General features: G+C 37.1%; 5 protein-coding genes and 1 long non-coding RNA gene across 8 annotated transcripts; 4 read left to right on the top strand and 2 right to left on the bottom strand.

Annotated features, from left to right (window-relative positions):
- Nucleotides 1-62,525: 62,525 nt before the first annotated feature.
- On the bottom strand, nucleotides 62,526-102,990 carry dhx15 (DEAH (Asp-Glu-Ala-His) box helicase 15). 2 transcript variants are annotated; one of them, XM_048186027.1, is made up of 14 exons: nucleotides 102,805-102,990; nucleotides 98,000-98,342; nucleotides 97,011-97,204; nucleotides 96,687-96,846; nucleotides 95,373-95,591; nucleotides 87,107-87,274; nucleotides 75,183-75,269; nucleotides 74,758-74,907; nucleotides 74,354-74,462; nucleotides 70,168-70,359; nucleotides 67,832-67,954; nucleotides 64,404-64,594; nucleotides 63,200-63,369; nucleotides 62,526-63,081 (listed from the first exon to the last, which is right to left on the bottom strand). In XM_048186027.1, exons 1-14 carry the CDS (start codon nucleotides 102,810-102,812, stop codon nucleotides 62,964-62,966), a joined length of 2,232 nt encoding a protein of 743 aa, XP_048041984.1. In that variant the 5' UTR covers nucleotides 102,813-102,990; the 3' UTR covers nucleotides 62,526-62,963. The 2 variants fall into 2 exon arrangements, with proteins under 2 accessions (XP_048041984.1, XP_048041983.1); XM_048186026.1 differs by lacking the exon at nucleotides 102,805-102,990 and adding an exon at nucleotides 102,610-102,791.
- A 1,900-nt stretch (nucleotides 102,991-104,890) lies between these two features.
- On the top strand, nucleotides 104,891-109,198 carry LOC125265666 (extracellular superoxide dismutase [Cu-Zn]-like). Of its 2 annotated transcripts, XM_048186023.1 has the most exons (3): nucleotides 104,927-105,043; nucleotides 107,420-107,543; nucleotides 108,369-109,198. In XM_048186023.1, the coding sequence occupies exons 2-3, from the start codon at nucleotides 107,517-107,519 to the stop codon at nucleotides 109,038-109,040; spliced, it is 699 nt and encodes a 232-aa protein (XP_048041980.1). In that variant the 5' UTR covers nucleotides 104,927-105,043; nucleotides 107,420-107,516; the 3' UTR covers nucleotides 109,041-109,198. The 2 variants fall into 2 exon arrangements, with proteins under 2 accessions (XP_048041981.1, XP_048041980.1); XM_048186024.1 differs by lacking the exon at nucleotides 107,420-107,543 and having other exon boundaries at nucleotides 104,891-105,043.
- A 2,794-nt stretch (nucleotides 109,199-111,992) lies between these two features.
- Nucleotides 111,993-115,333, top strand: LOC125265667 (extracellular superoxide dismutase [Cu-Zn]-like). Its single transcript, XM_048186025.1, has 2 exons — nucleotides 111,993-112,140; nucleotides 114,548-115,333. The coding sequence occupies exon 2, from the start codon at nucleotides 114,557-114,559 to the stop codon at nucleotides 115,223-115,225; it is 669 nt and encodes a 222-aa protein (XP_048041982.1). The 5' UTR covers nucleotides 111,993-112,140; nucleotides 114,548-114,556; the 3' UTR covers nucleotides 115,226-115,333.
- A 4,019-nt stretch (nucleotides 115,334-119,352) lies between these two features.
- LOC125265665 (extracellular superoxide dismutase [Cu-Zn]-like) lies at nucleotides 119,353-122,125 on the top strand. Its single transcript, XM_048186022.1, has 2 exons — nucleotides 119,353-119,493; nucleotides 121,353-122,125. Exon 2 carries the CDS (start codon nucleotides 121,362-121,364, stop codon nucleotides 122,028-122,030), a length of 669 nt encoding a protein of 222 aa, XP_048041979.1. The 5' UTR covers nucleotides 119,353-119,493; nucleotides 121,353-121,361; the 3' UTR covers nucleotides 122,031-122,125.
- A 1,809-nt stretch (nucleotides 122,126-123,934) lies between these two features.
- LOC125265664 lies at nucleotides 123,935-126,037 on the bottom strand. Its single transcript, XR_007184330.1, has 3 exons — nucleotides 125,628-126,037; nucleotides 124,851-124,952; nucleotides 123,935-124,739 (listed from the first exon to the last, which is right to left on the bottom strand). It is a non-coding gene; the product is annotated as an uncharacterized LOC125265664 (long non-coding RNA).
- Nucleotides 126,038-126,164: 127 nt separating this feature from the next.
- LOC125265663 (extracellular superoxide dismutase [Cu-Zn]-like) lies at nucleotides 126,165-128,945 on the top strand. The gene is made up of 2 exons (XM_048186020.1): nucleotides 126,165-126,314; nucleotides 128,164-128,945. The coding sequence occupies exon 2, from the start codon at nucleotides 128,173-128,175 to the stop codon at nucleotides 128,839-128,841; it is 669 nt and encodes a 222-aa protein (XP_048041977.1). The 5' UTR covers nucleotides 126,165-126,314; nucleotides 128,164-128,172; the 3' UTR covers nucleotides 128,842-128,945.
- The last annotated feature ends 15,234 nt before the right edge of the window (nucleotides 128,946-144,179 follow it).

Below are 144,179 nucleotides of genomic sequence, written 5' to 3'. Positions count from 1 at the left end.
ATGAAATAAAAGGCTATTACTATTATCACTTATTTCTTGTCAGCAAAGAAGTAGGCAGAAGAGAGGATAAAGAAATGCTGAGGTCCAGCAAACTTGTTTCATGTGAGCACTTGAGAAACAAAGCTGCCCCTCATAAGCATTTAGCACACTTCAGTTCTGTATTGTTTGCTTGACCATCCAAGAAGTTTTTTATTTTTTTATTTTAAAAAAAAAAAAAAAAAAAAAAGTTTCAGTTATTAACAAAGTGTGTTTGTGAATTGCAGACAGTCTGTGCATTAGTGGGGATTTTTCAAGTTACTCTTTCTGCAGGTTACATTGCTACACCAGTAGTTGGCAGCATATGATTGTCTTTATGAATGAGTGAAGCATTCATTCAACCAATCTGTTCAAAACACTGATTCATCCAGGAATGAAACCAGTGATCTTTATAATTAAGTGACTGAATCATTCACTCAATCAATTCATTCAAACATGCTTATTCACTCTGGAACGCCGCTACTGTTCATTTCTCGAAAATGCAAAATTATTAATTTTAGCTTTGAATTCGTTAATAATGAAATATTTTCATTGGCAAAGCAAAAACACAACAATTAAATGGCAATAATGTCAGTAAATTGTAAGTTACGCAATATTAAATTCTTGTTGTACTAAGTAAAGAATAATAAAATTGACAAAATATTAAAAAAGCAAAATATAGGATGTTAAAATGACATCTGCCAACATGCCAACAATGAAAGTGCATATCTTGTGAAAAAGAAGTGTACTTTAATTGTATTGAATGTGCACTAGTAGTGTACTTCAAATCTTAAAAGGATATTTAAAAAAAAAAAAAAAAAAAAAAAAAAAAAAAAAACTGAATGTGCAGATAATACAGATAATACAATAGTAATGAAATAAAAGGCCCACTTAATTGTAATTTCGTGATTATGTTTCTTAAAGGTACATTATGTAACTTTTGGACCTCTAGCGGTTAAAAACAAAACTGCATGCATTTTGCAGAAGAACATTGTTTTGGTTGTGCTTTGGCTCTGTGTGACTCTGCGGATTATCCTAGTGCTCATAAAAAGCCAAGCCATTGTTGATCATCATTTAATTACGAACTCTGTCACATTATTTTTTTGCCAGCAGACTCTCCTCTGTTCGACGTTTGTTTAAAACGAGTGATTCCCCGGAGGTTCGAGATTTAGCTGCTCCATGTCAACCTTTCTCACTCATTGTGACCAGTGTTGGGGAAAGTTGTTTTAAAAGTAATGCATTACAATATTGTGATACTCCCTAAAAAAGTAACTAATTGCATCAGTTACATTTTATGGAAAGTAATGCGTTACGTTACATTTGCATTCACTTTTTCTCATCTGGGCTGGGCTGTTTGTTTGTTTTTATAACAACAAAAAGTTCTATTTTTGGCAAATGTAAAGGCCCTTTCACACCAAATGTCGAAATGAATGAGCCTCAGGCTGAAGGAAATGCAAATGCACACCTGTACAGTAGACGGCGCAGTTTAAACAAACAAGACTTTCATCTGTGCTGCCATTCTGGAATACAGAATGAACAGGACACAGGAGAAGTAGTAAACGACTAAATCTATGCTCACATTTAGTCTAGAACTAGTCTAGAATTAGAATATCCATCATATTTACACAGTGCACAGAACGCCTCTGGACTTACGATTTCCCTCAACATGGGGAAAGGAGAGCTATCAGTCAATAAATGGGGAAAACAAAGTAACTCGTTACTTATTTGAAAAAGTAACTCATTTTTTTTGTAAATTTAAAAGTAATGTGTTACTTTACTAGTTACTTTAAAAAAAAAAAAAAGTAATCAGATTACGTAACTCACGTTACTTATGTCAACTAACCCAGTGGTTCCCAAACTTTTTAGCTTGAAGTACCCCCTGAAGGGATTACCATCCTTCTGCGTACCCCCTCTCTTCCACTTAGACTGCAGTCACACCTTTTCCATTAAGGGACAATATTTGCCCCCTAAATTGATTTTCCAGTGCATATTTTTACTTTTATGAATAACTTTATAAAATAAATGTTTTAAGTAAGTGCTAAATCCCTACTTTTACAAAGGTGCATTGTCGAGAATGACAGTAATTTAGCGCGATTTGAGGCAGCAGACTGCACGCAATCTATCATATGCATGCTGCTTGTGTGGATACAGTCATTTTTGACTGCAAATGATGAGGTAATTTGATTAAATGTACTGGATTTACGGCATTTTGGCAGTTAGAAATACATGCTCGGTTTTAATATTACTTTAAGGTACAATTAAATTAACTACTCAGCATTTTGTTCACGTACTCCCTCTTGTCACCTCACGTACCCCCAGGGGTACGCGTACCCCAGTTTGGGAACCACTGAACTAACCTACCAATTTACCACAAAAACCATCCCCAATATAATCTAAAATATAAAGATTTATAATAGGCTTACCATAGTGAATCAGGGTAAGACAAAAACACGTTTTGGAAGAATGATTGATGCTGTATGATCATTATTTAAATTGTTAATTTTGAACAAAAAAAAGTTACATAATGTACCTTTAATTACACTTTGTAATGTCAATTTTTACTTGAAATTACATTTTAAATAATTGTGTTTTAATGTGTTTAATGTTTTGTCATGCTTTAAAGAAGTTGATGTGTTGACATACTAAAGCATATGTACTGTAAAGTACTAATAATACTTTAATAATTTAATATAATTTAATTTGAACTAGTGTGTTATTCAATATTACATTTAAAGATAATATATTTTAAATGTTTGTCGTTTCATTCAGCAGTACACTTTAACCATATTTCAATGACAATAGAAGCAATTATGAAATCACAAATAAAGATGTACTTAAGTCCAACTTAAGTGGGTTAAAAAGCACTCTGAAGTTCAGCTAATTGCATTTAACAAATTTAAACTACAATAAATGTACATTTTATTTCTATTAACATGCAATATAGTGTATTATAACATATTCAGTTCACACTTAAAGGATTAGTTCACTCAAAAATGTTTGACCAAATTTGTGAATGTGTGTAATATTCTCCTTTAATGCATGTATAGAGCCTAAAACTGTTGCGTGGTCAAGGCATTTCAATTAAAATCTTGGACATAAAAGGACTATTAAACTGACATGCATGTAGATGATTGAATATGCAAGTTGGATGAGGTACATCATCGCCAGCCATTCTGATCATACTTCTGCAAATGGAGAGCTTTGTAGGAGCCAGGCGGCGCAGATTGGTGGCAATGAATTGTGGTGTAAAAGGGGGTGGAGAGAGAGGGACAAATCACACACTTCTACAAAGCATGACAAAAGACAGCTCATTTGAATATTTATGACCAAAGGCTCTGCTCGTAAATGATCATTGGTGATTAGATCACGGGCCATCAGCGCGGCGATGAGCTATGGCGATGGTAGGTGAACGGGATGTAGAGGTGTAAATAAGCTCGGGGAGGAGGAAAATGCCCAGCTCATTTCACCTGGTGTGAATCGCTGCCGCAGCTGATGATGCTCGATTGAGACAGTCATGAACAAGCATATGATTGGCTAGCAGGCAGTGCCTGCGCCTCAACAGAAATTACTTACCGTTTCTCACTTTTAGCAAATATAGTTTAGGAAATAACACATATGAGATGCAAACAACAAATATTTACTGACTTTTAAAAACACATTAAAGGGTAACTTGCAATTTATGCATTCATTCATTCAGAAGAAGAAGAAGAAGAAGAAGAAGAAGAAGAAGAAGAAGAAGAAGAAGAAGAAGAAGAAGAAGAAGAAGAAGAAGAAGAAGAAGAAGAAGAAGAAGAAGAAGAAGAAGAAGAAGAAGAAGAAGAAGAAGAAGAAGAAGAAGAAGAAGAAGAAGAAGAAGAAGAAGAAGAAGAAGAAGAAGAAGAAGAAGAAGAAGAAGAAGAAGAAGAAGAAAATGTGAATAGTGATCCATGTCATTTTTTTGTGCTTTGAACAAAGCATGTATTGTATTGTAAAAAATATAAAGTATACTTAAAATAAGTAGTAAAACAATACAAACGCAAACGGGGCAAACATCAAAAGCGTGTGTCCAAATCAACTTTTACTAGTTTGTTTAACGATGGGGAAAATGGTCAGCGTGCCTGGTGCATGGTCTAAAAGGGTTGTCCCTATTCTCTTAATTACGTAATGGGTGTGTTTTGGGTGTAACATGAAATAAACCAATCAGAGTCTTACCTCCAATTCCCTTTAAAAGCCAGTTGCGCTCACGCCATGGCGGATTCGCTATTGACATGGCGGAATTTGCAAGCAGAAAAACTGAACGCTTCTCTAGCGAGGAAATGGATCCACTCGTGCGCGAGGTTAACAATAATAATCTTTTACACTGTAATCCTTTTCTTTTTAATATTTGGCATGTTTGTGTGCTGTTGTGCATCCCTGTGCATGTAATAAACAGAGTGTATGCGCGTTGTACAACCGCATATAGGCGCATATTACTAATGCGCTCTTTGAATAAAACAAATATTGTGCCACTGACTTTAGACCAGGATTCAGTTGGTCAATGGCGCAGTCTATTTCAGTTGCCTCAAAATAGAAACGCGCGGACAATGCATTTGCTATTTAAACAACGTGGCGCAGGACGTGAAAATGATAACTGCGTCGGGCTGAAACTAGGTGTATGATAGGGCCCTTTGAGTCCCCCCTCCCTTGCTTCACAGTGCTTCAGTCAAGTGGGAGAGTGTTGCCAGGGTCGCAGTTTTCCCGTACAACTGGGCTATTTTGAAAATGCAGTCACAGGAAAAATTACAGAAGAATGGGTTGTTTTTTGGGTGGGTGGGGGGGATATTTTTATAACCGCAGCTGCCAAAAAGTTTATCTGTAGACAAAGAAAATGAAAATAGATTTGTTTACTTATGTGTATTAACCTTGTATTGAATAACTGGCAACGTAAGGATGGAGGAGAGACGGTACGTTTGATGTTACAAACTATTACGTGTTTCACCCACAGCAGAGATATTAAGGTTTTTCACATGGCCTAGTAGTAATGAACACAACAACATCCAAAGCATGTCGCTTATATGTCTCATGTGCTGTGTTGAATAATGGCGTTGTTTCATCCACTACACAAACTCAAACACACTGCTTATGTTACATGAACTTCACCATTTCATTTGGAAAAACACGTCAAACCGACAAAATAACACAGCGTAAGCCTATATGTGCTGATATTAAGCTAATATTGTAGATCTACCATTGAGTTGGGTTTTGCTCAATATGATGTTATAGGTGCCCTAGAATTAAAAATTGAATTTACCTTGGCACAGATAAATAACTAGAATTCAGTACATGGAAATGACATACAGTGAGTCTCAAACTCCATTGTTTCCTCCTTCTTATATAAATCTCATTTGTTTAAAAGACCTCAGAAGAACAGGCGAATCTCAACATAACAACGACTGTTATGTAACAGTCGGGATCATTAATATGTATGCCCCCAATATTTGCATATGCCAGCTCATGTTCAAGGCATTAGACAAGGGCAGCCAGTATTAACGTCTGGATCTGTGCACAGCTGAATCATCAGACTAGGTAAGCAAGCAAGAACAATAGCGAAAAATGGCAGATGGAGCAATAATAACAGACATGATCCATGATTACATGATATTTTTTGTGATATTTGTAAATTGTCTTTATAAATGTTTTGTTAGCATGTTGCTAATGTACTCTTAAATGTGGTTAAAGTTACCATCGTTTCTTACTGTATTCACGGAGACAAGAGCCGTCGTTATTTTCATTATTAAACACAACTTCATTCTTTATAAATCTCTCCAACAGTGTAGCATTAGCTGTTAGCCACAGAGCATAGCCTCAAACTCATTCAGAATCAAATGTAAACATCCAAATAAATACAATACTCACATAATCCTATGTATGCATGCAGCATGACAACACTTTGTAAAGATCCATTTTGAGGGTTATATTAGCTGTGTGAACAACGTTTTTTAACCAATGATAGAGTCAAGAGCTCGGGAGGGGGGGGGGGGGGAGATCGCAAGCAATTAAAGGGGCCACAGCCTGAATTGGCGCATTTATAATTATGCCCCAAAATAGGCAGTTAAAAAAATTTATTAAAAAAATCTATGGGGTATTTTGAGCTGAAACTTCACAGACACATTCAGGGGACCCTTAGACTTATATTACATCTTGTAAAAAAAACGTCCGATGGCACCTTTAAGTGGCAGATCAGCTTGCTGCATTTGAATATAATAAGAGATGTTCTCTGTCCCAGACGAAACCTAAAATACTATGCCGAGGACGCAAGATAATTTAATAATTATAATATGACAGCGTGGTCAACCTATGAACCGAGCTTGTATTTAAACAACTATCACTTTGTGTTGTTGGCCAGATAAAATGACAGAGAAAAGAAAAATGGGCATAGTATTATTTGTATCCCCTTCAAAAATTGCTGGAGAAATTTCATGTTCATTGTCCTACCCAAATATTAGATTAAATTTATGCCTCTGCAAAGCTTGAACAATAGTTCAGTATTTACATCTATTTACATTTTTATAGTTTAGTATTTACATCTATTTTATGTAAAATGTATTTATTCAAAGTACTTAAAATCAGCACAAAACTGAAAATTAAATTCAATTAATTAAAAACTATGATCATGGTTTAAATATGACTAGCTGTGGAACAAGCAAGATTCAATATCACATATACACTCACAGGCCATTTTATTAGGTACACATTGCTAGTACCGGGTTGGACCCCCTTTTGACTTCAGAACTGCCTTAATTCTTCGTAACATAGATTCAACGAGGTGCTGGAATCATTTTCAGAGATTTTGGTCCATATTGACATGACAGCATCACGCAGTTGCTGCAGATTTGTCGGCTGCACATCCATGATGCGAATTTTTCGTTCCACCGCATCCCAAAGCTGCTCTAATGGATTGAAATCTGGTGACGGTGGAGGCCATTTGGGTATAGTGAACTCATCGTCATGTTCAAGAAACCAGTTTGAGATTACGGCACTGCTGGAAGTAGCCATCAGAAGATGGGTACGCTGTGTTCATGGACATGATCAGTAACAATACTAAATAGACTGTGGCGATTAAAAACGGTGCTCAGTTGGTACTAATGGGCCCAAAGTGTGCCAAGAAAATGTGCCCTACACCATTACACCAGCAGCAGCAGCCTGAACCGCTGATACAAGGCAGGATGGATCCATGCTTTAATGTTATTTACGCCAAATTCGGACTCTACCATCTGAATGTCGCAGCAGAAATCAAGACTCATCAGACCCATTTTGGAGACTCATATTGTTCAATTTTGGTGAGCCCAAAATTATGCAAGCAAGTGTGAGTTCTTTCACTCTGTAAGAGCTCAAACTGTTCTTTGCATGTTGATGAAGCACTAATGTATTCCAGGACTAAGACAAGTTCAAGCTCCTCTAGGGCAGAGAGGATGTTTTTAATTTGGGATGTGCCATAGCCATGAAAAAGTCTTGACTTAGTCATGGCTGCCATCCCCAATTTCATAATGTGGACAAGCAAAGGTTTTTGAACTCAAAGTGTGTTTTATTTTCAAGGAAGATGGCCCTTCAAGTCATGAGAATAGTTTGGCTGTCGCACCTGCTGAAACGTTAAGGTTAACTTCATTTGACACAAAGCCAGAGAGTTGTATACACTGACACTTTAAGGGATGTTGCAGGTTATAAATGACAATTTAACAGGCCCCGATGGGACAATACCTGAGATTAAACATTTAAAATAAAAGTCTATCTTCCTTTTCTCAGCTGCTATTATACAATCAAAATTTACCAACACAACATGCTGTACTACTAAAAACACTCACAAGTGCTGTTCCCCAAATGTGTTTGCACTTAGGAGGGTAAGTATGTGGAAAACAGTGTGGAGCAGGTTACACTGCTCAGAAAGGATTCATCAGTTCCCCATGATGCAGCAGGCCCATAGGGAACCCTGCTTTCCTTTCTAGAGGGGAGAGAGAGAGAAAGGGAGAGAGAAGAAGGTGCAAGCAGCAGCCCAGAAAAAGAAGGCCAGTGTCGCTCTTTCTCTCTCACACCCTCTCAGGTACAAGACGTTCTCTTGCTCCCTGAAGATTTGATCAGCATTTAAATATTTCTCTCCTCATAAAATATCCTGGAAGTTATTGGGATAATAACTTATCAGCTTAAGTGCCATTAATAATAAATTGCAATAAATGCAAAATTCTTGTAAACGTTTTTTCTTCATCCATGTTTACTGATGCTAAACCTATGAACACTTTAATATACCTGTCTTTCTTGCATTGGGTGTGAGAGGTACTGGGTTCTAATTCATCCCAATACAACTTTCTATTTTAATAAACCAAAACTGCAAAACTAATTTTAACGCACACAAAATACATGAAAACTCCAGCAGCTCTAGAACTAGAGATGCTTCCTCTCTATTGGACACTTAGCATACTTTTAGCAAGAGTACTTTAAAAGAACGTACTTAAAGGGATAGTTCACCCAAAAATGAAAATTATCCCATGATTTACTCACCCTCAAGCCATCCTAGGTGTATATGGTGATCTTCTTTCAGACTAACACAATCCGAGATATATTTAAAAATATCCTTAGCCCTGCAGGGTTTATAAAGGTTGTGAATGGTAGGCCAAATAAAAAAAATGCATCCATCCATAAAAAATAATCCATACAACTCAGGAGGGTTAATAAAGGCCTTTTGAAGTGAAGGGATGCGTTTATGTAAGAAAAATATCTATATGTAAAACATTTTATAAATTCAAATAACGAGTTTTTGGCGGAAAACCGTATGCATACGTACAATTTGGGCAGAAGAGCAACCTTTGACCTGACGCGATGACGCAATGACGCACGCAGAGGTGCAGAGGATAGGGCAAAACAAAACACTGGTCACGAATTAGAAGTTTAAAATAAGAATTTTTCAAGAGAAATGTCGGAGGATTTCGATATAAGAGAAGAGGAGCTTGAGTTTGTTGCCCAGCCGTATTTGTTTGAACCGTGAGAGGCGTCTAAGCTTACGATACTCCTACATCCTGCGTCATACATCGCGTCAGGGGTTACTCATTTGGTGCAAGTCGACTTGCGCATTCTGTGTGTGGTCTTTCACTGGAAGCTATTTGTTTGAATATATAAAGTTTTAAATATGGATATTTTTCTTACAAAAACGCATCCCTTCACTTCAAAAGGCCTTTATTAACCGTTGGGAGTCGTATAGATTCATTTTTTTTATGGATGGATGAATTTTTTCTGTCTTCAGAATTTGGCCTACCATTCACAACCATTATAAACCTTGGAGGACTAAGGATATTTTTAAATATCTCGGATTGTGCACTTCTGAAAGAAGATAGTCATTTACATCTAGGATGGCTTGAGGGTGAGTAAATCATGGAACAATTTTCATTTTTGGGTGAACTATCCCTTTAAAAGGTGCAGTAAGCGATTTCTGAGAATTGCTGCTGATATTTGAAATCGCCACCTACCCAAAAGGATCACATCTTGATAGCTCCACCCCCCAAATTCACAAATACGCTATGCAACACAGGCACCCCCTCCCTAATGAGCATATACGCCCCTTACTGCTGATTGGAAGTGTGTTTTAGTGCTCAGTTCGATCCACTTTCAACAGCGTTTCTCAGAAATCGCTTACTGCACCTTTAAGTGCAAACTGAATGTAATGTTTTTAGACAGTCAATTGCATGTAATTTGCAATTACATGAAAATGTATTATAGTTTACATTTTTATTTTAAAGGTGCCCTAGATTCAAAAATTGAATTTACCTCGGCATAGTTAAATAACAAGAGTTCAGTACATGAGAAAGACATACAGTGAGTCTCAAACTCCATTGTTTCCTCCTTCTTATATAAATCTCATTTGTTTAAAAGACCTCAGAAGAACAGGCGAATCTCAAAATAACACCGACTGTTACGTAACAGTCGGGGTGTACGCCCCCAATATTTGCATATGCCAGCCCATGATCGAGGCATTACACAAGGGCAGCCAGTATTAACGTCTGGATGTGCAGAGCTGAATCAACAGTGAAAAATGGCAGATGGAGCAATAATAACTGACATGATTCATGATAACATGATATTTTTAGTGATATTTGTAAATTGTCTTTCTAAATGTTTCGTCAGCATGTTGCTAATGTACTGTTAAATGTGGTTAAAGTTACCATCGTTTCTTACTGTATTCACGGAGACAAGAGCCGTCGCTATTTTCATTTTTAAACACTTGCCGTCTGTATAATTCATAAACACAACTTCATTCTTTATAACTCTCTCCAACAGTGTAGCATTAGCCGTTAGCCACGGAGCATAGCCTCAAACTCATTCAGAATCAATGTAAACATCAAAATAAACACTGTACTTACGCGATTAGACATGCTGCATGACGAACACTTTGTAAAGATCCATTTTGAGGGTTATATTAGCTGTATGAACTTTTTTTATGTTGTTTAAGGCAAGCGCGAAGACTTGGGGCGTGGAGCACGAGAATTAAAGGGCCACACACCCTGAATCGGCCCATTTCTAATTATGCCCCAAAATAGGCAGTTAAAAAAATGAATTTAAAAAAAATCTATGGGGTATTTTGAGCTGAAACTTCACAGACACATTCAGGGGACACCTTAGACTTATATTACATCTTTTTAAAAAAAAGTTCTAGGGCACCTTTAAAGGCAGTCAGGTGAACTTAAAGAGTGCTTTATTGACCCAATTAAGTACATCCTTATATGTAATTTCAAAATAACTTCTAATTGTTTTTTTGAAATAAGCACTGTATATTCTGACAAGCATTTAAGAAAAACTAAAATATACTTTAATGTAGGGCTGGGCGATATATTGCATGCGATTCTCACGCGCATTTCGTCAGTAAAGCCGGTTCCCTGATTACCGCTAAATCGCCATCACCTGCTTTCAAATGGAGCGCCTTTTAATAGACAAAGCCGTAGTTCACGGAGAAGCCCCGCAAAATTGCGTTCAGTATCGAAGATGAATCGACTTCGATAATGAACCCGATTTTGCGTGGCTTATCAGTGAACTACGGCTCTGTCTATTAAAAGGCGCTCCATTTTAAAGCAGGTGATGGCGATTTAGAGGTAATCAGGGAACCGGCTTTACTGACGAAATGCGCGTGAGAATCGCATGCAATATATCGCCCAGCCCTACTTTAATGTCATTTTTTTATTGAAACCTGTATGTCATGTTTTTAAAAACATATGTAATTAAACATTTGTAATGATGAAGTTGTCATTTATTACAATTAAATATATATATATATATTTTTTTTTAAATATTTAACATAAAATAAAAATTAAATATATTAAATACCAAATAACAGTTAAATATATAATTACTTCATGTGCTTTAGTATGTTAGTCAACATCAAAATGAGCGTACTTCTTTATAACATGACAAAAAAATTTTGCTCACACCCAAATATTTGCAAATTTGACAAGCTATAATAAATGATCTGTGGGGTATTTTGAGCTGAAACTTCACAGACACATTCTAGGGACACCAGAGACTTATATTACATCTTGTGAAAGGGGCATTATAGGTTCCCTTTAATATTATCTGCAAGTGCAGTTTTTAAAAAAAAAATAAATATACATTTTAAAGATTTGAAACACACTACAAGTGTTCAGTACAATTAAGCACACTTTTTACATGGAACAACCCTATTTCAAGTGGTGAGGAAATTCCACAAAAAGTGGCACCGACAATCTGTCCCCACTGCAAATGGTGCCTACAGTATGTAAATGTTACAGAAATAAAAAAAGGAAAGGTTAATGAAGTCCAATACAAATATCAAGTTATTGAGCTAATGCGATATGGATTAAAGTTTGACGACATTGGTATGGATATCCAAAAACTGCTATAAAGACTTTAAACGCTTTCTTGAACTGATAAATCCCCTGCAGCCCACAGACAAAGTCAATTGCATTGCTTTCCACGTTTCCATTCCTGGTCATATGTGTCAGTGAAATAAGACTAAACGCTCCCTGGGCTTCGATTCTCCCTCTGGAGATGAAGTGATAATGTTAATTTAAAGTTTTAAGACCCACTCTAAAACGAGGCATTAAGGAATAAGCTAGATTGATTGAGGGAATAATTGGCAGCTTATTTCTTCGGCAGCAAAGGAAATTCTTTCTTGACGATTCCATCTTTGCCGCAAAAACATCCCAATTTCGCAAGCTTGAATTAGCAACACCCATACGTATAGAATAACGGAAGGAAGCTTTCAGTTCTTGGCAGATCCACTGAGGTTAGTAAATCATCAGCATCAATAATTCACAAGTACAGCCTGTTTCTTTGATTCTAAAGCTCTATTGACCTCATCTCAAATCACGCTGAAGCGATCACGGCAGAGCATGTGCAGCATCAGCAGGAAGTTTGGTCTCTGGTTTCTACATGATGCTTATACCAGGTTGCTTCAGTTAATAAAAGGCACTTATTAACTGATGTGGGATCAGTGCTTCGCTGTATGTAATATGATAAAGACTGGAAAATAGAGAGAAAACATATGAACTGCCACGTGACTTCTCAAACAGAGAAAGACTTAAACCTAAAACTTGCTACTTTTCAGCAGTTTATTCTGACACATCTATTTAAAGGCATTTTTTCTATGTTTTTTTTCTAAAACAGCCTTCTCTATAAATAAACCATTCATAATTTGAAACACTGTGACTCTCACTGTGAAAACATCCTAACCAGCTTGACACAGCAACATTAGCTCAACCAATGGCATGAGTTTGGAGGCGGAGCTGTTAGTTTGACTGACCAATGGCAGAAAGGGGGAGTGTTCAGGAAACCTGCTTAGAAAGAGTCATTTTCTTCACCTTTAAAGGGGTGGTTGATTATGATTTCACTTTTTTAAAATTTAGTTAGTGTTTAATGTTGCTGTTAGAGCATAAACAAGTGTTTGCAAAGTTACAATGCTCAAAGTTCAATGCAAAGGGAGATATTTTCTTGGGTTAGTTCATCCAAAAATGAAAATTCTGTCATTAACATGACTTTAAAGAATTCTCTGTTTAAGGACTACAACTAGGGCCCAATAAAATCCATTTTATTTTATTTATTTTTTTCCCCAATTACATTTTATTTTTTCCCAAATTCCGTTTTTTCCGTTTTAATTTTTCTGGATTCCATTTTTTTCCGTTATATTTATTTTTTGACTCCATTTTAATGGTTAAATAAAATTTTAGTAATCAAAAAGCATGTCTAATTTATTGAAATAATGAATCTTGTCCAATTTACCAACAATTTAATAAAAGTTTAACAAAAAAAATTACATTTTTTTTTTTTAGGGCCCTATGTTTTATTCTTTCCCCTCAAATTTTATTTTTACCAAATTCTGTTTTCTGGATTCCATTTTAATGGTTTAATTCCATTTTAATAATCAAAAAGCATGTCTAATTAATTGAATTCTTAAAAACAACAATATTAATTAATTAAAAAATATATTTATGATTTTTTTTTCTTCAAAAGTTCTGTTGTGTATTTAAATTTTTCTGGCAATCAAATGAACGCATACCATTTAATTTATCTTTTAATCATGAAATTAAACTTTATCAAACAATGTGCTGCACAACAGAGCTTTACTGTTAAAATTAAAACATGGAAGAAACACTGAGATTATTGTTTAAAATATATTTTAATAGTCACACAGGCATGCAGGATTCATGTTTAAATAGTCTTTTTGCGGTTTAATATTCACAGTCACTAGTCTATATCGCGATTTAATTTACGTGTACTGACCTGCTTTTAATTCATTCATCAAAAATTTGACAAATTCCGTGACATTCCGCGTTATATAGTAAATTCTGTTTTAATGACTGGATTCCGCAATTCATACAATGAGTTTCTTCCCGGGTTAGTGACATGACTAACCCTAAAATTTCCATAAACCCTGCCCCCGAGAACACGCAACAAAGGGGGTGAGGCCATGTTGGTCTGCTTTAGAGAAGAGGAAGAGTTGTTGTAGAGTGTTGTTGCCATGCCATCATTTTACCCCGAACTGCTTCATAAATGATGGTCAATTCAAAGCTGGATTTGAACAAAAGATTATGATGGCACATGCTAGTCAATGAGTTGAATCAACTCCACACCAACTACATAAATTTATCCAGTAACCATTCAGAAACATCGCTGAAAATGTTGTAACTTCTTCCTGAGTCTCTCCATCAGTGTCCAACTCCGGTTTGAACAATGTAAGGCTGAACACTGTTACTGACAATCATCATTTGGCTGCGTGAGATTCTCCAGCTTTGTTGTTGTTGACCAACCGAAGCACAAGCTGTTAAAGGCTCTGCCTTTTTCTGGAAATTGGCAGCTCATTTGCATTTAAAGGGACACAGACAAAAACGAGGTGTTTTTGCTTACACCCAAATAGGAGCCTATTAAATAATCAGCTATAACAATGATCTGTGGGGTATTTTGAGCTGATACTTCACAGACACATTCTGGGGACACCAGAGACTTTTATTACATCTTGTAAAAGGGACATTACAGGACCCCTTTAAAGAAAACTATCATAAAAGGCAGTAGAACAAACTACAGAAGAAGCTGTGTGTACATTCAGGTAAAATGGCAAATATATTGTTGGGGGTGGGTGGGGGGATTTCATCAAGGTAATCTGATCTTTTTTTTTCTAAATACCAAAGACCTCCTTTTCCCCAGTTCAACTCCCCAGTGTATTTACTTTTAAAAGCATACTATAAGAAGATTTCCAGTGAGGCATAGGGACTGTTGACAAGGCTATTAAATATGCTATATACACCTGGCCGAAATGGCATTACTGTTTGCAGCACTGTTGTTTGGGGCTTAAAATCTGTTTTGCTTTATATGCTGTACAGAAACTCTTGTGAAAAAGAAGCGCACTTAACTGTATTGAATGTGCACTCATAGTGTACTTCAAGTTTTAAAAATATATTTTTTTTATTTAAATATTTTTGATATATTTTTACTAGTGGGTGCAGGACACTATAGTTCATTTATGTAAGTGAGGATAGCAAAATAAAGTAAACTGTGACATATTATACCCAAAAATTCTTCTTACAGTGAACTACCAGTAAAATTGATAAAAAAAATAAAAAAAAAAAAAAAAAAAATTGAAACCAAAAATTATTCAGACACTTTGACCTGACCATGTTTTGCTTAAGTGTTCTCTGACAAAATTAAGATTATTTTTTCTGACACAGTTTAATTCTGAGATCTTGTCATATTTTATTACCATTTTTAAACTTTTTCCCCCAGTTTCACAGACAAGGTTTAAGCTAGTCCTAGACTAAAATGCATGTTTGAGCTGTTTTAACTGAAAGTAACTTGTATACAGATCTTAAAATATGTCAGTGTCATTGTTTTGTATCAAGATGTACACCAGCAATGTTTTTTCCAGTGAAAATTCATAAAAAATTCTTAAATGCCATAATTGAACTAAGGCCTAATCCTGGCTTAGGCTAAGCCCTGTCTGTGAAACCGGGCCATAGTGAATAAACTGTATTAAATGAATTAAATCTTCAAGGTGTCTGAATAAATTTTGGTTTGACTATGTTCAAGTGATTGTTTTTCCAATAAGTTTGGTTTTAGTTTGTTATTTGATGCTATAAAGATGGGGTGTAACATCATGATTGACAGCTGTGTTAGCGATTGAGTCTGCGGGAGCTTAAGTATGGGCGGGACTTTGATACCGTGGCTCTACCTCAGGATCACTACTGTACAGACTCGAGCTCAAAATGACTTATTCGGCAATGACTTTTGGCTTCATTTTTCTATGCTTGAAGGATTCACAGTCTATGATGCTAATATGTACTTTTCTCCACAAAGGAATGTAGGCTATATATTATTTTATTCTACCTACTCAAAGTAAGATTTGAAAGCCAGCTTAGACACAGCACACTTTAGCAGTAACTGTTTTAATATTTGCTTGACTAATTACTAGGATAGACCCTATTAATCCCTGAAATTCATGCATGCAACCATAAATGTTAGGAAAAACATGTCAGTAAACAGAAAAATCTCAGTTCAGTAAATAATATTCATCTCAACTATGCAAAACAAATGCGCGTTTACCCCCTATAAATCAAAGCCAGTCAGAATACAATCCTAGTTGGTTAACATCAGAGAAATGTCGGTGTGCTGGAAGCAACCATTTGCAAAGTGTCAAATTTAATTTTTCCCCAACATTAAGGTAAACAAGCACAGCGCTCATGGATCTGTTAAAAGGCAAGCATCCCTTTAGGAGGGGAGGAGAAGCGTCTTGTTAAGGATCAATTTGTGTGGACAGCCGTACAAATGGCAGCGAGACACAAAGTTGTCTTTGGCATACGCCGACGTGATTGATGGCTGCACACCTGCGCCGTAAATCCTCCTGACAATGCTGAGACGGATCTCCTGCATGCGTTCTTTCTCTCGCTCGCACAATCACACACCCCATCCCGTATCCCCAAAGCTCTCGCATCAATTTTTTCTTTCCTTTTTTTTTAATAGATATCCAAAACACATCGCTCGCCCCCCTCTTTTATGTTCGGCATTGTAATGGGCAAACACACACAGCCAACACATAAATATGCTTATCAGACACTTTATATGTAAATTCTCAGAGAGCAATGAGTGGCAGGGAGTTTATATTGTGAGGCTGTTACAAAAATTAAAAAGCTATCCTTAGTGAATACCAAATGAAGTAATTTCTTAGAGTAGGAAAAATCTTGTGTTTCCTTGCATTTTTTAGAGCGATCAAATCTAACCGTGTACAACAAAGACTGTAGCAGGATTTGCAGTGCAAGACAAAAACATTCTGTTTTGAGGAGGCCCCATGGGCGTCTTTTAAAAGCTGCCACCTTAATCAAACATGATTTGCTCTCATGTGCCATCTTTTGTTTTTAATGTAAGGAAGGCCTCGCTCCTCTCATAGGGAGAGGAAAATTTCCACAGCTCAGAAAACAAATGTTCAGTACTGATTTTCTTTGAATTACAGTTTAGGAAATTGCACTTTTGGTCATTTCAATTTCCTGTGAGGATTGTCCAGTTCAGTTCCTATTCCAAATTGTGAAAATAAGTTCTTAATTTGGACCATCCCTGTTCTGTTTTCTTAAGCTGAAAATAGACTTTTTTTTTTTTTTTTTTTTTTTTTTTTTTATACATACTCCAGAGTCGAATGCACAGCTTTGCAAAGTATACTTCATTTGACTCGTACACATACACAGGCGTTTGACGCATTGCAGTTTTGAGCAATCTCTCGCCACGGGTTACAACTCATGTAAATATCTTTGTATTCTTTCATGATAGAGTTGTACAAATGAGGGTACTTTCTAACCTCTTTGCACAAGCGTGTATCCATTGTCGCTGTATCTTCCACACATTCAGGTCTGTTCGGGGCTGGATTTCCCGATAACGTTGTCTATACCTTAACTGAAGTTATACCATTTCTAGGCGTGTTCCCTGAACTAGACCTTAGGAGGTTGATTGAGGTATATCTTCTTATGTGCGACGTTACATTGGTTGATATCGATGGCTCAAGAATCGATAATTTACTCTATGCAGGGGCTGCTTCACTGCATTATGTGATAAAGCGGTGGTCTCTATAAAAGAAGCACTTCAGAAGTTGAAACTACATTTATCAGGACTCATGGGATCTTATTGTCACAGGTGTTTTGGTTTTGTGTTCATGTTTTTGGGTTCCATGTCTTTTATTTTGTAGTCTGTTTCATGTTGCTTGTTTGTGTCATGTTTCCCTTGCTCCTCATGTTCTCCCTTAGTGTATGTGTCATGTTCTCATTGGTTGGTTATAGTCATGTGGTTTTCAGTTCTGTTCGGTCATTGGTTTCTCTTGTTCCTTGTGTCACTTTCCCCATTGGTTGTCCTAGTCATGTGTTCCATCAGTTCTTGTATTTATAGCCATTTGTCTTCCCCATGTTCCTTTGTCATGTATTATCAAAGTAACCTGCTGTCGGTGAGTGTTCAAGCCAAGTCTGTTCAAGCCAAGTCTGTTCAAGCCAAGTCTGTTCAAGCCAAGTCTGTTCAAGCCAAGTCTGTTCAAGCCAAGTCTGTTCAAGCCAAGTCTGTTCAAGCCAAGTCTGTTCAAGCCAAGCCTGTTCAAGCCAAGTCTGTTCAAGCCAAGTCTGTTCAAGCCAAGTCTGTTCAAGCCAAGTCTGTTCAAGCCAAGTCTGTTCAAGCCAAGTCTGTTCAAGCCAAGTCTGTTCAAGCCAAAAGTCAAGTCAGTTTTTGTTCACATTTGTATTTGGGATTTATTCTTATTAAACTGCATTTGGGTTCTACCACACTCACCTCCAGTGGACTCTACGTTACACTTATAAAAATAATCCAAATTGCAAACTAAATCTATATTGTAATTTATCTATATTTTGGGGGCTCTATATTCTAGCTGCTAGATTCTAACTCCCAGCATGAGTTTAAGGTGACCGTTATTTTAGAACGTATTAATTCCTTGGAGACACGTCATGCAGTTGGCATATGTAGGTATCGTGTTTATATCTTTTTTCCTTTTTTATTCAAAATATTCACAAACTTGTTAACTATATCATGTTTCCCTTGCTCCTCATGTTCTCCCTTAGTCTATGTGTCATGTTCTCATTGGTTGGTTATAGTCATGTGGTTTTCAGTTCTGTTCGGTCATTGGTTCTCTTGTTCCTTGTGTCACTTCCCCATTGGTTGTCCTAGTCATGTGTTCCATCAGTTCTTGTATTTATAGCCATTGTCTTCCCCATGTTCCTTTGTCATGTATTATCAAAGTAACCTGCTGTCGGTGAGTGTTCAAGCCAAGTCTGTTCAAGCCAAGTCTGTTCAAGCCAAGTCTGTTCAAGCCAAGTCTGTTCAAGCTCTACTCTGTTCAAGTCAAAAGTCAAGTCAGTTTTTGTTCACATTTGTATTTGGGATTTATTCTTATTGAACTGCATTTGGGTTCTACCACACTCGCCTCCAGTGGACTCTAAGTTACACTTATAAAAATAATCCAAATTGCAAACTAAATCTATATTCCTTGGAGACACGTCATGCAGCTGGCATATGTAGGTATCGTGTTTATATCTTTTTTTCTTTTTTATTCAAAATATTCACAAACTTGTTAACTATATCATGAATTTTATGATATATTCTTTTTTTTAAAAACGTGGAAGTGAATGTGTTTGAGTTTAGTTTGCACCACTTAGATTTAGTTTGCACCACTATTCAGAGCTGTCGGATTTACGAAATTTTCCCCGAAATACATACAAGTATGTTGCCGGTGAACTGGGAGAAGATTAGAGTAAACTTTATATTTTATATTGGGTTGTACATTTGGTCCCCATAACGTAGGTTTTACCAGGAACACACAAAGATGGTAATATCCGAAATCCACGTCGGGACATGTTTTGGTCTCCATGAGGAAAGCAGCTTATAAATCTTACAGAATGATGCTTCTTGAATATGTAAAAATTCAGAAAGGTTTCTGTGATGGCTAGGTTTAGGGGTAGGGTTAGGGGATAGAATATACAGCTAGTATAGTATAAAAATCATTATGTCAATGGAATGTCCCCATAAAACATGAAAACCCAACGTGTGTGTGCATGTGTGTGTGTGTGTGCGCGTGAAAGAGACAGCCGTAAAGAAAGGAGCGATAAAACAGTCAGTGACAGAAATATTGAGACAGAAAGGCTGAGAGAAAAAAAAAAATCACCTGTTCAGAATTCACTTCAGCTTTGCACATCCACAGAACATAACAGGAGTTGACAGAAGAGGAATTTCCACAAGAATAACATCCAAACTTGACACAAGATGGGGTGAATATTAGATTTACCCTGTTGTAGCATGTTAGTGTCCTTATGATTTTCCTGCCGTAACAGATAGGTATAAATAATTAACCACCTTTTTCTCTCAAATCGGTTCAGTTGGAAAGAAAAGAAATAAAGAGAAAACAATCAGTAAAATACCTTCATGCTCCCAGCCTCCATAAATACCACAGCACGCTTGAAATTAGCAACATGTTGCAGGTATTTCAAGGTTTTTCAAAATAATGATAATAATAATAATAATAATAATAATAATAATAATAATGCAACAGCCAATGCATTAGTCAGATAAAATGTTTTATGGAGGCATAGGACACTTCATATTTCTAGCCTATAAAATATGTCATTAATGCTGTGCTTGCTGAAGCCATTTATGCGTTTTACAGCATAAATTTGTGGTGCAAAAGGGCAGAAATCACACTAGTGACAGATGAAGGGCAGCTGTGGTGGCAACGTCCCTTTATCAAATGATGCAAATGCCCAACTGTGGCTAAGGCACTTGATTAGGCACCAGGGGCCCAATCAGGGTTCTGGATCTTGCTCGCTCCCTAGGTGATTGGCTAATAAGAAATGCATGAAAAGGTACAGACACAGCATGTGGCAAGAGAGGCTTGCACATTCTGGATGGTTCTGCATCTCAGCACCTACCGGTGACACCTGGAGACTGCTGATGAAGCGAACAAACGGACAAAAAAAAATGCAACAGCAAACAAAACATAATGAAATCAGACTTTCATATTTTAGAGTTGCATGTAAGCTTTGCATGGGAAAAACTGTAGCAGTGAGCACAAGAATACAACAATCTTTAAAAAAAAGGAGTTTAAAAAAAAATTGCTACGTACACGGATTAAGAAAAAAATAAAGTGTACGCCTTATATTATTTATTTGTTTATTCATATGAATAAATTGATTTTATATTCATTCATTTAAATAAGTAAATACATTTCATATTCATTCATTCATTCATTCATTCATTCATTCATCATTGACCTGTTCGCTGATCAGATCAATGTTTACAGCATTTAATTTTGGTAAATCGAAGCTCAGTGAGAACCAAAGAGGTTCATTCTCACGTGTATTGCCAGTATATTTGAGCTTGGTTCCACAAGAACCAATGAGATTTGTTCTTGTGCATCAAGCAAGTATATGGTTGAGTTTCTGTTTGCTGATCAATGTTTATATGTGAATATAATTCACAAATTAATTCTGTTCATCACATAAAATGATCGAGTCTGACTTGGACTAAACCACTCGGATTTATCATACAATCTCTTTATGCACATTTTGATGCACCACCATTCTTTGTCAGTTCCAAAGATGAAAGAATTAAAGTCTTACAGTTTTGGAATGACATGAGTGTGAGTAAATGATGATAGAATTTTCATTTTTGGGTGAACTAACTCTTTAAGTGGTCTTTCATTTCAGTAATATTTAGGGCTACCCCTGATTAAAGATTTTTCTAGTTGACTAGTAGTCATTCATTTAAGCCATTAGTCAAATAATCACAAGTTTATATTAATTTAATTACTTAAATACAGTGGGTACGGAAAGTATTCAGACCCTCTTAAATTTTTCACTCTTTGTTATATTGCAGCCATTTGCTAAAATCATTTAAGTTCATTTTTTTTTCCTCATTAATGTACACACAGCACCCCACATTGACAGAAAAGCACAGAATTGTTGACATTTTTGCAGATTTATTAAAAAAGAAAAAACTGAAATATCACATGGTCCTAAGTCCTACTGTAAGTGCACATGAGAAATGCACCTTTCATATGGATTACATAATCAGGGAGTATTTGTTTTCGATTTGAATTGGTTTGTTTAAAAGTAGAAATTTCAAGCTTTAGATAAATTTCTCATGTCTGTGAGGCAAGTAGCCTATACGCTGAGTTTTGGTTCATTTTTGTGAACTCTCCAGTTCACGGAGACCGAGATGGCAGAAAGCACATCCTGTTTGTTTTCTTTATTTTACAAAAGCACAATGTTTTGTTGTTATTGTGAGTTTACACAAATAAAAGTGTTTTGAAAATGACAGATTTTTAAAGGGGATGTCTAATGTTATTTCATGCATTCTGACTCATTTACACTGCATTTCTATACCAAATACACTTCTTCCGGAACAGTGTGTGCACACATCAACCAGAGCGAGAGCGAGAGTACGCCCATCAACGTGCTTAATTCGGGTTACGGAAGTCTTCGGCAGCGCTGTACAGGACTTGGTCAAGAAATAATCATTCTGTTTTTAGCACGAAAAGAAAGAAGTGTGTTTTTGGTTATGAGAGAAAGATAACCTTGTTTAGCTTCCCAAAGAACCCAGCATTAAGGGAACAATGGATGCAGTTTGTTTTTCCAGGGCAGCAACAGAGTTGTGCAAGTGTGTTTGTTTGCTCATTTCAGTGACAAATGTTTTATAAACAAGGCCCAGTTCGACGCTGAATTGGCAGATTTTTTGAAACTGAAAGACTGAGTGGTCCCAGTGATAAAAGATCCCAGTCAGTAAAGTAAAGTAAAGCGGTAAGTAAAACTGCATCAAATGTCTGTGTTTTGTTTGCAGTCAGCACGTAAGTGCATATAATATAAACAACACGAACGTATGGTGAATCAAAAGTTATAATGCAATGATGTATTGTGTGCGTTTAAATACATTTGTTTAGCTGACTACCATAAGTGTTGTGACTCTTTAGCTCCACCCACGGTATGCCTCTAGGAGCTCGACTGTTTTCGGAAAGAAGCAGTACAGCTGGATCTGTCCTTTAAAAAAATCTGATAAAACTAAAGACTCTTCAGAGATATGAAAGATGCAATACTACTCTATAGGTACTCAAGATTAACATGAGATTGGCCGAAACTAAGTGTGTTATGTCCCCTTTAAGTTCGTTTCCGCTGTTATCAGGAAAAAAATCCAAGCGATTAGCGCCGGCGCCTCCATGTCATGCAGCAAGTATGCTAATACTTAATCTTCCACACTCACAAAAACTTGGATATACGCCTAATATTTATCTAGGTTAATGTTAGAGCAAGGCGAGCGGCCAACCAAGTAAAGTTTCTACTAACATGTTTCAAATGATAAGCCATATTTGAGATCGATGATATTGAGAATCGAACCTGCAGCCTTAGGGTTACCAGTCTGACTCTCTAACCATTAGGCCATGACTGCTATCAGGGGATTAGGGGGCATGTTTAATACAATAACGACTGAGACAAATCAGACACAATTATTTGTCATATCTAACTAATAATATTTAAAACTCACTCTGAGGTCAGCAGGACCCTCCCCAATGGACCAGTCGGTGCAAGGGCTTCAGTTACCATGGACACCATCAGATAAGGCTTAGTTTACTGCCCCGAAGTATGTGGCCATGTGGAAAAGCAGAGGCAAAGAGACTCATAGCCCTCAAAACAGCAATTTATAGATGAACTGATCTATAAATGAACATGCATCCCAGGACATTGTGTTTATGATTATGACTGTTTTGAGTAGTGTCTTTTGGATGGAATTTCTCTTATGCATATTTTATGAAAAGAACCAATGGTTAACCTATCCTCACATACACCAAGTTTGGAGTCTACGAGTGTGTATTTTGAAGATTTAGATGATCGTGTATATGATACATTGATACCTGTGCAACATAGCAATATTACAAGAATCTTTAATAGTTTCTTCAAAACAACTCAGCCAGTTTCATATGCAGATGCCCTGCTAGAAACACAAAGGCTCGTAAAAGCCCCCATAGAGGAGTTTTGCCGCTCGGAAATCCTACTCATCTCACTGGTCAGTTCAACCCTCAGGGGTGTGACTTCTCCCGGACCTTAAAAGTCAGCACACAATGCTCCTCCCTCTCTCTCTTGCCTACTCTGACGACACTGCAGCTGTGGGGTGCTGCCTGTGCTGCCTGTGGGCCTGCAAGTCCTGTAGGCCTAAACCTGCCCCCACATGTGCTTAACCCGGAGAGAAAGAACTCTTTCCTACTACAAGAGTCAACAGCTTAAGACAGATTTAAACAGCTTAAGTTGTTTCATATTTTTTCATCCAATGCAGAATATATTGATTACAACTTAGGACCAAACCATCAAGGATTTCTCCTCAGCCTGCAGATCCAATGCTCCTCAACAGCTAAAGGCATTTTGCAAGTATCGTACATTTGAACACTAAACAGCAATCAAGTATTAATTTGTGAACCCCCTTTGTTAGCAAAGGTGCTTTATTACTGAGAAAACTGATGGTCCTTCAAGCTCGTTTAATTGGCTTTTCTCATCGCTCCATTCCCCTGTTATGATACGGTTCAAATTAATTTCCACTCTCTCATTTCCTATGTATGCGTGAATTGTATGTATGTGTTTGTTAGTTTAGTTATGTGTTTGTGATTTAGTTAATAAAACTTGTGCACAATACATATTGGTTCTGACTCCCTGTCTGCAATAGATTGTCTCTTAAATGATCTAGATCTTATTACCAGCTCTAAGCACTGTAAATGCTAAGAAAGAATTATTTTTCTGTGGCCATGAAAAATACCATTCTCTTAGAATTAATCAATAATCAATACTGAGTGTTCACAGGATGAACTGATTGATTAAGTGTAATGTTAACATAGCTACATCATGTTAATCTGAGTAACTGTTTCAAAAATTCATAATTAAATCAATGAATAATCATGAGTTATGAATAATTATTAATATTTCCCCTTTGAGCTGATTCGCGACAGGTTGCAATATTAATAGTGATACTTGCCCTACTAAACACTACTAATAAACTGGAGAATGCCTGTGGCAGTTTGCTCTCATACAAAATGCCTGTGGCAGGAACACTGTGGCTCTATGCATTTTAAACGGAGCCTGAAAATCCAGATGGAATGCTCCATTGTCATAATCTGTCCAGTGATCAGCAATCACGAGCGGTGGAACCAAAGTCAAGTTGTCCTAACAGATGATGTGGTGCCGTAAACACTGAATCTCTTTCCTTACACAATTAAAGAGTGAGCTTATTGATTTCCAATGGGCCGCTCAGGTGACTCTGCATCGGCTGCCAGCTGTCACAATGAGCCCAGGGTAAGGTGACCAGTCCCTCTCTCTTTCCCTTTGTCTCTCACACTCTATAGACTGTTGGTGTCCTCGGCCAGGTACATATAGGACGTGGAGTTCCGATGAAAGTGCCACTGCAGCATTTTAAGAGGCGGCACTTACCAAACGCTCTTCTTCATTAGCTAATGTGACGGAACAGGATCAACATTTGAGACTGAGATTAAAACCTTATACCATCATTTTCTGGAGAGCTGCTAGATGGGGGTCATTCTCATGGGTAAAAAGTCACATCAATGTCAAGATGACATGCATTTTTTCACAAACTCTATAACAAATATTTACAATAAAAACTCTAGAATAGTACTCTAGAATAGTACTACTTGGTCCATGATGTTAAACTGCCTTGTGAGAAAATTGTTCTGCCACAGCTAAGCAATAAAGAATAAAGAAATAAACACACACACACACACACACACACACACACAAGGATGTTTGTTCAGGATTCATAGCAACAGAATTTTCCCAACAAATAAAACACTGGAGACAGACACACAGCCTCTCGCCATAAATAAACTTGCTGGATTTGGGGATATTATTCATGCACATATGTGCAAAATAGCAGCATGCCACCCATTTCAATAACAAATGCCCTCGGTAACAAGTGCGATTCCTGCAAGCCGAAGCATTTGTTCAGGCATTCCGGCATTAATGGCTTTCCATTAAGACAGACTGGCAGCAAGACATTCTGAAGATTTTAACTTAAAACTGCCTCTCGGTAGATTGTCAGTGTCTTCTGAATGTGCACTCGAATGACTAGTGTTAAACGGTAATTTGCAATTTACATGGTTGTGAGTAGCTGCTGTTAGGGGATCCAGTGTCTTTGTGAAACACCATGCTGTTACGGAAGTGTCATGCCCATTCAAACTAAACTGGAGGGAAGCAGATAATATAATATTAATGAAATAAAGGGCCACATAATTGTACTTAACAGAGTACACTTTCTTGACTCTTTCTTAACACACTTAAGTACACTTTTAAATGTGCACTTTGTAATAAATTAAAGTTTTACTTTAAAATACATTATAAATCTTAGGCACAGGTTTCACAGACAGGGCTTAGACTAAGCCAGGATTAGGCATTAGTTCAATTAAGGTATTTCAAGTAGCTTTTATAAACATTTACTAGAAAAAGGTAACACATATAAACTATTAACTATGACTTTTCCCCCTCAATAAACTCCTAATTTTACTGCTTATTAATAGTTTATTAATAGTTGGTTGTTAAGTTTAGGTATTGGGCAGGATTAAGAATGTAGAATAAGTCATGCAGAATAAGGCATTAATATCTGCTTCAAGTCAAGTCTAGTGTTGTTTTCTCCCTTGGAGGTAGTTTTTATTGTGTTTTGTTTTATTTTTATTATTAAATAAAAGCCCATTGTACTGCGATTGTGTACTTTTAAAGGGGATGTCTAACGTTATTTCATGCATTCTGACTTAATTACACTGTTGCAGAGTTGGATGCTAAACATGGCTAAAGTTTTTAAAAAAAACTTAGTTGGATGTATGACAGATTATTTCTGTGCCAAATACACTTCTCCCTGAACAGCGTGTGCACACATCAACCAGAGCGAGAGCGAGAACAAGAGCACGCCCATCAACGTGCTTAATTCAGGTTACGGAAGTCTTCGGCAGCAAGACTTGGCAGGACTTGGCAGGACTTGGTCAAGAAAAAAATCATTCCGTTTTACTAACTAAGCCAGGATTAGGCATTAGTTCAATTAAGGTATTTAAGTAGCTTTTATAAATATTTACTAGAAAAAAAAAAAAGGTAACACTTTAGTATAGGGAACATATATAAACTATTAATTATGACTTTTCCCTCAATAAACTCCTAATTTACTGCTTATTAATAGTTAGTAAGGTAGTTGTTAAGTTAAGGTATTGGGTAGGATTAAGAATGTAGAATAAGTCTTGCAGACTAAGGCATTAATATCTGCTTAATAAGTAATAATAAATAGCCAATATTCTAGTAATATGCATGCTAATAAGCGACTAGTTAAAAGACCCTAAAATAAAGTGTTACCGAAAAAAACATTACTGGTGTGCATCTTGAGACAAAACGATGACATTAAAGGTGCCCTAGAACTTTTTTTTAAAAGATGTAATATAAGTATAAGGTGTCCCCTGAATGTGTCTGTGAAGTTTCAGCTCAAAATACCCCATAGATTTTTTTTAATAAATTTTTTTTAACTGCCTATTTTGGGGCATAATTAGAAACGAGCCGATTTCAGGTTGCGGCCCCTTTAAATCGCGTTCTCCACCCCCCTACCGAGCTCTCGACTCTGTCACAGCATAAACAAAGTTTACACAGCTAATATAACCCTCAAAATTTACAAAGTGTTCGTCATGCATACTGAATGCATGCGTCGGATTATGTGAGTATTGTATTTATTTGGGTGTTTACATTTGATTCTGAATGAGTTTGATAGTGCTCCGTGGCTAACGGCTAACATTACACACTGTTGGAGAGATTTATAAAGAATGAAGTTGTGTTTATGAATTATACTGACTGCAAGTGTTTAAAAATGAAAATAATGACGGCTCTTGTCTCCGTGAATACAGTAAGAAACAATGGTAACTTTAACCACATTTAACAGTACATTAGCAACATGCTAACGAAACATTTAGAAAGACAATTCACAAAAATAACTAAAAATATCATGTTATCATGGATCATGTCAGTTATTATTGCTCCATCTGCCATTTTTCGCTGTTTTCCTTGCTTGCTTACCTAGTCTAATTATTCAGCAGTGCACATCCAGACGTCCTGCCCTTGTGTAATGCCTCAATCATGGGCTGGCATATGCAAATATTGGGGCGTACACCCCGACTGTTACGTAACAGTCGGTGTTATGTTGAGATTCGCCTGTTTTCCGGAGGTCTTTTAAACAAATGAGATTTATATAAGAAGGAGGAAACAATGGAGTTTGAAACTCACTGTATGTCTTTTCCATGTACTGAACTCTTGTTATTTAACTATGCCAAGATAAATTCAATTTTTAATTCTAGGGCACCTTTAACATATTTTAAGAAATGTCAGTGTAAGTTGCATTCAGTTAAAACAGCTCAAACATGCATTTTAGTCTAAGACTAACTTAAAGGATTAGTTCACTTTTAAATACACTTTTCCTGATAAATTTACTCACCACCATGTCATCCAACTTACAGAACGAACGTGGCACCAGTTTCGTTTTTTTCCGTTTTCAGCGTAAGCGTTATGAAGAATGCGGAAGCGGAAAGTACGTTCAAGGCGATATTTTGTTTATAAAGCATAAACGGTTGTATTTTTGTCGAAAATGGCCGATCGTTTCGCTAGATAAGACCCTTATTCCTCGTCTGGGATCATTTAAAGCCCTTGAAGCTGCACTGAAAATGTAATTTTGACCTTCAACCTGTTGGTAGCCATTGAAATCCACTATAAGGAGAATAATCCTGGAATGTTTTCATCAAAAACCTTAATTTCTTTTCGACTGACGAAAGAAAGACATGAACATCTTGGATGACATGGGGGTGAGTAAATTTATCAGGAAAAGTGTATTTAAAAGTGGACTAATCCTTTAAGCCTTGTCTGCGAAACCAGGGGTTCATGTTAATATTTTGTCATGCTTTAAAGAAGTACACTAACCTATTTCATTAGAAATTACATTAAAGTAATATTTTAATAAAATGCCTGTCAGTACATTCATCAGTACAGTACATATTTCAAACACAATAGAAGGTATTATGAAATTACATATAAAGATGTACTTAAAGTCCTACTTAAATGAGTTACAAAAGCATTTGAAAAGTTCAGCTAATTGCATTTAATATAAATTTAAACTATAATATGTTTTCATTTAATTGCAATTAACATGCAATTAAGTGTTCAAAACTTTACATTCAGTTCACATTTAAGTATATTTTTTTTAAAGGGGTGGTTGATTATGATTTCACTTTTTAACTTTAGTTAGTGTGTAATGTTGCTGTTAGAGCATAAACAACATCTGCAAAGTTACAACGCTCAAAGTTCAAAGCAAAGGGAGATATTTTCTTTTACAGAAATCACTTTTTAAGGACTACAACAAATGGCTGGTAGGGACTACAACAAGCTTCTTCCCAAGTTGGTGACATCACTAACGCTAAAATTTACATAAACCCTGCCCCCGAGAACACGCAACAAAGCGGGTGAGCCCATGTTATTGCAATATAGTAAGTAACACAAATGCAATAGCATGTCATAAAAGCAAGATGACAACATAAGTTATAAACGTAATTAAACTAAACTAAACCTGTTCTATTTTCATGCAGCATAAATTCTCAGGCTCTGTAGGATCTTATAACAGTTCCCACACGAGTGACCATAAAAGGCTGAACAGTTTCTGACATTTTCAGTGAGTCTGCATGAGGTAATCGGAGGTGCTAACACGAGCTCTTGAAACTCCGCCCTCTTCTTGGGAGCAGCAGCTCATTTGCATTTAAAGGGACACACACAAAAACGAGAGCGTTTTTGCTCACCCTCAAAAAGTGACAAATTTAACATACTATAAAAAATTATCTGTGGAGTATTTTGGGCTAAAACTTCACATAGACACTCTGGGGACATCAGAGACTTATTTTACATCTTGTAAAAGTGGCATTATATGACCCCTTTAAAAGTATATTATTTCCGTAATAAGTACTCTTTTGAAAAGAACGCTAAAGTGTACTTTTTCACAAGAGATTTATGATAAATGTATAAAAATAACGTTTGTATGATGATAAAAGATGGCTACCACATACATTATTGTGTTGATTAGTTTCCAAGGCAAGTTTCAAGCAAACATTTATGAAACAGCTACTTCCACTATTCTACATCTATTTCCACCAGAAAATAAGCATCATAGTCCTCAATTGTCTCGCTTAAATTTGTTCTAACTCAAGCAGGTCTGAAATCCGTTTACTTCAAATGTTCCTTCACATAAAACAAACAAAATTCCCTGATCTGCCTGACCGCTTGTCTGAAATCAGTCACATTCAAGCTCACTCTGTTAAACAGGCCTCTAGTCTTGCCTTCGACAGCTTGCGATGACTTTTACTATTGGCCTCTAGGGCTGGTGAGTGCCATAAACTGTCTTATTGCACTCAGATCATATTAATCTGCCTTTGCCACTGCATTTATTTGCAATATGACAACATGCAAAGCACCAGCTGCCTTGTCTGAATGACTTGCTCCATTCTGCATTGTTTTCAGTGGTGGGTAGTAACTGATTATATGGAATCTAGATTTTGTAATCAAATACCAATTGCATACTTGTAATTAGATTATATTACATTTTTAAAAAAAATTCAGATTACAGTTACTTTTTATTGATTAAGTGATTACATATTATTCACACAAAATTGTTGATTCTCTCTAAATCCTCTTTCTTCTCTTTTAAGTTTTGTTCTTAAAAAAGGCTAGTGCTTATAGTAAATGTGACCCTGGACCAGGGTCATAAGTAGCACGGGTAAAACAATACATTGTATGGGTCAAAATGATCAATTTTTCTTTTATGCCAAAATAGGATATTAGGATATTAAGTAAAGATCATGTTCCATGAAGATATTTTGTAAATTTCCTACCATAAATATATCAGGGTGGGGGGGATTGTGAGTGGATATGCATTTCTAAGGACAAATTTAAAAGGTGATTTTCTCAGTATTTTGATTTTTTTGCACCCTCAGATTCCAGGTTTTCAAATAGTTGTATCTCGGCCAAATCTGTCCTATCCTAACAAACAATATCAATGGAAAGCTAATTTATTCAACTTTCAGATGATGTATAAATCTCAATTTAAAAAAAAAAAAAAAAAAAAATGACCCTCATGACTGGTTTTGTGGTCCAGGATCACATATATGTTGGGAAAGTCTTCCAGTTTTGTGGAATTGCACACACCGACCACTAGTCAGGTAACCAGTGGATTTACAGAAATCACTTTGAAGGAGACAAATGGCAAATGCATTATACTTTGCATAAACTCTACATTTCTGTAAGTATTTTTTATTCTGCCTTTTTATGACTTAAGTATTATGTTGCTGTTTGAGCAAGAAAAAGGTCTGCAAAGTTACAAAGCACAAAGTCCACTCCAAAGGGAGGTATTCTCTATATCAGTAAGCACTATATCTGAACTCCCTGAAACACCTCAATTGTAGTCTTGAGTTTTCTTCCGGTAATGTACATACCACAATGTTCCTCATTTAAATAATTCCCACCCAAGGCATACACAAAACTCACGGTTATAGTAAGAGGTGTGACATTTCCGAAACACACTCAAAGTAGTTTTCAAAGTAGCATATTTTCTTTTTTCTTCATGTTTTATATTAATCTGGTACAAAATTATTCTATTCAGATCTATGTGATAAACCAGTTAGGTCTTTAATTGGAGAAATGAGAGGAAATGAGAGTTGTGGAATAACATGAGAGGACCCTTTTTCCCTGCAGGTTCTCCCAGCTCAATTAACTAACTCCAGTCTGACTCGCTTTCTGGATTCAGCATATGATGGAGGAAGGAGAGCGTCCTGTGTGTTTGTGTGTGTTCTGATGGCTTAGAGCATTACCCAGTCTTATGGATTGCTATCCCACAGAGTCGGACTTAACAAGCCTGGACTGAGGCAATACTTGCTGATCTGCTGAATTCCACTGATGTTAATTGATGGGCTAAGTTAGAGGAAAGAATAAATAAAGGCAGTTGGACAGTAGCTGCAGGTCTGTTTGTACTGTTGTGTTGCTCACGAGCTGAGTCTAGTACAATGACTGACTGAATGAGTATCTGAGCAGAAGTACAAAAGCAAAATGCACTGGGTGTTCAGAATAACACACTATCATAACACTCTCAACTACATCTGCAGTATATAGTCTGAATACTGTGTTCTCTGTGCAATACATTCGACTTGTGATGAATGCACCAAAGTAAAATTAGTTAGCCCATAATTTGATCAGACTGCCAAATGTTAAAGGGATAGTTCACCCAAAAATGAAAATTTGATGTTTATCTGCTTACCCCCAGCGCATCCAAGATGTAGGTGACTTTGTTTCTTCAGTAGAACACAAATGATGATTTTTAACTCCAACCGTTGCGGTCTGTCAGTTGTATAATGCGTGTCAGTGGGAACTTCGTCTATAAGAGTCAAAAAAACATGCACAGACAAATCCAAATTAAACCCTGCGGCTCGTGACGACACATTGATGTCCTAAGATGCGAAACGATTGGTTTGTGCGAGAAACCGAACAGTATTTATATAATTTTTTACCTCTAAAACACCACTATGTCCAACTACCCTGCACATCCTGTTAGTGAAGTCAAAAAACGTGTTCTGATGACGGAAGTGATCTCTCGCGCTTTGCTTCAATGAGTGCGAGACATCACTTCCGTTGTCAGAGCGCGTTCAGACCTCACACACCGGACGTGGAGGTCGGTTAGACATAGTGGTGTTTTAGAGGTAAAAAATTATATAAATACTGTTCGGTTTCTCACACAAACCGATCGTTTCGTGTCTTAGAACATCAATGTGTCGTCACGAGCCGCAGGGTTTAATTTGGATTTGTCAGTGCATGTTTTTTTGACTCTTATAGACGAAGTTCCCATTGACATGTATTATACAACAAAGTCACCTACATCTTGGATGGCCTGGGGGTAAGCAGATAAACATCAAATTTAAATTTTTGGGTGAACTATCCCTTTAAGTCATTTTTATATCATAAAATTGAAGAGTTCATTTGCAAAAACCGAAAAAAAATGAACTGACTGTCGTGCGTTATTCTACACATATAGCACATTCTGAACCATAAATACGTTTTGTCAAAAAACAAGGCTGTTAGTCACTTCAAAAAGATGTGCTAGCTGCGGGGTGTTTTGTCAAAGCTGACTAAAAGTGTTTGAGGATTTATAATTTCGACTCCTGCAACTCCTTGTAGACCAGGCCACCTTCTTCCATTGCTCCGTGTTCCAGTTCTGATGCTCACGTGCCCACTGTTGGCTCTTTCGTTGGTGGATATTTCAGCACCCTGACTGGTCTGCTGCTATGTAGCCCCATTGGCAAACAAACTGGGATGCACTGTGTATTCTGACACCTTTCTATCAGAACCAGCATTAACTTCTTGAGCAATTTGAGCTACAGTAGCTCATCTGTTGGATCGGACCACACGAGCCAGCCTTCGCTCTCCACGTGCATCAATGAGCCTTAGCCACCCATGACCCTGTCGCCGGTTCACCGCTGCTCCTTCCTTGGACCACTTTTGATAGATACGGACTACTGCAGACCGGGAACACCTAGTCTCAGCCTCAGATGTCATGCCCACGGACCATTGGCTGAATGTCTGATGCATATGACACACTTAACTGGAAACACTTTAGGACTTTCGAAGTCGTCATCTGGTTGGTTGAATTGTACAGGACGTCCAGGAGACGTGTGCGTCACGTTCTTTAATGGTCCACATGGAAACAAATGCCGACGCCAAACCCCCTCGTGGAAGAACAACTGTGACAATGAGCACGTATCAGGATCAACTAAACACTGGAGTTTCAAAAGTATGTGAAGTTTGCGGCTCCACTGTTGCAGTAAACTTGCACAACATTTTTGAATGAATAATTTATTAGATGCAGGCTGGTCTGTTATTTTAAGGACATCGACTTTACATTTACATGGCCCTAAACATGACGCAGAGCAAAACGAATTGGTTGCGTTACATGTCAGTGAAATGTCATCTCAGGCAGTCCTATGCCAACGAAAGCTGCAATAGAGTCCAGACCTTCTGCCATCAGTCTGAAGGTCTGGCTACACAAGACTAGGGAACACCCCACAAGAGCTGCAGTTTTGGTGATGCTCTGACCCAGTCATCTAGCCATCACAATTTGGCTCTTATCAAACTCGCTCAAATCCTTACGCTTGCCCATTTTTACTGCTTCTAACACATCAACTTTGAGGACAATTTTCACTCGCTGCCTAATATATCCCACCCACTAACAGATGCCGTGATGAAGAGATAATCAGCGTTATTCACTTCACCTGTCAGTGCTCATAATGTTATGCCTGATCGGTGTACATATACACACACATATTCCCAGTGGTTCCTTCTCTGATCTCATTACTGTGGTTGTTATGCTTCCCATGTTATTTTATTATATAAACCCAGTGTTGCCAAGTCTGCAGTTTTCCCGCGGAATTGGGCAACTTTTACACTGTTGCCGCGGGTTGTTTTTCATGTCCGTGGGTTGAATCGACTCAACGTGATATTTAATCCCTGGAATGCAAATTTTACCAAACATGCGGATTTTACCCTCTGGAACTCTCTGGAATTTTTACCATGGGATGAAATGCCATTGGGCTAGTTTTGAGGAGCAATTGGGAAGGTTTTGTTGTGAAAACATGGCAACCCTGGTGTACATATTGCTAATCTTTTAATCTTTCGTTTTATTCATTCATTCATTCATTCTATTGCCAGTGCAAGAAGGGCTCTTAAAATTATCAAATGGACTTACATTTTACCCTCTTAGTTACCTTTCACTTCACATCACATCTCAGAAAAGTCACGTTGAAAGGGTTTGGGACTCTTTTAGTGTCATTAGTGTCAATTAGTGTTATGTATCAGTGGAAAAAAAATGGAGAAAAAGCTCTGTAAATCTATAAACAAAACCTTTTGTAATATATGCTTTTATGTGTGAATCCAGATGATTTAAGCGGTAAGATGATTTACACTTTCGGGCTTGGTTTCACAGACAGGCATTAAGCCAGGATTAGGCCTTAGTTCAATTAGAACATTTAAGAAGCTTTTATAAACGTGCCTTAGGGGAAAAAAAAATACTGGTGAGCATCTTGATACAAAACAAAAGCACTGACATATTTTAAGACATGTCAGTTCAAGTTTGTTTCAGTTAAAACAACTCAAACATTCATTTTTAGTCTAGGACTAGGCTTAAGCCTTGTCTGTGAAACCAGGGCTTAATGGTTCAGTTCAGTGAAGATTAATTACCATTTGAATAGAAATATGGGTTTCACTTTATTTTGATGGTCCCTTTAACACATTCCGTTGACTATAATAACGTTGCATCTACTAACTAGTGTAGTAGAGTATTAGTAGACTGGTAGGGTTAGGGTTAGAATAAGTTGACACATAGTTGCAAAGTTACTTATAGTCAATAGAATGTCTGTTGGGAGCATGACAATAAAGAGATAGCATATATTAAGCAGACAGTCTTCTAATAATTTAATGAGAGTTAGTTGACATGTAGTTGCAAAGTTAGTCAGTTTCAAAATGTTCAAAAGGGACCATCAAAATAAAGCGTTACCGAAATACGTTCCCCTTCCTCATCTAAATGACAATTCACATTCATGCCACACTCCCAATAACCATTTTATAATTTATGGAAAATACTCAACAACGTAACCTAGAGATCACTTTATTTTCCGTACAGAGCCGCAGTTCTGTTGCACCGTCAGTGTGAAAGCACAACGTGAGCCTGCTGTTAAATTTCTCAAACTTGCCTCAGTAATCACAACTCCCTCTACTTAATCACGATATTGTCTTATAAAGTGTGTATGTGATGAGCGTCTCAAAAGCAACAGGAGTAAAATGCTTCGGAGCAAAAACACACAAGGGAAAAAGAAAATGGATGAAAGTGCTGGAGCAGCAGAACTCAAGGCCTAAATCTATTTAATCACAAAATAAGGAGAGTTCAAGAAGTGGCAGAGTAATATTCCCTGCATAAAAATCCTCCCAACCTCTCGCAATGACCTGCAGTCGGCTCTACCGGCTGCTTTATAACAGAATACATTTATGTGGCAAAGAAGCTTGAAAGCACCAAAATCATTTCATCCATCCGCTGCAGATTGGCCTTGGAAATTAATATACCCATGCTGGCCAGACCTGACCAGGCTTGCCACCAAAACAAGAGCCTGCGGAGTCATTACATGTAATAAATAAATAAATGGAAATGAAAGTCGGATGGGTCGTAATTACATGGGAGACTGAGATAGGAGCGTATAAGCAATTCACTTCCAGGTAAGTGTGTGTGGGTGTCCAACGCTATCGTCCACAGTGAGGCAGTATATGCAAAGAGGGAGAAGAAGAAAACAACACACAAACATTCACAGACACACACAAACATACCCTGAACCCTGAGCAATTAAGGTGATGTTGAGGTGATCTCTTTGCTCTACCCCGGAGTAAAACACTGATTCTAAGACCTGTTTATCATCTTTACAGTAAACAATCATCAAACACATGCTGTCTGCTGACAGCACACCAGTATCAACAAATGCTGCTGCTTTCCTCTTGTAACAAGCCCTGATATTTTGAAGGAGAAACATTGCATCATACCTACTGACCTCGATGCGAGCAAAAAAAACAAAAAAAAGAGTATGAATCAGTATCATAATGGAAATAGTATGATAACTTTTTGATATAGTATAGAGCCCCTAAAGGGACACGGTGTTGGAAAAAAATATGAGATGGGAGAAAAAAAATAAGTCAATGATTTTTGAGTTCTCTCACAAATGTTCTGTGCTCCCATGAGAAACTTTGCATTTGATCACAAAATGTTTGCTCAAAACGTTCCAGGAGAAAAACTTTGTGTTCATAAGTGTTGTGCTCACCAAAGCGATTTTATATATATATATATATATATATATATATATATATATATATATATATATATATATATATATATATATATATATATATATATATATATATATATATATATATATATATATATAATTTTATTTAAATTTTCTAATTATTTCAACAACTTATTATATTTTATTGTTACAACTTTAAATATTTTTTTTCTTTATATGGATGGGCCACAATTTAATCACACTTATTCATGCATTTGTGTGGAGCAAATGAAAGAATAATTCAGCAGTCTAGACTTTCTGTGCTTTTATGGTATCTCCAGATCAAGTGCTATGTTATCACATTTTCATACAACACACACCAAACAAATCAGGCAGACAAAAAAAAAAGATGTTTAACAGGTCAGCAGTGAACATGCAGCAGCTCTTTTGAGAAGTCTGATTAGACAGGCATTCATGCATGGCACGGCAATATGGCACAAAGACACTACGATGAGACGAATTCATGTGGTAGACACATTGGTTAGGCACCTGTAATCATGATCTGAGGATGAGAGATACTGAGTGGCTCAATACCAAAGAATACTGTGTTATAATTCATATGCAGACTTCAGTTTAAAGGGGCCATGAACTGCATTATATATATTATATATAAAAATGTGTGTGTGTGTGTGTGTGTGTGTGTGTTATAATGTTATCAAGATTTTTTTTTACATCAACAAACATCTTAATTTAGAAGTAATAAGCTATGCTCTATCATGTTTTTGAAACCTCTCTTTCAAACACTCTGTTTTGATGGGTGTGCTACATTCAAGACTTAGAAGTAGGGGTATAACGGTACATGTATTCGTACTGAATCATTTCGGTACAGAGCTTTCGGTACGTTGCACGTGTGTACCGAATGCATTGCAACGGTCTCCTGTTTGTGAACACAATTCGGTTTGGGAACACACTGCGTTTTGTTACTTTTGATAAGAAACAACATATCATCCTTCAAATTCTGTCCACGAAATCATGAAATTTAAATTGAAAATGCTGTTTTGACGCGCTTTGATGTGGTGTGACAGATCTCTGGCGTCTCAGTTCAGCCGGCAGCGCGGAGCGCGAGTGAACAAGATCATCTCTTACTCTTTAATACTAGTTACGGAATAAACATAAATGAACATCTGAAGGTATGTTGAAAGATACAGCACAACTTACTAAAATGGTCATATCTCATGTAATCGCTCCATCAGTGTTTCAACGGCGGAAAAACGTCAATAAAACGCTTGTAAACAATATGTCGTGTAGTATTACATTTACCTCAGAAAAGCCATTCAGTGTCAACAGCTTGTGGCTGTTGAATTTAGGCTAATAGTTTGGGCTCAATTGTTATCCTTTAATATTATAGTAATGTTCAAGTAAGGGCTCCTACATGGTTTATAGCATTTTTTATCCTTAAGAAACTTTTAGTTATAATTTAATTTAATATATTTAAAGACAGTAAACCACTGTTTAATAAAAAAACAAAAACAAAGCAATTTTATGTTTAGTATTCTCCCCACCTGCTGTACCGAACCGTGGTACGTACTGAACCGTGAGTTTTGTGTACCATTGCACCCCTACTTGGAAGTAAATGCCCACTGCTATGACTGGGTAACAGTTTTGCATATTAAAATAAGTCCCAACATCTCCACCATTACATATGTGGAATTGTTATGAAAACTTCCGATGTTAAAAATATCTCGTTACATTGTTGAAACAGTGGCCAACAATGTGAGACAATGCTTTCTACGTCTTGGTTATGGCAAATAAAGTTTAAGGAGTTACCACAGTTGTGGTTGACAAATGATAACACGAAACGCTGTTTCGTGCATACGGAATTATGAATTAATGTGCCATTGTTTGTCACACTGTATAGGCTATTCATAACTTTCATCCTTTTCAATAAAATGAAAAACGTATACATTGTCATCTTCAGTGTTGTGTTTTAAAGTTCCCTTGTGGTGAAAATCACTAAAAATCTATCACTATTTAAATCTCTTAAAACATCCCATTCTCCCAAAAAAAAAAAAAAAAAAAAAAAAAAAAAAAAAAAAACACAAAGAGAAAGGTTCTTTTCATCTCTGCAAGCTTGATGAATTATAAAGTTGTAGTACTGCCTTGTTCACATAAGACTTTTTAAGAAAGACATAAGCTAATTGAATACTCACATAAGATGAGACCTAAACAAATATTCAGAAGGTCTGGCATTGTTTCCACTTCATGAAAGACATTGTCAAGCCATGTGAAGAACACTTGTTTGATCAGTGGAGACAAACCGCATGTAGTTTAAGAGCACAGAAAGCCTGACAACTGTTTGCGTCTGGAATTTTTCTAAGGCACACGTGAAACGTACGATTAAAATTTCAGCACCTTGGACAGCTGCCTCAAGAGGCGCTCCAGCAGCAGCGCTAGCCTTGAAAACGCTTCCCGATGCTTTACTCACTAACAAAACTTGAGCTACCCCAGAGAATACAGCACACTTCATAAATGAACCCGTCATCCCTCCAATGGACTGCGAGGTGGATGTGTACGCTGCAAGCACAGGAAGCTTAAAAGTCCAACTTAAAACTAGTGAATCTCTCTCTGAGAGAAATTCCCAGCATTTCTCCACATTTCTCTCTCTCTCTCTCCCAGCTCAGGCCCTGCATGCCACGCACAGCTGACTGAATAATGTAGAGGCTTTACCCACCGCTCAGGCATGAGTGGATAATCTGGCCACAAGGACAGAGTGTGTCAACACTGCACTTATTTTTATTTATTTATTTCTCTAGTCCATCCGAGACAAGAGGAAAAAGGCAGCAGAAGGCAAAAGTACACTCTCTCAAGTTTTTCTTTCTTTGGCTCGTCCACCTCTTTTCAGGAAAAAGCATTTTTTGGGAAGCTTTCAGGATCCCAGTGGTGGACAGACTTGCACACGGACAGTGAAGGAGCTCAGTGCATTAGCCGCATAATCGGCTCTGGAAGTTCTGGAAATGAGGAGCATCTCTGGCTTTTAATTACCTTGCTAAATTTAGGGCTGAACACCAATTAAACGAGGAATCCTTTGGGGGTTATTGATGGTACAATCATATGGCACGTTAAAATTCTACGTTTTTATTATTTGCACACTGGTAATGTGATTCAGAGCACTGCCTATTAGTAGTTCAAGATACATTTGCATAAACGCAATCTTTTGTCTACATTGTTAGCAAGAGGGAAAATTAAGAGTGTTGTTGAGCAAAATACACAATTATTATCCACATATTTACAACTTTTTTTCTTCTTTTCACAGTACAGAAAGGACAAAATAGGGTGGTTAATTCTCATATTATGTCACACTGTATTGGAACACCCACCTGGAGAGCAAAACCAGGCTTTTTTTCCATTGCCCACCAGTTATTTTTAACAGGTTTGTACTTATTACTAATGTAGCATACACCTTATTGATGAGCCATACTATATAGGCCTACAGGTAAGCAGATGTGCCCAGACTATGAACGAAATTACTTAACGAGGCTTAATGTATTAAGACATAGATATTATATGTGACCCGTGCTGTCAAAATGAGTCAGGATGCGCATGGGCTAATTTCAAGCTACAGGCAAAACAAGTGAAAAATGTCAATTTTGTTCGGTTTTAAGGTTTTCACAAAAATGAGTTCATTAAGCCCTCGTCTAGTGATCCAAATGCTTCAAATAGGAATTAAACATCTATGTATCTTTATTTGTAAGTTTTTTCTGAGAGGAGTACCTTTCCTTTGACCATGAAAAATGCTGTTTTTCTCTGTTTGCTTCACCACTTGCGTTTCCCCTCAGCACAAGTTTGCTATCATTTTAAAGCGTAGCATTCCAACTTGTGAACATTCAAAGCGAATTTTTGATGACAAGAGTCTGAACCAATGAAATGTGATTTTCAAACTCATGCTGATGTAAACAAATCGATCTTACTCATGCTGACAGATCTGAAGCATGCGCACAAAGACGCCTCATACAGCGCGCGATCCATATATACACATAAACAGAATTACAGTACTTCAAAATATTGAAGTAAAAAATTGAAAAAAAGATGATTTTTCCTATAGATATTTGGTTTTGACGAGGTGTGTGCACCAAATTAGGTGTTATTAACAGGGATTTTAAGGTATGGTGGCTAAGTGATTTTGTTTGGAACCTTCAGAAAACTTTCACTCGATTTTTCTCTAAATTGACATTTCTGACTTTTAATAGAGATTGTGAAAATAACAATAATTCATTTTTGAAAATGTGCTCATTGCAACTCATTTTGCCAGCATGGGTCACATATTATATCACATACATCTTACCGATGATTTATATTTGCAGGCATACAGAAGAGACCAAAATACAAATGCAACGGTGCTAAATTGCATGTTAAGTGTTTTCCCATGGAAAACCATTATAATAGAAAATGCTTAATGTAATGATGCATTAAGACAGTGGAGTATTGGAGGACCAAATTCAGCGTACACCTTATAAATAAAGCATACTATGTACAGGTAAGTGGATGAACCCAGCGTTCTGGGCTCATCTGCCCACCTATATTTAGCATTCATCATCAGTAAGGTACAGTACTGTGCAAAAGTCTTAGGCACGTCAGTATTTTCACCCCCCAAAAAAGGTTTTAAGCCAGTTATTTATATCTTTTGTTGTAGTGTGTCAATAGGAAATATCCATTCACATTTCCAAACATTCATTTTGCCAGTAATTGTAATAATCCAGTGAGATTTTTGAATACACAATAAGACTGATAACAGCCGGTGCTCCACATGGAGATCAGAGCTCACCATCATTCAAATCCGTCTGTGATTACATGAAGAAACAGATGAAACTGAGACAAACCTAAATCCAGAAGAACTGTGGCCGTGTCTCCAAGAGATTTTAAGAAATCTGCCTCCAAAGCTACCTGAAAAATGATTCCCAAGTGTACCTGGACAAGAGCTGTTTTAAATGCAAAGGGTGGTCACACAAAATATTATTTTGATTTAGTTAATATAAGTTAACTGATAAATAAAATCTATTTATAACAGTATGTTTTAAAAACATCCTCACTTTACAGCAGTTTTACACAAGTGCCTAAAACTCTTCACATTACTGTATCTTTGCAAGCAGGTTTCTTCAAGCATCTTAGAGGCACGGCCACAGTTCTCCTGGATTTAGTTTGCCTCAGTTTCATCTGTTTCTTCATGTAATCACAGACGGATTCGATGAAGGTGAGATCAGATCACTGTGTGGAGCACCGGCTGTTGTCAGACTCCTTGTGTATTCAAAAATCTCACTGGATTATTACAATTAATGACAAAATGAATGTTTGGAAATGTGAATGGATATTTCCTATTGACACACTACAGCAAAAGATATAAATAACTGGCTTAAAACCTTTTTTGGGGGGTGAAAATACTGACGTGCATAAGACTTTTCTACAGTACTGTATATACAAATTTAATCTTTTAATATCACTGTCTGTTAAAGGTGCTTTAAGTGATCCTGGGTGGAGTAACTTCCTGTTAACGTTCGAAGTGTTGTCAAACAAAACAGAGGCTAGCTAGACCCTCCCTCCTCCTCATCCTCCCCTCCGTGCTTCCTGAAACAGTCATGAACGCGCATTTAAAATGGAAGTACCTTGCGTATTGGCTGAAGCACTGTTTATTATGATTCGTGGTCCAGGCTGCACCAGTTTTGTTTTTGTTGCCATTTTTGGAGCTTGTGGCGACTACAGAGACTGCGTTTTTTTACAGTGCTCAGGGGACAGGCAGCTAGCGGATAATGAGGAGATGTTTGCTGTATGTGACAAAAAATGTTTTGGCCTAAAAACGCGTGACATCGCTTAGAGCACCTTTAAAGTACATTAATTTAAAATGCCCCTATTATGCCATTTTAAATGTTCCTAATTTTGTTTTGGAGGTCTCCTATAATAAGTTTACATGCATCCAAGGTTAAAAAAAAAAAAAAAAAAAAAAAAAAAAACTTTTTTCATAATATACATTGCACATCACCTCTTGATAATGGATTCAGTCAAAACCCCTCCTTCCGAGAGCCTACTCTGCTCTAATTGGTCAGACGACCCAGTCTGATGTGACTGGTCGACCACTTACAGCGCATGTTGGAAATAAAACGGCCATTACCATATCTGAATTTCAGGGTCAAAGTACTGAGTAAACGTTGTTTGCGGGCAGCCAATGAAGATCATAGGCTGGCAATGTGCAAATTTGTTACAAATCTAGGTATGTTACGGAAGTGAGACTGGAATTGCTGACAATTCATTTCGGCAGTTCAGAATCGATCCTTTCTCTTAGGAGACAATAGATTTATTTGTCGTGCACTTTGATCTATAAAACTTACCTTTGACATTCAAAAACAGCTATATTACACACTACATGAAAGGCTATAATTGAAAAAGCATAATAAGGGCACTTTAAAGGGTAAGTTCACACAAAAACGAAAATTCTGTCACTTATTACTCACCCTCATGCCGTTCCACACCCGTAAGACCTTTTTTAATTCTCGGAACGCAAATTAAGATATTTTAGTTGGAATCCAATGGCTCCATGAGGCCTGCATAGGGAGCAATGACATTTCCTCTCTCAAGATACATTAATGTACTAAAAACATATCTAAATCAGTTCATGTGAGTACAGTGATTCAATATTAATATTATAAAGCGACGAGAATATATTTGGTGCAGCAAAAAAACAAAATAATGACTTATTTAGTGATTTCAAAACACTGCTTCATGAAGCTTCGGAAGAGTTATGAATCAGCGTGTCGAATCATGATTCGGATCGCGTGTCAAACCTACAAACTGCTGAAATCACGTGATTTTGGCGCTCCGGACCGCAGATTCGACACGCTGATTCATAACTCTTCCGAAGCTTCCTGAAGCAGTGTTTTGAAATCGGCCATCACTAAATAAGGCGTTATTTTGTTTTTTTTGGCACACCAAAAATATTCTTGTCGCTTTATAATATTAATATTGAACCACTGTACTCACATGAACTGATTTAAATATGTTTCTAGTACCTTTATGAATCTTGAGAGAGGAAATGTCATTGCTCCCTATGAAAGCCTCACGGAGCAATCGGATTTCAACTAAAATATCTTTATTTGTGTTCCGAAGATTAACGAAGGTCTTACGGGTGTGGAATGGCATGCGGGCAAGTAATAAATGACATAATTTTCATTTTTGGGTGAATTAACCCTTTAAGTGTTTTTATGTTAAGCATTTTAGAATGTACTGCAACAGTCACATGACTGAAAACTATGAATAAGCACAAAAAAAAAAGAAGCTTTTGAGTAAAAAAAATAAATAAACTAGCTCTTAACTTCATGATATTCAGGTGAGTAGCTTATTTCCCCAGTGCTTAAATACACAAACTTCAAATGAATGCCTTCACCCATCCACTACATTCCAGTATAAGTTGTCTTAAGTAAGGCCCGTGTGCTATGAAATTGCACAATCCAATACTCCTGTATGTCAGGTGCCTTTTCCAACCAACAGACTCATACATCATTTAAACTTTGCCCAGCACATGTCTCAACTGATATGTGTCAAATACAATTTCATTTCAAATATCTCTAGAGCACTGATGTCAAAGTGAATCTGACACACAGATCCATAGCTTACATCTCTGTAGATTTGTACCAAAATCACATTTCGGTTTGATTTGCTTCAAAACAGGACGGTGAAGCTCTTTGCTGCTATGGATTTTCCTATTCTGTCAATTGTGTTCATTATTAATATCAAGGACATGGGGGGGGGGATCTCCAAGTAACCTCATTGAGGCATCCGTGTTGTGAATTGACGTTTGCTTGAAAGTGAACTGAATCAGTCTGATTCATAAAACAAGAGGTGGTCTAGCACACAGCTGTGGCCACACTTTGCTCATATCTGCTGCTTATGATGAGAACTGTATTAAAAAGTTGGGTTCAAACCCAAAATTGGAAATTATTGTCATTAATTACTCATCCTCATGTTGTTCCAAACCCATAAGACTTTTGTTCATCTTCGAAACACGAACGAAAATATATTTATTTGAAATCAGAGACATTTCTGTACCTCCATTGAAAGTCATTTGCACGAAAACTTTGACACACGTACAGGAGAGCACATCAAATATGGTAAATCAAAGATGAAATATGCTTGCTTGACATGCAACAACAAACCTGATTGGTTCTCGTGTCAAACAAGTATGTTTGAGCGTCTGTTTACCATATATTATGTTCTCTTTATTTGTGTTTGATCAGTTTGTGAACAAATGTCTGTTGGAACAACATGCAGGTGAGTAATTGATGTCAAAATGATCATTTTTGGGTAAGCTAAAACTTAAAAGGACTAACGTTATTCATATCGACAGCACTAGTAGCATAATGTTGATTACCGCAAAAATAAAAATAATAATAATTTCGACTAGTCCATTCTTTTCTATAAAAACCAAAAAGCAAATATTCTGGGTTACAGTGAGACATTTACAATGGAAGTGAATTGGGATAATTCCAGTAACCTTAAAATACTGTTTTCCACAATAAAGCCATAAGATTTACACACTAGGCTAATGTGTAAAAATAGCTTAATAACTTTTTGTCTTGAAGTTATATCCAATTTACAACTTCACAACAACAACAACAACAACAACAACAACAACAAGCTTTTGGAAGGTCTAACGTGTGCAATTAAACAAAGTACATTAATGTACAAAGTATATCATTTTACTTATTACATAAAAGAACGTTTCAATAGTATTTTCAAACAACTTTAAGTAAAAGTATCGCATCTTCACCTGCCACCAAAAAATATTTGCCATTCAGTTTATGAAGGCCTGGGAGGTAACCATAACAACAACAGTAAGCCGCTCGAGCGCTTTGCTTTATGACTGATCTCTTATTATAAATTATGTTTACGCTCAGCATAAGCGTTACACCACCAAAAAATAAAAGTATTGTCATTATTAACCACGTTATTATAGATATACATAACTGGAAAAAAAAAACTTTTTAAAAAGTATTGAAAAGGAGCAACACGAACCATACTGAGCCCCAAGAATTACCTTAAGACAGGCTACTAACTGCCTACACAACTCCGCTGAAAGTCACTGTACAATTCGCAGACAGAATGCGATAAAAGGCTTATAAATAGAATCGCAGGGCAGACGAGAGGAGGTATCCCGAGGTGTGACGCTCTTACCTGCTCAAATGAATTCTCCCAGGTGAAGTTGAGCAGACAGGAGGAGAAAAGCTCGTCGTCCGAAAGCCCATAAGCGTCCATCGTCCCGTGCTCCCGCTCAAATATTTCTTCGCCGAAAACGTTTATTTCTTCCCCACGGTGAGTCTCAGCCGGTTCGGTTCTCCGTCGTCCTTGGGTTTAACGAACGGCAGCTGTGGCGGCAGCTCAGCTCCGTCACGTGCACACCGTCGCTTCCAAAAACCAGGATCTCTCCACTATCACAGGGATGTTTTATTCCTGTTTGCAAATCCTTTTATTAATATCTTAATTGTGAAACATATGACTAACGGAGCTGCCTGACTCAGATGAGGTTATATAAAATGAAACTGCATAGAATAGTATGTCTCATTACAGTTAATTAACCTTAATCACCTAATGAGGCCTGAGCTGTTCCAAGCATCATGATGGATAGCAAACTCTCTTGGAAATATTTGTAGATTTCTCTAAATGAATAATGAATTGTCACTCTGCATTACTTATAATGGTGGACAGTCAGACCAGCTTCATTCTGCAGGGGATATGCAGACCAACAGTCCACATTTCAATGATTATTTTTTTGAATGTAGACTGTTGGTCCGCTACAAGTCAGTTTAAAAGGGATAGTTTACCTAAGAAAATGAAACTCACCTTCATGTCGCTCCAAACCTGTATAACCTTCTTTTTATATGTATAATGATACTGATACTATCCAAATAGGTAACATGTTAGGCTAATGCCAGGTGTCAAAGCTCCACTTAAAAAGGGCAAAAAAGGCCAGGGATGGGCAGTATTTATGATACATGATTTTCAAATACGTATTTAAAATACAAAATAGTATTTTGTAATTTGTATTTGATAGGGTTGATGAAAATGGCTTCGTATTTTGTATCAAAATACTTTAGTGTTTTGAATTTTTGTAGTTTTAAAATACTTTGTAAGAAGTCTACATGATGATATCATAAAAATGCAACCTCTGATTGGTGCCTACTCAGTAGTTTGCCCAGATTTGTTGAGTTCAGGACAGATGTTAAGTTTTGGTGTTTGTTTTAGTAGCTTAGGCTAAATAGTTTGCCAATTTACATAATGTTCTTGAAAACTATTATACCGAGCAGCAGCCCCCTATATTTATGATTAACAATCAAATGATTAATCAGTTGCTATGAATACAGGTGCCATCAGTTGTCTTCATATGAATGAGTTGTTTGTCATTGACTCATTGTTGCTGATGCAAAGTAGGCCCTTTGTTACCAAACACCAAACAACTAAATTAGGATACAATTATGAGTCATTCGCAAACTGTTAAACATTAAACTGTTGGTTACTTTAAAACTAACCATCATCTGGGAGATCACAGGGATATGTGAATATTTGATCTGTTAAAGCCACAATAGAGAATACAAACCGACGTCACGCCTCGTTGCATGCCGGGGCGGCGCCGCCATTTTGACAGGATCGCCCTCTATTACTCGTACTGAAATTAATACGGATTCTTGCTTACCTTTTGTTTTGTTTCTGCCATTAAGTGGAACGTTAACATTTTTAATGGTATCATTTGCAGGGAATAGAAGCTATTTTATCGCATCGCATGATCATTTTATTTATTTTTTTTTTTTTCACTTAAGTTTTGTAGAATTTCGTTTACAATGTTGATCTGTTTACCGTGTCGCACGCTGGACGCTCACCGCTGCTTCAGCCATCGTATGAATATCCAAATAAATCTATGTGATCAACACACTGAGAAAAGTCGATTCATTTATTTGTTGGAAACGTTTAAATGGTGCTTAAACGAGCATATTGAGTAGGCCTACAACTTGTCATTGTAATTCCCCTTTTCCACAATCACAGATGAGGAGAATCAGAGATTATGGGTCAAATTCAGCGGACAGACGGACACGAACACAATGTATTTTTATATTTATTTTAACAAATGACAACCAAACTAAGCAATTTCCTACCTTTATAAAACCGTTATGAAGAAAATGTATAAAATGCTTACATTTTAAGTGATACTGAAAGTTTATATTTTGGTCTCATCCGTTTTTCTGCATGTGCTTTATTTGTAAATAGAATTTGGTATCTTTAGTATCAGTCTGAGTGCATTAAGCGTTTTCTTGAGAGGACATGAGAGGAAACCGTTTAAGATATAAACGTGTTGCGTTCATATTTTGGGCTCATTTGCGTATCTCCACGCAGTATGCTTTAATAAATATGTACGGAATTGTTTGTTTGTCACATGAAGCGTTTTTCTTGTTAAGCATTTGAATGTCCCCGTCAAGTTCTGCTTATTCACGAGCGCAGTGAGAGTCAGACTTGCAAAGGTAATGTTAATTATTAAACCAAACGAAATCAAAACGTTCAAAAACACTTGTGATTCTTTTATTGAGTGATAAGCAGTGGGTTTAATCAGTGCAATTATGAATAGATTTGCCATCCGGCGTCTTCTCGTCATCTCCTCGACCTGCTTCCCTTGGTGTTTTTACACGTAGAAAAGGCAAAAAAACGTTTTTCACTGTCTTGTTTTCTCTCAGAACGATGATCTGAGTTACTATCACAATTATCGATGCAGCATTAATGACATACAATGGTGACATTTTTCGCAATCATGACAGAAAACAAATTACTGCACTAAACTCACTAACGGAAAGGCTGCACGATCCTGTCAAGATGGCGGATAAACAAAGAAGTTACACAGAACTCAATACGGCGTGACGTCAGATTCGTATTCTCTATATGTAAATTTTCGTCACAAGAGGTCACTTATTCAGTCGCTTATCCTTGATTTTGGGATGTCATCATGGGATGTGTTGTCTTTACGTCTACAGCCAGTGGAAAAGAATCGGGACGGGACTCGGTCAGAAATCATGTTTATGGATAAGAGTATTAAAGGATTAGTTCACTTACAAATAAAAATTTCCTGATAATTTACTCACCCCCATGTCATCCAAGATGTCCATGTCTTTCTTTCTTCAGTCGAAAAGAAATTATTGTTTTTGATGAAAACATTCCAGGATTATTCTCCTTATAGTGGACGTCAACTGACTCCAAACGGTTTATGGTCAAAATTACAGTTTCAGTGCAGCTTCAATGGGCTTTAAACGATACCAGACGAGGAATAAGGGTCTTATCTAGTGAAACAATCAATCATTTTCTTAAAAAATACAAATGTATATGTTTTGCAAGTGCTTCGCTATTCCGCCTTCCGTATTCTTCAAAAAGCGTTGTATGTCCTACGCCTTCCCTATTCAACTTACGGAACGAACACGGCGCCAGTTCTGTTTTTTCCGTAAGTTGAATAGGGAAGCCGTAGGACAAACAGTGTAAGCTTTTTGAAGAATACGGATGACATGGTGGTGAGTAAATTATCAGGAAAATTTTATTTGAAAGTGGACCAGTCCTTTAATGTTAGGGCCGAGTGATGTTGGAGTTGAACGAGATCGCTGGAGTGATTGCTAATGAGAGACATGTCTCGACAGATGACTCGAGAGCAGCGGAACTTTTATTATTCCACAGTTGCCGCTTCCGTTTTCTTCCGGTCTAGCGTATGTGAGGTAACGCAGCACTGTTTATCATATTAGATACATTTTGACAGTTGACAGTTGTTATAATGCTACTCTGCATTTGCTCGGCGGCTTCTATAAGACACTTGTTGCACACTGCAGTAAGCTAGATTGATATTAGTCATGGTAAAACATGTTACTTGCGGTAAATCAAGAAAACGAGTTTCAAACAAGAAGCTATATAACATGCTTAGTTTTCTGTCGATGAATGAATCCAAACAGTTCCTCATCTGTCTGATAAAACATATAATATATTACATATAATATATTTTATTAGACAGATGAGGAATATGTGTCTTTGGTGTTTCTGTGGTTTCTACAAAATAAAACCAGAAACCGAGGGTAACGCTGGTATGATGTCATTGATAGGCGACGCACAGGCACAGCCCGTGTCCTGGTTAAAATGGCTTATTTCTCTGGATTTAAACATTCTTGGAAACATTTGGGATAATGTAAGTACACAAGTCAACAAAATATATTGTTCTAGTGGTTTTTGGATATTTTAATCCAAAAATCCTGCTGTATATATTGTGCCTTTAACTGGTTTGCATATGTCAGTTTATTTTGATACATGGTGTGGCTGCTGTATTTTGTAGTTTATTTTGATACACTGAAAATTAAGATATTTGGTATTTTATTTTAAAATCCATTTTGATGTATTTTTGCCCAACCCTGAAAAAGTCCATAACTTATGCATTATAAGTCTTCTGAAGCCAAAAAATAGCTTTAAATGAGAAACGGGCTAAATGTAAGTCATTAGTCTTTAAAAAAACCTGTGCCTGTAGATGTGTTTCGCAGGGTTTGACATCAATGATGACAAATTATTAATTCATTCAGTGAATTAACAGGATAATAAAATTGACATTGTTTTCTTAATTATTTACACTCATATATTAAAATCCTCTGCGGGAATGTTTCCTTTTTGAATTTCCTGATAACAACTCTAGCCTGCTCTACATATCAAAGAGCATAGATACATTGATCAAATGTTGTAACAGATGTATTTTTTATCTTACAGGCACAGTGCATGGTAAGTGCTTTTGAAAGTTTAGATGGCTATCTATTGACTTTAATTTTAGTGATTCTTAGAGAGCCCTTTCATGCAATATTTCCTTTTGCTTTGTGAACAAATGTAGATATACTGAGACGGAATAAATCTACAGCCAACAGATATTACTGAGTTATCAAAAAGCCTCTTTTAAATCTATAACTCTGGTATTAGAAGTGATGCAAGCCAAAACACAGTAGACTGGTTTATCATCCTTACTGTGCTGTCACAATATCTGATCATTTTCCTTTAGTATAGATAGTGTTAAAGACTGTGTTTTCATAATATATATACACTCATCGACGTCTTATTAGGTACACCTTGCTAGTACCGGGTTGGACCCATTTTTGCCTTCAGAACTGCCGTAATTATTCATGGCATTGATTCAGCAAGGTGCTGGAATCATTCCTCAGTGATTTTGGTCCATATTTATGTGATAGCATCACACAGTTGCTGCAGATTTGTTGGCTGCACATCCATGATGTGAATCTCCTATTCCACCACATTTCTAAAGTACTCTATTGGATTGAGATCTGGTGACGGTGGAGGCCATTTGATTATAATGAACTCATTGTCATGTTCAAGAAACCAGTTTGAGATTATTTGAGCTTTGTGACATAGCACGTTATATTGCTGGAAGTAGCCATTAGAAGATGGTACACTGTGGTCATAAAGGGATGGACATGGTCCATAACAATATTCAGGGAGGCTTTGTCGTTTAAACGATGATCAATTGGTACTAAGGGGCCCAAAGTGTGCCATTAAAATATGCTCCAAACCATTACAGCACATACTGAACCACTGATACAAGGCAGGATGGATCCATGCTTTCATGTTGTTTGCACCAAATTCTGACCCTACCATCTGAATGTAGCAGCAGGAATTGAGACTCATCAGACCAAGCAACGTTTGTCCAATTTTGGTGAGCCCGTGCGAATTTTAGCCTGTTTCCAGTTCTTATCTGACAGGAGTGGCAATCGGTTTGCTTCTGCTGTTGTAGTCCATCTGCTTCAAGGTTCGACGTGTTGCGCATTCAGAGATGCTCTTCTGCAGACCTCGGTTGTAACAAGTGGTTGTTTGAGTTACTGTTGCCTTTCTATCAGCTCAAACCAGTCTGGCCATTCTTCTCTGACCTCTGGCATCAACAAGGCGTTTTCACCCACACAACAGCCGCTCACTGGATATGTTCTCTTTTTTAGACCATTCTCTGTAATTCCCATAGAGATGGTGGTGCATGAAAATCCCAGTAGATCAGCAGTTTCTGAAATTCTCAGACCAGTAGTGCTGTTCAATTCTTGAATGAATTGTTCTTTTGAGCCAGTTCTTAGGAAGTAACCGGTTGAGCCGGTTCACTAATCAAACTGAATCGAACTTTAGTTCTGGGTTAAAGACGCACAAGCCGAAGTAGCACGTCCAACTCAAAAAGAACCGAATGAACGAACTGTCTAAGTTTACAGAGGATTACCGAGGAGACTGATGAGTGAGTTGATGATACTATGCAAGCCTGAGGCACGTACTGGAAATATGCATAATATGACTACTGTAAATAACACTTTATTAAAACCTGCAAAAACCTTTCTGTCTAGAGATGTAAATAAATTTTCTATAGTTCATTGTGCATGCAGATCATATTTTAAGTTGTTAAGCTAAATCAAGGAGTTTATAAGACAGGTTTATTCTTTCTATCTACTTTAGACATATAGAACTTATCCGCATTTGTGCATCAATGTCTGTAATATGTGCTATAGGTGCGAATCTTTTAGGAATCTAATCCAAGATGTAGGATAATCAATATTGGTCAGTTATATCCGAGATGTCAAAGGATCCGCGAATGAATCTGTGACCACAAACAAGATTAACTTAAGTGAATGAAAGGCAATAATATGCGTTCACACAAACTTTTTATTTGAATGTTTCAATATGTGTTGGCACAAATTACTTTATTTGAATGTTTCATTGATATAATATGGCGCACTGAGTTGTTAGAAAAGAAATCCGTAGTGACATCATTGCTTGATGACATAATAAACCAATGAATCGGATTTTGAACCAGTTCATTGAAACGAAAGAACTATTTTGTGGAAATGAATCAGACTTCATTCGAATCATAACTACAGACCAACAACTGTGTCATGTTCAAAGTTGCTTAAAATCACCTTTTTTCCCCATTCTGATGCTCAATTTGAACTTTAGCAGATCGTCGTGACCATGCTTAAATGCATTGAGTTGCTCCCATGTGATGGTTGATTAGATATTTGATGGATAGTCTGAGACAGAGATGATGGACATAAATGGAATAATGATTCCTTGAACTCAATATCAAAAGTAGCAGTTGGTATCTGGTGTGGCCAGCAGCTGCTTTAAGTTCTACAGTGAATCTCATCCTCATGGACTGCAGCAGATTTGCCAGTTCTTGCTGTGAGATGTTACTCCACTCTTCCACTAAGCCACCTCCAAGTTCTCAAACACGTCTGGGGGACGTATGGTTACTTGGCTTGGCACTGCAAGGACAATCAGCTATCCTTCCTGTAGCACTTCCTTGCAGCAGGACTATGGCATGGTTACACAGGGGATGAGGGACCCTGGCCATCTTTCTCCTTGTGTTTTTCAGTCAGTAGAAAGGTCTCTTTAGTGTCCTAAGTTATTGTAACTGTGACCTTAATTGACTACTGCCTGTAAATTGTTAGTGTCTTAAGGACTGTTCCACAAGTGCATGTGTAAATATTTGCTTCATTGAACAAGTATAAACCCTTTCCAATAAAGATCTGTAAAGCTTATTTGGATTTTACAAAATTATCTTTAAAATACAGTATCCTGAAAAAGGGATGTTTCTTTTTTGCTGTGTTGATATATACTTTGAGGCCCAACACACCTTCATTTGTCACTGAGAAAGTTTATAAAGCAAATAGAAATCATAGCATATGCTCCAGAATCTTGTTAAGCTCTTATTTCTCACATTTTCAGCAATGCAGATGGTGGCAAATCTCCCTGAACTGTCTTTTAACTGAGGTGAGATTAATTTCTCAAAGATTCACCATTTGCAGTTTATTTCAAACAAGCAGGTTACTCTTCCTCTCCCTGTAGGACTAATATATCAACGGCAACCTTGCGTACATTGCGCAGGAACCTATCACAGGTAGTCTGCTGAGCTCCTGTCAGAGATGGCATGATTGAATTGTTCCATTGCTCTGTCACCAGAGGGGCCATTACTTCAAATTAGCATACAAATTCAAACCAGGACAGATGGATTTGTCACATTCCAGTCGACATCTTCCTCCGAGATTGGCTTCGCTAACACTGTGCGATGAAGATAAGACACCTGTCTCTGCTTCATTCAGGACAACAGGTGGAGGACAACATGAAAAGGGAGGTAGGGAAATGCTGAGTTGCCCACAAAAACACAATTCCAGCTGAAGTAAACATCGTCAGAGTGCTGCGGGTGGTCATGTAGGCCTGTGCATCAGCTTGATATTTGGTCATAGCAATGTTGGGTACATTTGCAAGACAATGCAGCAGCACAATGTTAATACTCTCAGGCCTGAATAACACACAATTTTGAATGGAATTAAGAATGTTAACTAATGAAAAGTAAGATTTGATGCATGCTGATGGACCAGGTTCTAGACCAGGGGTAGGCAATGTCAGTCCTGGAGAGCCGCTGTCCTGCAGAATTTAACTCCAACCCTGGGAAAAAAAAAAAAAAAAAAAACCTCATCTGCCTGTAGCTTTAGTAATCCTGAAGACATTGATTAGCTTGTTCAGGTGTGTTTGATTAGGGTTGGAGCTAAAATTTGCAGGACAGCAGCTCTCCAGGACCGACACTGCCTACTCCTGTTCTAGACTCAGTAAACCATATCTTTACAGACCTCGAAAGTTACCACAAAACTGACCCTTCTTTGAAAACCTCCAGACTGTCTTGGATTTTCTTTCAACATGTACAGTCATGTAAAACCATGATTTTATCTGGTCTATAGGACCATGATTTTGCCAAGCAAGGCATGTTCCTGGGTCAACATATTTTGTTGATCCTGGAACAACATTCCTGTCTGAAAACAGTCCTAACCCAATGCCTACCCCAAAACCTAACCCTACCATAACTTATCCCTAAAATCAGAGAGAAATTATAGGTGATTAACACAAACTGTAACCTCAAATCTGATTGGTTGTTTGGAAAGTTGTTCCAGAATCAACAAAGATGTTGATCCAGGTATATGTTGAACTTAGTGAAATCACATTCACTGTAAAACCAGATGTGTCCTTCCACATCATGAATTAGTCATTGGTGGAAGGATCTTAGTAATCATAAATCTCTTTTTTTTTTTTTTTTTTTTTTTAATTTGCAAATACAACCTTAAAGGGTTTTCATACTGTCAATATGATATAATGTGTGAACAGACAGCAAATAAAACAATTAAACCAAAACAATAGATTCTATAGAGCGTTGCAGTGAGGTATTTTCGTAGGCCAACCCAGAAGTTAGCATCACCCTGGTTTCCTTGAAAAACACAATAGGATTTTTTTCCATTGGCTTTTGGATTATTGCAGAAAATAAGCTCTGTGACCAATTAAAGTAAAATATCCTCAGCTTGTTAAAGGGATGGCTAACCAAAAAATTAAAATTCTGTCATCATTTACTCACCCTTAAGTTGTTCCAAACCTGTATGAATTTCTTTCTTCTGCTAAACACAAAAGAAGATATTTTGAAGAATGTTGAAAACCAAACAGTTGACGGACCCCATTGATATTCTTCAAAATATCATCTTTTGTGTTCAGCACAAAAAAAAAATTCACACAAGTCTGGAACAACTTAAGGCTGATGTAAATGATGAAAGAATTTTCATTTTTGGGTGAACTTTAACCACAGACCTTATTTCAAGAACATTGACTTCAAGACGAAGGAACTGGAAGTGCTAAAATGTTAACTAGTTTCAAGGTTTTTTGACTGCAATATATCTATAAGAAATTGTAGAAATGAATCTGTATTAGAATTAGTTCACATCAAAAGGCTTATCAATTGATCTTGGCGAGAATAATTATGACATTGATATATTAAAATATGCTGCCATCAAGAAAGGGTTAAATGAAACCTTGTAGGACAAAACAGTTTTATTGAAACAAGATGAGAAAGCCAAAATTGTTGGTTTTGCTTCCAGCTCATGCAAGTGACCAGTCTAATAAGAGACTACTTAGAAAAATAATGATTTTCTTGGGTAATTATGCTGGGAAGGATCAATTGGAAACACTCAGTATGACAAAACCCCTTTCCCCTCTAGATCAATGGCACATAATTTCTAGATCAGCTCAAACTAATGTGTTTTCTATTGGCTTCAGCGAACCACGGTAATCTCTGGCACAATTTCACGGTTACATGTGTGCTCGTGAGTAGAAAGCCATCTATTTAAAAACTTGGGGCTGAACAATTTTTTTTTTCCCAACAGTCAGAAAAGATCAAAACAAACATGCTAATCTCTACCATTTGCATATTACACACGTGGTAGCCTTGATGTGAAATTCCTTTCCCCCTCTCTTCCCATCTACACAACACAAGTACCCCTCCTCTCTGGTGATATTCCTTTGAAACTTCAATTGAGGGCAAATGCTAACTTAAGGTTGCTTTTGAAGTTTTCGCATCTCCCTCACGTGTCACCTTGCAAATGACTCATCCCCTCTCCTCGCACATAACCGCGGTATATAATGCCATAGGTGAAAAATGGATTTGGTCTTCATCTACGACTAATGGATTAATATGGAAATAGAACAAAAAGACCCCCTGGGTGCCGTGTTCTCTCTTATCGAAAGTGCAGCAAAACACAACAATGAAACTTTAAAGTCTCAAGGCCAAGGGGAAAGGCATTGCCATGGATTAATAAGACACTGCCTACTCGGGGAAAAAAAAGGTGAAACAAATACCTTTGCTGTTCCAAAAGACAGTGAAAATGAGATATTAAGCTATTTCCCCCATTATCAGGATCATTCTTTCCTCTTTCAGGAGTGTTTGAGCTTCAAGTGATGCTTTAATTTTATGATAGCACTACTAAAATACAACGAAAATGCAGTGACAAAGGAACAACAATGAGACTTTTACCACAGGCAAGTTCAGTGGACCTTAGCTGACCTGGGCCTAAAGGAAGCCACTGTTTTCAAGGACCCGCTCTTCTAAGATGCCCAGCTCAGCTGTACAATTTCTGTTGGTTTCACGCTTCAGCAAGCTCAGCAGGCTGACAGTTGAAGAACTAGCCTACAGAGTTGGAGAAGTTATTTACAATCCCTATAAAAAATATTTAGGTATTTGAAGTTGTGGTGTTTTATTGTTTTACAACATTGAACCACAGAACATTTAGCTTTTTTGACATTGACCAACTAAAAATTTGTTATTTCAAATGTAGACACGTGGCAGGCGCGCCGATAATGGAAGCAACGCTGTCGCGACGTGCATGCGGTGCGTTTTCCAGGCGCATCGATATGAAAAATTCTCAACTTTTCAGAATGTCGCAAGCACACCGTAGGTCATGTGACAAGAACCAACCATCAGCTTCGGCCTTTCCGTAACAAAACATCGAAAGCTCAGCCGAACAGCTGATCATAGCTGTACAGGGAGGGTTTTACATCTTATCTCCATAAATATATCTAGTAGTAAAGGTAATGCAAGGGCTAGAAATCAATTTATCCTTTGCTGAAACTTTGTTGTCGTGGAGAGCGCAGTTTATGGGGGATATTCTAAAACGCTTAATGTGGCTTAATGTAGCTACTAAGACAGTGATATTAACAGACCAAACTCAGTAAACATCATACTAATAAACCATACTATGTACAGAAAAGCAGTTGAGCCCAGAATTTGAATGCAACACATTTCATTTCACGTTAAGCGTTTTCCTCCCATAGAAAACCGTAATAAAGAAAATGCTTAACATTGCTTAATGTAGCCTATAAGTGATATTAAAAGATAACAAACCAATTTTTCTGTATAGTATGCTTTATTAGTATAGTGTTTACTAAGTTTGGTCTTTTAAGGCCCCGGTATACTTCATACGAAATCGAAGAACGAACTGATGTGACGTCATTTCGAACAAAATCAGGCCAAAACGAAGTTCTTTTTGTGTTCTTTTTGGAAATTCGAAACAGCTTGCCAAAGCGAACTTTCAGGAAAAATTCGCTCCAGCTGCAAAACACCTTCGTACTACCATTGGTCCGTGACGATAACATAATAGAAGGTGTGCTGAGGCTCCGCCTTCACTCGTGTAGGACGCGTATTTGCATAGACATAATATAGGTAGACGCCCTATTGGCCGCTGGGCGCTGAGATTTGCGGCCGCCATCTTAGACCGGTCGTACTCCTAAGCTGCGTTCCAGTTCGCCTACTTATACTACGTCCTAAAAGCATTTACTATATGATGTCTATGCGTATTTGACTCATTTCGTGTGTTTGAGTTCGTCGAGGCAAGAGCTCCGTGGGTGAAAACATGAACACACTGGATAGCAGCTTTATAGTACAAAATGAAGTTGTGCTTGTAAAAAAAAATGAGGCACTGACACTGTTTTTCATGTTTGATACTGTAAAGCTGCTTGATTTTAAGCAATCTATTGAATAAAGTGCTATATGAAGACGTGACGTGACTGGAGTGCTAATTTGCAGAGCTCGTGCTAACATACCCATGCTGTTATGATCATGCTTTCTATAATAAATGCTTGCTGTTTTCTCATTTTTGTTGTGTTTATTTTGTTACTGAGAAGAAAATGCACGGCACATAACGACATATTCATATAACCGTCGATCTCAGCAGTGTGGGCAGCGTCAGATGTTCGATTACAGTATATCGCTGGTCACGCATTTCGAACTTCGTTTTACCCCTAAACAAAAAACGAAAAAGAACTTTGTTTGGAGTATACAGGGGTCGTTAATGTCACTGTCTTAGTACATTAACCCCCGGTTTCACAGACAAGGCTTAAGCTAGTCCGAGACTAAAATGCTTGTTTGAGCTTTTTTAACTGAATGTAACTCGCACTGACATATCTTAAAATATGTCAGTGTCATTGTTTTGTCTCAAGATCCACAACAGTATTTTTTTTTTCTAGCGAACGTTTATAAAAGCTACTTAAATATCCTAATTGAACTAAAGCCTAATCCTGGCTTAGTCTAAGCCCTTTCTGTGAAACCAGGCCTTAGCCACGTTAAGCGTTTTCTTTATGCCTACATGCCTCTTGTCATGTGCACTTTTTTTTTTTATGTCAAGCACCAAAGGGAAAATGCATTGCACACACACATACGAGTTCCCGTACATCCAGAATTAATGCGTCATAACAGAATCAGACATAAATGTATAAAATGTCTGTTACATATGGAAGCCCGTTTCCGCCACTAAGTAAAAAAAATTAAAAATTGTAATTGCGACTTTTTATCTCAGAATTCTGACTTTTTATCTCGCAATTCTGATGATAATGCATTTCTCACAATTGCAAGTTATAAAGTCAGAATTGCGAGATATAAACTTGCAATTGCGTGATTTAAAGTTGTAATTCTGAGATATAAACTCACAATTGCATGATATAAAGTCGGAATTCTGAGATAAAAAGTCGCAATAACCGTTTTATTTTTTTATTTAGTGGCGGAAATGGGCTTCCATAGTTACAACACCATCAGCAGAAAAAGACCGCTGAAAGTTTTTTCGACTCTTATTGACGTGGGTTTAATGTTCGCTACGTCAGAATTTATTTGGCAAATGCATTTCCATCTCCCATTAACGCTTTTTCGCACAAGTCAAAAACCACCTCAAGCGAGGGTAAAATCTTTGAGAATTTTTTTTTTTTTTTCCAAAATTAGGCGTTTCCATCACTCTTTTCTATTGCAATACTTCAAAATGCGCATAAAAACAGGATGATGGAAACGGCTAGTGTCTGAAATGGTTCAATTAAGGATACGGTCTATAAACCCCTCCTTTCCGATAGCATACTCCACACTAATAGACCTTATGTGTCAGAGAAACAAGCGTGCAGCCATCTTTAGAATTTTGTCTTTGAACTTCCATTTGTGGTAGCTCTGTACATTTCTTTGCCATTGCTGTCAAAGAGAAATTAGCTGGTGAAGTGGATTTACTTATTGTAGAGTTAACAGCAGTAATGTCTCACACTCATTGAAGTATAAGCGTGAGACATCACTGCCGTTGTCAGAGCGCGATCAGACCTCACTAACCAAGTGCTGAACGCAGTTGGACATAGTGGTGTATTAGAGGTAAAAAATGATATAAATACTGTTCACTTTCTCAGAAAAAAACGATTGTTTAGTGTCTTAGGACATCAATGTGTCATCACGAGCCGCAGGGTTTAATTTGGATTTGTCTATGAAAGTTTTTTCGACTCTTATTGATTGTGTTCCCATTCACTCGCATTATTCGGCTGACAGACTGCAACGGTTACAGTTAAAAATCATCATTTGTGTTCTTCTGAAGAAACAAAGTCACCTGCATCTTGGATGCGCTGGGGGTAAGCAGATGAACATCAAATTTTCATTTTTGGGTGAACTATCCCTTTAAAGCAAGTCGTTTAAAAAAAAAGTAGCGCGAACAAATGATAATGCAGTGGCTGTTACTATTTAAATCTAGCAGGTTTGGTGTCTTGTGATTCAAATCCAATGACGCTGGTAGTGACGACTCTCTCTGACCAATCAGTGATCTGCAGTGTTTACATTTGACATTTAGTATCGTTACAGCCAGTGTTACCAAGTCTGCGGTTTTGGGCTACTTTTTCACTGTTGCCACTTGTTGTTTTTCATGTCTGTGGGTTGAAACAAACCCAAATAACATGATATTTAGCCCCTGGAATGCAAATTTTACCAGGGGAACCCCGCCAAAAATACAGATTTTACACCCTGGAATACCATTGGGCTAGTTTTGAGTAGCAATTGGGCGGGTTTTGTTGTGAAAACCTGGCAACCTTGGTTACCGCATGCTTGGAACCTTAACCTAGGTGGTACAATTTAAGCAAGCCGTACCGAACTGTACCATGCAGTGGAAAAGCGCCATAAGCCGTTTATGCAATCAGATACTGATTTCCATTCAATTCATCAAGTGCAAATTTGAATTAGCCTCACCTCAAATGATGTTGAATTGTAAGTTAAGAATGTGCTGAACTGACTTGACAAACATTGCTTTTTATTTTTTAAACTAGTCTCATGATTTTCTTTGCAATTAATCTTAATTATACTCAAATTTGAGTAGAACTTTGAATTGCATTCTGCATCCTTTGTACTACCTAATTTCCAATTCAGTAACTGATTTGGAATTTAAAAGGCATTCTCAATTCAAGTTTCATTCAAGTTTTGAATGGAGCAACTCCACTTAGTTGATGCACCTTTTGAAGTGCTTCACAGGCCTTTAGTCTGTCTGGATGGGTCTCAATCAGCCACTGCAATGCTTTCCCGTTCCTCTTTGAAAAACTGCTTAAGCTCAGTCTGGTTTTATGGGGATTGTGAGTGGACAGCCTTTTTTGAGTCCACCCATAAATTCTCAATTTGATTGAGATATCAGCTTAGCCACTTCAGGACTTCTTGTGTAGCTTCAGCTTCATGCTTGGGTCATTGTCCTGGAAAATAAATAATCTCTTGAGTCGCAGGTGTCTCAGACTGCATCAGGTTTTCCTCCAGGATTTCTTTACCAGTGTTTGGCTGCACTGATTTCAGAGAACTTCCCCACAGCATCACCATGCTTCATGGTCAGAATGGTGTGCTTCTGACGATGCACAGCAATTGGCTAACACTAAACATGGCATTTAGTTTGATAGCCAAAAGCTCAATTTCGGTCTCATCAGACCAGAGACGACTCTTCCATCTGGCTTCAGAGTCTTCCTCATGCCTTCTGGCAAACTGCAGACGAGATGTCATATGACATTTTCAACAGTGGCTTCTCTCTGTCACTCTTCCATAAAGCTGTGACTGGTGAAGGAACCACAGATGACAGTTGTTGTTTCCAGTCTCTCCAATTTCATCCACTGAAGCTTGTAACTCCTTCATTGGTCATCAGTCTCTTGGTGGCCTCTCTCTACAGTGTCCTTCTTGCATGGCCACTTGAGGACATCCTTCTCTAGGTACATTGACAATCATACTCTTTCCATTTCTTAATCATTGATTTTACTGAACTCCAAGGGCAAGGGCTAATCAATGACTTGTATCCATCACCTGCCTTGTGCTCTTCAATATTTTTTTTCTTTCAGGTTCTGCAATAAAACTGATAACCAGAAGTTGGACTTTCCATATTGAAATCTATTTATTTTAGAATCAGTTGAAAACCTCTGATGCACAAATTACATGTTACATTTTTACATGAACTAAATTACATTTTACATGAACTAAAATTAATTTAGTACCACCAGTGATTTAGATGGACTATTAAATGGACTATTTAGATAATTATAACTATTTAGATAACTTTGTAGACATTTTAGATCTATATACACTATACCAAACTGAATTAAATTAAGTGACCAGAGAAATTAAATTAACTTGAATAAATATTGAACTCAAATAAGCCACACAATATTCAAAGTTTTTCAAAAGATATATTTTGTGCTCCAAACAGTATTCCAGGTCTGTAATTTTATTTATATTTTAGAAATTACAATGCATCATATGCCTAATTGCTGAGAAAATGTAAGAAAAGGCTTAATACTCAGACAATAATTCAGATATTTTAGACATGCTGTACATTTATGCTTCTTCAATAGAGAGCTATCAAATGACTTCACTAGTCCCACTGGACTCCAATCCAGTTTTTCTCCATCATTAACAAAGAAACAAGCACCCAGATACTGGATTGTTGTGCGCGTATTGGACAGTGCAAAACAACTATTCTTGGGTGGAAGTATTTCTTAATACCAGTCTTTAGAAATCCAACTAAACAGAAGGAAACTGCTGGAAACCCAAATTGGGTGAATATGATTAAAAAAATGCAGTAAAACATGCAATTAACCCTCACAAATGAGCACATTAACATGACTGCCCTAATCTCAGCCCTAACAAAAATGATCACTGATGTACTTCATTCATTTATTAAAACAATTTATAGAAATAATAGCTGAACAGAACTCGCATTCAATAAATCTCTACCGAAACCATTAATAAACATTATGGTCTATACTGCTTTATTTTGATCCTAACTGCAAAGCTGTGAATGCATTTGTGCAATTTAGGTCCTTCGTCATAAGCTAGCGCAGTGACTATTTGTATCGCGTCTTTTATTTGAAGTCAACAAAAAGAATAGTACACATGAACTTGATTGAGCATGACTGATATCAAGGTTTTTTTTTTATTATTGAAGTAAAAGCTCCTTTACAGAATAAACAGGGACTTTTCTACTCAATAACATAGCAGGAAGTTCTCAATGTCAATAAGGAATGTCAACATCCACATGAATGCTCATGCAAAAAAAGTTGATGGTGGTATCCCTGTTAAGCGTTTGCTCCCAATCAATCCTTAGTGCCTATATTGACCAATTTAACAATATGTTTTTATCAGGTGCCAAAATGCACGGTGGAGCTGGGAGCAAAGAGTTATAAAAAATAATTATATCTTGACAACAAATCAAAAACAGAAAACAAAACAGACAGAAATCTAATGTTGAATGACAATGTGTGACGATGTACAACCTCAGAAGCATTGCACAGCGCATACTGAATTCAAAATGTATAGTCCTTATACCGTTGGGTAGGTTCAGTATTGAGAGTACTCCTTGGTTTGAAGTTTAGCAACAATGCGCTCCAGCTGCCTCTTAGCCTCGCACTGAGGGAAGTTGCCCATTTCGTAGTACTGTGGAGCGATTTTCACCAGCCTACAGGATGAGATGGTACACAGAATGTTTACTCACTTTTTCCTTTCTTTGTGGCAAAAACATTTACTCTTTGCCGACAATGCACAAACAAATTCTACATTTGCATGTTTTAGCTTACCATTCAGGTTTTATATCAGTGCAGGTGCGGATGTAGTTCTTGGTGGTCAGCACAAACTCATTGTAGAGAACCCACTCGGGCTTGTGGTCCAGTACGGTGGAAGGGTGCAATTGGACCACCTGGTTGTCCTTCACCGTGAGATAGTGGCCGGTGCGCTCCAGGTGAGCAACCTGATAACACCAGACACGCAAATTAACAAATAAATCAACCACTAGCAAACCAAACACGCACACACTGACGTTTCTTCAGGCACCTACACGGGCAGCGTGAGGATGTCGAGATTAACCTGAGCAATCAGTCTCAATAAACGGCCGACTCAAACAGAGACGTCGCCAATAGAGCGCCCGGTAATTCGTACACCAAGACGGAAATTTGTCTCACCAGTAAAGGTTAATGTTGACAAATATTTCAATATTAATGGAGTAATTCAACTAGTCAGGTCACTTGTTTCAGGTACCCCCTCCTGGAGAGCGACTCGATAAAAACGTCATTTATTTGCGCTATGTGGGACGAAAATTGCCTTGATTTCTTGTAAGCGTTTAAATGGTCACACTTTGATAGAAAGCCTTGCATTACATTAGCAAGCCTCAGTGATTCTGCATTCCCAACAGACACTGTATCTTCTAATTCAGACAGATTAAAAGGAGAAATCAAGCTCTACTTTAAAAGTAGCTGTACTTTAGTTTAAGATAAAAAAAAATAAAGTGGACTAATAATTAACTAAAGCCTTAAGCTATAAGGTCATCCAAGGCTGCTCTATTATAAATAATCATGGCCAAACGGCATTATTGTCTTGACGCCTCTTAAGCTGTGACTATATTCAGAATAGCGATTTGTTGATTTGGCCGTCCGTCATTTTGACACTGAGGGTGATCCATTATAACTTTTTAACTGTAATTCCTCTGCCCCAGTTGGTGGCGAGGGTGTTCCAGTGTTGCAGCAGAGCGTGGGTTCAGACTCCAGAAAGACTTCTCTTGGCAGATTTAAGTTATATATTGCAATGCTGTTATATATATGTAAATAAATGAATGAGGAGGAGGGTAGTAAATGACGTCCCGGGTCGCTAAAGACCCGATGTATGCATTTAAGTGTTAATTACAGATTTAATCTATTGACAGCACTATATATATATATATATATATATATATATATATATATATATATATATATATATATATATATTTTAATTTATAGACAAACACACCTGCATGAAGAACCCGGTGACTAGAGCGCGGCGGATGTTGATGTAGTAGTCACGGCTGGTGAACTCTGTGCTGCGTCGTGGCAGGTTGAAGCGGTCCATGATGCGTGAGAGCTGCTGCCGCACATTATCAGCCGACATCAGCGAGCGGTAGTTAACGAAGTTATCATAGCACCACTGCACTGACTCGTGGTCTTGGAATAGAATGGTTACACATGAAAACCAGGTTAAGAGCAACATACAAACAGATCTGAACTTAGACCACCACTGCAAAGTCATATATAAACTTCTAAATAGCTAATTATGCAGCTTAATAACAATCACAGATTTCAAAGATTTCAAGATTTAAGGTGAAGTGTGTAACTTCTGCAGCACTCACATCACCAAATGGACATGCTTTTGCTTTTGAGGGAAAAAAAAAAAAAAAAAAAAAAAAAAAAATACAAATGGCTTTGACGTCAAAAATTTACACACTTCACCTTTATTTAAAATTTAAAAAAAAAATTAACCAAAAAAGTAAATTAACTGAAAAATGAATCTATTTACAAAGTATTTGACAAAATATACTATTTTAAATAAATATTTTTATATTTTAATATTTTACCTATTTTATTTCTACATGTCAAGTTATGGTATAAAGCTTACAAAAACCATTAAAGGTGCCCTAGAATCAAAAATTGAATTTACCTCGGCATAGTTAAATAACTTCTTCACATGGAAAAGTTCTTTACATGGAAATGACATACAGTGAGTCTCAAACATCATTGTTTCCTCATTCTTGTGTAAATCTCATTTGTTTAAAAGACCTCCAAAAAACAGGTGAATCTCAACATAACACCGACTGTTACGTAACGGTCGGGATCATTAATATGTATGACCTCAATATTTGCATAAGCCAGCTCATGTTCAAGGCATTACACAAGGGCAGGCAGTATTAACGTCTGGATCTGTGCACAGCTGAATCATCAGACTAGGTAAGCAAGCAAGGACAATAGCGAAAAATGGCAGATGGAGCGATAATAACTGACATGATCCATGATAACATGATATTTTTAGTGATATTTGTGAATTGTCTATCTAAATGTTTCATTAGCATGTTGCTAATGTACTGTTAAATGTGGTTAAAGTTACCATCGTTTCTTACTGTATTCACGGAGACAAGAGAGCCGTCGCTATTTTCATTTTTAAACACTTGAAGTCTGTATAATGCATAAACATCTTCATTCCTTATAAATCTCTCCAACAGTGTGTAATGTTAGCCCATTAGCCACGGAGCACTATCAAAATCATTCAGAATCAAATGTAAACATCCAAATAAATACTATACTCGCATGATCCGACACGTGCATGCAGTATGCATGATGAACATCTTGTAAAGATCCATTTGAGGGTTATATTAGCTGTGTGAACTTTGTAAATGCACTGTATTATAGCAGAGAGTTCGGGGGGCAGGGAGCGCACGATTTAAAGGGGCCGCAGCCTGAATCCGTGCATAGTTAGCGATGCCCCAAAATAGGCAGTTAAAAAAATGAAAAAAAAAAAAAAAAAAAAAAAAAAAAATCTATGGGGTATTTTGAGCTGAAACTTTACAGACACATTCAGGGGACACCTTAGACTCATTACATCTTGTAAAAACTGGTTCTAGGGCACCTTTAATTTTTTTCAGCTTTTCATCAGTTTTATTGATGTAACACATATTTTGTGTATATATATATATATATATATATATATATATATATATATATATATATATATATATATATATATATATATATATATATATATATATATATATATATATATATATATATACACACACATACATACATACACATACATACACACACAGTACAGTCCAAAAGTTTGGAACCACTAAGATTTTTAATGTTTTTAAAAGAAGTTTCGTCTGCTCACCAAGGCTACATTTATTTAATTAAAAATACAGTAAAAAACAGTAATATTGTGAAATATTACTACAATTTAAAATAACTGTTTTCTATTTGAATATATTTCACAAAGTAATTTATTCCTGTGATGCAAAGCTGAATTTTCAGCATCATTACTCCAGTCTTCAGTGTCACATGATCCTTCAGAAATCATTCTGATATGATTTGCTGCTCAAGAAACATTTAATGTGTACAATTGTACAAAATATTTGTGTACAATATTTTTTTTCAGGATTATTTGATGAATAGAAAGTTCAAAAGAACAGTGTTTATCTGAAATCTAATCGTTTGTAACATTATAAATGTCTTTACTTTACTTTTGATTGATTTAATGCATCCTTGCTGAATAAAAGTATTAATTTCTTTAATTTCTTTTCAAAAAAATAAAAATAAAAATTCTTACTGACCCCAAACTTTTGAACGGTAGTGTATAATGCTACAGAAGCTTTGTATTTCAGATAAATGCTGTTCTTTTGAACTTTCTATTCATCAAGGAATCCTGAAAAAAAAAGTACACAACTGTTTTCAACATTGAAAATAATCATAAATGTTTCTTGAGCAGCAGATCAGCATATTAGAATGATTTCTGAAGGATCATGTGACACTGAAGACTGGAGTAACGATGCTGAAAATTCAGCTTTGCATCACAGGAATAAATTACTTTGTCAAATATATTTAAATAGTACACAGTTATTTTAAATTGTAATAATATTTCATATATATATAAAAAAAAAATTCATGACTTTATCCTTACCTTTAATTTTCAGTGTACTGAAAAACAGTGGTGATTTGCAAACCTAAATGACCAGCATTGCAATTTTGCAACATTTTCCCAAGTTATACCACAATGCAAATTCTGCCAAAATAACAAAATAACCACCAATAGTAATAACCAATGGCTTCCTAAAGACATGTTAAGGGGTGAAAAAAGTGCATCAAGAATATCAATGGTTTGGTCTCTGATGGTTAACTGTAGACTCTTGTTTCTGCCAATTTCAAAATTCAATGTAATCTGGTACTAATTTAAAGGGTTTATGCAATTTATACAATAAAATTCACTAGAATTTTTTTGTACTTACAAATTAAAATGCCGTAACAAAAAACTTGTCAGCTTCATATGAACACAAACATACTCTCATGATTGTCAAGTTTCAAATAAGCGCTGAGTACTAGATAACACATGAGATGCAAGAAACCCCATGAGAGTTTGAGAGAAAATATGGAAGCTGAAGTGAGAATAAGACTGCACATAATTTGCTGTCTTTCAGAACAGTTTTAGTACCGCGTTGCCTCGCAGGCACCGATTTTGATGAAACAAATTACGATTTTCGGCCACCTACAAAAACAACCTGAAATTAGTTGTAATAGATTTAGGCAATTAGGCTAATTAAAAATAGGGGGAGGGAATTATCTCACATGAGCACAAAATGCAACTGTGTGTGTGTGTGTGTGTGAGTGAGAGAGAGAGTGTGTATATATACGTACTTTGTTTAAAGGCATGGTAGACGTTGAGCAAAGTCAGGTGGTCCCCGTCGATGTGGGCAAACCTCATTTTGGACTCGTCAGCTGCCTTCTTGGCTTCGGTGGGACGCACAAAGCACTGTGGGACTAAACAAGGTTGGTATGGGCCCCAACATAGCCGCCCATAGGGATGAGTCAAGCGTTCACCCAGACAGGACACAAGGCCTAGTTCTGAGGCTAGAGCACGGCACAGGGTACGCTACACCAAATAGCAGGACGGGGTAGGGGGAGAGCTGCTGCTTTCGGCTTTTCATTTGCCTTTCTGGAATAGAGAAATTGTGGCGGTGGAAATTAAGCTAAACCTGTGATCTGATATTCCACTGGGGGGACGAGGTTACTCGACACAGTCGATCCTGACTGACGTTACTTGTGTTCATTTAAAATACATGCTGCTATCCAAAAAAAAAAAAAAATTAGGATTTATTTGAATTGCATATAACATTTCAATTCAATTGGATTAAACAGTTTTGAACGAAAGAGCTTACTGGTTTCATCTATACACTGTGTTACAAATTATTATGCAAGTGACATATCAGTAGGATTTCAGTACAATAAATCATTCAGATTTTAGTTTTTCTAAAAGCGTTTGTTTATTTATCCATGTCTTTTTAGGTAACTGGTATCAATCTCAGACAAAACAGTTTTCCCAGGTCTACTTAAGGCAAACGGAAACCCTACTTGGGGGTTGTTCCAACATTATTAAGCAAGTCACAGTTCTCATGCAATATGGGGAGGAAGAAAGATTTTTCTGAAGATCAAAAGCATGAAATGGTGCAATGTTGTGCAAAAGGCATGAAAACAACTAGTACACTATGATATGTCACTTGCATAATAATTTGGAACACAGTGTATATGCGAATTATGGATCACAGTTAAACCCATAACGATAATCAATATATCGACTTATCGCACATATATGGACATGACTTTGATAATTTGTCATCTTATCTGTCCTCCGTGCCAGAAGCGAAAAAGGAGCTTGGCCAGCTCCGTCATATACAGCGGACACTGATGGGTGAAAAGGCGGCATCATTTGAGAATGTCTTTTGCAACATCTTCGATCATGATGCGGCATTATAAAACACACGACGCTCAAGGTAAAATAAGTTCAAAAAACACACCCCTAGAAAAATTGATTTAACAGCAGATATGGCCTGTTGGGCATCTGTACCTTTATTTATAAAGTGCACACTTACTTTATAGAGAAAAGGTCAGGGGAAAATCTGTAGATGTAAGGGACTCGTGCATTTGCAAGTGTTTTTTCTTCTCTACTTGTTAATTTGCACTTTAGCAAAGGTTTATTTACTCAATTTAAGAAATTTAAATTGTTGACACTTCAATTCCAGTATCTAGATATTCCTAAGAGTTAAATGCATTATCATTTGAAAGTGTGCAGGCCTACTTGCATTATTATGCTGTTATATTATGATTACATATTCAGTGGCATAAAAAGGTCTTAAAATGACAATAATATCATTTATCGCTGTTATTTCGGGGACAATATATCATCCAACAAAAAGTAGTTATAACAGGCCTAGTCACATTAAATGTACGTTTATTTTAATTCAAATTAAATTATGATCAATATTTAAGTTTCTTTTTATTAAATTTGTTAGAACTAATCCAAATGGATGGAAATCTGATATGCAATTCAAATACATAAATATAAAATTCAGGTGTGACTTTTTTGGTGTTAATTATTTTTTTAAATATTTTAAAATATTTAAATATATTTTTATATTTTTAATTAGGAAACTGTGAGGTTCAAATTTCTGTGATCTCAGGTTATAATGGACCTGATCTGAAGCCCAGCATTGTTTGAAGGGTTACTCAGGTCAGTTCACATTTGACAAACAAAGCCTGAACCTAGTAAGCGAGCTCTTAAGCGGCTGTATCATATGTCTTACTCTCCCCCACCCCTCTGCATCACAGACATTTAATAGCTCAAGCGCCATTCTGATTTGGCAGTCTTACAGTGCGACACATTAAGAGACTGGACAGTTTGTGAGTCCTTCCTTTGAGAGTTGTTCTATATAATGGCTTCAGCCAAGCAGCTAAACGCATAAGCAGACTGTTTATTCAACCATTACGATTAACTTGGTTGGCAACTTGAAATTGTGGATATGTAGACAATAAAACAGAAGACTAACATCTTGTTTGTCGTTTTGTCCTGAGCATATTCAGACAGACTTCTAACTGAAAATGTGTGAGCTACAAAGAATTAATCTTTCATAGCCATTCTTCTCTAATAATTTTTAGATCATATGCAGGGGTCATGTGTGTACATGAGCATATACTACCTGATAACATTGCGGTGATGGAGAGGATCTCATTGGAGCAGTTGAATTCGCAGCTGGCGATGACCATTTTGGCCAGCTGGGGGTCTAGAGGGAACTCAGCCATCATGGAGCCCAGCTCCGTCAGGTCACCGTCGTCATTTAGTGCTGCGAGATAGTTCAAGAGCTCCAGGGCTCGCATCAGGGTCTCAGGAGCTGGCAGAAAAATATTATATTACAATACAATAACAAAATATGAAATTGTTGTGAATTAAACTGTCTCAGGAAATTTGTCATGGGTAGTTGCCAGATTGTTGGAGGTGTTCTGTGTTGGTGTGTGTGATAAAAAAAACTATTAGACAATATTTTGTAAACTGGACCTTAGTCAGGGTAGCGTCATATTTAATTTTTGACATGATGAAAACAAGGCTGTAAAGGGATTGAAATTAGGGTTTGGCGACATCTACCAAAACATTGCTACGGCCGATGACATTATTGGGACGTTACTTGTGCATCTTGTTGTTGGTGCGCTTTAATTAAATGACTACTAAAAGCCATGGCGCTGTCTTTCAGTGTTCTATGAGTTAGAGCCACGATATGACGAATACTACAAGTTCAATGTCCATTGGAATGAATTAAAAACGCTCGCTCTGCTCCGAGCCAGTGGACACGCACCGTTAATATGGCTAGCGTCTGAAGAAAGGCAGAACACGCACGGAGCTGAAAGGGCTTGAATGAAGCATGTTTGGCTTTAAATAAAACTACTAAAGCAGATTCAAAAAGCAGATTCATTCAGCTCCGAGACACACAATGGTTCTGCTCTTGCAGTGAAAGCCTGGATCCTCAAGGCATGCTTTTGTTTGGTTTTTGCAAAGTGAGTGTCAGGTTGCACATCTAACAATGTCAGGTTGCACATTGTTAAAACAATTGCAATATTATCATTGACTATACATTTCAAACATTTTAAACCAAAAAGCATGAGCAAAAGTAATAAGGGATACTTGCATTAGCTACCTTGGTTATTTATTCATTTAAAAAAAAAAAAAAAAAAAAGCAAAAAAAAAAAAACCCAAAACAACAACAACAACTGAAAACATCGCGTCTATGGTCCTCTGGACAACAACTAACTTTTAATTCAAGACAAAGGGGGCTAATTTTTCATCTGACATGCAAGCAGCTCCAAACAGCAGCGCCACTAATTCAATTATAGGGAGGAACCTCTACTTAATGCATCAACACTGGTCACACACCAACAAATTCAATTCACCTTTGGCTCAGTTTGGCTCACCAACAAATTCAATTACTGAATAGGATGACCTTTGGCTCTAAAAAAAAAAAAAAAAAAAAAAAGAGAGTTTGGCATATGTCTGAAAAGTAATGACCAGTTGCATGTTACTCTCTCTACTGACCCGCGGCTCTAAATGCGGCTCTTTAGCATTGCCTAAGGTTTGGAGACAAACATGACACAAACATTCTTAAGTTTGCTGTATAATAAATATTAAATTTCAAATAGGATGAAAGACTATGGCTGTCTTTATCAATGAGTGCGAAAACGCAGGAAAACTTCATTTACAACTTGTCAAAAAAAAAAAAAAGCAGCGGTTTCCTCATTTATATGTGCCTGTTTGTTACGAATATTTTATATAACTACAATATAGTGTGTAATTACTTCGTTATATCAATGTTATATATACATATTGTCCATCTAAAACTGTTTTATAAAGTTTTTGTCAGTTTATTTTGCACAAAGCAGAATATAAGATGGAAAATATTTAATAGATGATTTGTCAACATAATATATAACAATACAATATATAGGATTTTACCTCAAAATCCAACAATTTCTTTGCAAATCCATGTTTCTTGCTGGAGTCCCCTGGTGGCTGGATGCAGTACAGGTCATAAACCCCACTCTCTCTATGTGAACGAATGGTACTAGAGTCAAAATAAAAAAATAAATATTACACTTCCAATAAAATTTTCCGCAAGATGGTTTTGGTTCATTTAAGGTAGTTGATATACATCAAGCTGATATATATTCAATTGTTCATTTTTGTGATAAGTTTGATTTTAGCTAGCAATTTGATGCTGTAGAAACGGGGCATGTCGTTATGATTGACAGTTGTGATTGACAGCTTCTCTGAGGACTGTCGGAGGTTCGACAGGAGATCAAAGAAACATGACTTAATTTTCGATTTGTGTTATTTCACACCGACAAAATGAGTCGTTCAGCAGTAAAGTGTACTAACCAACAATCTGATGGATCACTGAGCTTCTTCGGTAACATAAAATGTGGGCTTTATAAGCTAATTGATAAATGTTATTAACCAAGATATCACGCCTAACGTTAGCCACGATGGGGAAAAAGCAGGTGATCTTTATCTGGCAGTTACTAATTATTTTTATGGGTATAAAATAATAATTAGCAGGACAAAACTAATGATAGCCTACTCTAATTATAGAGCACTGTCTACAGCAATCGATCTCCTGTAACGTTAGTTCAACTTGATTTAAAATGGCAGGACCATTTCTGACATTTTAGAGTTGTTTCTAGTGGCATATTGTGTTTATCTACTGAATTTGCCGTTTCAAAAATAGTATTGCTCTAGAAATAGAATATTATTTTACAGGTAGAATTTTAAATTGTGTATAATTTATATATTTAAAATACATCAATTACGATATGTTGTTTTGACCTATCCCAATGTATTGTAGTTATCACTTGTAATTTACTTGAAAACGAACAATGTACATTAATAAACATTCAAATAAATGTAAGTTCCTCTTTGCCAGATGTAATTAAACCATCGTTTAAGCCAAATGAAGGAAGGAGGAAAAGAAAAATGTAATAAACAACAGATGATGCAGACGTCTGGGTGGAAGTTTGATACCGCGACTCCGCCTCCGGGCTCCACTGACGATTCCTTCAGCACATGCCCAGGTTCCAAACTGACATTTTTGCGTAACATGTCAACGGCCATTGTCGTACGGCGTACGTTTTACGCTCAGTTCATTACAATTGAAGGAAGCGGCATCGCGGTGTCCATCTTTTTTTACAGTCTATGGTTTGTTATTATGAACAAGTATTGATCTTGTGTATCAGACATACTTTTTTCTATTTGTTTAGAAAGGATGTAACATTACTCATGCTAAGGAAAGTAATCCGTTTTGGGCAATAATTAAGTACAAATGCCATGCAGTGAGCCCACCTGGAAAAAGTAATTTACACACTGCGGACACCACATCATAAATGAACTATAGCAGGGAACGTGCCAATGTGTTAACTGAAGGCAAATCAATGAGAGAGAAAGCTAAAGGTACATTAAAACAAGGAAAGTATAAGCGAGCATTTGGCAAATGTCACTAGGCAAATGGCTTCCATCGGCTTTGTCCGGTGCTACAAATTCCTGCTGTTTTCATTTGGCTTCTTGTGTGCATCTAATCCCATGCTTACTGAATACAGGTAAACAAATACATAAGCTATGGTACCCTGGGAACTCCAACTAAAAGACCTAAATTAGTTTCAGCATATTTGATAGCATCAACAATTTTTTTAAACAGTTTTCAATATTTTAATAAAAATAATTATATAATTATGTATGTGTGTGCGTGTGTGAGAGAGAGAGTTTTATTATTACCTTGTATTGTTATATTGGTTTATATAAATTAACAGTCACTAACTACATTTTCATTTGTATTTTAATTAATTTTTAATGTATTCTGCTGCTTGGTTCATAGTGGTGGGGGAAGGGGGAAACAAAGAAAAAAAAAAAAAAGAAAAAAAATTCACACTTTTAAGATATTTCAGAACAAATGCATAAATAACGATACTGAATATTGTCTTTCTGTTATATTACCCAGCTATACATTTAGTTATGCAGTATGTTAAGTAGAAAGCTTCAATAAGAGAGAGCATTTTTAGATTGACTTCAGAGATCTTTAAGGTCATGAACCTTTCAGAAAAGATGATGAGCCAATCACAAGGAAATGTTCCAGTCGTTACTATTCAGCGATTACAAGCCTGACCATCATGCAGTTTTAATGAATGTCCACATCAGTCTTCATATAGTATAAAAGCAATTACACGATCAAAGCAAAGCCTGACACAGAAATATCAGACTATGTGTGGAAAAGTGTGCTGCCCCATTACACAGAACCATTTTATAGTATCAGACTTTTATATGAACAAACTCAAAACTTTATTCTATACCTGGTGGGTCCATGAAGTCAAAGTGCACTAGGTCATCGATACCAAGCTTTTTGAGCTGTAGCACAACAGAGCCCAAATTCGACCTGAGAATCTCAGGGTACGTGTTATCCTGAGGAGAAATGAAAAAGAAAAAAAATTAGCTGATGTTCTCTAGTAAGACCCTCAAGTTGCTGCTCCTGAGGAAATATTCAAACTCATTTAGTTGATATGGACATTTTCCACGTCGTGTGTACAAAAAGGAGGCTAGAAGTGGCCAGAAGTACTAAAGACTTGAAAGAACCAGGGTCTGGCTTAACCACTGAGTCCATCTGCTGTTTGATAAACAAATGACCCAACCAACATCACTGGCATATAATCAAATCGCTTCCCAGATGCCTACAGCAGTAATGATCCGTTTCACAAACCTGCATCTCAGTCTTGTAGGCCTTCTCGGTGTAGAGCCGGAAGCACTTTCCCGGGCGCGTACGTCCAGCACGGCCGGCTCTCTGCTGGGCTGAAGCCTTGCTAATAGCCGTTACGAGCAGCGACTCGACTCGAATACGAGGGTTATACACCTGTGCGACGAGAAGGAAAGAGCTGTGTGAATAATAAATGCACACCATTGCACCACAGCAATATGCCAAAGCGAAGCCATCCTTCATCTCTGACTGGACTACATGTATGACAGCAGCAGCTGGGCTAGGGAAATGTCAGCAGAATAAATAACTAGCTTTTCCATCTCGAGTCGCTGTCAGAGCCCCGCCACTGGGTTTATCTGGGGATTTCAGAGGCAAGAGAAACAGATGATGGGGTGAGATTAGACAAGTGAGGCAGAGAAGAGAAGACTAACCTTTTGCTTGGCAAAGCCAGGATCAATTACAAACACCACGCCATCGATGGTCAGGGATGTCTCAGCGATGTTTGTAGAAACCACAACCTATGAGAGCCGAAACGATACGGTTAAGATTGAGATCGAACTGACCAGACAACTCTTGACAAAGAAATTAAAACAAAACACAAAAGCGAAAATCCAAGTCCAGCTGCTTTTTGACTCGAGTTGTACCAGACACTCTAAAATGACTTGGATGACTATACATAACATTTAAAATCAGCAAGTAGATTTTGAATGAGCGGTGCTTGCTTGAGCTAAACTCTCAGCCATAATTGAACTTGGGTGGTTGCCAAGGAGTGTTGCTATGCAGATACAATGGTGTTCTGAGTGGTTTAAGTATGTTTCAATAAAAATGCAAAGATGTTCTAAATGGGTTTTAGAACATTGCTCTGGGGTTGCTATTGTGTTCTGTGTATTTAAGTACATCGCTATAAAAATGAAGAACGTTGCTATGGTGTTGCTACGGTGTACTGAGTGGTTCTTCAAACATCTTTCAGTTTTTATTGAAATGCATTTAAAGGGATAGTTCAACCAAAAATGATTGATCACTTACTCACCAAACCTGTATGAATTTCTTTCTTCTGCTGAACACAAACAAAGATATTTTGAAGATTTGAGGGTGAAAAAAAATGAAAGAATTTTCATTTTTGGGTGAATATCCATTTAAGTGTTTTTTTTTTTTAGAACATTGCTATGTTGTTCTGGTGTATTTTTATTTTTAGGTCCATTATTCCCCGTAACACTTTAAAATGTCTTAAGAGTAATATGCCTTTACTCGAGTAACACAATGAGAAATTATTCATGTCAGTTGCACAAGCGGTGCGGGACAAGTTATGTGGCTAAGTTGAATACTTGGGGTATCAGGTTTATTTAAATCTCTAACCACTCTCTACACCAGCAGGGTAGCTTTTTTTTTTTTTTTTTTAAGCACATTTCATTGGTGATTAGACTGTTCTGCACTGCTCTGGGCAAAAAAAAAAAAAAAAATCGAATTAAAGAAAAAAAGTTCTGTGGTAACTGGAGAGGGGTGGAAAAAAAAGACAAAAAAAAAAAAAAAAAAAAATCAGTGGGAATTAAATCCTTAAAAGACACTTCAGTGAGCTGTCGCAAGCTGGAAGACTAATACAACCCAACAGGGGAGTAAGGCAACAGTTGCTGCAATCAAGTCAAATCGGGAGTGTGCTGGCTGAGCCGGACTGCTTTCCGCCGAGCAGCCCGTCCAGACACATTACTACTGCTCTTTTTGGCGGCAAGATACATGTCTGTGCACAGCACGCAGCCATCTTCCCCTCCCTGGAGAAGCCCACCTCTAAGAAACTGTATTATTAATGCCACGTCTCACTCCTTCGCTCTCTCTGTCCCTTTACAGTACAGGTGGCCTTCATCATGTGTGGTATAGTGACATATTAAATCATCTTTGAGCTAGAGACTGCAGACAGTCTTTGATATGCTGAGATGACAGTGTCCAAGACGACAGCTAAAGCTTCAGAAGAGCTTCATAACATTGCATAGGTAAGGGTGGCTTACTGGCACAAGTCAAAAAAGCCAAATTGGAGTGTCATGCGTCACAGAACGAGAAACACCCCAATCTGAGTCAAGTGACCGGTAGGGCGAAGTCTCTATCATTTTATAAGGTTTTGATTTGTATTCAATTCAAATCTATGTAAGTGGCCCAGAAAAATCTGAGCAGGCCCCCAGAGCTGTAGATGGATGTTGTCGATGGATGACAAAGAGAGGTGTACATTCATAGAAAACAACAGTTTTGAAAGTTGCTCACATGCAAGTCATGGATTAAATGACTGGAGAAGTTTGGTGTACATCACCAGAGAGAAGTCTATCATTTCACCCAAAGATCAACTATTTTATTAAATTACAAGACCAAAAATAAATTTAAAAAAAATTTAACCTGCATAGATGAATCATACATAATAGAGATCGACCGATATATCGATTTACCGATATTTTCCCCGATATTTAAGCATTTTACCATAATCGGATATCGGTTTTGTAATATCGGCTTTACTGATAAACGCCGCCATCTTGTGGGTGTTTTGAGAGTTGCGCGCAGGATCACCATTACAGCGCATCTGAGGGGAAACGAGACAACGACGTACACAGGTAAAGTATAATTACCTGCTTTGCTGTAATTAGTAAATTTTATTTAACATAACCGCCATTAATGCACAAATTAGATGTGTTACATAAATGCCTAAAATGTAGCTAGTTCATGCAGCTTGTCTCTAAGAAATAGAGACAAGCTCACGGAGTCACGTAAGATAATCCGTCAAGTCCTGTCCAAATAAAGATGTAACTTTGCATGAATTAAAATAATGCAGCCATGAATGAGCACATGTTGAAATTAAAAGCTCCACGGCCACCGCATGTAACTTTTAACAAGATTCACTTGTTTAAAACACCATAATTATATAAACATTTACAATATATCCATTAATTCCCTTATAAACATCCAAGTAAACAACTTATTTATCTCTGCGAGCGATCGCGGTTTGAGTAGCCTATAGTTCTGTGTAAATGCATAGATAAGCAGGGCTTTGTCAGCAGATATTTCATAATCTAGAACGACAAAAACATTAATAATTCTGTTATAACATACCAGTTAAGAAATGCAATAAAATACAATGTTTTGTTTGTTATATTCCAGAAAATATTATTCAGTTATTTAACATTATCCAGCGTATTATTCTTCACTCTCTAGCCTATTAAACAGCTTATAAATCTATTAAAACTGTAGTTTAAAATGAAGTATTGATATGTTGATATGACTCCTGTCTTTATTTTCTCCATTTGAAAACATTAGACATTCTACATTTATTTTGCTTATCGTTTACAGTAGTGTTGCTGCTGATGCTTTTTATAAATAAAATTATTTTTTTTAATATGAAGATTAAAATTAAAATGTATTGGTGTATAAATAAGATTTGTTTTGTTTTCTATGCAAGGAGGGAGTGATTTATAAATAAAATGGTTTGTTCAGTTCAGTGGTGCTGTAATTGTGTCAAAAACTGAAGTATAACAGTAAATAAATATCGGTTCTGCATATCCGTTATTGGGCGCGTACACACAAATTAATTGGTACTAAAAAAATCATTATCGGTCGATCACTACATAATAAAAATTAATAAATGAATAGGCTGAATTTCCATTTCATGCCAACTAAGTCTTATATTAACTAAGTCTGATATTCTGGTCCCTAAATACGGCTGAGGTTCCCACTTTCAAATAAAATCTAGGGGATTTTGTGCACCTTTTTATCAAAAAGAATTCAGATGTCTTGCAGCAATACACTCATAGTTCTGCCTACAGCAGAAACAAGTTTAATCATTAGGTTAGGGGTTTATTTAAAAACCCTTACCCTAAGTGGGAGTGCGCTTGCTTTTGCACTCTACTAAAAAATGTTTTGCTATGTAAATTTGCTAAATATAAATTGAGTTTCATAAAACTTTTATTCTGGCCTCCATTACTAACAGAAAACAAATAATGGAGACAAACCTTATATTTCATGTAATTCAGCCTCAAATGCCTTTCAGGGACTTAAATCCTACATTTATAAATGGATTTCTCTCTAGCCACAAAATGCTTGGCTTGATTTCAGCAGAGGGTTATTTTTTTTTTTTTAACTCTATTCATGGAGCCTTTGACCTGATGTAATTCAGCTGCTGAAAAGAATCATCTACCTATATATTCATAGAAAGGCTGGGAGAATTTGCTGAAAAAAGGCCATCTGGAGTCTGGAGACTGGGGGCTACGACCCAATGCCCACAGAGCGTGCTCCTAACAGACCATTGAATGACAGCGGGGTCCGGAGCACTCCAGACATATGATAAAAAGAAATGAGGGCTCCTAACCAGTCTGCATCCTTTCAGAAAATAGGGCCACCTGGGAAAGACCTTTGAGATGAAATATATTCCAGAGTGGTAGCCATGGAAATTATCGAAAGGTGAGCACCATTGGAATGAATTTCACAGCAAAAACACTAAATGCATTACAAGTACTTAGTCATACTCATTGAACCATGAGGTGTTGAGAAATTGCATCTTTTAGGAGGCAATGATCCATGCGCAAGTGGTCTGGAAAAAAGTTGGCGGGCTGACCGAACAAGGCTAATACCATCAACATTTCACTTGAATAAGAGCAATTTCAATTCTCTCGAATGAGCCTCTCATTCAATGTTCATTTTTGGTAAAATACCTTAAGGTAGACACATGCACTACATACCCTACTGGTCAAAAGATTGAATTATTATTATTATTATTATTTTTTATTTACATTTTTGAAAGAATTCTCTTATGCACACCAAGGCTACATTTATGTGATCAAAATTACAGTAAAATAGTATTTAATATTGTGAAATATTAAAAATGTAAAACTATATTTTAAAAATGTATTTTAAAAATGATGTATTTTAAAATGTAATTTATTCCTGTAATGGCAAAGCTGAATTTTCAGCATCATTAGTTCACTCTGCTCAAGAAATATTGTAAATGCTATAAAATTTTGCTGATGATGCTTTTTTCAGCAATCTATGATGAATAGAAAAATTTAACAGCCTTTATTTGAATTAGAAAACTTTTGTAACATTATAAAATGTCTTTACTGTCACTTTTGATCAGTTTATTGCACACTTGCTGAATAAAAGTTTTATTCTTTTTTTTTTTTAAATACCTTATCGCAAACTTTTAAATGGTAGTGTATCTCAGTTTCCACAAAAATATTAAGCCGTTTTGATCTTTGATGAGAAATGTTTCTTGATCATGTGACACTGAAGACTGGAGTAACACATTTTCACATGAGTAAATTACTTTTAGTATTTTTTTTTTATTAAAACAAAATTTTTAATATTTGACAATATTACTGTTTTTACTGCATTTCTGATCAACTAAATGCAGCCTTGGTGAACATTTATTTCAGAAGCATTAAAGAAATCGTAATTATCCCAAACTTTTGACTGGTAGTGTAACTTCATGGTAGTGTTGCAAACAAATGCTTTTTACAAGTGCATTTTTTGCATTACTGGTGGGCGATAGTCTTGCATTCAAATGTTTGTGCCATTAAATCAGATGTGCTACTATTCAGGCAATCAGCGATAAGCATGTCGACGGTTTTACTTTATGAGAAATTCTCTTTTAACTGTTGCTCCGCCATGACAGAAGTTGACCAGACAGAGTCGCTCGCATTTCATATTGAAAGATAAGGGAGACCCTGCCTTCAATCACACTGAATTAAAAGTGACTATGGAAACCATGGCAATTGTAAACAGACCGAGACGGCTCCCGTCTGTCTGCTGCTATATTGAACTAAACAGACATTTCGTCAGCAATTGCACAATTCCATTGTGCCTCAGGGTTTTTAAGCAGCATGAGGGGAAGAAGCTCGAAACATCATCATCATCATTATCATTATTACTGGGCTGTATCGACAACCTTTAAAACCAATGGACACAGAACAGACATGCTTATAGAGAAGAGTGACATCAAATGTTTTTGCTACAAGCTAAGGTATGCATGAACATGGTCTCTATCAGGTTAGAAGTGTCTGAATACTTCACATTCTGCAGCATCTGGAGGAAGACCACTTTCTGTCCAGTTACAGTTATTAATAGGGATGCACTGATGTATCGGCCGATTTTTGCTCAATTTACAACCATCGGCATATCAGCTGTAGCAGGAAAAAAGGCAGATGTAACAAACCAATGGTTTATTAATTAACTGCGTGAAGGAACTGAGCTTTATAATGACTTGTGTAAGTGCTGCCATCTGTGCTTTTATGTTAATCAAATAACAAAAGATCGCACACTATTCTTGACTAAACTTCTGAAACTTTCATAAGTGTAGCGGACCCCATCGGAATGATGACTAAAACTTTACTGATGTTTTATTAAGTTTATTGCGTCCATTTTCACTCCAAAAAAATTCACCACAAAAGCTAAACAATACAGAGCACAAGAAGTGCACATTAATCTCTCTCTCTCTCTCTCTCATTAACATACAGCGAATTACTCAAAACACTTATTACAACTAACAGTAAACAAATACATACAGATCTTATGCCTTTTCAGGAGTGCTTAATAAACTGACAAGATTTAAACCTGCAAAATCTCTGAAGAACTGCGTGCTCTCCATTACCCTTATAGCTCCGTAGATGAGAAAACCCATCAAAATAAGAGTCCCGCCTTAGTAAAGGAGAAAGTGCAGATCTCATACATATTTAAACTTACAAAAAGTATTAAAATGTATACAAAAACAAATTAGAAAATTAACCACAATAAAGTCTGTTACAAAAAAGGATTAATATGCATATAATTTATACAGTGAAGAACATTCAGTGTTATTTTACATTTGTTTACTTTATTTCTGTACCTGAAAACTATTAAACCTATCTAAAAAGCACTGTTTATTTCATATGTATCTTTGTTTTGTCTTTATATAGGCCTGCTGAATATTAAATGGATCCAATCCATGTTCATTAAAAATTATTTGATGATACAGCAATAAACCTGCTAGTATATTTTAATGCAGGTGTTTTTGAGCTTTGCTCATTTAAAAAAAACATGATCAAAACACTATCTATTTTGATGACAAAATTTCAAATAAGAGAGGAAGTAACAAATATCGGTATCGGCCAATAATTGTTTGTTAAAATCTGTATCGGCCCCAAAAATAATCATATCGGTGCATCCCTAGTTATTAACAAGCAAAACTTGCCACCCAAAGCAGGTATTCATTAAGGATAGTTTTAGGTGGTTAACACATACACGGCAGCCATACTATCTCCTTAATTCTTCCATAACCCTCCATTCCTCCAGTCAGCACAAGGGAGATCTTACCACATCCCAATTAACTCAAGGATCAAGAATGTTGCTGCCAAAATTTGCCACAGTCCTCAATTTCCATACATGTGACTGCTGAGAGTCACATTAAGTTAAATCCCATCTAATAAATTCATGAATCAGCAGTGCAATAGAGCTGTTGGATTTGTCCTGAAGGAGGATGTGACTGCAAGGTGCAGATCTAAATATCCACACACGCACCCCGTATCTGCCAAAGGTGGCTTATATGCATTGTATTTAATATATGCCAGAGGGTGTGAAGAGTTGACATTTTTACAAGGTAATCTGAGCCTAACTGTATGTACTGCTGCCACCGAAGGACAGAAAAGCAAGATGCCAGAAAAATAAATAAATCGAAGACACTGTACAGATACCGCACACTCAAAAAAAAACAACAACAAAAAGATTTTTGCTGCTTGTTCAAATTACTTTGCTAAAATGACCTAATGCAACTAACCTTGAACATTGTCACAACTTAAATTTGCACTTGTGCTTAGGCTCTAAAGGGCTACATGATAACCATGATGTTGTATGTTGCTTCACTCAAGGAGCCATAACTGTGCTAATGCCAGTATTGAGACCATAATAAACTATAAATAATAATAAATATGGTTCTCTTTAGCATGTTAGTCATTAACCAACACAGGAACTTAAATTTATTTTATTTTTAATTTATTTTTAATTTACTTTAAATTTAAGTTCCAGGTAATAGTTAAACAACATCTTATTTTAATTTAGTTTAAATTGATGTACTAAAATAAAAATGACAAAAGGAACTAGTGATATTAATGATTAATTGACAATCCATTGATTGTCGTTTATTTAATCAATAAAACGTTTCGGTGGGCGATTAAGCAGGGTCATCATTAGAGTGCATATTTTTGAGGTGCATGTGGCTCATGGACAAAACACACATGCAGCAGACATGACGAAAACTGTAGTTAGGTATTCTAAATGTATTAATATCTTCAATAATGGATTGGGTAGGCTAGCCGTTTATCTAATTTATCTAATTTATCTAATACCAAGGGTCCAAAAACCCTCCAAACAAATGATTTTACTCAACAAGAACTACTTATGTAAATGCCACAATAACAGTACACAGAATAAACAACAAGTAATAAGATCCTTGGTGGATGAGTGATTTTCCAGCGCCATTACAGCTGTGCGCTCCAATCTATGGCGTGTAGTAAATCAAGATCCGCTATGCAAACCAATCCAAGCATGCTCCAGTGGTAAAACGGTGTCTGACTGGTCTCTACACAATGACCCTCATTTACTAAATGAACGTACGACAGAAAATTGTGTGTATGCTCATTTCCATGCCAAACTTGGCATTTATCAATATGGACGCAAGCGGTGGCTACAATCAAATCTCACGTCAGGTTTCAGCTCGTGTACGCAAGTTTGAGTTAACGTGAACTTACGTGCAGCAAAGCAAATCCAAAGTAAAGCAAAGTGGAGAGTTGTTATGAGAGCATTTTGTTCATTTAGAATATTTTTCTGAACCACCGACGATTTTGAACCGATCATTATCCGTTAAACGACAAAATTAGAACTTCAAATTAAAATTTAATTAGAATAGATGGGTGTCTGGGACCCATCGGAAATACCACAAATGTTTTCCCTGGGGTTTAGTTTTACATGCGCAAATAGCAACATAACACTCCACAAACAAGTTCCTGGAAACTGAGAGGGCAGAAAGCACATCATATTTGTTCTATTTCTTTCTTTATTTTATTAAATCCAACTGATCGTGCAGGCGCCTCGCACATACACACACACAACATCAGTTCTACATTGCTAATTTTACATTTCAGCGAGTTCAAACTAAAATGAAGTCAACAAAACAAAAGTTACACTGCTCAAATCGCAAATACGGAAACATACGTTTATAATGTTTGTAAATGTTTCATTTTATTTCCCGGTATTTCATATTCATAATTGTTTGAAATTAAGGTTAATGGGTCTTTGGGTATAAGATCAATTTCTCTTTCATGAAATTACTTCTTCATGAACATCCTATAGAGACAGAGTGACACGCGTCATAATCTGAAAACCACGCCCACCAGGGGGAAAACAATCCAACAGTCCCCCTTGACTTTATATAGCGTGAGGCGTAAAAATATAGCATAAAAAATAGAACAAACAAGCTAAAAAACCCAGAACTAAGTTTTTATAAGCTGTCGACCCCAAAAAACAAATGTTTAAAGGACACAAAAGTAGATACAGGCAGTGAAACAGAGCGTAACGGGTCATATTACTATAAGAACTAGACATTGTTCCGTTTTTTTGTTATAAGCCAGAAATGACGGAGGCAGCCTCACGTTATACAAAGTCAATGGAGACGGCTAGATTGTTTTCTCCTCCGGTGTGGGCGTGGCCTAAATGCGCTCTGTCTCTATAGCTTGGAGGCCAAGCATGATTTACGCATTGTCTCGTGTGTTTGGGCTAATTCGAGACCACCTACTATAGTTTACTAACATTTCGAAGTTAGTACAAAAACATGGTGCAAAAGCATCATATGTATACTGTTTATATGTGCGTTGGCGGCAATTTTTCATACCAACACCTGGTATAGTTAGGTCTCTAACTGAAACAAATATGCTGCTTGTATTCTGCTAGGAGAGACCTTTTCAATGATATATGACAAGTCTATAGTTATGTACGAAGATTTTACGGATCACAATTTCATTTAAAAGCAGTTATTTTTCATGCTATGAAAATAGAGCACTTCTAATGTCAGCAAATTCAAAAGCACTTGTTAAGTGATGGTCATAATCCCTATATTCAACATGAAGCCAAGCTTCTAACCTTTAAAATTACACCTTTTTTTGGTTGGTAAAGCAAATGCTTTACCAACAAAAGTTGTTTTTGCGGCTGACCTTATTGCATATGCATTTGAAGGAGTTTCCCTTTCAGGCGCAATTTATGGGAGGAGGGTATTTAAATTAATCACACAATGTGGTTTAGTAATGTTTGCGCCATTATTTAACACCCAAAAAAATCATGTCTTAACCCATTTTGTGCCACGGCTGCAATTGTTGCTGCTAGGAGGAGACACCGCAGAGAACAGAGAGCGCGTGGTAGAAAATATTTTCCACTCGTATTCATTTCTTTGGAATGCCAGAGGAAGATGTTATCCGTATATTACATGTAACAAGTTGTGTCAACCGCACTTGATGAGCATCAGCTCTGCTTATTTGCGACCCAACGCTAATTTGCACTGCTCTTGGTAGATTGCATTGGTCATTACGTAAATGATTTGATCACGTCTGTGTTCTTTAATTTGCACGTCAGCAGATCATGCGCAAAACTTGCCACTCCCATCGGCGCATGTGGAATTGCGCTCACGCTAATTTGCCCCATTTAGTAAATCTTGCCCTAAATAAGATAACATAGCAACAAAATCAAAATGTCATGTTTTTTGTTGTTTTTTTTAATAGAACCTTTTCTGAACAAGCATTTCTCTGTTCACCTAACAGGGGTTGCAGCATATTCACATCAGCCCCCGTGAATCCATGTTCACTTTCATTTTCTTCTGAACAGTGCAGGCAAACAGCGGCGGATGTTTGAACTTCTGAAGCAGCTTATGCCCTGGCTTACGAGTAATCAAACCTCGGAGAAACCCAGAGCCTCTTTAAACATGGAAGTGGTCAGGGAGAGATGAAATGACACAATGCCCTAGCGGAGAGGAATGGACGAGGCAGATACTTGATATCTGAAGCAGGCGGATGCTGATGCTCTTTGGTACATCAAAACACAAACCAGGCATGTAGCCAAGATTTCGTTCTTGCTACAAATACAGCCATCAAGTTGAAGGAACAAGAACGATGAATTTTGCGGATCATTGAACGTTTGCGTTCGTTCATTAGGACATCAGTAATCTTTGCCGGCAATAATGACAAGCGGAGCGGTTTCTGTATGGGAAGCTGGGGCGATGACTCATTTATCAACTCCTCATCAGATGTTCAGCTAAATGTTTGCAAACTCATAGCCGATGATCAGCTGTGATATTCTGTCAGATCTTTGGCCAGTCACGCAGGCGTCCAGGTGCGGCAGGGTTGTTTGAGAGAAGTAGTGAAACGGGAACAGAGAAAACAAAAGTACGATTGCGTCTGCACAACCTCCTGCTAAGTGTAAAGGATGACAGATGATGAAACACTTTACAGTGGATGAGCTCTGATAAAACATCTACAGTGAATCTCATTCTTTCAAAACCAACATGCCAAAAAATGGCAAATGACCATATTCAAGTCAGGAGACAGATGGGAAGCAGAACAGGATGGAGTGAAAGCAAACGGTCCAAAACAGACTCAAGGAGAAAAAAAAAAAAAAGAAAAAAGAAAAAAAAAAAGATTACTGCTCTAACACTTTTCAAACGATAGAAGGATGAGTAAATTTCCTTTCCAAAATTAGAGAAAAGAATCATATGCTGACAAAAGCAGCATATGTTATGAGTCATTACTATACCAAAGCTAAAGATGGAAGGGGAGAAAAAAGAAAACCTAATTTCCACCATTCCTTTCTCCTCATTCTTCCCTCTACAGACAAACTTGAGTCATTCTCTCATCCTCTTCTTTCTTTAAATGGATTTAAGAGGCTACTATGGCTGTGCCGATACAAATATCAATGTTTTGATTGTTTGATATAATATTCCACTGACAAAGGTGAAAGGGATAGTTGACCCAAAAATAAAAACCATTTACCCTCATGTTGTTCCAAATCCATTAGACATTCATTCACTACTTTTATAATTAATTTTTAATGCACGGAAGATTTGATTAAATGGACATTCAATGCATGGACAAAAATTCAGAGAATCAAAGATGAATGAAAGTCTTACGTTTGTTGGGTCAATTTTCATTTTTGGGTAAACAATCCCATTCACTTTTGTCTGTGGAATATTAATATCAAAATCTCTCTCTCTCTCAAAAAAACCAATACATTAGAGGGACTAAAAGCGATACCTTTCATGAATATGCTGTGTTGCAATCTTGTTACATGTATCGTGATGTGTGACTGTGATGTTTACCTTCCTGCCAATGGCACCGCTGGGTTTACGGGGTGGAGGTGGCTCAAAGATCCTCTGCTGTTGCTGTGGTGGCAGCGTGGAGTAGAGCGGGATGATTTTGATGTCGCCAACCTCAGGGCCGAGATCATCAATCTCACGTTTTATCCGTTTGCAGGCTTCGTCAATTTCCTAGAATGTAAACAGACTGACGTTAGAGGCCACAGACTGAGAATCAGGTCCAAAATTACCACTTTCTAAGTGCCAAAAGACATTTTTGGTGTTTAAATTCAATCGAAGTACTCAACATATTAAGAACTGCAACATATCTGCAAATGTCAGCCATTTAAAATTTGTTTAATTACAAACTAGGCTCACTGGAAAAATGTGCCTCTACATCAAAAAAACAATTGGTGTAGGATTTCCTTTCCACAATTGTTAGTAATTTGCATAATTACAATGAAGCAGCAAGTAACTAGGAATGTCCCAATCCACGTTTTTTGTGCCCCGGATCCTATCGGAGTCATTGATTATTGAGTATGTATTCCAGAAAATAGCTAGTTTTTTTCCTTCAATCTGACCTAAGAAACCAAACTAAAACGCTGTAACAAAACCACAATGTTCCCTTAGGATTTTGTGACTGGAGTCCAATGTTGTTTTGGACTCCACTGACATCCAATGTATGGAAAATATCTTATTTTATGTTACACATAAAGTCATACAGGTTTGGAAAGAATACGAATGACTATGATTGAGTAAATGACGACAACTGTCACTTTTGGTGAACTATCCTTTCAAAAACAGGGAGAATAGGGTGTTTTGACAAACAGTAATATTATTTTCATACGCTTTTACAACATTTCACATTCCAGATTATTTTCATACGCTTTACAACATTACACATTCCAGATCAGTGAGTTGTGTAATCTACCCTCTATTTGTCCAACTTCAAATCATATCAACTGAGTTTGGATCAGCTACCCAATAATCTCCACCTTAGCCACTTTTACAAACATCATTAACTGCTAGATCAATTCCTCGATGCTGGAAACACCAGCGTCACTGAGGCTTGGGTGGTTTAGTTGCGGTACACTTGACATGCCAGTTGTGTCGACAGAGTGAGAAAAAGAAAAGCTGGAGTGCATGGCGTGTATGGTGCTTGGGTAAGATCCCTATGGCTGCACTTATCAACAGCGGCAGACACAAGGGCATGTGCACTCTCACATGCAAGCTTTATTATTCCAGATGGCAATGTAGTAGGGCTAATGTGAGATGAGAAAGCAGCAATGATGCATAACCAGGAGCAAATCACAACAGATCAGTTAAGTGATGCTGAACGTCACAAACATTGGGGGCTTGAGATCTAGAAATACATGACAGTCGCCATAGCAAATTAGAGACAGCACTGATCCAACCAGCTCAAATGTACATACTGAAGCACAAACCATTAACAAGCTACACATTTTACAAGAAAGTGTCAAAATAAAGTTAATCTAGACCACTGTTACCATTACTAAATGCGTTCTCTCGCAAGTCAGAGAAAATATTCACTATATACACAACTGAAGAATGCTCTGTATTTACTACAAAGCTTTGTCTTTATGCATGAGCACATTACGCTCATCACAAGTGGAATGGTCCTACTGATACGAAGTCACAGCTTATGCAGTACTGCCATCCTCAGGTCAAAGTAAGTATTGCGACTTAAACAGGAAAGAGATCAATGATAAACAGTCAAGCAATGATCTCTACAAAAACTTCAGGCTGTTATAATAAAGCATTTATCGATGCACTGCGACATCTAAAGGCCCTAAACATCTCAGAGACATTTTACTTTAAACTCTTTCATTGCGTATCCAAGCAGCCATAGCTGATCATTTATCCATAAAAGCATTAAAGCTCGTAAGCGTGCTGATATCCCAGACACGGTAGTCCGTGCACGCTCTACACTGCTCCCTGGGGTACAATATGCGCAGAAAATGGCGCCGGTGGCCATGTGCATCTTAATCAAAGCTCTGCCACAACGGAGCAGGACAAGGCAAATCTGAATGGATTGATCAAATTAGCCAAAGTATTAATAGTCCATCAGCCCTTGGGAAGCGGCAGCTGTCAGGAGGACTGCTATACGTGCTGCCAAGGCACCAGGGAGAGAGGGACACGCGGCTGTGCCAATGCAGAAGAGCCTGCACCTGGAGCAGGGCGCCAAATCCAGATCCCTCGCTTCTCGCAGCGGGCACGATACAATGCTGGAGGAAAATATTTTAAATGGCCCCTTTAATCTACATGCTGCAGATGCAAATTAGCTGGCACAGATCTAAAGGAAAACACTAATCTTAATCAGTGATAATTTAGACCTGATTTGAACGAGCAAAGTTGAACAAATAACTGCACCGTATCTGCGAGGGTTTTTTCTTTTTGAAAGATTGTGTGGTTTAAAACTAATTGCTGTTTGCAAGTTTGCAAAAAAGCCTGAAGAGTTAAGTCATTCATTTCTTCAGCAGAGTTTCGTTGCATTAACAGGACCAAGGAAAAGATAAATAACCTTTTTATCCCTTAAACGGAGTGGACAAACAGTGTAAATTGCTCAACTAAAATGGAACAAACTGAGCTACTATGTGACTAGCATAAACACATTCTTGGCCTAGATTTTAGCATATTCAATCATTCTTTAAATGGGTGAAGTATAATAGCCAACTCCACTACTGTGATCATTAGTCTCGTCATATGCTAAAGATGGGAAATGCTTAAGCACAGCACCCTTTCAACTGCCCTAGTCCATTTGCAGTCCGTTAACCTAATTAAAAACACATTAACAAGCCACCAAAGTGAATACCTGCAACGCTAGATCTGAAATTCTTTTTTGTTCTTCTCTTAGGAGTAAAAAGAAGGTTTGAAATACCTTTGCAGCTATACGCTACTAGCGAACATCCTGACACCACCCACATGCTGGGAGTGGCATTTAGATGAATGTATGAATATGAGTTGTGTGCTTTACTCTCAGTAACAAAAACACTCAACAAAAATGGTGGTGAGAAAACAGCAGTTAATAAGAAAGAATCTGATTATGGGTCATTGACAAATAAAGCTTCAAAAAAGGTGTTTTTTAAAAATGGTATAATGCACATTTGAGTCATGGACAATGTTTACATAAGTTTTAGTTGTTAAATAACATTTCAAAGTGTTTAAATTCATTTCTTGACTTTATGTCAGGTGGTACAACCAAATAGTTGTATGTATATATACACTGCAGTTCTTTGTCAAGCTGTTTCGAACCCTAAAAATTGTGTTTCGGCCCAATTTTGTTCGAAATTAAAGGGGTACTTCACCCCTGGAAAGATGAATGTGTATTTAAAATTGGTCATTTATGTAGTAGAAATGTGAAATTATTTTTGAATTTGGAGCTTTCTAGACTGAGAAAAGGCAGAAAATGTATTTTTGACTTATGTGGATGAAAGACAACAACTCCCAGAATGCACTTGTTTTGCTGCCCTTGCGAGGCCACGCCCAAACCATGCCTATCGGTTACAGGCGGCATTACCAGGAAAATTCAAACAACTAGGCTTGCTTTGTTACATATTAGTTCTATAAATCGTGAGTTAGTTCATACATTTACAGCGAAATGGTGCTAAATTGCTTTGTACCAGGATGTACACCCAAAACCAGGAAAGGACAAGTAAGTTTCCATCATTTTCCGATTAAGTTAAAGATTTGGAGCGATGTAAACAGTGGCTGCGGGACATCAAACACCCGAAGTTTGGAGATGACACCGTTATAGAAAACCTAAAAAAAAAAAAACGCAGAATATGTAGTCTCCATTTCAAGCACGAGGACTACGAACCAAATATCCTTGCAATGAAGAGAACCATTCTGAAGGACACCGCGATACCATCGATATTCACTTTCCCAGACGACGAACAGCCTGGGCATCTGGTACTAAGCGTATTGGCCTAGAGGTAAGACTCGCTGATACTAGACTGATAACACAGTAGCCTATATGTAGTGTTGTAGGTAGCAGTAAAACTGCAAACTTAGCAAAGTAACGTTAGATAGACAATTACATATAAGTTGCATATAAGTTGACTGTTATCAAAGTAAAGCCACTGTTCTGTAAAACTGAGTTAGTCTATTTATCTATTTATGCTAACGTTACAACAAAAGCCTGTTGCTGTATTGGTTGAGATGACTGCAGAGACCGATAAATTTGCGAGATGAACCACTGATGTAGTGCAGACAAAATAAAGTTAATTACGGTAAGCTTAAAAAAATAATTGACACCTACTTTTGATAAAATCTTTGATCCATGTCCGTGAGTAACCTCAAATGCGCATATGTATGGGCGTGGTGAAAAAATGCGGAACTACCTGCTATTACTGGCTGTAGTTTTAAGCCTCTGGCCAAAAAAGCCTCCGATGACGCAAAATGACGATTTTTGCGTCATCGGAGGCTTTTTTACAGAATAAAATTGCATAAATCTCTCATCTCGGGCTGATATGAAGGGGGAAAGCACGGTAATTCGAAAATACTAGTGGTATTCTACTAATACAAAGCTTAATACTAAATCCTGAAGTAACCCCTTTAAGTCACACTAGTTTGCTCTTTGACTTCATTTGAAGTATATCAGGGTCTTTAGTATGAGTTAAAGACACAAGTTGTGTCATTTCTTTTATGTAAACACTAATTAGGAATGCCTTATGTAGGTTGACTTCCTGTATTAAAATGTTGGCGATTTCAACATTGCTTTGTTGGTTTGAGTATCCTGACACAGCAACTGCTTGCTCAACCAATGGATTGAGTTTGAGGCAGGACTGCACAATATTGGAAAAAAATGAGTGATATTTTGTTTTTCTGCAATATGAAAATTTCACCAGATGATCTGAAAAGCTATATTTGTAAAGAATTAATCATTTTAGGATGATTTTGTAGAGTAGTGCATCTGCACAAAGTAATAAGACAAATTACAAGCAAAGAAACTCGATAGAACAAAGATACACATGAATAAGCAGTGCTTTATGTTTTTCAGGTAAATCAAACGTAAAATAACACTGCACAGTCTTCACTGTATAAATTGAAATATAACTAATACAATTTATCTTTGTTAAAGCTACAAAAGTGATTTTGTGAATGTGTCTGAAGTTTCAGCTCAAAATACCCCATAGATTTTTTTTTTGGGTTATTTTTTTTAACTGCCTATTTTTTGGGGCATCATTATAAACGCGCCGATTTTATGCTGCGGCCCCTTTAAATCCTGTGCTCTCCGCCCACAGAGCTCGCGCTTGCCTTAAACAGTGCCTTAAAGATTACACAGCTAATATAACCCTCAAAATGGATCTTTACAAAGTGTTCGTCATCATGCGGCATGTATGCGGTGGATTATGTGAGTATTGTATACTGTTATATTGTTTACTTCTGATTTTGAATGAGTTTGATAGTGCTCCGTGGCTAACGGGTAATGCTACACTGTTGGAGAGATTTATAAAGAATGGAGTTGTGTTTATGCATTATACAGACTGCCAGTGTTTAAAAATTAAAATAGCGACGGCTCTCTTGTCTCCGTGAATACAGTAATAACCGATGGTAACTTTAACCACATTTAACAGTACATTAGCAACATGCTAACAAAACATTTAGAAAGACAGTTTACAAATATCACTAAAAATATCATGATATCATGGATCATGTCAGTTATTATTGCTCCATCTGCCATTTTTCGCTATTGTCCTTGCTTGCTTACCTAGTCTGATGATTTGGTTGTGCACATCCAGACGTTAATACCGGCTGCCCTTGTCTAATGCCTTTTATAATGTTGGAAACGTGGGCTGGCATATGCAAATATTGGGGGCGTACACCCCGACTGTTACGTAACAGTCGCTGTTATGTTGAGATTCGCCTGTTCTTCGGAGGTCTTTTAAACAAATGAGATTTATATAAGGAGGAGGAAACAATGGAGTTTGAGACTCACTGTATGTCATTTCCATGTACTGAACTCTTGTTATTTAACTATGCCAAGATAAATTGAATTTTTCATTCGAGGGCACCTTTAAACTGAGAGGACTTAAAAACACATGCAAATGATAAACTTTTATTCTATGATTGTTAAACTTTACAATTAATCCACGAATCACGTGCGTTCCGAACTGGGGGACAGCTGGCAAATACGGATCACGATCAACTACGATCCCTATTCCGGACATCGCACATACTGCGACGTGACTTTCGCGGATGCGTACATGGTGATATCGATGCTAAACAATATATCGTGCAGCCCTAGTAGATTTGCAAGTGTTTAGAACAATATTTTAATATGTAACATTTGAAACCACTAGCTATGCAGAAAATGCACCACAAGTGGAAACACAGAATTGGTCTGTTCATGATGAAGATCGGTCGCTTGTATTCGCTGACATTCTGGACTTGATAATGATTAGTTCACTGCAAAGAGAACAATCCTGCGCATCAATAAATCTCCACTCAATTATCATCCAATGGTGGTGGAGACACTCCAACTGCAACTTACTTCATTCATTCTGCAACGAGCCAGCGATCAATCTCACACCTCCAAATGAAAACGGATGTACACGACCAGACCCACTGGAGAAACTAATGACGGGAGTCGGCCGTTAATAAATAGGGTGTCAAATTATCTGATTAGGTGGATGGTGCGAAGATGTGACTTTTCTTTGAAAAAGGAAGTGAGAGACAAATGAAGGAAGTACAATGTTCAGTTATTTGAAAAGTCAGACTCAACATGGCATAAAAGATCATTTGCCTGGCATGTTTTGCAAATGCAGTTTTGAATCTTCTAAATTACTTTAATTGCATAATTTCTGTCTTCTCATTATCTTTATGTAAAGCATCTAAGGAATTTAAGTTATTTTGTCTTTGATCCTTGCAAAAGGAGAAAAGGAAGAGAATAAATAAGCAGGGAACACTGGTGAGTCTCCATCTGTGACCGTATTTATCATTTGGGTGGGTCCCTGACCCTCCACTGCGCTCAGGTGAGCACTGGTTGGTGGAGACGTAAAATAATAAATGGCTTAATTTCAGGGCTGAATCTAGGTCATTCTCTGCCATCTCTCACAGGCTTTTGCCTTTGCGCCAAGGCCAGCTGTGTTCATGGCCATTATCAATCTAAGCATTGATCTCTTCTGCACTATTTAACTTTTCTGTGCGAGGCAGCTTGAAAAATGTCAAAAATGACAAATGTGGCTCATAATGAGCTTCTTGAATGTGAAGTCAAAGCTACACACAACCAAAACAACAGGAAGCACCCACAGTTGGGTTTTATCGTTTTCTTTTACAATATTTGTATTTTAATACTTCATAAATGCAATGTGACTAAATCACTCTATAGCCATGACAACGCTGATTATCTGATAGCACTACAAACTCAACCTTCACTAGTGCCTATCCAGAGCTGTGATATCAAACGCAGCAGACAATCAAATATAATTAAATGTTTTTGTTTGCAAGCAACAGAATTAATTTAGGCAAAATAAATGATTATCACTATCTGAGAGCTATATGGTTGATCGTTGTTCAAAATTAGTTACTAGTAGCAGTATTATTTTAGCATTCATTAATATTTTTAATAAACCTTAATTTATATACTTTTTTGGGGGGGGGGGTATGGGAAGGTCTATACATGTTCAATACTGATTGCTGTGTGTGTGCGCACTTGGATGGGTGAAATACTAGGCTACACATGTCACTTCCACTTTCACTTTAATTTTAGTGTTTGAGTTTTTTTTTTTTTTTATCATTTAGTAATTTTAGCACTTGAACAAACATTCAGTTCCCAAGGCAACCTTTCTAATGTTCTTAAAGGTTTTTTTTGTTTTTTTACATTTTTCATCTAATATTTTATTTAATTTTATTTTTATTTTTATTTAATTTTGTTTAATTTCAGCTTTACATTAATTGATGAAATATTTTTTATATATTGTATAAAAATATTTTTAATATTTTTTACTTAGTAACACTTAACAGCAGCTAGGCTGACTATATAATATAATATAATATAATATAATATAATATAATATAATATAATATATAAGTAACATACTTGGACTTTAGACAGAGTTAAAAAGTAAAATTAAAGAACTTTTTCCAGCATTTTCCAAGTACAGTCAGTGCTTTTCAAGTACAGGGAAGCAGTTTATAATAAACTAAGGAAAAAATAATCAAGCATTTTTGAGGACGATACTCAATTCAAGCACATTTCAAACCTTGAAAACATAACGGTTAAATTCAAGCATTTTCCACAAATCCTCCAGGACATCAGTAACATTACCTCCTGTCCAGTGAGGAAGAGCAGTACATCTCCCTCATCTTCCTCACACATATGGATCTGGATAACTGTGCGAATGGCCGCTTCCAAGTAGTCTCTCTCCGGCTCGGGCGTGTAGAAGATCTCCACGGGATGCGTCCGGCCGGGAATGGTGAGCAAGGGGCAGTTGTCGAAATAAACCTGGAACTTTCCAGCGTCCAGAGTGGCACTCATTACGATGACCTGGGGAATAATAAACAGACTGAATTGGCTTTTGAACAGACAACCATTTCACACAGCACTTGGTAAAATCTGCTACTCTATGCCTGTGTCTACAGTGAGCACATCTCGTTCTCTCTGGGGACATTATGATTCTAATGGAGGAAAAAAAAAAAAAGCACAGAGCCATTTTGAGGTCCACCCGGCACCTTTCCACATCATGACACGTTATAATTGCTCTTAAAGCATATTAAACTTTAAAGCCGGATGGGGACACGGGGCCGAGGGATCACTTGGAGTCACCTAGACCTTATTTAACAGTCTCTGAACACATGTATAACCTTTGATTTGTTCCTGACAACAAGTAGTCATTACCCATCTGCTTTATGAGAATCGGTCCAGCACATTTCAGCCATAAAACTCACTGTGCTTCTGCTATCCTTGGGCTGATGGCTTTCAAATGGGCTGACCCAGCAGCAGTCGCTTTACCTCCACTAAAGCGACTGGCTGTGCATTTCTGAGTGGAATGGCCAAGTTTGTCTTCAAACAAACGGCCACACAGCTGTCAGGTGTGAGAGAAGCTTCATCAGGCAACAATCCGATGAAGAATATACGGAGAGACAGACACGCTCGCAAAATGATTTGCATTTGCTATGAGGACAATTTCTCCTGGTTCAGCTTGATTCAGCTTAATAACTGAAGCTTTTCTTTCTCTGACTTTGAATGCATGTTTATGTAACTGGTTATTTAAACAGAAACCATCAGGTCTATGGAAGTCTATCAATGATAAATGTATGAATATAGGTTTAGGTTCAAAGTACCTAGTTATTGTAATTACTATAACGACTACATTGAATGTACATACGGAACAGGACTGTAATAAAAAGTCCAACTAACCCTAAACTCAATGTTCATTAATATTACTCAGTTCCTGTTTTATAATTACACTAACAAGGGCACCTTAAAATAAAGTGTAAACGAATATTAAGATGCATTTAGAAAATTGATGGGGTGAATTTCCATTTTATGTTGACTTTAATATTCTTCCCAACATATCCCCCACCTCATATGAAATAAATAACCACAAGGTGGTGCAAATACACGGTCAGCATGACAAACCTTAAGATCGGACCTCTGACGGACCACTTCTTTGAGGACACCCATCAGAATATCTGTGGCTAATGTGCGCTCGTGAGCCTCATCGAGAATAATGACACCGTATCGCTCCAGTAAGGGGTCGTTCATAGCCTCACGGAGTAACATACCATCTGTCATATATCTGTAAACAGAAGACATTTTTAAAATCACTCTTCATCATCTTAGGCATCACCAAAAAAGACCAAATGTCTTGTCAAAAATTACCCAACTACTGTTCACTTCCACTATCTTGAAAAACCATGTACAGATTATTTGATGTCTAAATCTTTGTTTTCTATAACTTACTTTAGTATGGTCTTTGCAGAGCTACAGTCCTCAAATCTGATTGAGTACCCAACCTCCTGCCCCAGCATGACGTCCATTTCATCCGCCACTCTCTGAGCCACACTCATGGCTGCCACCCTACGTGGCTGCGTACAAGCCACACCGCGCTTCGGGCCAGGGAGGGACCTCACCATGTCCACACACCACTGAGGGATCTGAAAAAGAGGACGTGACCAAATCATTATTACACTCTACTGTGTTTCTCAGGTCTTTCCTTAAACCAAATGAATGAGTACATTTGTTAATATAGTCCCAGTTTCAGATTCCCTCTCGGCAAGGTTGTGAAAAAGGGTACAGCAGCTTTGGTTACCTGTGCATGCTAGGAGTATCACTAATATGACTTATAATAAACAACAATATTAAACAATTAATACTACTGTCATTTAAAATATTAAGTTAAATTAAATCAAGAAATATTACTATTGTACTGTAAAATAAATCTGTTAAATAAAAAAAAAAAGTAATGTAATAATTACTAATATAATTATTTAAAATATTGTATCTAAAATGCAGAAACTAGCAAAATAAAGAAATATTGTACTGTAAAATACATTTCATAAAATAAATTCCAAAAATGTATTCAATAAAGAAGTCAATAAAGAAATACTACTATTGTACGGTAAATTAAAAATCCTAGTTACTACAACTAAAACAATAACACATCAAATAATTATTGTAATATAATATTATAGTAATAAATATTCGATTTTACAGAACAGCAGCAAGATTACAAAAATAGTATTTATGGAAATCCTAATTTCTTTGCTTTCATACATTAAACTATTTAGTTTCTGCTTTGGCAGAAAAGTTAATTTTTTTTTTTTTTTTTTTTTTTTTTTTTTTTTTTTTTTTGATTTACACAATTCACGTGGGTCATACTTGGAAAATATGGCAATTTCACTAGCTTGTGAAAAGATGTAAGGCATTAGGAAAATTTTGTGCTGTCTAACCTGTGTTGTCTTTCCAGAGCCTGTCTCTCCAACAAGCACAAAGCTCTGATGACGATTGAGGATATCATTAAAACGTTCTTTGTACTCCCAAACGGGCAACTGCAGCCTCTTCTTGAGGATCTCGTAGTAACGCGGTGTGTGAGGCAGGTTAGTGAAGGGGTTGATCTGCTGATTCATGGCTGTCTGCTTCAGAGGAAGCATCCCACCGGCTGGCAAGCTGGAGCTGAGGGGCACGCTGGATCCCTTGCTGTCTCTCTCTCGGTCTCGATCACGGTCTCGGTCTCTGTCGCGGTCACGATCGCGATCCTTCGACCGGTCGTCTCGATCTCTGTCCCGGTCCTTACTGATGAGAAGACAAGTAATAGTAACACAAGTAAGCAGGGATTTTGGTTTAATACCCATATTTTAGTTTCCCGGAAAACCAAAAGTTAATGCTCAAACGCATAAGACATTCATGAGAATGTGTTTAAGCAGGCAATAGCATGACTTTGTTAACCAACTCTTACATAATATATCTTTTTAAAAAAAGACTTCAGTGTTATAGAGCTGTTGGGTTTCAGTTGCACTTTTTAGAAAACCTTACCATTGGTAAATATCAATTATTAATCTGTGCAACCAATTCACTCATTCAATAACTTCAAGACAGGCTAGCAACTCATCCCAGCAGTGCATTGTGTTTTATGCCCTTAATTATATTGTTTTATTTGTTTATGTCTTGGAAATTGAGGCAGCTTGTCTGTCAGTGGTTTTCAGCACATAACAGTCCCTCCAGAAAAACGCGATTATGCGAACGCCTGATTTAATGCATAATCAGCCAAAGTCCGCATATTTATGCGGGGGTCGCATTTTTTCAAATACGCCGCACTTTCGCCGCATAAATTGCCGATTTCAGCAAGCAAATTTATAATCCCTGTATTTTCGTTGCAAAAAAGTCACATATCTTATCAGAAAGTTGAAAAATGTTGCGTTTACTTCACACAAGTAAAGCGCCAATATTTTCCCCCCATTGCCATGGGAACCTTATGAAGTGACGCAATTACGCAAAGTGAACATCATCTGCAAACCCCACTGGGAAACCATGATGAAGCACGCAAATCATTCTCATTTGCCAACAAAAATAAGCACAAAAGACCGCGCGAAGCAGTTTCCCGGAGTGTTACATGACAGTGGGAGCAAATTATTTTATATACTTCGTGCAACTGCGTGTTGGACCACAGACGGAGGTCGACGCTGGAAAACCAGTTTGAGCCATGTGTTAATTAAGGTCTGAAATAAAACAAAATGAGAACTTAAATATTCTGTGATTTAGTATGCTTGCTTATCATAGGAAGTAATAAGAAATGACTCTTTACATTAAGGTAGTAGCCTAGTGAGAACAGGGTGTTGGGGGAATCACCTTTTTTTCTCTTTTTCATCAAACCGCAGTTTTGCAAGTTCCCGCAATTTCATCTCATAAAATTGCAAAAATATCCCGCATATTTTTTTGCCCATAACAATCACAAAAAAAGTCTGTGTTTTTCTGGAGGGACTGACATAAATCATACTTAGTGGTCAGAAAAAAAGTCCAGATTTCAGATATCTACGAGTGCGTGGAAGTCATGTCACTTCTGTTGGCTGTTATCGGTCACTTTGAAATGTGTTAAATATTGTGATGTACAGACAAGAATGGTCAACTTTGATTTCATGCTGACTTTAATGTTTGGAGATTTTTAAAGAACACACCACCATATGCATAAAACCTGACAAACAACTTTATTTTATTTAATCAATACAGCATCATTTGCATTTATATCACTAATCCCTATTTTGTGCAATCTAAGGGAAAATGGTAAAGTGACTGCAGGATTCTTTATGTTTTGCAATTTTGCAAACAACTGACTCTTGTCGATCTCCATAGTGGGTTCTTTATAAAATGAGTCCACACTTCAGTTCTGTATGCCACGGGAGCGGAATAATACTATCTAGGGCTGCAATGATTAATCACGATTAATCGTGATTAATCGTTTGCAAAATAAAAGTCTGTGTTTACGTAATATATATGCGTGTTCTGTGTATAATAATTATGTATATAAAAATACACACACATGCAGGTATAAAGTTTAGAAATATATGCATGTATTATAAATATATATTATATATATTTTATATTACACACACTGCGTTCCAAATTATTATGCAAGAGACAAATCAGTAAGATTTCTGTACAATAAACATTCAGATTTTAGTTTTTCAAAGAAAATGTTTGTTTGTTTATTTATCCATGTCTTTTTAGATAACTCGTATCAATCTCTGCAAAATAATTTGCCAGATCTATGGAAACCCTACTTAGAGGTTGTTCCACATTATTAAGCAAGTCACAGTTCTCATGCAATATGGGGAGGAAGAAAGATCTTTTTGAAGATGAAAAGCATGAAATGGTGCAATGTTGTGCAAAAGGCATGAAAACAACTAATATTGTGTGAAACTTAATGGAGATTAGCGAATTATAAGATTTGTGAGTGATTTAGAGCACAGCAGAACTCGGTCAGATAAAGGCTTATTGAGGAAAGTTCCTGTCAAAAAAATTAATTGTATTAAAAGGGCAGCTATAAAAAAAAAGCCAGTGTTGAGCAGCAAACAGGTATTTGAAGCTGCTGGTGTTTCTGGAGTCTCAAGAAGCTCTCCATGCTGGCTGGCAGTTGTGCGTAAAGATGCATTTCAGCCACTCCAAACCAAACCTCACAAAGAGAAACATTTACAGCATGCGATTGTCACGTGCTTTTCGTCAGTAAAGCCGGTTTCCTGATTACCGCTAAATCGCCTTCACCTGCTTTCAAATGGAGCGGCATTTAAAGGAATAGTTCACCCAAAAATTACAATTTGATGTTTATCTGCTTACCCCCAGAGCATCCAAGATGTAGGTGTCTTTGTTTCTTCAGTAGAACACAAATGATGATTTTTAACTGCAACCGCTGTCTGTCACGAGCCGCAGGGTTTAATTTGAATTTGTCTGTCATGTTTTATTTACTCTTATAGTCCAAGTTCCCGCTGACTTGCATTATACCACTGACAGACGGCAGCGGTTGGCGTTAAAAATCATCAATTGTGTTCTACTGAAGAAACAAAGACACCTACATCTTGGATGCGCTGGGGGTAAGCAGATAAACATCAAATTTTCATTTTTGGGTGAACTATCCCTTTAATAGACAGAGCCGTAGTTCACTGACAAGCGTTCATTATCGCAGATGAATCGCCTTCGATAATGAACTTGATATTGCGTGGCTTGTCAGTGATCTACGGCGCTGTCTATTAAATGCCGCTCCATTTGAAAGCAGATGATGGCGATTTCACAGTAATCAGGGAACCGGCTTTACTGACGAAATGTGATATATATATCCCCCAGCCCTAAATCAAACGGTAATCATAGTTCTAGTGCATTTTATTCGTAACATTTATGCTATTTCTGCTGTTAAAGTAAAAGAACAACAATACATTCATTGATTCACTACGTTCAATCATCAGTTCAACAAGTTGACGACCAAACCGCTTTGGTTCCAACACAAAAGAACGATTCGTTTTAAGATTCGGACAACGCTACTCACATTCAACTATGAGCAATCATTATATATATTTATAAAATATAAATTATAAAAAAAATATATATATATATATATATATATATATATATATATATATATATATATATATATATATATATATATATATATATATATATATATATATATATATATATATATATAAATATATTATATAAAATATATATATATAAAATGTATATATATATATATATATATATATATATATATATATATATATATATATATATATATACACACACATATATACATATACATACACACATATATTAATATATTAAAAAGCAATTAAAATACTTATTTAAAAGCAAAATAATTAAAAACACAAAAATGCCAGTGAAAACTACACATGATCCAAAGTGAAACAGTAGGCCGCGCTTTAACCGTGTGCAACCAAAAATCCGGCTCATTAATATAAGACCGGAAAAATTACACTCTCACATCCCCAATATTTATTTACTTATTACTTTCATTTATAGAAATTTACTCGTTCTAGCTAGTTTCTTTGCAGACAGTTTCAGAGCCTAGTGAGCCACATTCCGACACCGGCAAAGTCAGGATTACACAACATATTTACACTAGTGTTTATGTAGCGGCCTTCTTTAAAACACATCTATGCTCCACAAAAGGTTTCCTGTCTGCTTCTTTACACACAGCGAGCCAGAATTAGAAAGTAACGAATCAAGAAAGCAAGTGAAATGTAAATATTGTCTGCTGTATGTCAAGCCGCTGTTGTGCACGCGAGCAGACCCATGCAGCCTAGTGAACGCACGTGCTAGCGGCACTAGTCACAAAGACCCGCGCGCTTCTGTGCAAACAACGCTTTTCCTGAGAGTTATAATAACCTCTGCGGATATCAGCTGTGTATTTTATTCATATTATTCAATAGCGACTATGTCAGAGTCCGTGCGATATTAAAGCCACACCAGCACGAGTGTGTGAACATGCTAGTGCTACCTAGCCGCTCTTTCCCTCCTCAGCGGACAGATAAAGCCCTCCTCAAGCTCAACATACCCGTCAGAAGATCTCTTCTTGCTCGACGAATAATCATCGCCTAAATCCAACCGATGCCGTTTTGACATCTTGTAATAGAAAGATTAATAAGGTAACAGAGGAAAGAGTTTGTCGGTTACTCCAACGCAGCCGCTGCTCTCTCACTCACTCAATCATACACGGCTAAACGACAAGATGGCTACCGGAAGCACTTACCTCATCATTATTATTTCAAGTGTACTGAGGATAAACACACCATCCAACTCTGTTTATGCATATTATTCATTGCAGTTCTCAGCGAATTTTGGAAAAATATTAAAAGAGAAGTATGCTAAATAATGGACGTTGTTTATGATCTACACGCAGAGGATATAGCGCCAAATAAAGACGACCGCCTCCTCGCAGAGCTGCAGTTCCTGCTTTCACCGCACGGGGCTCTACAGAGTTTGTGCCCTTGGATTTTTTTTTTCACTCACCTCCAATACAAATACATTATTTTATTTTCATACCAAAATAGGCCTACATGAAAGAATTTCTGTGTATATACAGAATTCTCCATAGAATATTTTTAGCAAACGTGAGAGAAAACTTTGATAACTTTAGTGAAAACGAAGTAGGCTATGCTTTAGAGTAGCCGATTGTACTGAATGTTGACAGACTGAATGTAGGCTAATGTTTGCAGACACTTTATTGACATAATTCATAATTACTTGTCTTTGAAATATGGTTTGACAAGCAATTATGGGAAACTAAAATGTACTTGTAAAATTTCTATTTAATATTGTGTCATGTATATTTCAAAATTTGTAATGCTGCTAACCTGTTTTTGTTTTGTTTAGTTTTTTTCTGTGGAACACAGAGGAAGAAGTTAGGCGCAGAAGAAAATCGCAGATTTGTGATGAGAAAATAATTTAATGTTCATTTTTGTATGAACTATCTCTTTTAGAATGACACTAAACGATGTCTCAATAAACACTGCCATACATATTGTCACAAGTCTGATGAAATGTTGCCTGATGAAACCTACTTGATGTTAAGTTTTATTACTCATCTTTTTAGCATATTTCTATAATGTTTAGTCAAAAGTTCATTTTCTATCCAACATATGATTCGTAAATCCCCAAAACCTGTATTGGCATCCCTTGAAAGAATCTTAAAGGGTTAGTTCACCCAAAAATGAAAATAATGTCATTAATATTTTTGGTGCACCAAAAAAACAAAATAATTACTTATTTATTGATGGCCAATTTCAAAACACTGCTTCAGGAAGCTTCAGAGCATTATGAATCAGTGTGTCGAATCAGCGGTTCGGAGCGCCAGATTCACGTGATTTGAACAGTTTGGCGGTTTGACACACTCTAAATAAGTCGTTATTTTGTTTTTTTGATGCACCAAAATATTCTTGTCACTTTATAATATTAATATTGAACTGTACTCCCCATGAACTGATTTAAATATGTTTTTAGAACATTAATGGATCTTGAGAGAGGAAATGTCGTTGCTGTCTATACAGGCCTCACTGAGCCGTCGGATTTCAACAAAAATATCTTAATTTGTGTTCCAAAGATTAATGAAGGTCTTACGGTGTGGAACGGCATGAGGGTGAGTAATAAATGACAGAATTTTCATTTTTGGGTTAACTAACCCTTTAAATCAAGTCTCTGAATGTACTGAGCTCTTGTACATCTCAGACAGCTCCTTTACAGACTATGATAATTTACTGCAATGAATCAGCTAGTGCAGAAGACAATCATTGCCACCGACACAGGTAATTACACAGCCTAGGCATGGCTAACAAGCTACATAATAGCAACTGGATCATTGGTCGTGGCTGGGAATTGATGGTGATGGGAAAAACAAAGTTAACGTTAACAAGACTTTGCACTGCTCTCTGTATAAATCTGAAATACAGGGCATTTTTACTTCCGCCTTCAAAGACAATTAAATAACAGTATACTGCATGTGAAATGGGCTTGTCAGGCTTGGGACAGAGTCTGTAGAAATGGTTTCTTGAAACAGAAGAACTGTCAGATATTCACTTATGAGTGTTACCACATGTGTTACCACATATTTTCTAAGAAGCGGTGTCAAGCATGAACTTCAAATGGAATTGGATTTGCAGAGCATATAAAATCAGTTTCATGTGCGCTATAACTAACAACAAATTTAATATGTCTCATTTATAGTAAAACATTTAGGCTCCACACTATTTTTATCTACTCTTTAAAATTGCAGCACTGTAACTAACCAAACATAACAAGGAGAGTTAACATGGTTAACTTGTAGTTCCACATGAGTTCCAAGAAGAGCAGCCAATCAATAATACAAAGTTTGATTGCAAGAGAAAATTCTCTCAGCCCCAGTTCAGGGCTGCACACGGATTAAGCTTTGCAGTAATCTTGTGACTGCAATATTCAGTCTGCACACAGTTTAAGGACAACATTTCAGTTATACGGTAATGTACCTTTGCTGTTTTTGGCTTGTTTTGAATTTGTTTGTTTTTTTTCATTGGTGCACATATCGACTTGATGTTGACTAATCAACAATGGCTTTTTTTGGAATGGTAGTATGAGCATTTTGCTGTCAAGATTTAGTACAACTATTAAAAAAGTTACAGTTTAACATAAATATTTTGTCTTTGATTTTACTTCAATTCAATTCAATTCACATTTATTTGTATAGCGCTTTTCACGATACATATCATTTCAAAGCAGCTTTACAGAGAATGCATGTCAACATTACAATTTAAAGAATGCAGTTAGCAAATAATGTAATAATTTAGGCAATTAATTTACAATCACTGTTAGCAGTTTAACTGAACGTAGAAGCAATGAGTTCCTGAAAAATGAATTACATTAACAATAATTTTACTTACCCATGTTAGTACCCATTTACTTTCCCAAGAATTAGGCCTACACAGCATGCTTTTAAAATGAGCAAATATTATGGAAATAGTACTTTAAAAGAATATGCTTATGTGCAAGAATGTAGTGTTTCCTCACTTAATTGCATGTTTATTGCAATTAAATAAAAATTCATTATAGTTTAAATGTATATTACATGCAGTTAGCTGAAACTATCCTTTGTTTGAACCATTTAAGTACATCTTTATATGTAATTTTATAATTACTTGTATTGTCTTTGTAATATGGTTAAAGTATACTGCTAAATGTACTGACATTTACTGTGCATTTATGGTAAACTAAAATTTACTTGAATATCATTTCCATTGAAACTTGTATGCCATGTATTTCAAAATATACATGTAAAATGTATTAACTGTATTTAATATTGAATAACATACGACAGATCAAATTATAATGAAGTACTAGCTAAAAAAGTTTAAAAAAAAATTACATTATTATAAAGTGCACTTTTTAAAAGTGACTTGACTTGTGTGTTAATAAATATATGAAAGCGTACTGTATATACACTTAAGTGACTTTTTATTTCATCGTTGTTATAATATCTGCAAGTAGACCTAGTTTTTTTATTATCCTTTCAAGATTAGAAGTACAGTCATGATCAAAAGTTTACCTACCCCTTGCAGAATCTGCAAAATGTTAATTATTTTAACAAAATAAGAGGGATCATGCAAAATGTGTGTTATTTTTTATTTAGCACTGTGCTGAATAAGGTATTTTGCATAAAAGACGTTTACATATAGTCAGAAAATAGCTGAATTTATAAAAATGACCCGTTCAAAAATTTACATTGATTCTTAATGTGATTACCTGTCCTGGATGATCCACGTTTTTATGATTTGTGATGGTTGTTCATGAGTCTCTTGTTTGTCCTGAACAATTAAACTGCCCAACGTTTTTCAGAAAAATCCTTCAGGTCCTGCAAATTCTTCAGTTTTCCAGCATGTTTTGCATATTTGAACCCTTTCCAGCAGTGACTGTGTGATTTTGAGTTCTATCTTTTCACACTGAGGACAACTGAGGGACTCAAAACACAACTATTAAAAAAGGTTCAAACATTCACTGATGCTCCAGAAGAAAACACGATGCATTAAGAACCAGGGGGTGAAAACTTTTGAACAAGATGAAGGTGTCCAAATTTGTCTTATTTTGTTTAAATATCTCATTTTTTCATTTAGTACTGCCCATCGGAAGCTACAGAAGATACTCACATGTTTCCAGGAAGACAAATTAAGTAAAATTGATCTTGATGTTCAAATTCAAACGTTTTAACCCCCAGGTTAATGCATCGTGTTTCCTTCTGGAGCATCAGTGAATGTTTGAACCTTTTTTAATAGTTGTGTTTGATCCCTCAGTCGTCCTCAGTGTGAAAAGATGGATTTCAAAATCACACAGTCACTGCTGGAAAGGGTTTCAAATATGCAAAAGATCCTGGAAAACTGAAGAATTTGCAGGACCTGAAGGATTTTTCTGACGAATGTTGGGCAGTTTAACTGTTCAGGACAAACAAGAGACTCATGAACAACCATCACAAATCATAAAAACAGTCGTTGATCATCCAGGTAACCACACACAGTATTAAGAATCAAGGGTATGTACATTTTTGAACAGGTAATTTTTTATAAATTCAGCAATTTTTTGACTATATGTAAACATCTTTTATGCAAAATATCTTATTCAGGACAGTGCTAAATAAAAAATAACACATTTTGCATGATCTTATTTTGTTAAAATAATTAACATTTTGCAGATTCTGCAAGGGGTATGTAAACTTTTGAGCATGACTGTACATTCAATACAATTAAGCACCCTTTTTTACAAGGGTACATAACAATTCAAAAATAAATACAATTTCTTGCATACGGTTACACTGTTTTCCCTTGCAAACTATTGCTGCATTCACACAGGGTGTCGACGGTTGACGGACGGTGTGTCTGAAGCTTGGTGCTGATGCAACCATCATAGTGACAACAGCCAATCACATTACTTTCCAGTGTTGCATGAATGCCGTTGGCTAGCATCTGCGTTAGGGTATGCATAAGGTGATCTGATTGGCTGACGCCTGTGTTGGTGCTTGAAATCTTGAAGATAGGCTTGTTCAAGCTGCATCTGAGCTGCACAGACCAATCGGCGTATGACATCAAAGTACCGTGAGAGCGATTCAAAAGCATAATGCTGCATTCACAAGGGGCGTTGGTGTTAATGCTTCTCATTTACTTTGAATGGGTGACGTCATGCGTTGCCAAACTGAATTATGGGTTCCGTCGCTTCACTCGCTTTGAAGATTTCTCAACTTTTCAAATGCCAACGCAGGCGTCAACCAGTCAGATCGCCTTCTGCAAATTCCCTAGTGCAGACGCTAGCCAATTGCATTCATGCAACACCAGAAAGTAATGTGATTGGCTGTTATCACTATAAGGGTCGCGTCAGCTCAAGCTTCAGTCATGACCTCCGTCAAGTGTTGATGCTGACGCCCTGTGTGAATGCAGCGTAAGGAGCCGTATGCTCTCTGAACGCTCTGACTGTACTTTGATGTTCGTCGATCGGTCTGTGCAGCACCGATGCATCTCGAACAAGTCTAATTTTTCAACTTCTGCCACAAGCAATGCCAATGACGTGATGCAATGGAACCCACAATTCAGTTCGGCAACGCATAACGTCAACCATTCAAAGTAAATGAGAAGCGTTAAGGCCGACACCTTTTGTGAATGCATTGTAATCTAGTTGTGCTATTTTACCCAATGCAATTTCCACTCTCAAAGCTCCATGGAACAAAGCTTTGAACTTTATTTTGTCAAAAATACTACATTCTTAAACAAAATAACATGATTTCACTGAATCCATTCTTGATTGTAGGCTTTAAAGATCAACATGGAGAAAATCATCCTACAATTCCCTCTAATATTGCTGGTGCTGCATATACAAGGAGGACAGTTCTCTGACAATCCAGTTCTTTTGATTGCTCCACAGCCGGAAGTCGTGGACTTCAACAACACAATCTATGCCACTTGTGAAGTAACTCCCGTGCCCAATTTGCCACCTAGCCAGCCAGAGATCTTTGGGCAAGTCCTCTTCAAGCAGCTCTTCCCCAATGGAACTTTAGAAGTGAAAATCAACCTCCGTGGTTTGCCTGCCATCGATAATCAAGTTCGTGCCATCCACATCCATCAGTATGGAGACCTCAGTCAAGGCTGCGTCACTGTTGGTCCTCATTATAACCCAAAGAGCGTTGACCACCCTGGTCATCCTGGAGATCTGGGCAACTTTGCTTCCAAACAAGGAGTTATAAGGCAATTCCTGAAGCTCCCAGGGGCCAAGCTCTTTGGAGCTCAATCCATTCTGGGACGTGCGGCGGTGGTTCATGAGAAGGAGGATGATCTGGGAATGGGGTCAGATGAGGAGAGTAAACGCAGTGGGAATGCTGGAAAGAGAATTGCTGGCTGTGTGATTGGCATTACTACTCCAAGTCTGTGGCAGAAGACTGAACCCGGGGAAGATGTGGAGGAGGGAACTGAAAGTCAAAGATGAGAGAGTCGGATGTGGTAGAAGGGCAGATACACTATGCTGCAGAAGAAAGGATTTGTTGTGTCTTAGAATGATACTTGACACTTACATTTAGGAACTAGATGATTTACCTTGTATATTCTTTTTCTGTGTCCTACAATATAAAGTAATATTTAAAAATACCCTGAAATTGCCTACATTTATTGCCATTACAAACACTATGCTTTAAATGTCTCTCTCAATGCTTTTGAATGGCTTCCTGGCATCAATAATTCAAGTTTTATTTGTTTTTTGACACCACACATGCCAGCAGGGCCTTAGCTGGGGTATCCGGGGCCCCGGTGCAGGTTGTTGCTATGGGTCCCCTTGAAATTGAGGGGGCCCCCTAAGGCTGGAATCATCAACAACTTTTGCCCTGCATGCCAGCTTCCAATAGTAAATTCACACTTAAAAATTAAAGGTAATAAAAGGGGATTTTTAACATTATACTAAAGCCAGGTACACAATACGACCAATATTTACGTTTTAAGTCATGCGCCCTCTAGCTGGCGTAAAAATAATGTCAGTGTCGTGTTACGTCTGGTAACATCACGGTACATCATGGTACCAACAAAGCCGGAGTGGAGTGGTTTGGTTTTGTCAACTCGAAACTAATCCTATAATCCTGACTTTGTTCAACTACCTTCATGGTACAGGCCCCTGGGGTGCTTCTCAATTCTTATTTGTGCATCCTCGTTTCCTTTCCTTGTTTCCTTTCTTTGCGTCTTAGCTCCACCCCTTCAGGATGCGAGGGAAGGACACAAGGAAAAGACACGAGGAAAGAGGAATTTAATCAAGTGAAATTATATATTTTCGCTCCCTTTAGCGTCACTTCAAAGCATCATCGGCTGGGCTCAAGGGATCTACCTATATGTTGTTAAAGTTTGGTTATTTAAAAAATATAAATATTAATAAATCATGACGCCCCGTTGAAATGTGTGAGATGCAAAGTTTATTTAAACTGCATACATTAAAGCATACATTTAAATTCTTGTGACAGATATGAAGGGGGAGGAGAATTTATGTGTGCGTCATGTTTCTCAACGAGAAAGACTTCCGCAAAGGATGCACATCTGTATCCTAACTCCTCGATCCTCGCCTCCTCATGGTGCAATGGAGTACCTCAGGGATGACGCATTTTTGTAGGCAAAACCCGGAAGCGAGTTAGCATTTTAGGACTTCCGGTTCCATCGCCGTAAAGTCTATGGGTTTTTGTTAAATCGCCTGAAATAAGGTCTGTGGTTAACAAAGCCTCTAAATATTTTCACATTTTGATCTATGACATAAAACACACCAGTTATAACCCGTTTATGATTTTTTAAACTTTTTCTGTGTCTTAAAAACGGCGGTTGCTAACAAATTGCTAAAAGGGACTACTTCTTTTGACGTCATCATGACAAACAGGACATTTGGACATCATTTCTCATGAAAAAGTATTCATACACAGTGCAGATCATAATCATGTTTTTAAATAAAGTTGTTTTCTAAATACAGTTTGAGGAAGCTTGGTGGTGGTGACGTTGATCCGCGACCATGGTGTGCTGTAGTCCATTTATAGCCTACTGTTAGCTTTTTATATCTGACAACTTTATTTAGGCTTCAAAATGTATAAATGTTGTGCTAACTTGTAAGTTACACAAACGTGTAAGTGTCATAACCCTTTGTTAAACACAGAGCTTATTTTCTGCGATTTTCCAAAAGCCTATGGGAAAAATGCATAGGCTTTCAATCGAGGGAACCCCTGCGCCGCTAACTTCCGGGTTGGCCTACAAAAACACGTCATCCCTGAGCTACTCTATTAGAGAATTGAGATGTCCTTCAAGATGGCTGAGCTCAATCAATTTCCGGGTCATAGGATGGAGGACGGAGGAGCGAGGAAACGAGGAGGGATATTGAGAAGCACCCATCATGTGCACTTGCGGTCTTGTAGACTTAAAATGGCTGCCACATGCACGTCCGTTATGTCCACAAGACCATAGGGTGTCCCATTTGTCATTTTAGGATTCAGAAGGGTGTTCGCGAGCCCTTGCAAAGTCTGCAAGCTCCACAGCAGACTTCTACCTGACAGTCAAAGCGGCATTATGTCACAAAAGTGTAGACTCTGAGGAAGATGTCAAGGGGTTAAGGTTCCATTTGAGGATAAAATCGTGCAGTATGTACAAAGCATAAATGAGAAAAATATAATTCTTGTACTGGAAACAAAAAAAAAATTATCTTTTTACAACCCTTTGTGTGTATGTCCTCCTGGGGGGTCCCAGGAGGCTAGACAGATTATACTTTTATGTAAACATGTAATACCAAAGCTTAAAATAAACAGATTATTGAGGGCTTGAGTCTCTAGTTTAGTCAAATCATGGGCCATGATAGATCAGAAATGTGCCATTAAAATTAAAGTGTTAAGGTGCAGTCTAGACTGTTACAACAGCGGTCTCTGTTTCCATTCTGCAAAAGTATTTTGAGAAGATAATCTGAAACAGGCCAAATATCACATTGCATAACTGTTACCACCTGATCAACATTATTCCTGCAAATATACTGCAATGCTTTCTTGTTTAAGCATGTCAAACTGCATAGAAGCAATAAAAAAAGAGATTCTAACACATGCTTTAAGTGGAATTGCATATACAGAGCATCCGATGTATAAACTAACTATGAATTAATGTGTCACATTGAGTCACCAAATGAAGAGGAGAGGGATCTACAGCAGTACTTTTAATAAACAAAATAATGAAGATAATCCACCCAAGAGAAAATAATATACACTGAACACATAACAGAGATGCAATACAAGACAATGAAGTGAACGAAGTCTAGATTACACAGGCAAACAAATGGAACTAAATGAAATGCAGGTGAACTTAATTAGTGACTAATAGGCACACACCAGGAAACAAGGAAAGTTAACATGGTTAATTAGTTCCACATGAGTTCCCAGAAGAGCAGCCAATCAATAATAAAACATTTGATTGCAAGGGAACATTCTTTTAAACCCAGTTCAGGACTGCACATAGATTCAGCTTTGCAGTAATCTTGTGATTGCAATTGTCACATGGACACAGTTTAAAGAAAACATTTCAGTTATACGGTAATGTATTTTTGTTTGTTTTGGCATGTTTTTATTTATTTTATTTTTTTTAATTATTATTGATGCAAAAATTGATTTGATGTTCATTAATCAGCAATGGCTTGGAATGGTCCTTTTTGGGTAGCAAACAATATCAGATAAGAAGTCCAAGAACAACATTTTGCTGTCATGATTTACTACTAAAGTTAAATATTAAACTAAAGTTAAATTAAACTAAAGTTATATATAATATACATACAGTGTGTACGGAAAGTATTCAGACCCCCTTAAATTTTTCACTCTTTGTTATATTGCAGCCATTTGCTAAAATCATTTAAGTTTTTTTTTGTTGTTGTTTTTTTCCTCAAATGTACACACAGCACCCCATATTGACAGAAAAACACAGAATTGTTGACATTTTTGCAGATTTATTTAAAAAGAAAAACTGAAATATCACATGGTCCTAAGTATTCAGAACCTTTGCTGTGACACTCATATATTTAACTCAGGTGCTGTCTATTTCTTCTGATCATCCTTGAGATGGTTCTACACCTTCATTTGAGTCCAGCTGTGTTTGATTATACTGATTGGACTTGATTAGGAAAGCCACACACCTGTCTATATAAGACCTTACAGCGCACAGTGCATGTCAGAGCAAATAAGAATCATGAGGTCAAAGGAACTGCCTGAAGAGCTCAAAGACAGAATTGTGGCAAGGCACAGATCTGGCCATGGTTACAAAAAATTTTCAGCTGCACTTAAGGTTCCTAAGAGCACAGTGGCCTCCATAATTCTAAAATGGAAGACGTTTGGGATGACCAGAATCCTTCCTAGAGCTGGCCGTCCGGCCAAACTGAGCTATCGGGGGAGAAGAGCCTTGGTGAGAGAGGTAAAGAAGAACCCAAAGATCACTGTGGCTGAGCTCCAGAGATGCAGTCGGGAGATGGGAGAAAGTTGTAGAAAGTCAACCATCACTGCAGCCCTCCACCAGTCAGGGCTTTATGGCAGAGTGGCCCGACGGAAGCCTCTCCTCAGTGCAAGACACATGAAAGCCCGCATGGAGGACTCCAAGATGGTGAGAAATAAGATTCTCTGGTCTGATGAGACTAAGATAGAACTTTTTGGCCTTAATTCTAAGCGGTATGTGTGGAGAAAAGCAGGCACTGCTCATCACCTGTCCAATACAGTCCCAACAGTAAAGCATGGTGGTGGCAGCATCATGCTGTGGGGGTGTTTTTCAGCTGCAGGTACAGGACGACTGGTTGCAATCGAGGGAAAGATGAATGCGGCCAGGTACAGGGATATCCTGGACGAAAACCTTCTCCAGAGTGCTCAGGACCTCAGACTGGGCCAAAGGTTTACCTTCCAACAAGACAATGACCCTAAGCACACAGCTAAAATAACGAAGGAGTGGCTTCACAACAACTCCGTGACTGTTCTTGAATGGCCCAGCCAGAGCCCTGACTTAAACCCAATTGAGCATCTCTGGAGAGACCTAAAAATGGCTGTCCACCAATGTTTACCATCCAACCTGACAGAACTGGAGAGGATCTGCAAGGAGGAATGGCAAAGGATCCCCAAATCCAGGTGTGAAAAACTTGTTGCATCTTTCCCAAAAAGACTCATGGCTGTATTCGATCAAAAGGGTGCTTCTACTAAATACTGAGCAAAGGGTCTGAATACTTAGGACCATGTGATATTTCAGTTTTTCTTTTTTAATAAATCTGCAAAAATGTCAACAATTCTGTGTTTTTCTGTCAATATGGGGTGCTGTGTGTACATTGAGGGGGAAAAAATGAACTTAAATGATTTTAGCAAATGGCTGCAATATAACAAAGAAGTGAAATTTAAGGGGGTCTTAATGTTATAATTTCTGCAACCTACTATATCACATTCTTTCACGATTTGAAGTACATTAGGTAACACTTTAGAATGGGGGAAGAAATTCACTATTGACTTGCCTCAAGCTCCTAATTTACTGGTTATTAATAGTTTGTAAGGTAGTTGTATCGTTTGTTATTGGAAAGGATTAAGGGATGTAGGATAGTCATGCAGAAGTTACTTTAGAAGCATTAATGTGCTTTAAAAGTACTAATAAGCAGCCAATATGCAAGCTAATAAGCAACTACATAAAAGTGAGAATTGATCCCCATACCCCCATACTCATACCCATATTGATCCCCAAGTGTTACTGTACACAAGTGCGCATTCAATACAATTAAGCACTACTTTTTCACAAGGGTACATGGCAAATTTAAAAAATAATTTCTTTTTTTTCTTTTTTGTTGCAAACTAATCTGGTTGTATTGTTTTTATCTAATGCAATTTCCACTCTCAAAGCTCCCTGAAACAAAGCTTTGAACTTTATTCTATCAAATACTACAATCTTAAAATAACATTATTTCACTGAATCCATTCTTGATTGTAGGCTTTAAAGATGAACATGGAGAAAATCATCCTACAATTCCCTCTAATATTGCTGGTGCTGCATATACAAGGAGGACAGTTCTCTGACGATCCAGTTTTTTCGATTGCCGAAGCTCCACAGCCGGAAGTCGTGGAGTTCAACAACACAATCTATGCCACTTGTGAAGTAACTCCCGTGCACAATTTGCCACCTAGCCAGCCAGAGATCTTTGGGCAAGTCCTTTTCAAGCAGCTCTTCCCCAATGGAACTTTAGAAGTGAAAATCAACCTCCGTGGTTTGCCTGCCATCGATAATCAAGTTCGTGCCATGCACATCCATCAGTATGGAGACCTCAGTCAAGGCTGCGTCACTGTTGGTTCTCATTATAATCCGCATCATGTTGACCACCCTGGTCATCTTGGAGACCTGGGCAACTTTGCTTCCAAACAAGGAGTTATAAGGCAGTTCCTGACGCTCCCAGAGGCCAAGCTCTTTGGGGCTCACTCCATACTGGGACGTTCGGTGGTGGTTCATGAGAAGGAGGATGATCTGGGAATGGGGTCAGATGAGGAGAGTAAACGCAGTGGGAATGCTGGAAAGAGAATTGCTGTCTGTGTGATTGGCATTACTACTCCAAGTCTGTGGCAGAAGACTGAACCCGGGCAAGATGTGGAGGAGGGAACCGGGAGTCAAAGATGAGAGAGTCTGATGTGGTGGAAGGGCAGATACAAATTGGGTAATGATTTACCTTGTGTATATTATTTGTTGGTGTTCTACAATAAAGTAATATTTGAAGTTACCCTGAAATTGCCTAGATTTATTGCCATTATAAACACTGATTCAAATGTCTTTCAATGCTTTTAAATGATTTCCTGGCATCCAGGAATTCATGTCTTTTGTTTTGGTCTTTTCAGAGACATTTTGGCCATGCCAGCAGGGCCTCAGATGGGTTATTCGGGGCCCCAGTGGAGGTTGCCTTGGGCCCCCTTAATCACATTCTGGGGTGGGGGTTATTGGTTCCCCCAGGTTCAAATCATGGGGTGCCCCTAAAATTGTCACCACCTTTCAACCCTGCATGCCAGCATCTAATAGTAAATACACTTAAATATAAAGGTACTAAAAGGGGATATTAACCGCAGTGACAGAACAATTTACTTCCCTAAAGAACCACTTAAGTGTGAACATTTTTAATCTAAAGAACCTTTTTCCACTTAAGCCGAGTTCAGACTGCACGAATTTCAAAGTAATCAGGTCACTCTTCTTTTCACACTGCATGACCATCTTGGCCAGCATTCAGTCGCTGCTGTGTTCAAACTGCACGATGGATCGGCGTCATAAGGTTTCACACTGCATGACTGTACAATAGGAAGAATCGCCGACAACTCTGTCTGGCACGCAAATAACGTTTCACAACCGAACACACGCAAGATGTGACAAGGAAACAACGCGATATCACGCATGCAAGACCGGAGTTCTCACGTGAGACTGGGATTATTATTAAAAATGGTAGCCCTCAAGAATCTTGCAATACGAATTGACTGTGCGCTGATTTGCAGCGAGAAAAAGAAAAAAAGAATATGTAGGAAGAAATGGTTGGGGAGACGCGAGGAACAAGGATTGTGTGTTCTGCAACGAGAGTGGTCTATAACTCCTCCCCGAACTCCCCACTGCTCTGTATCTTGCTCTCTCATTGGCTGTCAGTCATCGCCGATGTAGTTTTCAGTCTGAACACTTTTCACACAGCAGGATTTTGAATCGCCGACAGGTCCAAATATTTAGCATGCCAAATATCTCACGGGCATCGGCGACTCGTCGGCGATTCTCTCAGATCGCGTCTTCACACTGCGTGATTGTCACTCAAGTGAACGAGCACCGATTTGCCTGTGATTTCGGGCATTTGTCAGCGATTTAAAATCTGGGCTAAAATCGTGCAGTCTGAACTCGGCTTTATGTGCTTGGATCTCTGTTCCCTCTCTCCTGTTATTAGGGCCAGAGCACCGATAGTGTGAGGACCCTATTGGAATTGTTCCGTTTATTCAAAGTGAATCACATTTGAGGGCCTAAACGTGCTCAAACTCATGAAACTTTGCACACGTGGCAGAAGTGGTGAAAATTTGTCTGTTATGGGTTGCAGAATTAGGTGTGGCAAAATGGCTCAATACCGCCACCTAATGAAGTGACCCTTGCACTACATTTCATAGATTTTGAAATTCAGTACACACATTAACAGCCCAATACCTACAAAAAATCTCTTGGAGCAAAATCTGAAACTGAACAGGAAGTCATATTTTGAATTAACTTGCCATTTTTTGCCATTTCCAGACATACTTTAACAAACTCCTCCTAGAGCTTTAATTAGATCAACATATTTGGTCCTTCTAATCTAAAGGCCTTTGCGACGTTACATTGCAAAAATCTAGAGTTTTCACTGAAGGGCGTGTCTGTGGCGGCCTGACAAAGTTCAGTGTTTTGCCATGAAACGGGAAGTTGTTGTAACTCAGGCAAACAATGTCCGATCTGCCCCAAACTTCACATGTTTTATTAGAGTCCTGACCTGAAGGCATCTTCATGACAATATTCAGTTACAGTCATAGCACCACCTGCGGGCAACAGGAAATGTCATGTTTTACACTGTGATTAACTCCTCATAGAGATTTAACCAGATCAACATCAAATGTTATCAGTCTAATCTTAAGACCTTAGCAATGATAAATATCAAAGATCTTGAGTTTTTGTTGAAGGGCGTGTCCGTGGCGGCCTGACAAAGTCTGATGTTTCTGTTGTAACTCAGGCATACAATGTCTGAACTGCCCCAAACTTCACATGTGTGATAAGAGTCCTGGCCTAAAGACATCTATATGACAATATTCAGTTAGTCATTGCGCCACCCACTGGCAACAGGAAATGGCATGCTTTACACTGTAATTCACCACCAGAAACACATTTTCAATATGCCATGAAGTACCAAACATGTTAGAAACACGTTAAATCATGCAACACTTGGCTAAGTGCTAATGTATGCGATTAATGCCATGAAACAGGAAGTTGTTATAACTCAGTCTTACAATGTCCGATCTGCTCCAAACTTCACACGTTTCATAATATTTCTGGCCTGAACATATATCTCAATATTTGGTTACTGTCAAAGCGCCACCTGTTGGCAGCAGGAAGTGTTGCACTTTGAAATGACATGGCCATATTTCTCCTGTATTTACTCGCTTACATGCATGTCGCCCACTATTCACAGTTTTCCTAAGGCCAACGGGTGGCGGTAAGCCCGGGTGTGAGGGCCCTTTCATCACTGCTTGCAGCTTTAATTGGTTGCTGTGTTTCTCCCCTTTGCTATTGTTTTCTTCCTGTTTTGCCGCGCTCCACTATCTGTTTGCAGGTTCTGCGATTGGTCAATTAACATGTCCATCATGAAGACTGTCATCGAGAAACAACCAATCATCAACTGTCGTTCAAGATATAAGACAACTTGGGAAACGGAGGAGCTTGGAGTGTGTTTTGTGGCTGTGCCATTTGTTGTTTGATGCTGCTGATTTGGTGGTGGTTCACTTAATTGTTCCAGAGAACATCTTAACCTGGGGTGCGTTTCCCAAAGCGAACTATGGTCGCAAGTTCCGTCGTTACCAATAGAGTTCAGTGGGACTTACGACCATGGTTCACCAACGATGCTTTCGGGAAACTCACCCCTGATCTGTACTTCACCAGCCTGGAGAGTAGAGAAAAGGAAAGTATGTCACGTGACTTAAATCTTACACACATGTAGAACTTCCTCTGTTAGACACACTAGGGAAGAAGCGTGTGCCACTCTGTGTAAGTTTGTTTTAGTCATTGATGCTTTAGTAATGGCGTGTTAAACGCTGACTTTTTTTTTTTTTTTTTTTTTTTCAGTTTAGGGGGTGGGAATTAGCATGTTTTGGTTTTATTTTTTGTTTAGCACTTCTCAGTTTCTTTATCTCTGTGGCTTATTTCAATTATCTTTTTCTTTTTGCTTAGTTGTAAATAAGTTTGTCTTTGTGTTTTCATTTGTGTAAATTATATTTCGGTCTTGTAAATAAAGCAAACCACCTTCTTGCAGTTATCTCTGTTGTCCTTGTGTCATTCCCCCACAGTACTCCCCAGAGACCAATTGTAGGAGTGTGCTTAAATTCTATTATGTGCATCTTCCTCATACCTCTATGCCATCAGGGGACGTAACATAGTTTGGGGGCTCGTCTGGGATATTTTCTCAGTAGGCTACTGGGGAAGTTCCAGTAGTTAGCATAACTCTTTGTTTTGCTCTGGGGTCTCTGTTTCCATTCTGCAAAAGTATTTTGAGAAGATAATCTGAAACAGGGCCAAATATCACATTGCATAACTGTTACCACCTGATCAACATTATTCCTGCAAATATACTACAATGCTTTCTCGTTTAAGCATGTCAAACTGCATAGAAGCAATAAAAAAAGAGATTCTAACACATGCTTTAAGTGGAATTTCATTTACAGAGCATCTAAAATCAGATTCATGTATACACTAACTATGAATTAATGTGTCACATTGAGTCACCAAATGAAGAGGAGAGGGATCTACAGCAGTACTTTTAATAAACACAAAACAATGAAGATAATCCACACAAGAGAAAATAATATACACTGAACACTTAACAGAGATGCAATACAAGACAATGAACTGAACGAACTGAGTCTAGATTACACAGGCAAACAAATGGAACTAAATGAAATGCAGGTGAACTTAATTAGTGACTAATAGGCACACACTAGGAAACAAGGAAAGTTAACGTGGTTAATTAGTTCCACATGAGTTCCCAGAAGAGCAGCCAATCAATAATAAAACGTTTGATTGCAAGGGAACATTCTTTTAAACCCAGTTCAGGACTGCACACAGATTCAGCTTTGCAGTAATCTTGTGATTGCAATTGTCACACGGACACGGTTTAAAGAAAACATTTCAGTTATACGGTAATGTGTTTTTGTTTGTTTTGGCATGTTTTTATTTTTTATTGGTGTAAAAATTGATTTGATGTTCATTATTCAGCAATGGCTTTTGGAATGATGATATTTTTTTTTTCTTTGTTTTGGGTAGCAAACAATACCAGACAAGAAATCAAAGAACAAAACTTTTCTGTCATGATTTAGTACAACTAAAGTCATTTTAAACATCTTATTTTATTTTATTTACCCTTGTGAAAGAGGTACACTATGCTATTAAATAAAGTGTACATACAGTATTAAGGAAATACTTTAAAAGAATATACTTAAGTGCAAGAATGTAATGTTTTCAGAAAAATGCATATTTATTGCAATTAAGTGAGACCATATTATAGTTCAACCGTATATTAAATGCAGTTAGCTGAAATTGTTATTTGTTTGACTCCCTTAAGTTCTTTACCCAATTAAGCACCTTTATATGTAACTTCATAATTACTTGTATTGTCTTTGAAAAATGGCTAAAGTGTACTGCTGAATGTACTGACACTTACTGTGCATTTACCTGTAAGGTAACCTAAATTGTACTTTAATTTAATTTCTGTTGAAACTTGTATGTAATGTAATTTAAAAATGTAATGATAAAGTTGCAATTTAGTACATTTTAAATGTTAACTTTTATTTAACTTTGAATAACGTACTACATTATTATTTGATCTGTCGTAACCTCAAAATAAGTGTACTTTAAAGCACACACAAAAAAAAAATTCATTAAAATTATGTACTTTAAAACTTTTAGGCCCAGTTTCACAGACAGGGCTTAGACTAAGCCAGGATTAAGCCTTGGTTCAATTAGGGTATTTAAATGGCTTTTATAAATGTACCCTAGAAAACACAACAATGGCACTGACATATGTCAGTATGAGTTGCTTTCAGTTTAAATGGATCAAACATGCATTTTAGTCTAGGACTAGCTTAAGCCTTGTCTGTGACACCAGGGGTTAGTTTGACTCTTACAAAGTGCACTTTAAAAGTGTACTTGACTCGTGTGTTAAGAAACATACTTATGAAATGTACTGTGTGTATACTAAGGGCTTTTTCCCCTGGTTTTGCAGACAAGGCTTAAGCTAGTCCTGCACTAAAATGCATGTTTGAGCTGTTTTAACAAAGCAACTTGCACTGACATACCATTTAAAAAGTCGATGCCATTGTTTTGTCTCAAGATGCACACCAGTAATGTTTGATTTCTGGTGTACTTTTATAAAAGCTACTTGGATATCCTAGTTTAGGTTTAGGCTAAGCCCTGTCTGTGAAACCGGGCCTTTATTTCATTAATGTTATAATATCTGCAATGTACTATATTGCATTTTTTTTTAAGGTTTGAAGTACATTAGGTAACACTTTAGAATGGGGAACACATTCACTATTGACTTTTGCCTCCATAAGCTCCTAATTTACGGCTTATTAATAGTTTGTAAGGTAGTTGTATCGTTTATTATTGGAAAGGATTAAGGGATGTAGAATAGTCATGCAGAATTTCCTTTAGAAGTATTAATGTGCTTTATAAGTACTAATAAACAGCCAATATGCAAGCTAATAAGTAACTACATAAAAGTGAGAATTGATCCCCATTCTAAAGTGTTACTGTCCACTACAAGTGCACATTCAATACAGTTGAGCACTACTCTTTCACAAGGGTACATGGCAAATTTAAAAATGGTTTATTTTTATTTTTTTATTTTTTTTTATTGCAAACTAATCTGGTTGTACTATTTTTATCTAATGCAATTTCCACTCTCAAAGCTCCCTGAAACAAAGCTTTGAACTTTATTCTATCAACTACTACAATCTTAAAATAACATGATTTCTCTGAATCCTATTCTTGATTGTAGGCTTTAAAGATGAACATGGAGAAAATCATCCTACAATTCCCTCTAATATTGCTGGTGCTGCATATACAAGGAGGACAGTTCTCTGACAATCCAGTTCTTTTGATTGCCGAAGCTCCACAGCCAGAAGTCGTGGACTTCAACAACACAATCTATGCCACTTGTGAAGTAACTCCCGTGCACAATTTGTCACCTAGCCAGCCAGAGATCTTTGGGCAAGTCCTCTTCAAGCAGCTCTTCCCCAATGGAACTTTAGAAGTGAAAATCAACCTCCGTGGTTTGCCTGCCAACGATAGTCAAGTGCGTGCCATGCACATCCATCAGTATGGAGACCTCAGTCAAGGCTGCGTCACTGTTGGTTCCCATTATAATCCACATGATGTTGACCACCCTGGTCATCCTGGAGATCTGGGCAACTTTGCTTCCAAACAAGGAGTTATAAAGCAGTTCCTGACGCTCCCAGAGGCCAAGCTCTTTGGAGCTCACTCCATACTGGGACGTGCGGTGGTGGTTCATGAGAAGGAGGATGATCTGGGAACGGGGTCAGATGAGGAGAGTAAACACAGTGGGAATGCTGGAAAGGGAATTGCTGTCTGTGTGATTGGCATTACTACTCCAAGTCTGTGGCAGAAGACTGAACCCGGGCAAGATGTGGAGGAGGGAACCGGGAGTCAAAGATGAGAGTCGGATGTGGTGGAAGGGCAGATACAAATTGGATAATGATTTACCTTGTGTATATTCTTTGGTGTCCTACAATAAAGTAATATTTGAAATTATCCTGAAATTGCCTAGATTTATTGCCATTACAAACACTGATTCAAATGTCTTGTCAATGGCTCTGGTGTCTATCCAGGGCCCAGGTGCAGGTTGTTGCTGCGGGCCCCCATTGAAGTCACCCAGGGTGGGGGTTATGGGTCCCCCTAGGTTGAAATCGGTGGCTGCGTCCGAAACCGCCTACTCAATGAGTAGGTACTTAATTTCAATAAGTACTTACTTAACGAGCGCTAAAAGAGCAGGTACTTAACAGCCAAATCTCGTTGAGTATGAATGAGATCCGAGAATAATCCGCCATGTTGACGTTATCATGTGACCTACGACGTTATCGCAAGCGCAACAACTGAAAAGATATGTGACTAATGTGACTTATTTTTTTTGTTACAAAAACCCAAATTCGTGTGAATATATTGTTAATTTCTTTATTTTATATGCAAAAATGTCCATCCACAAGCAAAGGTGGCATAAATGTCATTTGTTTTCCTCTTTTTCTTGTTGAATTAGCTTAGTTTCATCCCTCAGGCTTATAAATTAAAAATAACTTTTATGCATTATGATGTATTCAAAATATTTAATCTTGTCATCATGCTTTGTGTATATAATCGCAAACTACACTGTAAAAAATTACCGTGATTTTAACAGTAAAAGACTGTAAAAATGCTGCGGTGAAAAACTGTTAATTGGTTTACAGAAAGTTTCCGTACTATATACGGTGAATAACTGTAATAGATCTAACGGTACATTTAATGTAATTTTACGGTAAAATACCGTTAAATTCAGTTTTTGAAAGTGAAAAATAACAATTCATTGTAAAATTTACAGTGAAAAACCGTAAATTGACATTCCACAATTCCCTGCGTGACACTTCACATTTGATATATTTTTGTTGAAATAACAGTTTTCTCATTTTTTTTCTAATCAGTTATGTACATTAGGGTTTTTTTACATCTAATGTTGTTAAATTAATGTTTATTGCATTTTTAAAATTTCATGCATGTTACCATGATGGTGTTTAGTGTGTGTGTGAATGACACTGTGTGCTCCTTCTATATATTAGTATTGTCCTTCTCAGCTTGTGGAAAAGCTGCTTGTGATGAACTTGATTCATCATGTGACTCTTATCACCACTGGATTTGGTACTGTCAGTGTATTATAAAGGTACAAAACAGATATAGTACTTCATTAGGTTGTAAATTAACATATCAGTTAATGAAATATGTTATTACCGTAAATTTTACTGGGATTTTTTTTTACAGTGTACTGAAATCCAATGTTAAATATACATATTTAAAATGTAAAATTCACATGTAACTCCGTAAGTATGTTTACGGTTTGATGTCATTTTTACAGTATTGTTCTGGTAACCACAGCTGCCGGTATTTTTCCGTAGAAACAACGGGATTTTTTTTACAGTGTATGATGTATACAAACCCATATTTGTTTTGTTTTTTTTGTCATTATTATTGTTCATTGTTAAAGATACACTATGGTATTTTCCATGATCTTGTATGTAAATTGTAGATCCTGCAATAAAAATACAGATATGAGCAACAGGTGCACCAACACCTCACAGCACCAGTAACTGAACCCTACCTAGTGCGGTTTTCCTCAGTGTTAGCGATGTCTGAAGCCAAAGAAGACATCAGGCAGCTGCTCGAAGATCTCGTCTTTGGAGAAGACTGATTTTATACTCAAAGTAGTAAAAAGTACTTAAAATTAAGATTACACCAGAATGAACTGCTTTTCTAACACACCCCAACACTTACACACAATAATGATGATAAATGCTGACCAAAACTTAATTATATTATTTTTCATTTTACTTCTTTAATAAAACAAGCAAAATGTAATGTTTAGTTATATGACAGCTGTGCATGAACACACACTAGACAAATACAGCTGATGTGAATACATCTCCATTTACAGTCAATTCATGCATTAATTCATTGCTTATTAAAATATATACATTTACTGATAATAGCATAATTAATAAGTAAAGAATTAAAAGTAATAATGACAAATAAATGCATATACAAGTCAACAACACACGAAACAAAGCTTTATTCAAATGTATTGATCTAACAATCAGGTATTTACAGTCCTGTTGTCATCTCAACACAGCTGTGCCAATTCTGCAGCTTTATTCTGATCAAGCAGCTGATGAACACCATCATCATGTTCCTTACTGCTGAAGATGATGATGATGATGATGATGATGATGGACCCCTGAACCCCTCAACCTTGGAGCAGGAGTGGGAGAAGATGTGTGGGACAATCTGCTGCTGCAAACATTCATGTGCTCTCCATCAGCAGATTAAAACATTTTACAATTAATTCATGTCAGCATTCTGTTTCTTGCATATTTCATTTCATATTTTTCAATTGCTAATTCTTGTCATGGCTTCATTAGTTTTGTGGTGTGGTGGTCTAAACCACTGAGCTGGTCAGCAGAAGGTTGCTGGTTCGATCTCTGCAGCGTCTCCTCCAGTGTGTCCTTGATCGAGTCACTTGGAAGGAGGAGTGATGGAGGATCTCGTCCATAACACTGAACCATTCCCAGGATCTGCTGTGTCTCTCCATCCTCAGTGCTCTCACCAGTCTGAGGACATTCACATCCTACAATAATGGACAAATATAATACAAAAGCAGTCATTTTAACAGCGCAGTGTCATTTGATTTCTGTATTAGAAATAACAAAATGATCTTACTTTATATTTTGTTACTTACTTTATATATATTTTTATTTTGTTTCAGGTTTTCCTCTTTATTTTTTTTCTAACAAATACTGTCGTCAGCTTTTCTTGCAGCAGGTCCTGCTCCACCAAAGCTCTGAAGCAAATGCACAGACATCAAGAATCAGAAAAGTGCTGTAATAAGTCTGTTTAAATTCCAATAATTAAAATAAACTAGACTTTAGATTTAAATAGACTTTGTATTCATTTCTGTAGTATCCTCACTCAAAGCCTTTGATGGCATCATTCCCCAGACATCAGACAAGATTCAAGTTTCCTCTGAGATTTATGTGCTCAAATCTACATTCACGTGTTGATGATGTGTTAACTCACTTCTTATCCAATACAAATGTTCCTTAATTTATTAACAATACTAATGGACAAATAAAATAGATTAAACTTATGTGTAGTTACTGTAGATTTGTTTATTTACATTATTTTCATTCATGTAATGTAAACAGTGTTGACAACAGTGAATAATAGCACACACACATCACTCATAATACATAATCCAGCACTCATAAGTCATAATATTTGAATTAGATGTTCGTGTCAGATGTTAAATAAACATTTAGTAAGCATCTTTAAGATGTATATGGTTTAGAATATGTAAATCCACTTTGGAGAATTAAGGTGTGTTTATCCCGTTATCTATACATAATAAATCGTGTTTTTACTGCAAAATCACAACAATAGTGTCTAGCATCTTTACACATTCAGCAGTTTACTCTACAGTAGTTCAGCAAATGTGTTTTTGGTTTTCAATTCTCACATTTGACAGCATCCGCGCCGCTTTTCTCCTCCGTGTTCGATTATGACGTATCCTCTCCCGTGGCCTGCTGGGATAGAAAAGTATCCAGCAAGGAATACTTCAGAATCTGGGCGGAAGCAGTAGGCCATCCGGGAACTCCTCGACTACTATTTTATGATTACTGAGGTTTCTGACATACTTAATTGCTCGCCTACTGCTTTCCCCTATTATATATTAGGTAAGTAGGCGGTTTCGGACGCACTTTAAGTAGGCGCACGTCCGAATCTCGCGAGAATTAGTACGTCACGCAGGTAATTTTCGCCTACTCTTTTTGCTTCAGACATACTTATTCGCTCGCCTACTGCTTTTCCCCTACTAAATAGTAGAGAAGTAGGCGGTTTCGGACGCAGCCCATGAACTGAACGAACGAAGTCTAGATTACACAGGCAAACAAATGGAACTAAATGAAATGCAGGTGAACTTAATTAGTGACTAATAGGCACACACTAGGAAACAAGGAAAGTTAACGTGGTTAATTAGTTCCACATGAGTTCCCAGAAGAGCAGCCAATCAATTATAAAACGTTTGATTGCAAGGGAACATTCTTTTAAACCCAGTTCAGGACTGCACACAGATTCAGCTTTGCAGTAATCTTGTGATTGCAATTTTCACACGGACACGGTTTAAGGAAAACGTTTCAGTTATACGGTAATGTGTTTTTGTTTGTTTTGGCATGTTTTTATTTTTTATTGGTGTAAAAATTGATTTGATGTTCATTATTCAGCAATGGCTTTTGGAATGATGATTTTTTTTTTTTCTTTGTTTTGGGTAGCAAACAATACCAGACAAGAAATCAAAGAACAACACTTTGCGGTCATGATTTAGTACAACTAAAGTTATCTTAAACATTTTATTTTAAACATTTTATTTTATTTACCCTTGTGAAAGAGGTACACTATGCTATTAAATAAAGTGTACATACAGTATTAAGGAAATACTTTAAAAGAATATACTTAAGTGCAAGAATGTAATGTTTTCAGAAAAATGCATATTTATTGCAATTAAGTGAGACCATATTATAGTTCAACCGTATATTAAATGCAGTTAGCTGAAATTATTTGTTTGACTCCCTTAAGTTCTTTACCCAATTAAGCACCTTTATATGTAACTTCATAATTACTTGTATTGTCTTTGAAAAATGGCTAAAGTGTACTGCTGAATGTACTGACACTTACTGTGCATTTACCTGTAAGGTAACCTAAATTGTACTTCAATTTAATTTCTGTTGAAACTTGTATGTAATGTAATTTAAAAATGTAATGATAAAGTTGCAATTTAGTACATTTTTAAATGTTAACTTTTTAACTTTGAATAACGTACTACATTATTATTTGATCTGTCGTAACCTCAAAATAAGTGTACTTTAAAGCACAAAAAAAAAAAAATTCATTAAAATTATGTACTTTAAAACTTTTAGGCCCAGTTTCACAGACAGGGCTTAGACTAAGCCAGGATTAAGCCTTGGTTCAATTAGGGTATTTAAATGGCTTTTATAAATGTACCCTAGAAAACACAACAATGGCACTGACATATGTCAGTATGAGTTGCTTTCAGTTTAAATGGATCAAACATGCATTTTAGTCTAGGACTAGCTTAAGCCTTGTCTGTGACACCAGGGGTTAGTTTGACTCTTACAAAGTGCACTTTAAAAGTGTACTTGACTCGTGTGTGTTAAGAAACATACTTATGAAATGTACTGTGTGTATACTAAGGGCTTTTTCCCCTGGTTTTGCAGACAAGGCTTAAGCTAGTCCTACACTAAAATGCATGTTTGAGCTGTTTTAACAAAGCAACTTGCACTGACATACCATAAAAAGTCGATGCCATTGTTTTGTCTCAAGATGCACACCAGTAATGTTTGATTTCTGGTGTACTTTTATAAAAGCTACTTGGATATCCTAATTTAGGTTTAGGCTAAGCCCTGTCTGTGAAACCGGGCCTTTATTTCATTAATGTTATAATATCTGTAATGTACTATATTGCATTCTTTTAAGGTTTGAAGTACATTAGGTAACACTTTAGAATGGGGAACACATTCACTATTGACTTTTGCCTCCATAAGCTCCTAATTTACAGGCTTATTAATAGTTTGTAAGGTAGTTGTATCGTTTATTATTGGAAAGGATTAAGGGATGTAGAATAGTCATGCAGAATTTCCTTTAGAAGTATTAATGTGCTTTATAAGTACTAATAAACAGCCAATATGCAAGCTAATAAGCAACTACATAAAAGTGAGAATTGATCCCCATTCTAAAGTGTTACTGTCCACTACAAGTGCACATTCAATACAGTTGAGCACTACTTCACAAGGGTACATGGCAAATTTTAAAATGGTTTATTTTTTTTTTATTTTTTTTTATTTATTTATTTATTTTTTTTTAAATCTAATGCAATTTCCACTCTCAAAGCTCCCTGAAACAAAGCTTTGAACTTTATTCTATCAAATACTACAATCTTAAAATTAACATGATTTCTCTGAATCCATTCTTGATTGTAGGCTTTAAAGATGAACATGGAGAAAATCATCCTACAATTCCCTCTAATATTGCTGGTGCTGCATATACAAGGAGGAGAGTTCTCTGACAATCCAGTTCTTTTGATTGCCGAAGCTCCACAGCCGGAAGTCGTGGACTTCAACAACACAATCTATGCCACTTGTGAAGTAACTCCCGTGCACAATTTGCCACCTAGCCAGCCAGAGATCTTTGGGCAAGTCCTCTTCAAGCAGCTCTTCCCCAATGGAACTTTAGAAGTGAAAATCAACCTCCGTGGTTTGCCTGCCAACGATAGTCAAGTGCGTGCAATGCACATCCATGAGTATGGAGACCTCAGTCAAGGCTGCGTCACTGTTGGTTCTCATTATAATCCACATGATGTTGACCACCCTAGTCATCCTGGAGATCTGGGCAACTTTGCTTCCAAACAAGGAGTTATAAAGCAGTTCCTGAAGCTCCCAGAGGCCAAGCTCTTTGGAGCTCACTCCATACTGGGACGTGCGGTGGTGGTTCATGAGAAGGAGGATGATCTGGGAATGGGGTCAGATGAGGAGAGTAAACACAGTGGGAATGCTGGAAAGGGAATTGCTGTCTGTGTGATTGGCATTACTACTCCAAGTCTGTGGCAGAAAACTGAACCCGGGCAAGATGTGGAGGAGGGAACCGGGAGTCAAAGATGAGAGTTGCATGTGGTGGAAGGGCAGATACAAATTGGGGTAATGATTTACCTTGTGTATATTCTTTGGTGTCCTACAATAAAGTAATATTTGAAATTACCCTGAAATTGCCTAGATTTATTGCCATTACAAACACTGATTCAAATGTCTTTCAATGGCTCTGGTGCCTATCCAGGGCCCAGGTGCAGGTTGTTGCTGCGGGCCCCCGTTGAAGTCACCCAGGGTGGGGGTTATGGGTCCCCCTAGGTTGAAATCACAATGCGCCCCTTAAAATGTCACCATCCTTTTTACCCCACTAGCGATAACCCTGCATGCCAGCTTCTAATAATTCTCTCTTAAAGGATTAGTCCACTTTTAAATAAACCTTTCCCGATAATTTGCTCACCCCCATGTCATCCAAGATGTTCATGTCTGTCTTCAGCCCGAAAAGAAACTAAAGTTTTGGAAAACATTCCAGGATTTTTCTCCTTATAGTAGACTTCGATGGGCACCAAACAGTTGAAGGTCAAAATTAGTTTCACTGCAGCTTCAAATTGCTCAACATGATCCCAGATGAGAAATAAGGGTCTTATCTAGTGAAACCATCGCTCATTTTCTGAAAACAATACATTTTAACCAGAAATGCTCATCTTGAACTAGCTCTCTTCTCTATTAGAATTCCAGCAGTGTAGATGCTGCTAAGCATATTACTGCCCTCCACTGGTCAAAGTTTGAACAAATTTTTATATGCAATATGCTAGTTCAATAGTATGTAACAATTAGTTCAAACTTTGGCCTGTGGAGGGCAGTATTACACTTGGCAGTGTCTACACTGCTGGAATTCTAATAGAGGAGAAGAAAGCTAGTTTAAGATGAGCATTTAAGGTTAAAACTTATATAATTTTCAATTTATTTTTTTTTTTTTTTTCAGAAAATGTGATAGTTTCACAAGATAAGACCCTTATTTCTCATCTGGGATTATGTAGAACAATTTGAAGCTGCAGTGAAACTAATTATGACCTTCAACTGTTTGGTGCCCATTGAAGTCTACTATAAGGAGAAAAATCCTGGAATGTTTTCATCAAAAACTTTAATTTCTTTTCAACTGAAGAAAGAAAGACATGGACATCTTGGATGACATGGGGGTGAGTAAATGATCAGGAAAAGTTTATTTAAAAGTGGACTAATCCTTTAAATGTACTAAAAGGGGATTTTTAACAGCAGCGACATGGAACCAATTTTGTTTCCCAAAAGAGCCTTTCAGGTTTTGTTTTTCTTTTTTTTTTTTTTTTTTTTCTTGGTGTGAGGAACATCTTAATCTAAAGAACCTATTTTTCACCATAAAGAACATTTGAGTCAATGGATGTTAAAGGAACAAATGGCAATAAAGAACCTTTATTTTTGAGATTGTAGGATAAAAAATAGTCCCCTTTAATAACTCCAGCAGTACACATCTTGGCCGTTTTCCTATATCTGGCAGACCCATTTCAGGTCATGGAGTCTTTACTGACCAGCTGAAGAGTTGAATTGTGTTTGATTAGTGTGACATACAAAATGTGCAATGTTTTTATGGTATTTGAAGACCAAGGTTGGGAAACATTATACTAAGTTATCAGATCTGTCTGTGTTGTACTATTTAGTTGCTTTTGTGCACATGCAGGAGGTCACATATCAGTTTCAACAGGAAAAATCACAGGCAACACTGGTCTACAAACTGCATTTCACAACCAAACATGCAAGAATATATACAGGAAATGAGACTGGAAGCCATACTTGCTGATGTTCTGTTGCAGGTGTATGACTCCTCCCCCTGAACTTTCCCTTACCCTTTATCTTGCATTCTCATTGGCTGTAGGTCATCGCTGATGTCATTTTCACTCATTTCACGCTGCATGTCTCTGAGGCCCTGTCTCAAATGGCACACTTCATGTGCACTTGCGCTCTTGTGGACTTGCAATGTGTGCACATGTCTGTTAAGTTCACAAGACCATAGTCCATTTGTCATTTTAGGTTTCGGGTGCTTTTTTGTTTAAGCATGTCGAACTGCATTAAGCAATTTGAAAAAATAAATTGTATGATTCTAACACACATGCATTTTGTATATTTCACTTCTAGTATAGTATCACTTGTTGTGCTTTTTGGTTAACCTTTTACATTTACATGAATTTTATTCATTTTTATTAAATTTGCACACTATAAAAGACTGACCATTATAATTCCATAAGAATAGGGAAGTCCACATCACCGCTACATTAAAGGGATAGTTCACCCAAAAATGAAAATTTGATGTTTATCTGCTAACCCCCAGGGCATCCAAGATGTAGGTGACTTTGTTTCTTCAGTAGAACACAAATGATGATTTTTAACTCCAACCGTTGCGGTCTGTCAGTCGTATAATGCATAATGCTGACAGACCGCAACGGTTGAAGTTAAAAATCATAATTTGTGTTCTACTGAAGAAACAAAGTCACCTACATCTTGGATGCCCTGGGGGTAAGCAGATAAACATCAAATTTTCATTTTTGGGTGAACTATCCCTTTAAAGTTGGCATGAAATCAAAATTGATGATTTTTTTTTTTTTTTTTACTGGTACAAGGGCGGAACAACCTGTCTCTCACATAAGACACATAAGATCGACCAATAGCAAGCCACAAACATCCAACCATCCAATCAATTCCCCATGGACAAAATCAAGTCCCGTCCTACTTAATTTTTCTTCCAGAAGCTGTTTCACTGGGATATATGTCGCAATAGGGAAGAAAAAACTATTGCAGCTTCTGTTTTATGATGGGTTTAACCCACACATTTCAAAGTGACAGATACCAGCCAACAGAAGTGACATGACTTCCACTAACTAGTAAATATCTGAAATCCAGAAGTTTTCCTGGCTCGGTTTCACGATTTATGTACTGAACAACCACCGACAAGACAAGCTGCCTCAATTCCCAAGGCATAAACAAATCAAACAGAATATAAATAAGGGCATAAAACGCAATGTGCCGTGCGCTTCCTCTTAAGGTCTGTTTGGGACACTGCTCTTGAAGGGAGAACTGCTGAAATAATTGGATGCAATGAATTTCTTTCAGAAGGGAGATGCGATGTCTGCTGCGAGAGGCCGCCATGGGCTAAGTGAACAGATTTGAATTTAGGATTAGTGCTATGCTTGAACTAATAATGTTTATGCATAAAGTCTGAATCGGGATCACTCTAGTGTTTGCCTGATATCGTGAACTGAAAAGAATTATAATATTTTTACTGTGCGTTGATTTATTCAAAGCTGTGAGCTGTAGGCCTAAGCCTATACACTTTCTGCTTCATGTACGTTCCTCATGCCTGATGAGAGAGTCACTCCTGCGGCTGCTTGCTGGGAACATTTTGCTTCTTAAAAATATTGGGAGATACAAAAACTTATAAGCAAAACTGTATTTACTGTTTCCATTACTCAGATCACAGCTCAGGGCAAAACTCTAAAGCCCTTTGAGTTGTTAATGTATGTGGTACATTTCTTAAGGAAACTAACTAGAGGGTGTGCAGTTATCCATTTTAAACTTAATAAATTAACATAATAAATTTGGTTTTGTAAGGAGTAGCATGCAAAAACAATTTATGTTAGTCTAGCATTTGAACCTTTAGATGAAAACGTATCTATCATGGACAGTGTTGGGGGTAACGCATTACAAGTAACTTGAGTTACTTAATCAGATTACTTTTTTCAAGTAACTAGTAATGCATTACTTTTTCAATTTACAACAAAATATCGGAGTTACATTTTCAAATAAGTAACGCAAGTTACTTTTTCCACATTCATTGACTGACAGCTCTCCTGTCCCCATGTTGAGAGAAATAAAGTGCAGAGGTGTTGTGTGCGCTGTGGGAACATGATGGTTATTGTAGTTCTAGACTAAATGTGAACATGCATTTACTCATCTCACTTGCACGAAAACATTCAGTTTTCCTCAAAATGAATAAAATCAGTGAAATACAATCTGAATTTTATTCAAAACTGTAATAATAAAATATATTAAGTTACACAAATGTACTTTATGTATTTAATCTCACTTTATTAACAAATGTCTTTGCTGCTGACCTTCAATGTTCCAATTCAACAATACTAATAAGCAAAAATTTCTTTATATTAAATTTAGAAATAAGAGTGTTGAACTTCCTTCTCCTGTATCCTATTCTTCTTTAATCTAGAATGGCAGCACAGCTGAAAGGTTTGTTTAAGCTGCACCCTCTACTGTACAAACGTGAATATGCATTTCCTTCAGCCTGAGGCTTATTCAATTCACTTTTGGTGTGAAAGGGCCTTAACATTTGCCAAAAAAATAGTACTTTTTGTTGTTATTGAAAAACAAACAAGCAAGCCCAGCCCAGGTGAGAAAAAGTAACACATAAGTTACGCAATGTAATGCATTACTTATCATATAAAGTAACTAAGTAATGTAATTAGTTACTTTTTTAGGGAGTAACGCAATATTGTAATGCACTACTTTTAAAAGTAACTTTCCCAAACACTGATCATGGAAAAAAACATCAATTCAGTCCAAGTGTGTGCAAATGTTTAAAAAAATACTTAATAGTAAAATGAAAGCCAATGTCAATATCCTGGAAAGCTTATCTCACTGAGGTTATTAACCCCATGTAAGCGTCAGTTTTTAGGTTAGTTTAGTATGTTTGTTTTATTTAAACGAAAATGTTCATGGTGTTAAGTTTTAGTGAACTATTGTAATGCATGTAGTTCATGGCAAATTTGGATAAATACATTCAGAACAGTAATCCCAGTTTAGTATGCTTAATATTCTGAACTAAATATGATAAATATATATTTTATATTTCACCAAAAAGAGAATTATTTTCCTTTATCTTTTTTTTTTCTTCAGCAAAAAAAAAATAAATAAAAATTGACAAAACTTCCATCGAAAGCCATTATTTTCATTATTTATGAGTAAGAACTGAACTACTCGCAGGCTGTTTAAAATGCATGCGCTCCAGTAAAATGAATCCCACAAGATTTCATACAACCACCCTATCACCTGCTTCTGAATAATCTTTGTGTTTCGTAATGAATAATTCAACAATGTATGTGCGCATCCTCCAGTACAAATGCAGCGTTTCTTGTCTAATAGGACCAAAGAGCGAGAAAAAACAGCTGGAGAATATGTGTAGCAGTGGGAAGACAGTGACTGACGACCTGCCATGAGGCAGCAGGGAGATTGCAGGCAAATATGAGAGGCAGCGCACCGTGGAGTCAATCGGTGTGTCACGTCAAACTTCTGATTTTAGTCCTAGTTAAGAAGTTTTACAGTACTAGAGTGAAAGGTAGTCAGTGGCAGCAGGGGACTGTGACAGGTGATGAGATGACAGTAGGCGGACTCAAAAGTTTTGCCTCCTACTTGTGGCGAGATTCAACAATGCAGGCCCACCCATCATGCAGCACTGTAACACAAGAAGGATTTGATTCTTTCTCTTCCTTTTACATTTTATATTCACCTTATTTTGCGACATGGAATTAAGCTATTTTCTGTGAAAGTGAAAGACTTCTGATTCATTAATTAGCTATAGGTAAACTAGAATAACAAAGTGCAGTAAACAGAAAAACTATTTGCGTTACAAACCAGTGTGTTTATACGACAATACATTTAAATAATATGGTAAGAAATACCAGTTTGCAATATCAAGCAGCATAACGAGCTGTTTTGTACAGCTAAAATAACTGGAAATGAATGACACTGGAAGCCTCATGACTTTAATTTACAAAGAATCAATGAATTCTTCAGTAGGCCTACCGTACAATATTTGAATTTCTAAAAGGAATAGTTCACCCAAAAATGAAAATTTGATGTTTATCTGCTAACCGTAAGGGCATCCAAGATGTAGGTGACTTTGTTTCTTCAGTAGGACACAAATGATGATTTTTAACTCCAACCGTTGCGGTCTGTCAGTCAAATGATGCGTGTCAATGGGAACTCCATCTATAAGAGTCAAAAAAACATGCACAGACAAATCCAAATTAAACCCTGCGGCTCGTGACGACACATTGATGTCCTAAGACACAAAACGATCGGTTTCTGCAGGGTTTAATTTAGATTTGTCTGTGCATGTTTTTTTGACTCTTATAGATGGAGTTCCCATTGACACGCATTATACGACTGACAGACCGCAACGGTTGGAGTTAAAAATCATCATTTGTGTTCTACTGAAGAAACAAAGTCACCTACATCTTGGATGCCCTGGGGGTAAGCAGATAAACATCAAATCAAAAACAAAGTTGCATCACATGTCATCAGCATGTTCCATAAGGCTACACAGAGTTGTAGACAAATAGTCACAGAGTGCCACAAACAAACAGCAGCCACTTTTTACAGTTCCTCCTGAACCAAAACAACAAGCTTATGCTGCGTTCACGCCACGTCATAACCGTATTTATGAGATGGCAACCCCTTGACGTTCTACCAGGAGCTATAACATCCTCAGACTCAGATTTATGTGTTTCTATGTCAACACTATCAATGCCGATATGAATCTGCAGCAGTCAGGTGGTACAAGTAAGAACCCTATAAGTTGTTTACGTTCATTATTAGTATTGTGAATTCGGACATACTTCTTTTGTCATATACAAATACCACATACCTGGGCTGCACCTGAAAAAATGCTGCTCTAGGAGAATGCTTTCCAAGAAGGGCTGGGACAATACATGAATTCCCGATTCTCGATAGAATGCTGCAAACAAAAATTTAAAAATGCTGCCTTCGGAGGACGCATTTCAAGGTAGGAAGGCATCTAGGCACGTCCGAATCCAATGTTAGCTTCACTTCCTGTCTCCTGAGATACCTTCATGTGATCCATTTTTGAAGGCAGCATAGATGTATCCTTCGCTGCCTTTGATATCCCACAATCCTGTGCATTCCATTCGGTGACAGTTGAGCTAGAAAATAAAGATGGCGTCTGAGAGTTGCGGTTTCTGGTCAGTTTGTGTGTAAATGTAAGTGTTTTTTCTCAAAGTTTTCCACTTCTATGATGTAATTTCTAGCGAGAAATTACTATTGTAGTAACTAAATATCTGTTTAGTTCTCACCAGTGGCGTAGCCAGAATTGTATTTTTGGGGGGGCCCATCTAAAAATGAGGGGGCCGCTATATATATATATATATATATATATATATATATATATATATATATATATATATATATATATATATGACACTAATAATGACTACAATGACACTAATTATTAATTTCTAAAAGAAATGCAAAATCAGTCGGTATTTATTAATAGAATAACGAGACACAAACCTTTACATTAAATCGCGCTTGGTCCCATTTATTTTTGATCAAAGTGCATACTACATATACAAACTTTTACTGTCAAAGTGCGCACATTTGCAGAAATACACGTTTACCTCAGATTTCATTAGACAGAATTTATAGAACATGTACGCAGAGTTTCATAATTACAGAGGTCATAAAATGTAGTTTGTTAGGGGGGTACGGGGGCATGCTCCCCGAGAAAATTTTGATTTCCTTGGTGTACATATGTGCATTTTTAAGACGTTTAGACCAACAAATTGGATAACAATAGCTTTAAAACCATGTCAACAAATACACAAGGCAGCTTTAATCGCATGTTTGGCAATTTCATTTTCAAACGACGGTCATTGCTCGTAGTATTGCGCTTTATTTAAGCTATAATAAAGTAATTACGCAACGCGCGCCGGCGCATTTGCGCACGCAATTCTTGAGTGCGCGCCACGAGCACAGTAGGCTATAATGACTGATTTGACAGTCGTGTTAATTTTTCTGAGTTTTACCGACATAGCCTGACAACACCTCATGTGACCGCAGTTCACTGTTGTTCAAGTGAAGCTCCCTCGTCGTCACCTGCACCTTTTCCGCGCTCGTTTGACTTGCGCCAGGCGCTGAGGCGAAGTCGGAATGCGCGTCTAAAAAGTGTCCCGTTTGTTGTGTCGTAAAGAGACAGTTCTATATAAACACAGCGTTTTACTTGGCGATGTTTTAAAAAAACGATTTTTATTTTGGTATTTTATATGCTCTGTTGGTGGTTTGTGGAGTAGCGACACCCGGGAGAGATATTTTTTTTTTATCCCCACCAGGGATAAAAATAATTCAGCAGAGGCAGGGATACATAGACCAGACCATAAACCATTTATAAATTAATTTTAAACAATAAAACGTTTTGTCATAACCTAAAGTAAATTATCCCTACATAGGCTATTGTTTTGTTTGATTGTGTAATTTGCTTTTTGAATCGTGGAAAAACCGTTATTTCTATTCTAAAAACTACAGATTATCCAGACTCATAACCATTTTGATTACACTCATGCTGATATTGTACTATTTGATGATCAGTAGTGGTTCGCTAAATATAATAATTCAATAAGCATTCAGGCTACAATAAGCACTTAACTTTTTAAAAATATATATTAAATAGATAATAAAAATATCTAGATAGTTGGCTGACTAAAGTAGGCTAAGTTTGAAAATGATATAATTTGTACATGGAGTTATTATATAAAAAGATACTTAATTTCTTTACAATTTATAGGTGTTATTTTAAAAGTCAGTTATGTAAGTTTGATGATTATTAGCTTCTAGCAACATTAAATTCAGGAGAGAAGACAATTCTAGAGAAAAAGCATGTTTGATTTACATATAGGCCTAACAAAGTTTGAGCGCGCACAGCCACACACGCAATATCTGAGCGAGAGCAAATAACGCCACGGAAACTGCCTCAAATTAAGTATAATGACGAGAAGAAAGCTGTGTGCGCTACAGTCAGAGGTTCTTGATTCTCTAACGACTTTTTATTGGTTAAAACGAATGGAGAGTTAGGAGCCCGAGCACCCACCGGATTTCACTGCATTGACATGCGCGTCTTGGAAACGGGAAGCCTCGGGTGCCGCTTCACATTGCCACTCACCGCATAATAACGAACTCTCACGCGCAAAGATATAACAGCAGAGGCTACGTGCAACACGTGAAATAATCAAACCAATAAGTCTTAAAACAGCTGTTGCATTTTACCGCGCAGCATATGCATCGGTGTAACAAATAAACATAAAAATTGAAAAAATCGCTCAGAAATCTGGGGGGGCCTGCATGTTAATGAGGGGGCCTAGGCCCCCTCAGGCCCCCCCGTGGCTACGCCACTGGTTCTCACCAAAGCTCATTCAGTTTTGCTTTAGATCATTAAACCGTTACACTGCCTCGGAAGTCTGTCCTAAATGAGTTTCGTGAGGTACCTTCGTGTACAAACGCTGCCTGCAGTCATTGCCTGATAGGGCAGCGAGGTAACAAGTCAGCTGCCTAAGTTTTCGGATGTAGCCAATGATTCTGGATCGATTCTGATATTTTCTCTCTTGAATCGTTCTGAGTTTAGTTTTAACAGCAGGTGGTGCTCTAGACTAGTTTTTAACCACACACTCAAATGCTCACGAAGAGGAATGCTGGAGAGCGCTTGTGCATTCGGCTATGTCATGTAAGTGGTTAAATGTACTTGCACCTCGGCTCAGAATTCTTTTATGACGGAAGATTCATGTAAACACAACCTGCTGCGAACACCCTTGTAACTCACTTCAACCTTTTCGAACTTCATGAATAATTATTTTAGGTTTAAAGGGATAGTTCATCCAAACCTGTATAAATTTCTTTGTTCTGCTGAATGCAAAGGAAGACATTTTGAAGAAAGTTTGTAATCAGAACACTTTGGGCCACCATTGATTTCCATAGTAGGAAAAAAAAAATACTATGGAAGTCAATGGTGGCTCATAATGGCCTGGTTACAAACTTTCTTCTAAATATTTTCCTTTGTTTTCAACAGAAAAAAAGAAATTTATACCAGTTTGGAACAATCCGAGGGTGAGTAAATGATTACAGAATTTTCATTTTTGGGTGAACTTTCCCTTTAAGTGGTGTGTATAAAGGAACTGGAAGCAAGCCGGTGTTTCTAAAGCACGTAGTGCCATCTGCTGTTAAAAAATAAGCTCAATTGATTTGAGAGAGCATCATGATACATCGGAAAATATCAGAATTGCACCAGATTTTTTGTATCGTGAATCGATGTATTGTCCAGCCCTAATTCCAAGGCATCAAGGCATGTCCGAATCTTCCTGTCTCCTGAGATACCTACATCTGATCGATTTTTGAAGGCAGCATATTAAAGGGAAATGTATCCTTTTCTGCCTTTATTATCCCACAATCCTGTGCTTTCCAATCTGTGTCAGTTGAGCTAAAAAATAATGATGGCATCTAAAAGTTGTTGCTGGTCAATTTGTGTGTAAATTTACGTTTTTGACCAACGTTTTCAAATTCTGATGTCATTTCTAGCAAGAAATTACTATTGTAGTAATTAAATATTTGCTTAGTTACCACCAAAGCTCGCTCTATTTTGCTGTAGATCATTAAACTGTTATGCTGCCACAGAAGTTTGTCTGAAATCAGTTTCGTGAGGTGCCTTCATGCGCAAACGCTGCCTACAAAGTCATTGCCTATAAGGCAGTGAGGCAACAAATCAGCTGCCTTAGTTTTCGGATGCAGCCCTAGTGTGTTCCATTTGTCCTCGGAAGTCGGAAAGTCCTAGTTCCTAGTAGGAACTTTTAACTGGAACACCCACACAAGTGAGTTGCAACTGGGATTCTCAGGGGAACCGCAACAACTCTGATTTCTAGGGTTGCCCCCTAATAGTCGACTAACTGTTAGTCGACGAGAAGAGGCTTATACGACCACGTAGTCAGATGGACAGATCGAACAGAACAGCTGGTCTATGTGGTAATTTCAGTACATCCAAATGCTCACCTGTCATTCATTGACCGCAAATATGGCACATTATCTCACTTTAAAGTTAACCAAGAAAAATATGGGCAGTGTGAAATCTGAATAGTAGCACACTTACTGCATAACAACTAACATGGAGGTGCCGGCGCAATCACTTGCACCGAAAATACTCCTTAATTTTTGGTCATACAGATAAGAGTAATACATCTTTTGAATCTGTCAAGAGTCTACTTTTATTTGTGTGCACTCACAATAACAATAAAATATTGTGCTTTTGTAAAATAATGAAAGCATGCAGGGTGCGCTTTTTCAGCCGTCTCTCTCTGTGAACTTGAGCATGCCAAAAAAAAAAGAACTGAAACTCCATCTAAACTTGCCTCACAGACATGAAAAATATATCTAAAGAAAATGAAATGTCTACTTTCAAACGTCTACTTTCAAACCAATTCAAATGGAAAACGAACATTCTCAGGTTATGTAATCCATATGAAATGTGCATATAGGCGTGTCCACTACTGCAGAGATGACGAGTCAGCATCGTCAACTTCATCACTGTGGCTGAAGATACAGAAAACATTAGTTTATCAATTATTAAGATGTTAAAACAATCTCCTTGCTGTTTTTCCCGACAAATTCATAATCATTACTTCTGCCGGTGCGCTGTGGCAAGCTGTGTGCACTTGAACACTGATTAGGCTATGTAGGCATTAAAGGCTCTTTATTATGATTTACATGGTTTATTAATAAACATGCGAAGTTCGACTAATTGCTTAAAATGAATGACCTCTAGTCAACCAGAAAAATCTTTAGTCAAGAGCAGCCCCACCGATTTCAGAATTCAATATGGCTGCACACCAAATCAACCATAGTGAAACAGTAGTAGGCTAAATATTGTTTATTAGCACTTTTTTGTCCGTCTAAAAATCTCAGTGGTGCTCACAGTAGTCTACTAGCTAAAAAAATCCAAAATGCCATTTTTTATGTGTTTTTATTTAAAAAAAAGCATGCACAACAATGCTTTGCCTGGACATGTCCTTCATAGTTTTCTAACCTGTGTACTGGAAAGAGGTCAACTCAAGTATGACGTCATTCCCAGCTACCACATCCCTCCTCCGAGGTAAATGGAACGCAGCATAATGTGGTTAGCAAGCACATGAAAATGTGTTGCCAGAACTAATGACCATGGATCATTCAAAACAAACAGCAAACCTTTGAAGAGAATCACCAGTTGTAAAAACAACAACAACAAAAAAACGTATTTGTTCACCCGCTGATGTCATAAATCCACGTGTTCATCGGTGCCTTGAACCAAATTCATCTGCTCAGTGGAGCAGAGCAGCAGAAGCACAACCAAAACAGTGTTCTTCTGCAACATGCAATTCTATTTTTAACCATTAGAGGGCCACAATTAACAGTGTTGCTTTCATTTTTTAATGAATTTTCACCCACTTAATTATTCTTGAACTAGTGAATGGGTAACCTGACTAACCTCACCCTGCAGAGACTGTAAGCCTCATAACTCCATTAGCTCTGACTCCCATGTTTCCCAAAAGTCCTACCTAATGCCACATCAGCTGGCAACATGCTGCCCAATGTGCCTGTATGTGTAATACTGAGAGAGATTAAAAGAGAAAAGGCTTGGCTTTGCAGAACAAGCAGTTCAAACTTTGCCTTTTGATGTATTTGCAGTCAGGAGCATCTGCCAGCGGAGTCCATTCCGAGAGGTGTGAGTGCCGCTTCTTCGGCTATACATATGGATGATTGTGTGTGAAATGGACAGAAAGCAATAACTTATACAAGTCTATGCATGTATGTATTAGGTCATAACCCTTATAAGTATTTTCAGGGAGGTCAAAATGAATATGTCTTGTTTTCTGAGCTAAATAAGATAAAATACTTTATAAGAAAATCTTTTTTTTTTTTTTCGTAGTGAATGTATGGAAGAGGATTAGGGCCAAGCAATAATAAAAAAAATAAAACCATCTCGAGATTAAAGTTGTTAAATTTTAAGAAAAAACTTGTTAAATTTCGAGAAAAAAGTCGAAATAAAATGTTGAGAATAAACTCATTAAATTACGAGAAAAAACTCGTTAAATTTCAAGAAAGAAGTCGAGATAAAATGTTGAGAATAAAGTCATTAAATTCAGAGAAAAAAGTCGTTAGATTATGAGAACAAATTAGTTAAATTATGAGAAAAAAGTTGTTAAATTGAGAAAAAAGTCGAGATAAAATGTTGAGAATAAACTCATTAAATTATGAGAAAAGTCGTTAAATTACGAGAAAAAAGTCGTTAAATTATGTGAACAAATTCGTAAACTTTTTTCTCGTAATTTAATGACTTTATTCTCAACATTTTATCTTGACTTTTTTCTCGAAATTTAACAAGTTTTTTTCTCGTAATTTAACGAGTTTATTCTCAACATTTTATTTAGACTTTTTTCCTCGAAATTTAACGAGTTTTTTCTCGAAATTTAACAACTTTAATCTTGAGATGGTTTTATTTTTTTATTATTGCTTGGCCCTAATCCTCTTCCGTATGAATGAGACAAAACATTCAAAATCAAGGGGTTTATATTGGCTTCAGTATTGCATACTGTACGTAATCTGGATTTTGTTATGGATTTTAATTCAGCATCTTTGTATCTGACCAATACCTTCGCACATTATCTTAAAGACCCTCTGTGGTGAAAATGTTTTTAATGATGTTTATATGTCTGCGTGGTGTTTTAATATGCTTTCAGACAAACCATGTGCAAATTCATTTGTCAACACTATTGCTAAGTATTTTCTCCTTAAAACTGCAGTGAAAAAAAGACAGTCTCAAACCAGCAGGTTGAAATCTCTGGTGTCTGTGACGTCACAAACTACCTTGTAACCAATCACGTCAACGTGCCGGCGGGCACAAAGCGTTTGTAAGGATGCTGATTCTTAGAAGTGAAACTCTGATGGCGAACGGGAACATGCTTTGTGTAACATTAGCAATATTAGCTGTTTGATAACGATAATTAATATTTTGCTTGACAATGTTATGTGTCCGACGTTGTAAAGACATTGCTACGTTTACCTCAGTAAGCTCACCAAGTGGATCTCTGAGCTGGCGTGAGCGAGTGGAGATGGGAATAATTTGCATATTCATTGATCCACGTATATTAATTGAGGCAAGGGTGTAGAGTTACATTCAAGCTATTTTAAGGCATAACGATTTTTTTTTTCACAGTAAAAAAACGTTTAAATATGTCAAACAGCAATTCTTTGAAGAGAATCACCAGTTGTAAAAACAACAACAACAAAAAAACGTATTTGTTCACCCACTGATGTCATAAATCCACGTGTTCATCGGTGCCTTGAACCACATTCATCTGCTCAGTGGAGCAGAGCAGCAGCAGCACAACCAAAACAGTGTTCTTCTGCAACATGCAATTCTATTTTTAACCATTAGAGGGCCACAATTAACAGTGTTGCTTTCATTTTTTAATGAATTTTCTTCCACTTAATTATTCTTGAACTAGTGAATGGGTAACCTGACTAACCTCACCCTGCAGAGACTGTAAGCCTCATAACTCCATTAGCTCTAACTCCCATCTGTTTCCCAAAAGTCCTACCTAATGCCACATCAGCTGGCAACATGCTGCCCAATGTGCCTGTATGTGTAATACTGAGAGAGATTAAAAGAGAAAAGGCTTGGCTTTGCAGAACAAGCAGTTCAAACTTTGCCTTTTGATGTATTTGCAGTCAGGAGCATCTGCCAGCGGAGTCCATTCCGAGAGGTGTGAGTGCCGCTTCTTCGGCTACACATATGGATGATTGTGTGTGAACGGGACAGAAAGCAATAACTTATACAAGTCTATGCATGTATGTATTAGGTCATAACCCTTATAAGTATTTTCAGGGAGGTCAAAATGAATATGTCTTGTTTTCTGAGCTAAATAAGATCAAATACTTTATAAGAAAATCTTTTTTTTTTTTTTGTAGTGAATGAGACAAAACATTCAAAATCAAGGGGTTTATATTGGCTTCAGTATTGCATACTGTACGTAATCTGGATTTTGTTATGGATTTTTATTCAGCTGCTTTGTATCTGACCAATACATTCGCACATTATCTTAAAGACCCTCTGTGGTGTTTTAATATGCTTTCAGACAAACCATGTGCAAATTCATTTGTCAACACTATTGCTAAGTATTTTCTCCTTAAAACTGCAGTGAAAAAAAGTCTGAAACCAGCAGGTTGAAATCTCTGGTGTCTGTGACGTCACAAACTACCTTGTAACCAATCACATCAACGTGCTGGTGGGCACAAAGCGTTTGTAAGGATGCTGATTCTTAGAAGTGAAACTCTGATGGCGAACGGGAACATGCTTTGTGTAACATTAGCAATATTAGCTGTTTGATAACGATAATTAATATTTTGCTTGACAATGTTATGTGTCCGACGTTGTAAAGACATTGCTACGTTTACCTCAGTAAGCTCACCAAGTGGATCTCTGAGCTGGCGTGAGCGAGTGGAGATGGGAATAATTTGCATATTCATTGATCCACATATATTAAATGAGGAAAGGGGTGTAGAGT

The sequence above is a fragment of the Megalobrama amblycephala genome, linkage group LG3 (genome assembly GCF_018812025.1).
Source record: "Megalobrama amblycephala isolate DHTTF-2021 linkage group LG3, ASM1881202v1, whole genome shotgun sequence".
NCBI classification, from domain to species: Eukaryota; Metazoa; Chordata; class Actinopteri; order Cypriniformes; family Xenocyprididae; genus Megalobrama; species Megalobrama amblycephala.
This window is presented reverse-complemented; position numbering and strand designations above follow the sequence as displayed.

Bases quoted from the DNA above. Each gene is read 5' to 3' on its own strand.
- LOC125265663 (XM_048186020.1), top strand. From the start codon at position 128,173: ATGAACATGGAGAAAATCATCCTACAATTCCCTCTAATATTGCTGGTG.
- LOC125265666 (XM_048186023.1), top strand. From the start codon at position 107,517: ATGCCGTTGGCTAGCATCTGCGTTAGG. The intron at 107,544-108,368 runs GTATGCATAAGG...TCTTGATTGTAG, and splicing joins TGGCTAGCATCTGCGTTAGG to GCTTTAAAGATCAACATGGA.
- LOC125265665 (XM_048186022.1), top strand. From the start codon at position 121,362: ATGAACATGGAGAAAATCATCCTACAATTCCCTCTAATATTGCTGGTG.
- LOC125265667 (XM_048186025.1), top strand. From the start codon at position 114,557: ATGAACATGGAGAAAATCATCCTACAATTCCCTCTAATATTGCTGGTG.
- dhx15 (XM_048186026.1), bottom strand. From the start codon at position 102,677: ATGTCAAAACGGCATCGGTTGGATTTAGGCGATGATTATTCGTCGAGC. The intron at 98,343-102,609 runs GTATGTTGAGCT...TCTTCTCATCAG, and splicing joins AAGAAGAGATCTTCTGACGG to TAAGGACCGGGACAGAGATC. The intron at 75,270-87,106 runs GTAAACATCACA...CGGCTCTCATAG, and splicing joins GCGGTGCCATTGGCAGGAAG to GTTGTGGTTTCTACAAACAT.